At 50.2% G+C, this 114025-nt stretch overlaps 1 protein-coding gene and 1 long non-coding RNA gene across 10 annotated transcripts; one reads left to right on the plus strand and one right to left on the minus strand.

The window, feature by feature from the left end:
• Positions 1 to 2906: 2906 nt before the first annotated feature.
• On the minus strand, positions 2907 to 104073 carry ACACB (acetyl-CoA carboxylase beta). Of its 9 annotated transcripts, none has more exons than XM_070627026.1 (53): positions 103794 to 104073; positions 96174 to 96820; positions 75229 to 75361; positions 72231 to 72369; positions 69248 to 69357; positions 68954 to 69035; positions 67737 to 67835; positions 66625 to 66734; positions 66409 to 66519; positions 63020 to 63229; positions 62612 to 62782; positions 60479 to 60640; positions 58679 to 58842; positions 56703 to 56853; positions 56509 to 56612; positions 55366 to 55447; positions 52617 to 52762; positions 51289 to 51439; positions 49836 to 49970; positions 47971 to 48117; positions 46339 to 46527; positions 44470 to 44570; positions 43289 to 43377; positions 43073 to 43197; positions 42236 to 42349; positions 41969 to 42082; positions 41307 to 41396; positions 38058 to 38176; positions 33056 to 33193; positions 32139 to 32238; positions 31943 to 32050; positions 29621 to 29677; positions 29337 to 29378; positions 28090 to 28305; positions 26279 to 26434; positions 25273 to 25476; positions 24287 to 24442; positions 20064 to 20186; positions 19690 to 19959; positions 18744 to 18841; positions 17623 to 17743; positions 16253 to 16363; positions 15233 to 15376; positions 14476 to 14596; positions 12928 to 13024; positions 11205 to 11301; positions 10511 to 10646; positions 9309 to 9486; positions 7763 to 7875; positions 6414 to 6568; positions 5646 to 5816; positions 5397 to 5533; positions 2907 to 4739 (listed from the first exon to the last, which is right to left on the minus strand). In XM_070627026.1, the coding sequence occupies exons 2-53, from the start codon at positions 96809 to 96811 to the stop codon at positions 4613 to 4615; spliced, it is 7362 nt and encodes a 2453-aa protein (XP_070483127.1). In that variant the 5' UTR covers positions 96812 to 96820; positions 103794 to 104073; the 3' UTR covers positions 2907 to 4612. The 9 variants fall into 9 exon arrangements, with proteins under 9 accessions (XP_070483127.1, XP_070483126.1, XP_070483128.1 ...); XM_070627025.1 differs by having other exon boundaries at positions 103285 to 103884; XM_070627027.1 differs by lacking the exon at positions 103794 to 104073 and adding an exon at positions 103675 to 103741.
• Positions 94263 to 97908, plus strand: LOC139084442 (uncharacterized). Its single transcript, XR_011541809.1, has 4 exons — positions 94263 to 94363; positions 94467 to 94638; positions 95334 to 95452; positions 97628 to 97908. It is a non-coding gene; the product is annotated as an uncharacterized lncRNA (long non-coding RNA).
• Positions 104074 to 114025: the final 9952 nt, after the last annotated feature.

The raw sequence follows: 114025 nt of genomic DNA on the forward strand, positions 1-114025 counted from the left end.
CCATCCTTCTTGTGGGTGTGGATGCCGGACCTTCCGTCTCTGGCGTCACAGCCCCGAGTCCAGGGGTCGCAGGACAAAGACCAAACTGGCAGCTGAAACGTGGGCAACTTCAGGGGCAGGAGGGAGGGAGGTGTGGGAGCCAGGACAGCTGAGTGGGTGAGGGGAGCGGGAGGCGGACAGACGGAAAGGCTCGCCCATGGGGTCTGCATATCCCGCCCACGATGTTTGGGAGATGAAAGCAAAAAGGGTCAAAGACTTTTGAGTCAAAATTACTTCTAGGCTCCACTCATTCATTTGGCTATTATAAAAACAAACCAAGAAACAGTTAAGTGTTGGCGAGGATGTGAGCCGCACTGTTGCGGGAATGTAAAATGGGGTGGCCCCTACGCAAAACAGTACGGCGGGTCCTCAAAAAATTAGCCATAGAATTGCCATAGGATCCAGCAATTAAACGTGTGGGTATAGACCCAAAGGAAGTGAAAGCAAGGACTCGAAGAGATATTTGCACATCCGTGTTCGTAGCTGCATTATTCACAATAGCCAAAAGGTGGAAGCAACCTAAGAGTCCACCGATGGAAGAGCGGGTGAACAAAGGTGGGTGCTGTGGTCTGAATGTTTGCGTCCCTCCAAAATTCACGTGTTGAAATGCAGAGGTGACAGCATCTGGGAGCCTTTGAGAGGTGACTACCTGATGCGGGAGCCCTCATGATGGGATTAGAGCTGTTACAAAAGATGGTCCATTGACCTCCCTCACCCCGTCAGCCACGTGAGGACACAGCGAGAAGTCTGCGACCCGGCAGAGGGCCCTCACCCACGTCAGCAGCCCGCGCTCGGACTTCCGGCCTCCAGAACCGTGAGCAACGAATGTCTGCTGTTTACGAGCCACCCAGCCTGTGACATTTTGTTATAGCAGCCGGAACAGACTAAGACAGTAGACTAAGAACATTCAACAGAATGTCATTCAGCCTCAGAAAGGAAGGAAATTCTGACACCTGCTACAACACGGATGAACTTTGAGGACATTACGCTAAGTGCAACAAGCCAGTCACAAAAAGACAAATACTGCACGATTCCACCATTTCTATGAGGCCCCTGGAACAGTCAAATTCATAGAGACAGAAAGTAAATGGCCGCCAGGGGCTGGAGGCAAGGGGGAGTGGAGAGTTAGTGTTTAATGGGGACAGAGTTTCAGTTTGAGGTGACAGAACAGTTCGGGAGACGGATGGTGATGATGATGGCACAACAATGTGAATATACTTAATGCCACTGAATCATACACTTAAAAACGGTTAAAATGGTAGGTTTTATGTTACGCGTATTTTACAATAAAAAATTTAAAACTTACTTCTAGGCTCTTGGCCTGTGCTTCCTGCCCACGCCACCACCTGGAGATATGCTGCACGGCTCAGGGTATCACAAGATACAGACCATCACCAGACATGGCCTCTCATCTCACCTTCCAGAAGGGGTCCACCTCTCTGTCAGTAGATTGCTCTCCAAAATCCATCCTTAACTCAGCGGTCAGAAGGGTCTAGGGACCCCTAGTACACATTTCACTTAAAAATTCATGTTTCATATACATCACACAAAAGGGGGAGCACGGGGGCTGTGGGACCACAGAGGAGAGGCTCCCAACTCACTGGAGAGGTGGTCTGGGAAGCCTGCCCAGAGGAAGCACCGTTTGAGTTGGGTTTTGAGGGATGAGTAGGAGTCAGCCAGGCAAAGAACAAGGGGGAAGAGTGTTTTTGGCAGGAGAAACGGTCATGGCTCACCCGGACCAGATTGGTCTGGTTAACGAGTGATGACAGACTTGGTGGGAGGGACGTGGGATCCGGGAGTGGGTCACGCCAGGCCTTACGGGATCAAGTGAGAGTTTTGTCCTGGGGGCACTTGGAGCAGCAAAGGGGCACTTGGGAAGATCCTCTGGCTGCTGAGCAGAGGATGCGTCATGGAGGGCAGACAACTGGCAGAGCCTCGGTGTGGCTCAGGGATCAGCTGCCTGGGCAATGCCCAGAAGGTGGTGGGGGGGGCTCTGTCCACACTAGTTGGGTGCAGAGGAGCCTTTTCTGTGCACAGGGGTCATCTGGGGAGCCTTTCTGTGGTCTCTGTAGGTGATCCTAGTTCCCTCCTCTACCGAGTTCCTATCACAGGGACCCTGACCAGTAGACTTGTCTCTGAAAGACACAGGACGTTACAGTACAAGAGACCCTGTGCATCTGCGATTGAACAGGCAGTTTTGACTAGTCATGACCCCTGAGCTCCCGCTATGGTTAACCTTGCAGTTTCTACCTGTTGGGGACCCTGGATGTCCCCAGCACACTGTCCTCACACGGTGCTTGGCACATACTACCTGCTCAATAAGCAGTTGATCAAAGTACTTGGCTGGGGCCACGTGCACTGCAAGGCTGGAGCTTCTCTCACTGGCCACACGGCTGGCCACTTCACCTCAGCACAGCTCTGTTGTTCTGCATGCACGCTTGGCTGCAGAAAACTCAGGAAGTGACTCATGAGGGCTGCACTGGGGGGAGGCCAGTGGTCCAGCTTGGACCCCAGCTGCCCATCACGGCCTCTGATCCTTTCTCCCTTCCCTGCAGGCCACTGCACTAAGTCCCCCAGGGCAGGAAAGTGGGCCCGTCGGGGAAGGTACTTCCAGGGGGCCGCCACAGGCAGACCTCAGTGTCACCAGCCGGCAGACGGCAGCTCGTGTCCATGTTTGAAATCCAGCTGAAAGGACTAGGGAGCCCACCCGTGGCCGTGGGGATGCGAACTCCAACCAGAGCTGCGACCTCCTGGGATGGGGCTTGCTCAAGGCCTCAGCTGTTGCAGGAGGATGGCGAGCTCCAGGGTCTCCCCCAGAGAGGCGGCCTCCCTTTCCTGGTCCAGATAATAAGTCAAAGCCAATGTGCTTCCTTTAAAAAATAATTTATTCCACACATCTCCCAGCAGGTTCCTCCGCCCATCGTTCCCCGACAGTGGCTCCTCTTTGACTCGTCTTTCCCTCCAAACCCAAAAGGGCCTCCGACACACGGAAAACATTTGGTTCCCAGAGCAGCATGGATTCCCCCCGAGTGGCCCTGGGATGGGACAAGGGCTAATGTGTCTTTCTCCCATCCCTCACTGCCCCCACGCCACCTTCATTTGCCAGGGCTGTCATTGGCTGAGGGCCAGATTTTTTTTTTTTCCTTTTTCTCCCCAAAGACCCCCGGTACACAGTTGTATATTCTTCGTTGTGGGTCCTTCTAGTTGTGGCATGTGGGACGCTGCCTCAGCGTGGTTTGATGAGCAGTGCCATGTCCTTGCCCAGGATTCGAACCAACAAAACACTGGGCCGCCTGCAGCGGAGCGCGAGAACTTAACCACTCGGCCACGGGGCCAGCCCCCAGATTTTCTTTCTTTCTTTTTTTTTTTTTTTTAACTCAGACATCCTCAAGCATTCCGGCTTCTGGGGGCCTCCCTGGGTGACCTCGTTGGTCTCCAAGTTGGCCAGGTGTAACGTTTGGTGTCTCAGACAAACTGCCCATCACAGCACCAGGGGTGGCCAACCTGCCCGCCACCCTCCCCCCCGCCCCACCCCCCCCAGTGGCACCCAGGGACAGATGGATGGGGCCAGGAGAATCCCAGGCCCTGACTTGTGCCACCTTCAGAGCTGGGAGCTGGTGGGCCTCCCTGAGCAAATCGATGTGGTCCTCGGGGTCCAGTCCTTGGGAACCAACAGCTCAGCTCCTCTGGGTGGGATCCCGCCACAGTCATCAAGGCAAGAGGTGAGGTGACTCGAAGGAGCCCTCCAAGGAGGGTGGTGGCAATCACAGTGGTGACACTCGTGAGCGAGCTGGGCCGTGAGTTTGAACTCTGACTCCCAGCCCCAGCGGGAGAGTGACGCTGGGGGAGGGGGCTGGCCCTTGTTCTCAGAGGAAGAGACGGGCAGAGGGCTGTGAGCCACGCAGCAGTGTCCCAACGCCCCGGCACTTAGGGCTGGGCAACTCTGCTCCTTCTGCTTTCCCATTCCCAAAGAGAATCTCTGCCAACGGGACACTCCCAGTGATGCCCTAGGGATTCACTTGGGGAACAAAATGTCATTTTATTCCCTTAATAAAAAATCTATCATACCCTCTTCCCTGGGTGACGCGCAGCATCTGAGTAAGCATTATCAGAAGAATAGGGTTTTCTCCTCGTCTCATCCCTATATTTCTTTCCTTGGCCTGTTTCTTCTGCTGAAGTATATAAGATGCTTACATCAAGACCTGGCCTCAGAGTGAGAAAATAAAAGATTCTGTGACCTGATATAAAACGAGCCTAAGAGAACACCTGGATCCCACAGGCCGGGCCCAGGAAAGCAAGAGGAGACTGGGATGTTGGGGTTAAATGGATTCAGCGATGCAGCGCAGACGTTGTCCGAAGAGACAGAACACAACAAACTTCCCAGCGATGGAGAGAGGCGACTTCTGCTGGAGGGGCACTCCTAAGCCTTTTATTAAGACAGGAGTGAGCTGGCGGCCAACAGCCCTGCAGAAATGCCCAGGAATTTTTTTAAAAAGCAAACCCCTGAGGTCCTGGTGGGGGCCTGCAGTCAGCCTCTTGCCCGTGGTCCTGCGAGTGGCCAGGGGGGCCGGGGTCAGGTGGAGGCTGGGCTGTCCATGGTGGACAGGAGGTGAACGATCTGGGCCCGCTCAGCCGGGCTGATGTGCTGGCTCATGTACACCACGCAGTCCACAGCCACCTCGGGGTTTTCCTGAACGAGGCTGCAGGGGAGGGGAAAGGTGGGGTGGGGTCATCCCTCTGACCCCCAAAAATGCCTGTGCTGGGCCGCGTCACGTTCCTGGGCAGGCAACGACCCAGAGCTCCCAAATCCCTTCCTGCTGTGGTCACCACTCGGGTGATGGTGTGGGGAGCAGGAGGGAACAGAGCCTGGGGACCAGAACACCTCGAGGAACGACAGCGGACCCTACTGGTTACCAGCGGTGTGACCTGAGACACGGCACCTCCCCTGAACCTCAGCCCCATCCCCCAGGTGGGGTCCCACGTGCTCACTATCTCCCTCACAGGAGACCCCGTGGGAAGGCGGAGCAGACCGTCTGGAAAGGCTGATGCTGAAGGGGAGCCAGCAGCTGAGGCCGAGTAGTTTGGAATGTGGTTCTCTAGCCAAACATGCTCAGCTGTGACCTTGGACGAGTTGCCCAATACATTCCAAAGGATCATGAGTTGAAATGATCGCACACCCTCATAGCATCCCTGGGAGATCGGGGAGTCGTGGGCTTCTTGCTGGGGCAGGGCTGGGGACCTCAGCACAAGGGGCTGAGTCCAAGCCGGGGACCGGGCATCATGGCGGAATGGAGGGGCCACTCTGGGGTCAGGCGGCTGGAGGCCACTAAGTCCAGGTGGGCGGGGTGTCCACTCACCCTCGGATGGTCTTGAGGACAAAGTCTCGCTTCAGGTACTTGATGTTCTCGCGGATGGTGGAACGCAGGCCGTCGCCCACCTGCCAGTGCTGCTCCAGCCACTGTACCACCATCTGGTTGTTGTCCCACAGGTAGGCCTGGGGAGGGCGCGGGGCTGCCTCAGAGAGGGACCCCGCTGCTGGGTGTGCCAGCCCTTGGCCCCCCACAGCCCCCGCCCGCCCACCTGCCCCCTCTCGGCCCCAGGCCCACCTTGACTGCCCCCTCCGTCTCCACGAACCAGCGGCGCAACATGGACTGGATGTGCACGTGGCTCAGCTCACTGCTGGCCCGCAGGATCTCCTGCCTGACCTGGTCCTCCAGCAGGAGGCGGCGCAGACGCCAGTACAGGAAGGTGCGTGAGGTCTTCCACTCCAGGATGTCCTGCAGACAAGCCCCAGGCCTGAGTCCCCGGAAAGTGAGGGACGAGAGGGAATATGCTTCCTGGGGCGGGCCCTGCCCTGGGCACAGGCTCCGATCATTCCACAAGCGGAAGCTGAGGCTCAGGGCGGTGAAGGCACCTGCCAGGCTGTTGGCAGAGCCGGGACTTCACCAGGACTCCAGACTGGCTCACCAGAGGCATGCAGGGTTTAGGCCAACTGGCAAGGAGCACTGGACACAGGTGTGGCGGGGGCTTGGGGGATGTCCTCTTGGGGATGGGGTGATAGGGTGGGGTTGTGATGGTCAGTGGCAGGTGAATGCAGGGCAGGAACAATGGTTCTCAAATCTGGCCCAGCGGTTACAAACACACACAGAGGTTATAGAGTGGTTCCCAAACCTTGCTGCCTGTTGGAACCTCTCGGGGGTTTAAAAAAAAATACCAACGCCTGGCTCCCACCCCCAGATACTCTGAGTGAATTGCTCTGGAGACCGCCTGGGCCCTGGGATCTTCTAAAGCTGCCCAGGAGATTCAAACATGCAGCATTCGACCCCCGTGTTGGAAACCAGGTGACCTTAGGAGGGTCATGCACACTCTCTTACCGAGATGACGCCCTTCTCCAGCATCCTACCCGGCGTGTCGTGGAGGTCGGCAAACTGCACTGCCACCTGGTGGTAGATGGGCAGCAGCAGGTCCTCCCGGGCCTTCAGCTGCCCCTCCAGGTCTTTGCGGTCCTTGTCGGAGAGCTCGGACATTGCTGCGGGCAAGGGCACCAACCAGGGTCTGCAGGACGGGCCTGAGCGGCCCTCCAACAGCCCCTAAAGCACACTGCTCCTGTGGCCTCAGGCACGCACTCGCCAGCATTCAACATGCAACGTTCAACTTGCGCCACGTTATCAGACCCACTGCGCGTGTAGGATACCGCCGGTTACTGCTTTTCACAAATATTGTAACAAGCAATAAGGGAACATTATAAACAACTCTAAGCCAATTCTACAACTTAACGAAATACACAAATTCCTTGAAATATACAAACTACCAAAGCTGCGCGAGAGGAAACAGAACCTGAACAGTCCTATGTGCAATAAAGGAGTTGAATTTGTAGTTAGAAACCGCCTATCAAAGATTTAAAGAAATCACGCCAATACAGCAAAACAGAAAATAGAAAGAGGGAACACTTTCCAACCCATTCTGTGAAACCTGCATTACCCTGAGACCAAACCAAGGAAATCACACACACGTCATCATCTTCATCATCGTCACCTTAAATCTTGTGAGTAGCACAGTTGTAGAGACATTGCCACCTAGTGTGGACTTTTAAAGAGAATTCCATCTAAGGTTACAAGAAACAAAGCTCTCACGCCAACAAAACGAGTAAAAGACTTTTATGTCTAATTGGAAGTTTTAAAAGGACATTTTGTTATGAAAATTCTGATGTTCCCTGTTGGCCCCAAATGCTTCAATTGTATATTCTGTGTGTGCTGAGAAATAAATTCATTAAGGTATCGTATACATTTTTTAATGTTAAACAGGTTTATTTGCTGTATGTGAACATTTAAAATATCTCGCAATTTTTGTAGCTGTGTTTTGGTATGTCTTCACTTTATTTTTTTTTTTGGTGAGGAAGGTTGGCCCTGAGCTAACAGCTGTACCAATCTTCCTCTTTTTGCTTGAGGAAGATTGTCACTGAACTGACATCTGCGCCAATCTTCCTCTACTTTTGTATATGGGCCACTGCCACAGCACGGCTTGATGAGCAGTGCATAGGTCTGCATCTGGGATCTGAACCCTGCAGACCCCAGGGTACTGAAGTGGAGCGTGTGAACCTAACCACTACACCACGGGGCCAGCCCCGTCTTCATTTGACGTTGGACCTGCTAGAAACCTCCAACAATGGAGCGGGCTGGGCTCCTTTGACCTCTGGGAGGTGACGCACTGCAGACCCTCTCACCTAGCTGTTCCGTGAGCTTCTTGTAAGCTGGGTCGATCCTTCTCATGGCCTTTATCAGATCTTTCTTTCGGAACTTAATCTCCACTGTTCCCTCCGGCTCCAGAACACCCCCCCTGAAAATAGAAGTGGCAGGGGGTAGGTGTGTGGTGTCCTCTAGTGAGCAACAGCCAGGAGACACGGGGTGGGGGCAAGAGAGTCAGGAAATCTGGGGGTCCGTTCTCAGCTCTTTCGTTGACTCACTGTGTGACCTTGGGCAAGTCACACCCTCTCTCTGATCATCTGTTCCTACATCCAGAAAATGAGGGACTGAGCCAACTTTTTAAAGTACAGTGTTCTCAGCTCTGGAGAGCCCTTTCAGCCACAAGAGACTATGACTTTCTCTGGCGCAGCATAACCATCCTCTCTTCAGCCACAGTCCTTTCTGACTCCTAACTTCTGCTCTCCTAGAGCCAGGGTACTACTTCTGATTTCCTTAAAGCTCACAAAGGCTCAGTGAGGAGCCCAACATGGTCCCATGTGAGCTGCCCTCCCATTTCCAACCCTCTCTCTCACCCCTCAGTCTCTCCCTACTCCTTTTCTTTCCACAGCTTGGAAGCCCTGAGGAATACTATCTGTGGCTCTGAGCTTCCCGGTGGCCAGAGTGAAAAGTTAATGATGACCCCATTCGAGGTCCCATCCTGAGTCTTCCTGGACTGACCTCACAGCCTCCCATAAGGGTCTAGGTGCAAAAGAAGGCACTTAGACAGGTTTGGTTCATTTGCATAATATCACAATGCCTGGCATAATGCCTGGTACACGGAAGGTACTCAATAAATATTCATTGAATGAATGAATGAATAAGGGAGTGGACACAGAAAGGGTGCCTACATCTGGGGCAGAACTACTCTTGAAGGCTTTTCAGCCTGCACAGCCTGGAGCCTGGTCTTCACTTTGAAGGCATTCAAACACTGTGTTGCAAGTATTATTGTCATCATCCTTTCTGTAGGAGCTCCTGAGATAAATTCCTCCTAAAAAAATGTCAAGAAGGTTTCTCTCCCCTGAAGAACTGGTATCCTCTCATGCAAGTATTCATTCAGTCATCCGTCGGCCAGCGTTTCCCAACCACCCACTAGGAGTCAGGCCCTGGGTTATAAAAATGAACGAAACACAGCCCCTACGGGAACTCATAGCTTTGGGGTAGACTCAGAGTCTAGTGAGAACTAGCTGTCTGCTCATATTTCTGTTTTCATCCTTGCTGCCAGGAAGCTCAGGTGCTGTGGTCTTCCTTATTTTTTGATTGAAAACTTCCTTGGGAAACAGGTGAGTATAAATTATGAAAAAACAGACAACTCCTCCGCCACTTCTGGGCTCCAGCCAGGAACTCTACTGAGAAAATTCAATCACACACGGGATACTAGCTTCAGATCGGTAGAACTGGAGAGTCCCCATCTTTCAGAAACTCAGGACACCCCTATTCTCCCCGGCCAGTGGCTCAGAGGGAGAATGTGCTCAGGACTGGGAGTGAGAACAAGAAAAAGCTAAGCCAGGATGAGCCCGACATACCCACCTGCTCTCTTTGTCCGCGTACATCTCTATGCACAGGGGGTTGATGGTGGAGTCCAGGACCACCCAGGAGCCTCCCCGGAGCTCCGCGTAGGGCGGGATATAGATGAGGATGGGCTGTCTGTACTGCCTGAGGCCGTCCACGATGTAGGCGCCAAACTTCACCACCTGGTCGTACATGTCTGAAAAACCAAGCAGCCACCCAGCGAGGTGTCTTCAGGACCCAGGACGCGTCCACATGCAAAGCTACAGCCTTCGTCGTCCTGGGGGTCCTGGGAGAGTGTGTTCGGCTGGGAGGCCTCACAGAGCCATAGAAAGAGCACTGGGCCGGGAGGCAGGAGCCGGCCCATGCACAGATGGCGTGCTAAGTGTCCGTGCGACCTAGGACAAGTCACTCTCCCTGCCTGGGCCTCAGTGTCCCCATCAGGAAAAAGAGGCACAGAAAGAAATGATCTCTACGATTCCCTCGGCCCTGACTCTGGGACGCCCTGAGTGGCCCTGCCTGTCCCGCCATCTCTACACACGGAGCCCGCCCCAACAATAACCCAGGCCCTTCGCTCCTGCCAGCAGGCAGCACGGCCCTCACTCATCACCAAGATGCACCCCTCCAAGCACCAGGCACGCTCCGTGCTAACAATAATGCAGTAATAAAATCCCCATAACCACACTGAGAGGGAACGCCAGGGGCCAGCAATCAGCTCATCTAATCCTCACCTCAACCCTCTGAGGTTGGTCCTATTCTTACCCCCTTCACAGAAGGGGGAAACTGAGGCTCAGAGAGGTCACCCAGTTAGCCAGGATTCACCACAGGCCTGCCCGCCTTCCAGTCTGGCTCTTTGCTCAACATCCCACTGAGCGCCCCTGTATCCCGCAGTGTGCTCGGTGGCTTAAAAAGCACTCGCACCACTGTGGGGTCAGAAGCACCTTCTCCTCATCTTACCAAGCTGGGAGGTGACTGCCGGGCTGCCCCCGCTGTCCTGCCACTCACAGCGTGACCTCCGGCAGCCACACCGGGAACCCTCAGTTCCTCATCTGCAAAATGGGCCGACGTTACCTGAACTGCTCCCGTCCTCAGGGCTGTGGGGGAGCTTGGCTAAGAGGACGAGGAGACCATACATAGAAAAATGGCATCGCCACCCGAGGGGGCTGCCTGTCCTGGGCACTGACCCCACAGCTTCAGGGCACCCACGGGAAAGGTGGCTTTACCTTTCATGCCACCGGAGAAGCCCCTCCAGTTGGCAAAGATCATCAGGGGCAACTTCTCCTGGTTGAAATCCTTGATGGCCTGGGCGGTCTTGTAGGCCGAGTCTGGGAACCACACCTGGCCCGCCTGCTGGATTATCTGGAACACAGAGGAGCCTGGATCAGAACCATGTGTGCAAGAGCGGCCCCAGGACACGGCGACTGGTGGGCAATCTGACCCGTGTTGCCACCAACACCAGAGCCAGGGCTCAGGAGGGCCCAAAGCTGGGCTAAGGGCCCCGCTTGACCCTCACGCTGCAGCCCAGGGAGGTTCTTGTTGCCCTATTCACAGGCTCAGAGGTGCCCCAAGCTAGTGGAGGCCACACTGCGTCAGCGGCATAGCCAGTCCCAGGACCCACCCTCTGACTTCTGAGCTCCTCCCAGTGTGTGCTGTGGCCCACACTAGAAACAGCAACGGGGCAGGGGCGAAAGGCAGGAGGGGTTCCCAGACACCTGTCAGCCTCTGAGGAGGAAGGAAGACAGTGTGGAACATCACGTACCCCACGGAGAGAGCGCCACCAGAGAAATGGCTACAAGGCCCCCAGGGCCAAGGACTCCTCCAAGCCTCTGAGCTGGAAAGGCAGGCGTGCGACCACCCAGGACCCACTCTCGTCGGCCGAGCTGGTGGAACCACAGCCCCAGACCCCGGCCCCCTCACCTTGGCCTCGGAATCCAGGTTGGCAGGGTCTGCAGGCACCACCACCTCCACCATCCGCGTCTCCACAGCGATCACTCCGACGGGAATGCCCCCCAGCCTGCAAGGCGGAGTAGAGGTGAGCCAGGCGCTGAGTGGCACCCCTGCAGGGTCCAGGCACAGGGTCCACCGGCCCTGGCTGACATTCCACGGGCATTCTGGGAGTGGGCGCCATGGCCAGGATGAGGGTGTGCAGAGGAGAACGCTGGTTTTACTCTGACAGCTTATTTCACTGGGAGGCACGGAAGTAGCTCGAAAGCAGTACGAGCCTCTGGACAAGCCGGCAGCCGGAAAGGGCCCGTCAGACACCTTCTGGGGGCAACGGCTGTCGGGGCGGGGCAGGGTCAGGCCCCTGCAGAACAGAAGCAGTGCTGTCCACTAGAACTTTCTGGGATGCTGGCCATGTTCTCCGTCTGAGCAGCTGCGAATGGCATGTGGCTACTGAGCACTTGAAATGTGGTAAGGGCAACGGAGGAACTGAGCATGTCATCCTCTTTCCTTTGGACTCATTTCAGTTTGAATTGTCCTATGTGGCCAGCAGCTACCACACTGGACAGCGCAGGTCTAGGACCAAGTCGCATTTGCCAAGGATTAAAGGATGCCGAGCCTGAAGAGGCATCAGCTCAGGGGACGCCGTGACACCAGTAACCGCTGCGGCTTGCTCCCGGCCGCCCTGTGCTGGGTGCATTACTGGATCGCTCTCATTTGCTCTCCCAACAGCCCCACGAGGCAGGTGGGGGCACAGCGCTCTTCGAACAAGGGAAGGGCTTCCGAGCGGAAAGAGGAGTAGATTTCACCTCTGGTTTAAAAAGGAGTTTTTAAAATCAAACACTTACGGACAAGTGACTAAGTGCCAATACTAGGCTTAGCATTTAGTATTTTAATACTTAGTTACTGACCAGGAGGTAAATAATGACGACAGTAATAGCAGGCGCCACCACTTGCGCGGGATTTATGATATTTTAAGTGCTCAACATATGCAATCAGCACAACAATCCTCCGGGGGTGGACTCATCATCCCCGTTTTACAGGTGAGGATGTGAAGGCCCAGAGAGGGTGACAGCCTTGGTCTCAGGTCTGACTCCAGGGCCTGGACCGGGAGCAATGACATCAGGCCAGGAATCTGCATGGCGAATTACGAGGCCGCTGCTTTGGGTTCCACAGAGGGAGGAACTTTCGGGAAGCGGGGGCTGTCTAGAAAGATGAGGGCCACACAGCTGAGGAGTGAGCGGCTCGGCGGAAAGCACTCGGGCAGCTCGGCCTCCAGCAGCTGTGGGGTACACCAGGGCTCCCTGGGGCGGCCCTCCTGAAATGGGATTCACAGTTTGGAGCGTCCAGTTTTCTGGGGAGAGCACCCAGGGCCACCTTCTGCTTCCCAAAGGGGTCTGCGGTCCCCGTGGCTAGAGAGCCCTGACCTAGGGGCAGACACTAGGGGCAAGGGTCCTCGCCCCCAGCAAGAAGTTGACTGAGATGCCTTCTAAGGCCACAGACAAAGCTGGACTTTATAAAGAACTGTATCATATAGAAAACCATCCTCTAAATCGGTTTTTCTTTCATAAAATCCTGGGGCCAAGAAGAAAGTGTCCCTGGGGGCCACCTGGGAGGAAAGAACCACCTGGCCTGCACCTGGGAGTCCCAGTGCCTGGTGAGGCCAGGTGTGTGCAGACTGCCCCATCCTCAGGGTTACCTTGCTCGTCCCGTCACCACAGTCTGGGCCCAGGGCGCCATGATTTCCCTGAAACTGCCCTGGTCGAAGAATCCACTCTGCCAGGATCCCTTCAGAGCTGTGGGCAGAAGGACAGAAGCCCAGGCTGAGGGGCTGGGTTGATGAGGGTCCCCAGGGTCCACCTGGTGGGGCAGACTGCCCTGCATGCTCTCTAAGGACAGCCCGATCTTGACGGCCCAAACACCTTTTTCCCTGGAAAAACCACACAGATCCCAACCATCTCCCAAAAAAACAGAACGAGAAAGCGGGAGTGCAGAAAACACACCAACTCAGGACTTCAGTCCATACGGAACACCCAACTACATCCACTCCCGATGTCACGCAGAGATCCTAGTCACAGTCTCTGCCTTTTCTTCCCACCAGGCAAAGAGAGCGGATGGACAGCTTCGGAAGGTGGGATTTCAGGAAGGTACCACCTGCCCCGGAAAACACATCGCCAACCTGCTGGCTGCCGCTTAATCACCATTTAGCTGGAAGAAAGTCTTTAATTTCCCAGAGAGAGAGAGAATACGATGATGTCAGCTGCCCCTGTCCCTGGAGGGGTGATGGTACTTGAGTCACCCCGTGGGGTAAAGGACTAGCATGGACCAGAGGAGCCAGGCAGCACGAGGGTCTCAAGTTGCAGGTGGGGGAGGCTGGGCTCCTGGGAACACAGCCACCCAGCTTCCACGTCTGCCTGAGGGCCAGCCTGACTAGCTGAGCAAACCATCAGGAACCAGTTGGCCCTCTTTTAACCAGGATAAAGCCAGCCCCCTCAGCGCTCACGGGCGAGAAAGCCGAGAGAAATAGAAAAGGCAGAAGCAAGCAGGCGGGCCTCGTCTGCAGGCAGAGCCGGGCAGGCTCCTGATGGCCGCCTCTCCAGCACCACGCAGTGGCATGAGCAGGCCGATTTCTAAGGGCGGCGGCACGTGAAATCCTAGCCTCGGGATTACTGTGACAGGGAGCTCAGCTTTCCTGCTCTGTCCTGGTTGCTCGGAATGTAATCATACACCTCCAGGAGACAGCCTGCCCCTTTCAGAGGGAGAGAATGAATGTGTGCCAGCATGCGTGTGCATGTTTGCACACACACATGTGTGTGTGTAGAAGAGGCTATGTTGCCTGTCCTGGATAAACCCATGGAGAATCACTTTATTAAGGTCAAGCCAAATAGATAAAGAGACAGAGGGAGGGAGAGAGAGAGGCAGTGTTCTCTTTGAAACTCTCACATTTCAGCCTTGGATTTTCCACCTGTGTAAGCAGGGGGCAGTGTGGGGAGAGGGCCATGACCTCTGTTGCCCTTCACCTCCCTCTATCAGCTCCAGAAACCGGAGGCTGTTTCCACCCCTTCTTGGTCAAGAGCTCAGGAAATTCATAGAGTAGAATCAGTTCCTGCATCCCCTGCCTCTGATCTCGGGGGCAACCCTCGGGGATATCTGACCAAACATCACGCTTCTACCCACAGGCTCCTGGATCCCAGGCCCAGAAAGACACCCAGCACCCAGGTCTCTGGCAAAGCACCGTAGGACTTACTTGGGTGAGGCCTTCCCGCAAGCATCCACCGGGGGTTGTAGGGAGCTCTGGACGGGAGGAATTCGATCTCTCTGTCAATGGGGTCAGTGGGCAGAATGATAGGGACAGGGCTGCGGTTATCCTGGAAGAGAAAGCCAGGTCTGCGACTCCAGTTTCCCATGCTTGTCAGTATGCCTGTGGTCTTCTCTTCGCGCTTCCCTCATCTGACTACGATGATGCCTGGTTATGCAGCAGTGGCCCCTCCCAATCTAGCTCATCAGCACAATTATGGGTAGCAGGTGGTGAGGGCCTACTATGTGCTGGGCTCTCAACACTATTTCATGTAACCATCGTGATAACACCCTGGGGTAGGCGCTAATCTTACTCCCATTTCGCAGATGAAGACACTGAGGCTCAGGAAGATTCAGAGACTGTCCCAACATCTCATTGCTACCAGGGAGGAAGGAATTGAATGCAGCCTGACTGCAAAACTTGGGAATTCTCTACTGTCCAAAGTTACCTCTTTTGATGAGAGGCAATGCCACCGTTTCTAAAGGATCAACATCCTTACAATGGCATTAAAAAAAACACCTCGAAAATAGCTAGTAGAGGGCTGGGTGTCAGAGAGGGAAGGAGACAGGAGTAAGGAAAAACTACCCCAGCCACATGTGCAGTGCTGCCCGCCCGCCCCCCCCCATGCCCCTGTAGCACCCAGCAAATGAACCTGATACAGAGTCTTCCAGGCCCTAAGCCGTGGGGGGGGTGGGGGATACTGCACCTTTGGCATATAGGACAGCCACTCCAGGATCGTATAAATGCCCTCGAAGTCATCTGGCACGGTGCTGTGGGAGACGCCATTGTAATGCATGATCTGCACGCCACCCAGCTGGTTGTTGGACGTGTAAACCTCTCTGCCCAGGACCTGCTTTGACACGGCACGGTTAGCAAGGTCCTGCCCAGCCAGGGTCCCTTCCACTTGCTTGGAAATCATCTCCCTCGGTGGTCCTCAACTCCGACTGCACAGGAGAATCACCTGGGAGCTTTCAAAGATCCTGATGCCCAGGCTGCATCCAGACCAATCACATTAGAATCTTTGGGGCTGGGACTCAGGCATCAGTATTTTGTTTTTAAGCTTCCAGATAATTTCACTACGCAGCCCAATTTGAGAAGCCATGATCCAGCTGATTACCTGGTTATCTCAAAAGCAAAACCCTTCCTGGTGTCTCTGATTCAGCAGGTCTGTGGTGGGGCCTGAGAATTTGCATTTCTAACAAGTCCCCAGGAAATGCTGACGCCGCTGGTCCTCTGGCCCGACTCTGAGACCCTCAGTGGGGTTTTAGCAGACACTATTTTGTGGAGGCTTTATAGCAACGTGGAAAATGTTTCAATACAGTGGAAAAAGGAGAATGCCAAACTGCACACTCACTAGGAGTCTAACGATGTAAAGACATAAGATGAGAGTGAAACACACCAAAACTACAGTAAGAGCAAAATTAACTTTTTTGTCATTTTCCAATTTCCTGCAACGTGTAATGCCATTTTAATAATTTTTAAAAATTTAGTAATTTTTTTAAAACTTAATGTCGGTAATACAGCGAGTTAGTTCCACCAGAAGAGCCTAATACTTTTCTTCCCTTTTTTTTGGCTCATAAGAGGCCCAGATAACTGCAAACTGGAAAAAATAGCTCTTACATCAGTAGGAACAAAACTGGTTTCATGTTGAGAAAAATCCCCCATCTGGAGACAAGGGGAAGGTTAAAATGACGCCCTGTGCCCACACAGGCCCCTTTGCGGTCACCTTGTTGAGAGCGCTTGCTCCCGTCAGGATGATGTGGGAGTTCTCCACCTGGATCACTCGCTGGCCCAGCCTCACCAAGTAGGCCCCGATCCCAAGGGCTCGGCAGGTCACCTGCGGAGACAGGATCCCTGCTGGCTTCCCGAGGTGGCAGGCCCACCCCCTACGGGAGGGACAGCCCAGGCAGCCGCTGGGCACAAATGGAAGCTACAGCTTAGCCACTGGCAACCTGATTTGGGGCCAAACAGCAGAGGCAAAGACTGCTCTTCACGCTCGTGTGACCTTGGTTTCCTATCCAGAAAGAATGCAGTTAATGAAGAAGAGTGTTGTAAAGACAGAGAGCAGACACGGAATGTTCTGGTTCTTGCCTCAAGAGTAGCTCTTCTGAGCTTCGTCATTCACGAGCCATCGCAGCCTCTATACAACCAAGAGGATGTCTGGGAGTGCATGTGAAACTGGTGTACCAGGTTAAGGGTATTGTGCCAACGTCACTGTCCTGGTTTGGATAATGTATGGTGGTCACATAAGACAGTCACGGGGGAAGCTGGGTGAAGGGCATGTGGGACCTCTCTGTACCATCTTGTAACTTCTGGTGAGTCCTAAACTATTTCAAAATAAAAAGACAGATCTATATGAAAGACATACATTTATATTTTATATATTCCAAAATACATATATATCTTTTTATTTGGAAATATATATAAATGATATCTAGAAAATAAGTCTAAGGAAGACACTCATGGCCAGCATGTCCCACCTTGGAAACTAAAGATCCAACACTGACCGTAAAAATAAGGTCTTGACTGACAGTTTACATGAAAGAGGACTACGCTCCCCTCCTCCTCCTATTAGAAACGGAAACTGTTTTTGGAAAGGCCAAGTGGTAAGGGCGAGAGACTGATTCAATACCAGCTAAAATTAAACCAAAGTCCTTCTAAATAGCCAATACTTTTTAAATAAGAGGAGCCTGGACTGTGATTCAAATAAACCGACTACAGAAAGATTCTTTTTGAGATGACCATTAAAACTGAACCCGAACTGGGTTCTGACTCTATTATAAAGAACTGTCGTTGATATTCTAGTGGTAATAACAGCAATTGAGGTTACAACAGCAATTGAGGTTACGTAAAAAGTGCGGGGGAGTCTTTAGCTGTTAAAGATCCACACTGATATTTACAGATGAAAAGATACAACAGTGGGTTTGCTTTAAGATATTCCACAAGTGGGACAGACGGATTGAGAACGCAGGAACGGCCACATGCTGATAAACAGTCTGAACTGCGTGATGAGCAGTTTAAAGTTTGGTGATCACTTTAAAGTTTCTCTAATAAAAAGTTGAGACATAAGAGAAAATCAAACAGGAGGAGACTCACCAAGCTGATGGTGACGATCTCTTCGTAAGCCAGGGAGGACTCCCCGGCAATCATGCCCGAGCCCCTCAGGTTCTCCACGCCCAGGCCGTCGTCCTTCCCAATGATATCCGTGATGACGTACCTTCAAAGCCAAACACGCATTAAACACCGAGATCTAGTCCAGAAAAGTCCAAGGCTGATGCATCTAGCAAGGACCCGGGGCAGGAGGGACAAGCAAGGTGAGGAACTGGAAGGTGAAAACGCAGCCAGAGGTGAAACGAACCCTCAGCATTGGCCCTAAAGTTTCTAGAAGGGCTCGGTCAGCATCAATAATTACCACCCCTCCAATCAAAGACATCCGCCTGTTCGGAGGCTGTCTTAATGAGACGTCATCCCCACTGTGCATTTCTCCAAGAGCAATCTAGAATAGCATTTGGTCTGCAGAGAGACGGGGTATACACGGTAAGCCACTAGTTCTCAACCCATCAACCAAGACTCCAAGGCCACATAAGTGTGAGAGACTACAGCCTAACACCTGCTGGAGGTTCACCAGGCACTTCAGCATGTTAAATGTTCTGAGAAGGTCTGTAGGAAAGACGCTTGTTAGATCTCATGTAACCCGGGTTTCTCGAACTTACTTGGCGATGGGAACTTTCCTGCTTCCCAAATATTACCAACTAACAGTCCAGAAATCTCAATCTGGGAAATTCTAATTTAATCTACCTCACTAAAAAACCCACAACTTTTCCTGGAAAAGACAGCTGGTAGCCTTCGACATTCTCACTGAGCAGATGCCTGCCCAGTTCGCCAAATCACCACTGCATCAGGCCGGCCGATCTGGTCACAAATCGTGAGCCTGCAGCTCTGGGGACATCATGGGAGCCCAACCTAATTCTCCCTGCGCAATGTGCTGTTTTTGTGAAAGTCATGACTGGTTTTGGAATGACAAGGATGGATTCACCCTGGAAAAGGCCGCAGGTATTTAACTCATCAGTGCCCAGAAGCTCAGGGGTCCCACTATACAAACACCACCTCCCCACGGAAAATACCACCACGAGCCCAGAGGCAGAGAGATGATGGCCCCATTAGAAGCTGCAATTAACCACGGGCCAAACGAGGGAGCTGCCTGACAGGTTATTTACCTGGATTCTCCTTCTTCCTCGATGTGTTTACAATGGACGGAGTTCAGGGAGCTGATTCGGGTGTAGTCTTGGGGGGTCAGGTACAGGTATTTGAATCCCTTAAAAAAATATACTCCAGTGAGGTACGAACCCAGGTCCCTGCACCCGACACGTTAATAACAGGTATAAACGGAAGGCCTGCTCCGTGCTAAGGGCTTTCCACTCATCCTTACGACACAACCTCATGTTATTCCTGGTCTCCCTCATTCAGTGTTTCTCAATCATCTTTTCATTATGGATCCCTACGGAACTAAGGAGCCCTTCAAACGTTTTTTTTCTTTATTGCCAGCCTCCTCTCATAAAATTTTATTATAGGTATATTGTTTACATAATATGTATATATATGTGTGTGAGTGTATAGGTCTACATATGTGTGCATATGCTTTTTACATGAGAAAAATAATCTCTGCCCCCTTTCGGGGGAAATATCACCCCCTTGAGATTGCACGTTCTAGTTGCAAAGAATGATTCTGTCCCCTGCATTTTCACGTCACAAAATGTGCGCTGTTCTCTCACTCGTTTTGCCTTTCACTGTAGCTGGCATCTATATGTCTCTGGATGCCTTTTAAGAACTCTCTGAGGACAAGGCCCATGTATTACTCACCTTTGCATCCTCCGTCTACGCTGCATTCAGGAGATGCTCAGTACATATTCGCTCAGTGTTTATACACTTTTCTCATTACTGTCCCCCTAAGGAGACCTTTTTCCTAACTGCATCCCCTCCCATGAAATTTTAATGCCAACATACTGTTTGTATGCCTGTTTATATTCCGCATGGATATACTATGTTATATATAAAGAGCATGTAGTAAGATTATCTTTACCCTCTTGTGGGTGCTATGACCCCCACTGAAAATACAATGCCAGGTGAGTGGAATCACACCGTCACACCTGCTTCGTGACGTACTTTGTGGGGGTCTTCTGGGTCCACCCACGCCACCTGGAACATGTGTTTGATCTCCTCTGCAAGGCCGATCCGGGCCCCGCTGTTGGCTGCCAGGTAGATCTTGGGGATGCCCTCTGCCCGGGCCATCTCGGACGCCCGCAGGTACAGAAGGTCTTCTCCCAGCCCAAAGGAGCCGATGCGGAAGGTAATGTCGTTGCTGATGACAATCACGTCCCGCCCTTCTGGATACTCTCGCGTCTTAAACCTCATTTTGAAGGCCACCATGCCCACCTGGCGAGTGGATGAACGCACAAGGAAGACAGGTTTGCTTCGGCAGAAGGAAATTTTTTGAAAGGGTGATTCCAGACAGGGATTGGGCTCCGTGGAGTCCTTACCTCGTTTCCTCCAGGAAGTCGGTTCATCTCCACCAGCTGGCCCTGAGGGTCCAGCACTAGTTCGGTGTATGTCAGGATGTCTTTGGGATACTTGTCTGGGGAGCCCCACAGCTTAAAGAGAGCCTGGGGAGAGGGGAGGAAAGCAATGCCTGGAGTCATCAGTAGAGAGTGACATTTTCTAGCTCTTTTGAAATCATGAACCATTTAAAGCACGCAGAAAAACATGCAGAATAATAAATACCCAAGCACCCATCTTGTGGTTTTGTCAAATCATAATTTTTCCATAGTTGCTTAAGATTTTTTTTAAAGAAATAAGAAAAATGTGGTTGAAGCCGTGGTGTCTCCTCCCCCACTGTCCTCCTACCTGCAGGTAACCATTATCCTGAATTTGTGTCCCAGCCCGCCGTGTATTTGCCAATTTTTATTTCATCATGTATGCACACACTTAAAACATATAGTATTATTCTGCGTGACAAACTTTAAATAAATGGTATTGCACTGGACACATCCGTCTGCAACTTGCTTTTTCACCTCTCCTATTTGTCAGAGAGACTTATCCATATTGATAAATTTAGCTCTGGTTTATTCATTTTCTCTGCTATTCCGTTTCCACGGTGTGAATCTATCACAGTTTACGTGTTCACAACTCTTTTTAGGAACACTGGCTTGTTTCCAGTTCCACAGTATTACCAAAAGGCCGTAACAAACATCCTTATGGTTTCTTCTCATAAACATGGATGGGAAGTTCACCGGGCCTATACCCAGGAGCGGCACCCCCAGGACACAGAGCATGTGACACTTCAACTTTACTTGGTATTATCAAATCGCTCTCAAATTTTGTGAAGCCCTCTACGGTCCCAGGAAGAATGTGTAAGAACTCCTTTGCTCCATACACTTGCCAATACTTAGTTTGGTTCAAAGATGTGAACCCACCTTTCGGGTGTGACATTTCACTGTGGCCCTGCTCTGTACCCCCGATTACTAGTGAGGTGGACATCTCTGAAGATGCTCATTGACCAGGTGAGTTTCTTTTTGCCAATTTCCCGTTTATAACTCCTGCCTATATTTTTTATAGCTCTGCTTGTTTTTTCCTAATTGATTTATCTGTAGATAATCTAGTTCTGATCCCTTGCTGGTAATAGGCATTGAAACATATTCTTCCGATCTGGGACTTATCTTTTCTCTTTTGCATAAAGAACTTTTAAATTTTAATGTAATCAAATTTGTGGGTCTTTTCCTATGTAATTTATGCTTTTAACTGACTCGTAGTGGCTTTAATCCTCTTGAAATTCATTTTCGTATGCTGGATGAGGTAGAAATCGAAATTGATTTTTTTTAAATAGATAAGCAATTTCCATGTAGCTTTTAGTGAAGTCTGTTCCCTTCATTCACAATCTCACCTCTGCCCTTTGTCGGGGTTCTGTTTCTGAGTGGGTCTGACTCCTGGCTCTGTTCTATTCCATTGGTCTATTTATCTAGCTCCATTACAATACCACTTCTGAGTATTAAGTACTGCTGCTTTAAAATCAGTAACGGCATCTGCTAAGACAAGTCCTCCTGACTTTCTTCTTTTCCAAAATTGTTTTTGCTGTTAATGGGCTTTTGCTTTTCCATAGGAATTAAGTTTCACAAAAAAACCCTGGAATTATAAGGAACTTATTAATTTAGGCAGAACTAATATCTTTCCAACAATGAAATCTTCCCATCACTCGTGAGCATGATATCTCTCTCCATTTATCTAGGCTTAAAGTATTTTGATAAAGTTTTAAAATTTCCTCCATAAAGGTCTTGTATGGTTTTTTAATTAATTTATTCCTAGGTAACCTTCTAACTGATCTTAATATTGTAAATGGCATTTTTTTTTCAAATTCCATTTTACAATTACTGCTGGTCTATGAGAATGCAATTAATTTTTGCATACCGATCTTGCATCTGGCATTCTTGCTGTAGTACCTAATTAGTTCCACAGATTCTCTTGGATTTCTTATATAGGCATTTCCATCATCTGCAAAAAGCACCATTTTGCTTTTTTCTTTCCAGTCTTTACACTTTTTATTTCTTTTGCTCATCTTTTTGCATTGGCCAGGAACTCCAATAAAAAACATTGACTAGAAGTGCTGATAATGGGCACTTCTGTCTTGTCTGGGAAAAGAACACTTCCAACATTTCCCCGTCAGGTGCTATTCATTTCAGGTTGCGATTTTTTATCAAGATAAATAAATTCCTTTCTATTCCTAGCTTATTAAAAGATTTTATTATAAACAGATGCTGTCTTGTCAAATACTTTCTTTGCACCTATTGAGAAATTTAAGTTTCTTCTTAATCTATTAATATGGTAAATTATATGGATAGACTTCTTAATATCAAATCCTATAAGAAGTCACAAGATAAACCCTACTTGGTCTAAATTTTCCTTTAATTGTTACTGGACTTCACTTGCTAATGTTTTATTTATGATTTTTGTGTCCATGTTCGTAAATGAGATAATAAAGCCCTTCTCCTAATGTTCTTCCCTGAGATTAATATTAAGGCAATAACCCGATAAAATGAGTTAAGAAGCATTCCCTTTTTTTCCTACTCTCTAAACAACTCGCACACCATAACAGAATTATCTGTTCCTTGAAGGTTTGACAGAAATTGTTGTAAAATCATCTGGGCTCAATTTTAGTGAATAGACTTTTTAAACTATTAATTCAACTTCTTTAATGCTTATAATCTATTTAGATTTTCTATTTTTTGAGTCACTTTTGATAAGATACATTTTTCTCAGAAATTTTCCACTTCGTCTAAGTTTTCAAATTTAAGCATTGTCCTTAGTATTCTGTCTCTGTAGCTGAAAGAAAGGGAATGGATTTGCTCCTCATTTGTCTGTTTCTTACCCTACGGCCTTTGAGGTCAGAGGCAAAAGGATACAGACGATGACATTCTTAATCACAAAAGTTTCCATTTATTAAGCACCTACTGAATACTTTATATCTATTTCTCACAACAACCTTGTGACGTAGGTACTGCTATTCTCCTCGTTTTACAGAGGAGGAAAGTGGCCCAGAGAGGTGAAGGAACTTGCCCTCCTTCAGGACACACAGGAAACAAAGGACAGAGCCAGGATTCAGACCCGTGCCTGAGCGACCCTAGACAGCAGCTCCTCCTCCTATTCTGCATCTCCTACGCCTGAGTGCACTGATGCTTTCCTGCCTGCAGCCGACGGTCCACGAGCAGCATCCACAGTGCAGTGGAGGGGAGGGAAACGGACATCCAGGTCTCCAGTGCCAGTGTGCTCAGTGCCTCCAAAGGGCCTACTACATAGAAAAATGAAGGCATAGAAAACATACCAGAAGGAAATACACTAAAATGCGACTGCAGTCACCAACAGTGGACAGATCACATACGGGTAAAATTGAATTCGCTTATTCCTATTTTGCTATATTTTCCAATGTATGCTTTAATAATCAGAAGAACACAACAAACGTTATTTTTTAAAAGTAGACTAAAACTTCCTCAAAGGCCGTGACCCCACCCTCTTCCTCACGGTCTATCTGCCCTGAAAATGGTGCCTGGTAAGTGGCAAATACTTAATAAGTAAGTATTTAAAAGACCAGAAGGAAACACATCAAAACGTCAAGCAATTTGTTTTTAGGACATGGAACTATCAGTTACTCTTTTTTTCTTTCCACTGTCCTGTATTTTCTGAAGTTCTTATCTGATATTACTTTCATCGTTGGGATAAAATTAGGTTTACTTTATGGGGCCAGCCAGGTGGTGCAGCGGTTAAGTGTGCACGCTCCACTTTGGCAGCCCGGGGTCCGCCAGTCCGGATCCCAGGTGCAGACATGTCACCGCTTGGCAAGCCATGCTGTGGCAGGCCTCCCACATAGAAAGTAGAGGAAGATGGGCACGGATGTTAGCTCAGGGCCAGTCTTCCTCAGAGAAAAGAGGAGGATTGGCAGCAGATGTTAGCTCAGAGCCAATCTTCCTCAGCAAAAAGTGGAGGATTGGCAGTAGTTAGCTCAGGGCTAAGCTTCCTCAAAAAAAGAAAAAGAAATAAAAGGTTTATTTTAGAAAAAAATACTATGAAGTCATTCCCAATGTTAACTTCTTTTTCTTCATGAGGGCCTTGTTATCTAGGCTGGGGTCTTCAGAAGAGTAGCTGAGGACAGAGGAGTGTGGTGCTGGTGGAGTTCCTAAGGGAGCCCAGGGGTGCTGGGCCTGACCGCAGGACTTGCCTGCCTGAACATCTCCGGGAGGTCGTACACGTAGGTGGTCCCCAGGGACTGAGCCTGGAATCGCTTGGCCTGAAGCAGGTCCTTGGTGACGTATGGAGTGTTGATCAGCATCCCGTGCTGGGGCCCTTGTTTGTTGCCAAAGGAGTGAAACATGATCTGGACCAGAAAGAGGAAAACAGAGAGTGAGGCAGGCAAGTCTCAGGGAACCACGCTCCTGCCCACTTTATTTCTAACCGGTCCTCAGTGGAACCGCAACGGGGGGAAGGAAAGCGTGTCACGTCACAGAACAAAGTCAGGGCCTGGGAGAGCCAACGTTCCTCTCTGCCGCTGTGGGCAACCAGAACGAGGAGGACAGAGGGAGATGGGGAACAGAGCTCGAAAACTGCAAGTATCATACGACTGTACACTCACACACGAACAAGAGGACATACAAACTGGTGAAATCTGAACAAGGTCCGCATTCCAGCTAACCCTATGGTACCAGTGTCAATTTCCTGCTTTGACAACATCCTACAGTTATGTAAGATGTTATCATCGGGAAGTCGGGTGAAGGGCACATCAGAACTCTTTGTACTATTTTTGCAACCTCTTAAGAGTCTGTTTCAAAACAAAAATTATATATTTAAAAACGGCAGTCAATAGAATATTTGATTGACTTTATAAAAGTCTGTTCTGAAATATAATGGGGGAAAATGCCCACTGCCCCAAGTGAACCAGTCTGGAAGGTGCGTTATACTCAACCACAGTACTCCACATCTTAGCCAAATATGGTCCTACAACGGACTAAACTTTGGATTCATTCTCCTCCCTGGGGGAAGGAACGACTGCCATTCAGAAGCTAACACGTTTATCCTAAAGCTCCGAGGAGCGACCCCAATCCCACCTGGCAAGGCAAGACAGCCACCGAATGCCGTTTTTGTCTATGCCTTGCTCTCCCAAGCAGCCTCTGCTCTGACTTGGCCCGCCGGGGCCCCGCCCAGCCTTACGTTTCCAGATCTGGGGTCAGTGACTTCTCTGTAGAGGCTGATGTCCAGGTAGTAGCCTGACTCGTTGGTGATGAACAGGCGGATGGGAGTCGCACTGTCGGTGGTGGTCTGGCGGATGTTGATCTTGACCTCAGCCTGCAGCACGCGGAGCTTCCACAGCCGGCTGCCGTAGCGCATCACCATGGAGCGCACCGACTCCTCGATCTGCCCCAAACCATGGCAACACCAACTTCACAGCCCATTCTGCGTACACTTGTACTATCCCTAGCACTGATAATGGGATAGCGAGATAGAGCGAATGCAAAATGCCTGGGACATAGTACGCATCCAGCAACTATCAGCTAATAATAACCAAAAGCACCAGGCTAAGCCTTTAAAGCTCGCTCGATCATTCTGTCTTCGTAATCACTCAGAGAGGCTGGCATTTTTATGCCCCACTGACAGAGAAGGAAACCGAGGCTGGTGAGAGACAGAGCGAGTACTCCTACGTTACACTGTCTTTATCTCCATCATGCACCTCCAGCCTGTGCCTTTTTTCCTCCGGGAACTATGCGGACTAGTGGCGTTGGGGCCTCTGCATGGGCCCTCTGCACCCTACACATGCCAGGCTGTTGCCAGGACTCCTTCCATAAGACCACCATAAACTGCCTGCTCATGAACCAGCCAGTGGAGTACCCGACAGAGCCTGGAGCCAGGGAGAGGACAAAACTTTGCTTTGAAGCATTTGGGACATCTGTGTTGTCCTATGAGTAAAGCGTGCCCATGGAGGGTGAACACCAGAACAGGGACAGTCCTAAAGGCAGTGGCTCAAATAGGGATCTAGAATTAAATGACCGGAGGCTTGGTCTCCACCGGCAGCAACTGAGGTTCAAACACACACATACACATCCTGGAACTCGGGTCTCGAGTGCCAGGAGACAATACCCCAAAGCAGCATGCTGTGAAGAACCAGAGGTCCTGGAGAAGCTGAACCCAGAGCCCAGTGAGGGTCCCCCAGAGGCAAGACCTTGGAGGGGTCCATGATGACGGTGGGCACGAAGTTGAGGAAGATGTGGTTGCAGTCGGTGCGCACGCTGGTGTTGTTGAAGGCCACCTCCAGCTCGTCCATGGCCTCCAGGAGCAGCCGCTCACCCTCATTCTGCAGGTACTCGAAGGACGCTTCCTGCCAAAGGCGGGAGGGGCAGCGCTGCGGCAAGGGACACAGGGCCCGCTCCAGGTGGCCAGAAACACAGCCTCAGAGAGGAGGGGGACAGGAAAACATTCCCCTCCTCTGAAAGGATCCCCAGGCGAGAACAGCAGAGCCCTGTCTCCCCAGGCGCAGGATGTGAAAGGCTCTCGAGCGTGGGCACCAAGTCTTTCTCTCCTCACCCTGATGCTTGGACAACTGGGGCCCTGCTGACCCCAGCTGACTGAGGCAGGGTTAGCCAGGTCAGGAGATGACACACAGCTCACCCGGGAGCACACTTCTCAAACGTCCACACCCCAACCACCTCCTGTATTGCGTTCTCACACTCTGGGCCCCTATCGCCCTGCCCTAGTCACCCCAAGCCCAGGTACCAGATGACAAGGAACACGCCCTGTGCTCCAGAAGCTGCTGGAATTGTTCAGACTAGCCAATCACAAGCCTGCTTTCCCTGCCTCACCCTTTCCTTCCTGCAGAAACCACAATAAGGCCTCTCGCCTGGTGTCGCCCTCTCCCTCCGCCTCCTGGCCAACCCTGGGGCGTCCCCACGTGGCCCACATGGCACGACGTGTCCCCTCCCCTTGGGCATTGTGAGTAACAAGCTATCTTTTCAATGGCATGTGTCTCCTCATCTGTCAGCCTTACCACACCTGAATACTAATAAAACCTATTAACATATCTAGTTGACTGAAGCAGCAAAAAACTGAGATTAGCTGAACATCCATCAATGGAGGATTAGTAAAAAAACATTACATACATACGGTACTTCCGTGCAAGGAAATACCATGGAGTGGATCATCTCTATTAACATGGACAAGCAGCTGACCAGTAAAAAGACTAGCCTTCAAATGATTTGTCCGTGCTGAGCTCCCATCTGTAACATTACACCTATAACTCTATGTATGGAATTAGGCCTGGAAAAGGTCACCAACAGGGCTCACCCCTGGGTGGCAGGATTCTGGGTCCTTCCTGACTTTTAAAGGTGATTTTCAGTATTGTTTGAAATTTTCACACATAATCATGGGTTATTTTTCTTCTTTTGGTGAGGAAGATTGGCAACTGAAGTAACGTCAGTTGCCAATGTTCCTCTTTTTGCTTGAAGAAGATTATCCCTGAGCTATCAGCTGTGCCAATCTTCCTCTAGTTTATGTGGGATGCCACCACAGCATGGCTTGATGAGCGGTGTGTATGTCCGCTCCTGGGATCCGAACATGTGGACCCCAGGCTGCCGCGGTAGAGCGCAGGAACTTAACCACCATGCCACAGGGGCGGCCCATGGTTACTGTCCGAAGTGCAAGAACCAGTGAAAAATGATCATGCACCCCTCCAGCAAATACAAGAGAGTCTCTTAACAAACCAGCATCTTTCCATCCTATGGATTCTCTTCTCACGCAGAGAGCTCCATGTGACACAAGAAACAGAGCCACATGCCACCAGCCGGCATAGGAAAATAGGCTACTTTGCTGTCCACCTCCATGCTCCACACTGGAGCGTCACAAGGGCAGGGCTGGGTGTGCCCAGAGCACCTGGGACCCGCAGCATGCAGCCCAGGGCCCGGCACAGAGCAGGGAGTCCAAGAAGGGAAGGCACGAGCCAGAAGCTCAGAGGCAGAAAGAACCCCTGTGACATTTCACCTTCGTGATCAGGTCCGAGTGCCTGATGATGGCGCGGATGAAGAACCTGTGGTCCGTCACCTCCGCGCCCTCCTTCACCTTCGCAGCGCCCAGGTAGAGGTGCATCTTGTGGTTGGCACAGGGCACGGCGGTCAGATCGAAGTTGCGCATCCGGCTGAGCTCCAGCTGGAAGGCCAGGGCGGGCTCCAGGTGCCGGTAAATGCGATCTTCTGCGAACTGTGGGCCGACCAGAGAGAAGAAGAGACACGGACGTAGGCGGAGTTTGACGTGGGGGCCGCGTGCCTGCTTGAGCCCCGCCCCGCCCTGCAGACCCTGGGGTCTCTGAGTTCAGCACTCAGGAACGTAGTAGGCACTGCGTCTCCTAACTGTGAGCAAGCCCAGGGCTCAAGAGATTTGGGATCTTGCGAAGCGCCAGAGGAGAGCCATGGGCACTGCAAGTCTGATGAGGGGGCACAGGCCTCTGGACTCCTGGGTGAGCCTCGCTCGTCCCCAGCACCTGCCAGCACAGCCAGGCTGTTCTCCATCTCTCACAGCACAGAGCATTCCTCCAGAGGCCACTCGACCCTGGTTTCTTTGGGGAAGCTGGTCACTGACTGACAGTGCTGGAGACTAAACCAAAGAGAAACCGAAGGAGCTCAAGAAAGCACAGGTCTTAACGAGAAAAGGAAGGCTTTGGATAAATTAAAATACAAAGTACTGAATTTGCTGGAGCCTCGAAGCCGTGCTGGGAACAAGCCCAATGATCTACAACAGGGCTCTCAGCAAACTTTTTCCTAAAGGGCCAGAGGACTGAGGGAGCAGACCTCTGCCACAGCTACTCGATTCTCCCGCTGGGGCGAGAAAGCCACAGTGGACAACAGTCATGGACTTGGTCTGGCCTCATTCCCATCAAACTGTTTATTAAAACGCGAGGCTGACCTGCAAGCCACAGTTTGCCAACTGTTGTTCTAGAAGAAGATAAGAAGAGGTTGGGAGAACCATCTTCCCGAGCGCATCAGTAAGTACAAAAACCATCCAGGTGAGAGAGAAACCTGCAGCAAAGGCTGAAAAGGCAGGAAACTCGAGGCCTGAGCTCCGTATGGAAACAAGGGCTCTCACTGGAAATACAATCCCGGAGGAAGGCCGAGGTCGACATAAAGGTAGCATGTTCTAGAACATGGAGATACCTTAAGGACTGGGGACTTTAGTCTCCCCGAATATCATAGATGCCAGAGAAGAGAGAACAATACCGTCGCTTTTCGTCATACCTCATCTCTTGCTCTGAATGTGAAAAACTTGGGAAATTCTTTCTGCAAAAAGAAATCCATAAAAAGACAATTAAATCAACCAAGACTCATTTAAACATTTGTATACCTGCTTTGTGATTTTTAACCATAACCCAGTCTGCTTCTAGAATGAATAATCTGGAAGGCCGTCTCTTCTCTAGCAATTGATCTCTTCCAACCCCGGCTACAGAGTAATTGTCAGATCGAAGGCACTGAGCCCTGAAGGACGGAAAGACTCATGCATGCGCCCTGAGAATCGGACTGACCTGCTGGGCAATCAGGAATGTGATTCTTCGGAGTCCACAACCCGCGAGGATGTCTTTCTGCATTAAAAACCAAACACAATAGAAGAGCATTTGGCCACAAAAAGGAATGAAGTACTGATACACGTTGCCACATGGAAGAACCTTGAAAATGTTACACTAAATGAAAGACGCCTGTCACGAAATACCTGATATTGTATGATTCCACTTATATGAAATATCCAAAATATATGGGCAAATCCACAGAGACAGGAAATAGATTAGGGGTTGTCTAGGGCGGCAGGGAGGGTGTTGGGCTGGGGGAAAATGAAGAGTGATTGCTAATGGGGACAGGGTTTTTTTGGGGGGTGGGGGCTGGTGAAATTGTTCTAAAATATAATTTTGGTGATGGTTCCACAATTCTATGAATACACCAAAAAGCACTGAGTTGTACATTTTAAATGGGGGAATAGCATAGTATATGAATTAAATTCAATAAAGCTGATATATAAAAATACATATATACACGTATACATATTTTTTAACATTTCATGAAATCTTTAATGAAATTGCTGGGGAGGAGCACTGTTATATTTTTAAAAAGTTGAGTAAAAAAGCCTGATACAGAAAGTACAAACTGTATAATTTCATTTATAGACAGTTTTTTATTTTTGCAGGGGAAGATTTGCCCTAAGCTGACATCTGTTGCCAATCTTCCTTTTTTTTTTCTCTTCTCCCTCCCACCCCCAAAGCCCCAGTACATAGTTGCCTATAGTTGTAAGTTCTTTTGGTTCTTCTATGTGAGCGAATGAGTGGTGTGGGTCCGTGTCTGGGAACCAAACCCGGACTGCCAAAGCAGAGCGTGTCAAACTTTAACCACTAGGCGATCAGGGCTGGCTCTTTATATAGACAATTTTACGAGGAAAGAAAAACCCCAAAAGACAAGAAAATAAAGTTATTGTTTAATTTGTCCATAAGACAAGGAAAGTTGTTAGGAGAAATGAATAGTTTTGGCCCATTTCACAAAAAGGTAAGCAGACATACACAAAAGAATCCCTCACAGAATGTGGGTTGGAAAGAGAGCAGGATAAAGCGCAAAATGAAGCGGATTCCAATGTGAGAGGACCAGCCTGGTTACTGGGAGCCTGATTTTTGGTTCTCAACTCAAGGTGTGCGTGAATGTGTATGTGCGTGTGTGAACGTGTATGTATCCAAGTGTGCATGTGTACACATGTATCTGCGTAATGTAAAATTTTTAAATACTATAGAAAATATAAAAACTGTCTTTCCTTTCCCCAGTGGATGCAGGTTCCTTTAGCTCCCCTCTCTTCACTATGTTTTATATACATATATGCACACACACACATATATATGACACATGCACATGTAACACACTTATACGTACAGAAATACACACATTCAATCTTTTCTGGCTCATCGATATCCTCTGGGTATTTAGAGAACTGGTTCCTTGCTTTCATGGCCACGTGGTACCCACGGCACAGTCGGGCATACTGCAGGATTCCTCACTGCCCACACCTTCCACAGGTGATTCCGACATCCCTCCCACCGCCCTCTCCAAGTAAGAACCACCAAGCATCCTGAGCATCATCTGATTTGGTTAGAGGGGCAGGCGAGCTCCCAATCAGCTCAGATGTCACCTCGTCTATGCGTGGGCTGCCACACTGAAAATCCAGTAAGGACATCAGCTATGTCAGCAACAAACAGGCTGGAGGGAAATACGCCACAGGGGCAGCCTCTGGATGGCGGGGCTTCGTTTTAAAACCTGCTTTTCAGATTCGTCTGCACCTTAAACATTTTGTACAATGAACATCATCACGCTGTTGATTAATAAATTACAGGCTAAGTAAATCACTAATAACGCCCCTAAGTTTTTACGGAGTAGCCACAACCTGGCGTCATTCACCCAATGTCTCCTGTCCAGGAAGCACCAGGCCAGGTCCACTGAGGGACGCCAAGTCAGAAGACACAAGAGGTGTCCCTCCCACCAGGATAATACAGGGAATACAACACATATATAGATAAACAGACTAAAAAGAACAACTGAAAATTTCCAGGTGTTCTTGAAGTTGAGACCAAGTCAGGAGGGTAAAGAACTAACAGCCAGACAGCGTGCCTGGTAGATCTATGAGCCAAGAATCTCAGCATCCCATTTTTACAGATGGGAAAACTAAGAATCAGAGAGGTGAAGTAACCTACCTGAGGTTACACAGCACCTTCCCACTGTTTCTACTACCCACACGCACCAAGCTGCTCCACGTTTGCAGCTGAGGTCCTTGAGCATACATATAGCCATCCCCCAAACCAGAGGCACGCCCGACACACCTTGGACTGCACAAACGTCCGGAAAATCGGCACCAGCTCCTCATCCTCCGGATGGTCCGCCCACTGAAGGGCCACGTTCAGGATGTGGATTGGCTCTTCTCTGTGGCTCTGGGAGAGAAAACCAAGACGGGGCAGTAGAAGGGCCCAGGGCCCCAGCTCGTCCCCTCCTCAGCTAGCTCCTGGCTCAGACACTTACCTTGCTGTCGTCCTCGGAGTACAGGGAAGTGAGGGCCTTGCTGAAGAGGGGCGTGTCCTTGGGCACGTTGGCGAAGCAGGAGATGACTTCATCAAAGTTTCTGGGGGCGCAGGGCAGAGAGGGAGGGCTGAGGGGCTGCGCCCTATGCCATCCAGGTCAGACCCAGGCCCTCCCCCTTCCTGACCACCACTGCAAGCTCCTGCACCCCTGTGCAGAGCTCATTTGGCTCCTGACTAGGCCTAAGGCACCACTGATGGGGTCTTTCCCAAAAGGGAAGCACGAGCCTGTGTGATGGGAGATCATGAAAGAAAGAAAACACGTCCAACCCAATGCTCTGGGCACCAGCTGGGCCCCCCGTTTCATTGGCTGGGAGACCCTCCCAACCTCACCCCTCTGAGTCAACTGAGGATAATCAAGCAATCACTACCCTCCTAAGGCTGCTGTGAAGGTACAAGGTAACCCAAGCGGCCTGCATAACACACAGGACCAGGGTGGAAAAGGGGCGATAACAACAATGGTTCCCACAGCTGACATTTATAGAGCACCCTATTCACATACTAATTACACTTTAAATATTTAATAGGTACTATCTTGCTTCTTTTCCTGGTGACCCTATGAAGTAGGTCCTTCTGTTATACTCACTATACAGATGAGAAAACTAAGGCACAGAGAGGTTAAATACTTTGCTCCGAGTCTCACAGTTAGGGAGCACAGAATCAGAATTCAAAGGCAGGCAGGCTGACACAGAAGCCCACACTCTCGGCTGTGATGACATTCTCATTCTGTTATTATGAACTCTCTGTGCCATCTGTCTGGGCCGCCCCCACCCGGTGTGTCAAATGAATGGGTGGGGGTCAGGGGACGCTCGCCCAGCCCCTCTGCTGGGGGTATCTGGGAGGCGGGGCCACGCCGGGTACCTGGTGAAGTCCTCGAATCTCCTGAAGGCGACCATGGCCCCCATCCGCTGGCACAGAGGGGAGAAGCCACTGTCCATGAAAAGCTCGGTGCTGTGCCTCAGCAGGTCGGGGTTGGAGACACTGATGGGCATGGCCACCCTGCAGGGGTACAGGAAGCGGGCACTGAGGAAGCTGCTTGCGAGTCTGGCCCCAAGCTTCCTGCCCTGGAAGCTTCAGTGAGCTAGACCAGCCGTAGAGCCCTTCCAAAGGGGGCCTTAAATTGGGGGTGGAGGGGACTGAGGTCGGCCCGGTGGCTGAGGAGTCTCACCTGATTCCTCAGAACCCGGTGTAGACGAAGGGCTCAAGAAGTGAGTGAGCCAGTGAATGAATGAATGATGCAAACAAGCCCATTCAAACATGGTCCCCAAGGGGTGATATTGTGATTTATAATAAGAAATACATATTTGGTCTTTGTCCCTTTCTTGGCAGAGTTCCTAAAACCCTTGGAATTTCCTAAGAGATGAGAGAAATAAAGGTGTCTTCTGTTATGTTAATGAGCTGACTTTGGAAAGCACCTTGGGATGGGGGCTGGTTGCCAAGGGAACCAAGCTTGATTAGAGGGCTGGAATTTTCAGTCCCACCCCCCACCCCGCCCACCCCCGATTTAGGGAGGAGAGAGGGGCTGGAGGCAAAATCAACTACCAATGGCCAATGATTTAATCAATTGTGCCTATGTCATGCAGTCTCCATAAACACCCAGAAGAAGGGGTTCGGGGAGCTCCCGGGCTGGTGAACCAGAACACATCCATGTGCTGGGCCCTCAACTCCACAGGGACAGGAGCGCCTGCATTCAGGACCTCGCCCTATGCATCTCTGCCATCTGGCTGTTTCTCAGTTATATCCTTTTATGATAAACCGATAACCTAGTAAATAAAATCTTTCTCTGAGTTCTGTGAGTCACTCTAGCAAATTAAACCCAAGGACGGAGTTGTGGGGACCTCTGATTTAAGCCAATCAGTCAGAATGAGACAGGAACCAGCCTAATGAGACAGGGCCATCTGCAAGGCCCCTGGCATAACAAGATAGGGCCCCTAACCAACTGGCAAGCCAGGGGAATCAGAGAGAGCACACAAAGATCCACATTCCACAGCCTCTGGACGTTCCTGGGTTCACGCACGCGCCCTAGCACCCAGGAGTTGCCTGAGGGTGACCCTAGCCGCATTAGCACGGTAAACATCACACCCAGGGGTGGAGAGCTAGCATGCTAATGATACGTGCATCGCATGTGGTGGCATGCTGAACAACAGCACAGGTGCAAGCACAGCCCCGCCTCTCCACGCCATGACAAGGCCATCCTCCCAGGCTTGCCTAATAAAGCCCCACAGTCACGCTCCCTACCGACTGGGTCACCTGCCCCTTTTCTTTCTGCGCCAGCCCCCTTGTGCCTCTCCTGTGCCCAAGCTGATAAACTTTTGCTTTTCTACTCCCGTTTGTTGTCTCTCTTGATTTCTACCCTGGGGGACAATAAGAACCCAATGTGCCGGTAACAAGCACACGTGACAACCTGGACTTACAACGGGCATCTGAAGTGGGGTGGGTCGGGGGCAGTCTTGTGGGACTGAGCCCTTAACCTGTGGGATCTGACACTGTCTCCAGGTGGACAGCGTCAACACTGAGTTAAATTGTCAGATATCCAGCTGGTGTCAGAGAATGGCTGATGGTGTTGGAAAACCCACACATAGGAATTGGTGTCAGAATCCTACAAGGTAAACAAACCCCAAGTAGTGAGGTCAGCTGGAGAATGAACACTCTCAGAGCCAGCTTCTCCCAGAGGGCCCCGGGCCTGGGGGCAGGCTTGGTTCCGAGACACTCCAAGCCCTGCTCTCCGGACAGGGTCCGAAACCAAAACTCCGCCAGGCCAAGCAGCCCACTAGAGTTTAGCCGGCCACTGCCCCTGACACTGGCTGCTCACCAGGAGCAAATCCAAGTGGGTCCCCGGGGGCAGTGAGAGCCGGGGATGGAGGGGCTGTCCGTCAGATAGGGGGCAGGAGTCAAGAGAGGAGACTGCTTGCAAGGCCGGCCCCTGGCTGGCGTCCACGACATTGATCTGGGGAGGGTTCCCAGCCCTCCCTAAATGATGGGGGAGGCCCATTGTGGCAAACCATTTGTGCTGTGGAGTTTATGCCAAGCACCTGCTTTCCTTCGGGAGCCTGGACTATCGGGACGTGCTCGGCAGAGGGTGCCACGTGACCACCTCCCACTGAAAACCCCAGGCGCTGAGCCTCTAACCGGCCACCAGACAACACGGCACTCGGCCGTCACACCTCGTTGCTCGGGGAGCGCAGCGCATCCCAGGCACTTCCACCAGGAGAGGACCTCAGTTCTTGTGCTGGCTGGGCTTGTGTCCCACCACCGTAATAAGTCATAGCCGTGAGCACAACTACATACTGAGTCCTGGAAACCTTCCTAGCGAATCGTCGAACCTGAGGGTGCCCTTGGGGACCCCTGACCCGGGGGTTGGGGCCTGTGTGCACCTTCCTGTTAGGTACCCCTGAAATCATCATTCGGTCCTCCTGCTCCCCGACAGCTAGATGCAGAGGTAAGAGAGTGGCATGACAGTACGGGCTGAATTCAGCCAGACTGACTCGGGGCCGTGCAGCATTTTTAATATATTCCTATACAGTAATTACCTGGCCACACTGAAAAGTTAAGGGATTTGATTTTTATTTTTTAAGTCTAGATGGGGGCTGGCCCAGTGGTGCAGCCGTTAAGTTCACGTGCTCTGCTTCAGCAGCCCAGGGTTCACAGGTTGGGATCCCGGGCGAGGACCTAGCACCACTCATCAAGCCATGCTGTGGCGGCGTCCCACACAGAATAGATGAAGATGGGCACAGACGTTAGCTCAGCAACAGTCTTCCTCAAGCAAAAAGAGGAGGACTGGCAACAGATGTTACCTCAGGGCCGATCTTCCTCACACACACACACACAGTCTAGACGTCCTGCTTCTCTTGTAAGAAAGACACGGAAAGATCAGGCCTCGCTGGGCTGCTTTTCTGCAGGGCACCAGCAAGCCAGCAGGAACAGCAGCCCCCAGGCAGGGCCGTGCTCTCCAGCTCCCACCTCCTGGTTGTGCTCACAGGCCCCTTGGGCCTGGACCTAAGTCCAAGCCACAGCCTGCAGGAAGCCCTGCTGGCCTCTTCTCTGACTTCCCCTTGCTGCCCTGACCCAATTCCCTACGCGCCTGGCTCTGCAGACACAGGCGCGGAGGGCCCAGCCAGGCCCTGCTGGGAGGTGGGACCTCAATCCTCACGGCCCTTCTCGGAGGCCTTGAAGGGCGGGGTTGTGGGGGCAGCTGCAGGCGGGGTCTCCTCCTAGGCCACAGGCCCCAAGTAAGCTGCTGGCATCCCAGCCGACAGCAACAGTGAGGACCTGAGACAGTCAGGGACGCCTCCAGGGTGCTCAGTGTCTCCCTGGGTGAAAATAGCACCCTGCGCCCATATTGAGGGTCACAGCCAACAACCCGGATACACGGGTCGGTCCCTCCTAAGACACAAGGCACGACTGGCCCACAGGCTTCAGGAGCCCACCTTCCTTTCCTAACTGCGTTGAACTGCTGAGATGACGAAATTAAGAAAGGAAAAGAATTCCTCCTCAGGAGCAGACAATCCCCAAGTCCTTACACACACCTCCCACAGCCGCCAAATGGTGCCAGGCCACAAGCCATCAGTCCCCTTTTCTCTCAATCAAACCAAACATCACAATCCTATTTTTTGGGAATAAGAAGTGTAAAAATAAACAATAGATAAGAAAGGAGGTGCCTCGTGGGGAAGCCCTTTTCTTCTCCATCCATAACAGAACAGCACCTTTCCTCTTAAAACCAACAGAAAGAGAAACATATTTTTTAAAATCCCAAGAGACCAGAAAATCCCGTTTCAAGAAAGCATGAACCCTGTTGCCCGTATAGACATAAGAGCTGATCAACTCCGCGACCAAATCACGAGACCGTCCTAGCCACAAGCGAGGCGTCTGGGAACCCCCATGAGAAGCAGAAACAGAGGGGCAGGAAGAGCGAAGAGAACGCTCAGATCCCAGGGAGACGTCATCGCTTTAGAGGAAGGTGTCGCACTCTGTCTGACCAGGACGGTACTTTGGGTCCTGAAAGAAGCTGGATTAAAAAAGAGATGGTGAGGGAGCCACAAAGACACACCAGGATGTCCCCCACCGAGGACATCACGGGATCCAGATAGGCCAACACGCGGGCTGGCTCTGGGCGGCCCTCAAATGCTGAGGGAAGAACCCTGAGGTCAGAGTGTGAGCTGGGGCAAAATTCCTGTGCAAATGAGCAGCTCAGCCTATGTCAAGTGAAGGCCCCAGGGCTCCGGGTGTGTAAAACGGAGACAAGAACATATTTCTGGCCGACAGATAGCGAGGGCTGAATGAAACAGAGTGTGGAGGCACTTAGCATACTGCCGGACCAACAGCACGCCATCAGACAGAGTAATAGTATCAGCCACAATCATCACAATGACCCTAATATTCATCAACAACTTCCTGTGCGCCAGGCACTGTTCTAAATGCTGCAAGTGCCTCATCTCACTTACTCTTCACAATGGCTAGGACAGCATGGTCCAACAGAACTTTCTGCGGTGGCAGAATGTTCTAGAATGGCAATATCCCATATGGCAGCCAGGAGCCCCATGTGGCTACTGGGCACTTTAAATGCAGCTGGAATGACTGAGGAATGGAATTTTCAATTTAATCTTCATTCGTTTTCATTTAAATAGCCCACATGTGGGTAGTGGCTACAACACTGGATTGTGCAGGTGTATGAGGTAGGCAGTGAATTATCTCCAGTCCACAGAGGAGGGAACAGAGATGTGGGGAGATCCCATGGTGGGGCAGTGGCACCCCTGATGTCCCCCAGCAGTGTTCGCACACCCGCTTGCTGGCTCCCTCCAGAGACAGGAGACAGTGGTTAAAGAGAAAAGAAATACCACCCACCCCCAGGTGCCCCTCTCCATACCGGTTTGGGTGGGAGGAGGGCAGCATGAACTGGAATTCCACCACGCAGGTGCCGTCCGGGAGCTGCCGGTGCTGCAGGCTGTTTAACTCATAGGCAATGTAGGCCCTCCGCACGTAAACCTGACGAAGAAGCAGAGCAGACACTCGGAGAGCCGCACAGAGCGCCCTCAAACAGAACCGTCGAGCTGGGGAAACCATCTCTAAGTCACCTCAAGGCAGTAGTTGAGAGCAAATTCTGCTCCCATTTCAGGATGTTACCTTCTCTGCAAAGATATCATCTCTATCACAACTACTCACTTCTGCTGCTGTAGCATGGAAGCAGCCACAGACAACGTGTAAATGATTGGGCATGGCTGTCTTCCAATAAAACTTTATTGGCAAACACAGGCTGGGGGCCAGATGTGGCCCAGAGGCGGCTGTTGGCCGACTCCTGCTCTAGAGTAGCGCTGTCCAATAGAAATGAAACATGAGTCACGTAGATAATTTTAAATTAATTTTAAGTTCTCTAGTAGCCACTTAAAGGCAACAGGTAACAATAATTTTAACAATATATTTCATTTCATTCCCGATATTGAAAATATTATCATTTCAACGTGTAATCAATGTAAGAAATTATTGCGATATTTTAAATTCTTCCTCCAAACTTAGTCTTTGGAATTCGGTGTGTATTTTACATTGAGAGCACAGCTCAACTCAGACGAGCCACATGGCAAGTGCTCACTAGCCACACGTGGCCAGTGGCTGCCATCCTGGACAGCACGACTGTCAGGTTCGAGCACTGGAAGCTTTGTGACTGAAGAGGGCACATGAGGGCAGTGCAGCAGGGGTTAGCACAGCAGCCCTAACCGCCATCCTCTGAAAGGCCTGCTTACGAGGCTGGCCCTTGGCTGGCATCTGGGACTGGATTTGGGGAGGGTTCCCAACTCTTTTATCCCTGATAAGAATGGTTCACCATGCTAAGCTGTGCAAACGATAAGATTTAGGTGGAACATGTGCTTTCTTTCTGGGAGTTTAGAATCTGGGTACCTTCTAGGCAGAGGGGGCCCGTGTGACCAGCCCCCAATAAAAGCCTTGAATGCTCAGTCTCTAAGGAACTTTCCTGGTAGACAAATTTTTTTTTTTTTTGAGGAAGATTAGGCCTGCGCTAACTGCTGCCAATCCTCCTCTTTTTGCTGAGGAAGCCTGGCCCTGAGCTAACATCTGTGCCCATCTTCCTCTACTTTGTATGTGGGACGCCTACCACAGCATGGTGTGCCAAGTGGTGCCACGTCCGCACCCGGGATCCGAACGGGCGAACCCCGGGCTGCCAAGAAGCGGAACATGCAAACTTAACTGCTGCGCCACTGGGCCGGCCTCCTTGGTAGACAAAATTTTGTGCGTGTTGTCGCAACTCACTGCTCGAGGAATTACAAGTGCCTGGAAGACCCCGGGAAGCTGGCACCCGGTTCCTCTGGATGTCCCCCATGTGCCTTTTCCCTCTGCTGACTGGGCTCTAAGTGCTTTCACTGTAACAAATGGCAGCCATGAGCACAACTATATGCTGAGCCCTGGGAGTCTTCCTAGCGAATCATTGAACCTGGGGGCAGTCCTGGGGGCTGCAGACACATTTAGAGCAGGCACAAACTCTACCCGTCTCAAGAGGTCAAGGAAAGATGTTATGTTCACAAGGCTCATCTTGAGTCGTGAAGAAAAGGTTGGACTATGTTCAAAAGATCTGCCAAACAGAGTGAGGGAATGTGTAAAGCATCCGAGAAAAATCTCTCATAGAAATAAATGAGATTCAGCACTTCAAAAAGTGAGCAAGGTGAGATGCTGCTTTCCGGCTGCCGTAAGACCTCCCACCCCCAAATGGGACAGGTGTTTGGACGATGGGGAGCAACAGTGATCAATATTCACTTCAGGTGCTTACTCAATTATCTCCAAATCATCCTGTAAGGTAGGTTTTATTGCTCCTACTAAAGCAGGAGGATGTAAAAGTCCAGAGAAGGAAAGCAACTTGCCAGAGGTCACACAGCTTTGTGTATGTTGCTCCCACTGACTGGAAACTCTCTGCATCTCCCTCCCATCAATTCCTACTTGCTCTTCATATGCTTTCATATCACCTTCCCAGCACAGCCTGAGCTGAACCTCCCGGTAAGGTTAAATCCTGCTGTCCAATTCACACCATGGCCTGTATTTTCCCGCTGCAGCCCTATCGCGCATGTAATTAAAGAAATACTGAGTGTGTGTGTCTCCCGAGCCAGAGAGAAGCTCCACTAGGGCAGACACTACGGTTGCTCTCTGCTGCGTCCTAGAGCCTGGCACACAGAAGGTCTCAATAAATAGCGCTGAAAATTGGAGAGAGAGAAAAAGAAAGTAATTACTAAAGAGCTGTAGTGGGTCTTGCTGGAAACAAAGAGTGGAACCTAAGACGGATTCTGAGAGCTGAAACCAGAGAGGGGGTAAAAACTGTGGGCCCAGGAGACTGTTATACGCTCACAAGCCCAAAACGGTCTCCATGGAAACCCAGTCAACCTCCCAGCATCAGCATGGGTGACCTGGTCCAAGGTCAGAGGGAGAAGAAATGAGAAAAAACACACCAGGGGAAGAGAGCCACGTTGAAAACACAGGACGTCACCCCTATCTCCTCGAGAGGATTCTGAAAGAGCAGATGAAACACTGCGATGTCCTGAAACGCACAAAACCCCTCCCAACCCCTGAATTCAGGAAGACCGGAGCGGGAGGAAGAAGACCAGCTCTAAGCCAGGTTTCGCCGCTGGTCATGCCCTTCTCTGCCCTGTCGCACAGGGAGGTCACCTTGAATCACATGTAGGCTCCTTCCAGCTCTTCTAGTTCCAAGTTCAAAGGTATCTATCACAGGTGAGTTGGGAAGTTTGGACCAGGTGCCTCGGACACAGCTCTTGGGAGTTAGTATTCAACTGTGCCCTGCCTGGCTGAGGTTGGAACGGCACACGAGACAGCAAGAGTTACCAGCAGGAATTTGGACTATGGCAGATGTAGGGTGAATCCTGGTTCTGCCACCTCCTAGCTGTGTGACCTTGAGCAAATTGCTTCACCTCTCTGAGCCGTTCCCTTCTCTGTAAGATGGCTATAATAACGGTACCCACCTTGTGGAGAGAATAAGATTATGTTTGCAAGGCCCAAGATTATGTTGCAAGGTCCAGGATCAGGCACGTGGCGTTTGGGCAGTGGATGCTAGAACTGGCATGTGCGGGACTGGTGCTGTTATGGGGGCCTCTCCGCTACTTACCTCCAAGGACGCCATGCAAACGATTTTGTTAGCATGATAGAAGAAAGTGGGCAGGACGTCAAAAATGGTTGTTTCCGAAAGTATTAATTTCTACAGGAAATGGAAAGGGAAAAAAAGGAAAAGTAAAGGTCTACAAGTTTTAAATAAGTCAGATGAGCGTGGGGTGAGGGCTGGAGCAGGGAGAAGCCGGTGGTGGTGTTCTCGTGAAACCCTGCCAGTGCCCTGGGCCCCAAAGATCTGAGAGTGGCCGCAGCTCTGGGACGACTGCACCCAGGGCTCCCGGTTTCAGACGCAGACCAGATGGGGTACCTGGAAGCTTGTAAAGGAGCCAGAGTCGGGGGTGGGAGCCTGGGAAGATGAAGCCATGACTCAGCCATGCCAGTGGTCGCAGCTTCCAGAGAAGCCTTGCCATCACACCTGAATTGCTAAACTTGCACCTCCAGGGCGAGTCTCTCTGCCTGACGCTCTGTCCATCCTACAGGACTGGGCCTCCACCCAAGGCCCCGCTGGGCAGCCCCGGCCACACTGGACTAACTGACTGGTGTCTGCACCCGACCCTGTGGCCTGCACCCGAGTGCCAGCGTGGGAACCCACCCCCCCGCAGCCCCACTTGGGCCACTGTGTGTGCTCCGTGGAAGGTGGACGGAAGGTGACGGCCTCACCTTCAGGTTCTCCGGGCAGAACTGGTGGCCGTACATGTCAATGGCAGACAGGAAAATGGACTCCACCTGGTTGTGCCTCAGCTCGTAGGAGGGCAGGTGGGAGGCAATCAGGACCTTCAGGGGGAGGGGATGGGGGGCTGGGGTGAGCCGCCTCACAGGGGAGAAGCCAAGGGCCCGGCCTGCGGGTCGGACGTGGGGCGGAGCATGGCGGGGAGGACGGCACCCTGCAACCGCCGTGCCCTGGGGGGACTGCCCCCTCGAGCCTACCTGTCTGGCTCTGAGGGCCACTTTGCAGTGCTCGCTCTTGCTCAGCTGAGTGAGCTCATTGAGGATGGCGGTCAGCTCCTCGGACAGGGACGGGTCTGGGCCACAGAGCTCGTCCTTCGGGGGACAAAATCAGAATCCGGTGGCTTTTCTCCGGGAGAAGGAAACACGCCAGCGCTCACCCTCGACCGGGGGTGCAAACGCCCCAACAAACCTGACAGCAGCTCCACTTCTGACACAGCCCGATATACACACCCTTGACTATTTTCCACTGTGTGTCCCTACTCACTCACTCATTCATTCATTCACTCATTCATTCAATCACCCATCCGACTACCCCAAACAGGCTCATAATACCAGCTCAGAAAAGAAATACCTCTAGGTCCCTGCCTGCATCACTATTAATAGCCAGTGATTAACAGCAACTCACCACGCGCCAGGTCAGCAGCTAGACTATTTACATTCATTTCCCCAATTCCCCCAACCCTCTGAGGAGTTACTGTCATGATCCTCATCTTACAGATGAGGACACTGAGACTCAGGGAGGCAAGGTGCCTTGCCCAAAGCATGTCAAGAATGCCTGGCACACAGTAGGTGTTTTGTGAGTGTTGGTCATGATCTCCGCCAGGGGCTGACAAACCCCACCCACCGGCTGCCTGGTTTGGAAACAAAGTTTTATCGGGACACAGGCACGCCCACTCGCTTACACTGAACATGGCAGGGCAGTGTTGCGAGGTCAGGACAGAGACCATAGGACTGGCAAAACCTAAAATATTTACTCTCTGGCCCTTTCCAGAAAAAGTCTCCTGCTCTGGGTACAGGGCACGCTTTCCTGCTTACGATCAACATGATCACCAGCTGGTTCTTCTTGGCCACCTGCGCGTGGGAGAAGATGCAGTCCAGCACCTGCGACATGTCTGGCTTCAGCCGCTCCCTGAGGTTTATGACACACTTGTCGTAGTGGGCTGGAGGGAGACAAAAGGCCGCACGCAGGTAAGGCTTGGGGGCCCCTCCTGCCCTGTGGCCTTGTCATCAAGTGCCAGCGGCTACTCTTGCCTTGTTGGAAATGGTGCTCGACGTTTAAATATCTTCGCAGGAGATCCAACACCACGGTCTTCATATAGCCACGGGTCCCGCTGCGGTACCTGGAGAGGAAGGGAACGCCGCCTTAACGACCAACTCCACTCCCCGGTGCGCCTGAATAGCCACAGCCAGGGCTTCTGGGATTTCAAGACGGAAAACAGGAATAAAGTATCTGGAGGATGCACCCCCTAATCCTTAGACCTGGGGGGGACGTGTGAGTTGAGTCATTTGCACTAACTCTGTAGGCCAAACTGAGCAGTGACTTGCCCAAGGTCACGCATCGAAGGAGAGGTCAAGCCCTAGCCTTTGCATGGCAGCTGCCTGTCTCCAGAGAGAAGGAAAAGCACTTACAGAGTTGGGATGCGGAAAGGGGTCAGCCTCGCATGCATGCTTGAGAACAAAAATTTTCAATTAACCATCCAATACATAAAGACAGTTTGGGGAAAAAAACCCACAAAACTTTCTCTCCCTGAATTCTCCTTCCTCAGCTGCGGTCCTGGATTGTCAGCATGAGTCCTGTGAGCCGGGGAGCTCCCTGAAACAAAGGGCCGTCTCCCGCCACGGTACCTGCTCTGCACCTCTGATCATTTCTGGCATGTGGTAAACATGCGCTGAATTAATTTGTTTGAGTCTGAGACTTTATAAGCAAAGCTTTTTGGCTATGTAGTTTTCACAAAAAGTAGCAGTTCTTTTTATCATCAGAATAGCTCTCCTTGCTCAATAGCTATATAAAATAAAATATAAATGCTTCATCAACTCTCCTTTGCAATGGTCCCCAAAAACCACAATGAGCATTTATACAGTTTTTTATGACATATAAAGCTATTTCACCTCATTGCGTCATAATCAAAGCTACCACAAGTAATTGCTATGCATCAGTGCTTTACAAAAATTAATCCTCTCGTAACTCAGAATGACTTAGCATGCGGGAGGCGTTTGTATTTCCCTTTTGCAAACTGAGATTCACAGAATTGCCTTGCCGTGGGTTCTGCTATTAGGAGTGGCTGTGCCAGGACCGTAATCAGGGCCTTCAGACCCCATGCACTGGCCCCAGTTGGAGCCTGCCCTTAAGAAAGCCCCAGAGCACCAGCCTGGTGCAAGCCCTGGGACAACTCAGAGTGACAACCACACCCCACGGAAGGCCCCGGATTCACCTCTGGATCAGCTGCACGATGCTCTGGGTGTTCATGAAAAAGACCTCCCGGTCGGCCTTCCGCTGCAGGGTGGCCGCGTGGCAGTCCAGGATGGTGGCGATCTGGACAGGAACACAGGACAGGTCTGGCCACTCACAGCCACACAATCCGGTCGCCACACAGAAGTCACCGGAAGGACCCACCACGGGCTCCCGCAGACATCTCATCCAAGGCTCATTGGAAAACGGAAACTTCCAGCCCCAAAGCCCTCTGGCCACCCAGAAACAGCTCTGTCCCTCCCACTCAACGTGTCACTCGAGGAATTCAAGAGCTCAGAATGACAGCAATTCCACAAAGACGCACACACACTCGCATTGTTCCTCTCCACAGACATGACTGGTCTGGGGAAGGAGGAGAAGGGGATTTCCGAACGCAGGGACAACGAGGGTGCTGGGCGGGGAGGGGTCCTGTTTTTATAATTAGACGTAATGTTATCAGCATATTGTTCCTGGCAACAAAAACACTTCTAAAGAATAAACCTACATCAATGACAAATTCCTACAAGGTCCAAACGTACTTTTCTCAATATGGGGTCCTTTAGAGTTTTGTTTTTGCTATTTTTTTAGTTGAGCTATAATTCCCATACCATAATATTCCCCCCTTTTAAAGTATACAATTAATTTGGTGGCTTTTAGTATATTCACAGAGTTGTGCAGCCGTCACCACTATCTAATTTGAGAGCATTTTTATCTCCCCCAGAAAAACCCTGTAACTGTTAGCAGCCACTCCACATTCCCCCTTCCCTCAGTCCCCTGCAACCACTAATCCACTTCCTTTCTCCGTGGCTGGCCGATTCTGGACACTTCATAAAAATGGGATCCATCATCACGTGGTTCTTGTTGACTGATTTCTTCCACTTCGCAGAATGTTCTCAAGGTTCATGGTGGCATCGATCAGCATTTCACTACCTTTTTTTTTTTTTTTTGAGGAAGATTAGCCCTGAGCTAACTGCTGCCAATCCTCCTCTTTTTGCTGAGGAAGACTGGCCCTGAGCTAAGATCCATGCCCATCTTCCTTTACTTTCTATGTGGGACGCCTACCACAGCATGGCTTGACAAGCGGTGCCATGTCCGCACCCGGGATCCGAACCAGCAAACCCTGGGCCTCCAAGAAGCTTAACCGCTGGGCCACCGGGCGGGCACTTTTTATGGCAGAAGAATACTCTGGGAATGAGCTGACCTTCGCTGACCTCTAGCCCCCCCGAATCACGGGGGGAAGGACAATGGCAGGCAGCCCTTCTACTCAGACCGAGGCCAGGAAGATAAATGGGCAGATGGGGCTCTTCCAAATGTGAATTACCTTTAAAATGCTTGACAAAAGCAATCCCCTCCCCCCAAAAACTAAAATGAGGCCAACATAGAATTATTACGGATACTTCATACTACCATGGAATATTTCCATTCTTAAAAATATTCTATATACGTAAGGCGCCAAGATCATTTCTTTACAAAAACCACAGGGAGGGAATCAAAGCCACAAACTAAGAAAAACTCACCTTTTCCTCTAATTATTTCAGCCAGAGTATTTTCTGAAAACGCTCATTCTATACCCACTGCTTACTCCTATTCTGAACCCGAGTTTTATGGAGTGAGGCCTAATAACTGTCGATGTTCATCTCAACAGCTGTTCTTCTGGGGAAGACGCTGGGAGCCTGCAGAGAAGGCTTGAAAGAAAATTCTCTGCCCCGACATCTCAGCTGTAAGTGGGTGTCATGAAACCCATCTCCATCAGAGCCCAGAGGTGGAGACGGCCCAGGCGCTGAGTTCCCAAGGACGCACCTGGCCTGGCAAGAGCAGCGGGGGGCGGGGCAGCGGGGGGTGCGGCACATACCTGCTGGCTGGGGAACTGGCACAGCACCGAGGTGATGTTGCTGGCATACTGGGCCATCACCCTGCGGACCAACTTCTCCACGGGGACAGGGATGCGGCCCGACACGCTGGTCATGATGTCCTGCAGCTCCAGCAGCGGCAGCGTTGGGTGCCGGAGGGTCATCATGAGCTTCTGCACCCACTCCTTCAGCTGTGGTGGAGACCACAGCATCGGCCAGAGGCCCTGCAGGGGTGTGGGCGCCGCCCCCCACCACGCGGTGCCCAATGCGCTCAACCCACCCAGGCCCCGTGCACTCAAGTTGCCAAAGATCTAGACCCAGCAGCCTCTGGAACTGTCCAGAGTGACATGGCCCCGTGACCACAAGTGGAATACCCACCTGCACCCCCCCAGGAGGGCCCCCACTCCCCTCTCCATGCACGCAGAGAGCTGCGTGGTGCGGGAATATAACCTAGACCATGTGAAGAGCTGACGTTGGTGGGATCCTGCTTCATGCCACATGCTGTTCTAAGACCTTTATCTGCACATTCTCATTTGATCCCCCAAAACACCCTTAGAAAGTAGGTATAATCATTATTCTCGTTTTACAGCTGAGGAAACGGAAACACAGAGAGGTTAATTAAGTTACCCAAGATCACCCAGCAAGTACGAAGCAAAGCCAGGAGGCAAACTCAGGCCATCTCCCTCCAGAGACTCTTAACAGCTGCACCACACCGCTCTGGCAGCTGAAATGTTGATGGTCTTTGAATGAGGAGGGTAATGGTGCCAAGCCCATAGGGTGGTCGTGAGATTTAAAATGAAATGATGCATGCACTGGCAGGTACAAAGACTAACGTTGCAAAGAGAGCAATCACAATTAGGCAGTGGCATGGGGGGAAGAGCACGGACTCTGAAGACACAGGCCCAGGGATCAAATCCCATCTTTGCCTCTTCATGGGTGAAACAGGGTACATTTCTTAGCTTCTCTGTGCCTCAGTTTCCTCACCTATAAAATGGAAATAATAACAGTTCCTACCTCAGAGGTTATTGGGAGGATTAAACGACTTAATAAATTGTAAGTGCTTAGAGAAGTAGCTGGCACACCGTATGTATCAGACAAGGGCCAGCCATCATTATTACCACCATCACCACCACCATTGCCCAGATCGGCCATTCTGAGATGGAAGGTGGTACAGCACAATTTTATCGCTACTGATGTTGGCTTTAGCATCATGGGCCTTTCACGGAGGTCTGCAAATTTGCGGACTTACTTCTCTACCTGGGATGGTGAATGAGGAACTGAGTTGTGTGTCTGAACCACGCCTTCCTCGCTGTCTCTTTAAGAGGGCAGACCCACAGGGACTCCACCCTTAACCTGATACTCGAATATTCTCAGGTTGAGCTGAGCCGAATCACCAAAAACCAACGTAACTTCTACAACAGTTTATAATCAGAGAGAAATGATACGCCGACGTCTACAACCAAATGGAGGAGTTCCCTGAGAATAGGTCCTTTCTACAAGCCACACAGGACTAACCATTTTCTCATCCCTTACTTCAGAAAGACCTCTGCTCTCACGGAGTAAAGCCTTCTGGCTCTTCACACCGACTTACACACGTGTGTAGAAGACAGTTACCCTTCGCGCAGACGATGTACCTTTATGCTAAAAATAGGCTCAGGCAGACAGTAGCCGCTCATGACGTTGGTCAGGTTTTCTAGGACGTTGTGGAAAACCTGGTGCAGTTTCTCTCCGAGGATGGGCAGAGTTTGCTGGGAGGGGAGCTCCCCTGTGAACGGCTCGGCCTGAGGAGACACGACAGGAACTGGAGGTCAAGGACACTGTGACCTCCCGGAGGAGACAAGACGAGCCAAGGGCCAAGGCAGATCCCCCAATTCACAACACTCACAACACAGTCAGCACGAAGCCCGAGAACAACCAGAAGAAAACATCACCCTGGAAAGTCAAAATCGCTAAATTCACACCTCGATGCAGATTTTCCAAATCATGCCCTTTGCAAACGTCATAGTGAATTGTTAGGTTCTCCAAGAATTTTGGAGAAGGGTAGGTTGGTTTATTTTGCTTTCTAATCAAAATGATCTCCCTATTTTCAGTCTCTATTGAATCCCAAAGATAAACACCTAGCAGGATGAAAATTTATGACATCCTTATACAAATGCTCTTGATTTTTATGTTTTTTATTTTTATTTATTTATTTATTTTTAGGAAGATCAGCCCTGAGCTAACTGCTGCTGCCAATCCTCCTCTTTAAAAGCTGAGGAAGATCGAGGCCCTGAGCTGACATCCATGCCCATCTTCCTCTACTTTATATGTGGGACGCCTACCACAGCATGGCTTGCCACGTGGTGCCATGTCCGCACCCGGGATCTGAACCGGCGAACCCTGGGCCGCTGAGAAGTGGAACATGCGCACTTAACCGCTGAGCCACCAGGCCGGCCCCTCAATGCTCTTGGTTTTTAGAAATCATATACATTTAGTCTTAGAGGACCGAAAAATAAAAAGCTCCCCAAAGGGGCAACACTGACTTAATGTGCCCGTTCATCTATTAACACATTCCACAAATTTCCACTGCATGCCTGCCACATGTGAGGCGCTGGGACCCAGGACGTTTGCGAAGAGCTGTCCGGCTGGCCTGGACCCCTCAGCTTTCCGCCCCCTCCACCCGCCCACCCTGCAGGCTGCCCTCGCCCCTCAAGATTAACTGCAGGCCTTCCTTCTCCACAATCTGATGCCAGCTTCCCATCTGGGCCCCTAGAGCCAGGGGCCAAGGGCAGTCCTCCTTACTACACTTATCGAGCTGAATCACAGCGCTCATCTGCATGTCTTTCTCACGGGCATATATGAACCCGCGGGGCCTGGGGGCCGGGCCCTGTCTCACGAATCCAGCCAAGAAAATGTCTACTGAATGAAGTCACAGTGCAGGCACAGAGACCTTCCCAGTGATCTAAAAAGACCCAGTTCCTAGCTTTGGGAACCCGCTAAAGAGAATAAGGAAAAGAATGAGAAGAAAACAAACAGAATGAACAGTCTAGAGGAAGACACAGTTTGATCTTTTAAGAAAAATGCTTCTCTAGCATTTTTCTGAGCATATGTACTAATCATTGTAGAGAAAACAATAGAAGCTTGGATGGCTGGCTACCTCTCCGTATGCATGGCTGACTTAGGAGGGTGTAAACATTCATTCATCCATCTCTAAGACCTGTTTTCCTCTGAGCATCCTCTGTGCCCTGAGCACTGTGCTAGACACCAAGGACACAACGATGAACAGAAGAAGGCAGTCATCGACCTCAGTACTCGCAGTCTAATGGAAAGCTCAACCAACGCTGAACAACTCATTAACGAGAACCGAAATTGCTGATCCCCCTGGACCCTGAGTTCAGGGCCACAAGACAGACACTCTGGCACAGCCTCCGCTGGTCCCAAGGACAGGCTGCTGCCCCGGGACGTGCCAGGAGCACATGTGAGCCAGCCGGGGTAGCTGTGCCAGGTGCTGGCTACATACCGGGTGCACTTTAGAAGGGTCGTCGAGCTCCAGCCTGGCCACCACACAGCCCGCTTCCAGCACGGCCCCTGGGCGCTTGACGTACTTCACCCGGCCACTTTCCTGCACGTTCAAGGTCATGATCATCTTCATCACCTGTTTTGCAGAAATAAGAAATAAGACAGAGCCCACCAAGACTGGCCTGTGTGCGTGACACTCAGAGTCGCCCAGAGCTATAGTAACTCTGGAGAGGGGACTGGGTCATTTGAATAAGATGACTCCCTGGGCAGAGCTCAAGTGGAAAGGGTAGAGGGAACCAGCATTTACTGAAAGCCTACTGTGTGCCAGGCACAGGGCTGTTCACGAATCCTCTCCATCTGCAAAGCCAGCCGGGAAGGTGGATGTTTATTGTGTCCATTTTACAGACAGGGAAACTGATCTTTATTTCCAAAGTAACGCCACTCTCCTAGAAATACAGTTAAATCATCATGTAGGGTGATTAAGACACATGTTCCTAAAACGTGGTGCATCCTGTGACCAGCTCCTTTACAAGGGCAGTGAGAAAACCCTCTGGGAAACACTTTGTGAAATGAAGAACGTGCTCACAGAACAGCCACCAGCCCCTTTAACTGGCCTCTCTGAGCATGTGGATATGGGGACGTGACGAGTCCTGTTACTGTGGTGTGGGCCGCAGATGGTCAGCTCTGTGCTGCCGCTTCTCAGCAGTTCAGGCTTGGGACCCAAGTCAGCCAGGCCTAGGCTGCAACCCCAGCACCCCACCCATCACTCTGTGATCTCCAGCAAGTGCCTTCCCTTCTCCGAGCCTCAGTTTCCTCAGGTGTAAAATGGGGAATAACGACGCTCTCCTTTCATGGGGATCTTATAAGGATTAAGCAAGATGAAGGCTCCAGCACACAGCAGGAGGCCAACAAGCGTAAGCTTCTACTGTTGCTGTATTTTCACTGCCATTAGCATTATTATTTTCCTTGGCGGCATGGAAAGGGGGCTGGGTTTGAATCCTGGCTTTGTGTGACCTCCAGTGAGTTCCTCAGCCTGCTGGGCCCGGTTTCTGCATGTACAAAATGGGGACCATATTCGTGTCCGTCTCCTCTGACTGCTGGGAAGATTAAAGAAGGTACTAAAGATGGGTGAAATGCTTAGAATAGCGCCTGTCGTGTGGTAAGTGTTTTACAAGTGTTGGCTTACCACTTCATCGTCATCATCACCATTATTCACCAGTTCTTACTCATCCCTGGGCAGCCATACATTTTTGAGGTTTTTCTCTCTGAACACTGCTGGCAATCTGGGCTGAGCCCCACACACTGGCTTTCTTAGGAATCTGCACACAATGGCCCAGGTGAGCGGGGAGGCCTGCGCTCATGTGCAGAAGCAAGGTGAGACCGCCCTCCCTTGGGGACCAGGTGTAGGGAGGCCCGGCTGCAGCCACATCCCCCAGGCTCATGTCTTTGCGCACCTCCATCTCAGCGTAGCTGCTTCCAGCCTCGACGTGGGCCCCATCCTCCACGGTGTACTGCATCAGCTTCCCAGCCGAGGGGGATCTCAGGACCGTGGGGTCATTCTCCTTCTCAAACACACACGTCTTGTTGCCGATGGTGACTCGGTAACTGGGAGAGAGGAGCGGGGAGGTGATGGGGAGACGGGGTGGACCATGGACCCAGGGTGCCCGAGTCAGGTTTTTGACAGGATTTTCTCCCTCCTCAAAGCAGCCATGAGCGTCGCCCTGTATGCAGTCGGAGGGACTGCACTTTCCCTAATGGTGGCGATTGACAGATGCCACAGAGATACTGGGAGTGAGCTGGGTGAGCAAAGGGGGCGTCCTTTTTCTGGCTGAAAATGAGTTCCTTTTACTGAAGTATGTTGGGTACAGAGATGGCAACCAAAAACATTATTCAATAAATATTTACTGACTGAATGTCTTCACCTTGTAAGTGAACTGGGGAGAGGCCGCCCCATGGGTGGAGCCTATAAAAACCTTGACTATTCTTGGCAGACAAAACATGGGTTAAAAAGAGGCAAGAACACACTGCTCGGGGATTGGGGAGGGAATCTCCACTCTCTGACTGGGGCTTTTTCTGGCCTGGGGCCTCTGGCACCCCCTCACGGGTGCCTTGCTCTCCTTGGCTGGGGGTCTTCCCTGCCCGCTCAGGAGGGGTGGTCTCCATTTCACTGTGTGAGCTCAGTGAGGTCAGATACACCGGAGCAGGAGGCGCTTTGGGTCCAGCTCACGATGCCCTGTGCTCCATGCCTTCAGGCCGTCCCCTATCTCATCCATCCAGGCGACCTGTCCTGCCACTGTCTGCTTGTTTAACGTGCCATGTCCCCAACGGACTCCAAGAGTCATGACCACACTTCTCCCGCAACACCCGGCCCAGGGCCTGGCACGAGCAGAGGATCAATAAACAGCTGCTGCCCAACTGGACGGCCACATCTCCTCTAAGCCCGGGCTCAGACGGGCGCGGACACTGCCGTTCAGACACAGAGCACGTGTCCCCTCACCACACACCTTGCAGGCCGTGGAGCTGGGAGTGCCGTCCCATTCAGCTCTGAATCCTCCCACGTTACTAGAAATGGGCCCCCTGGGAGCATTCCATAAATGTCTGCCACGGCGTGGCATTCCAGCCAAGAGATGGACCTCTCCACGGGCCCCAGGATTGAGCAGAGAAAAGAGAAAGTACTTTACAGAAGACCTCTGACTGCCCACAGGCCGGCTTTGTATTTTCGGCCCCGTGGGAGAGGCGGCCCGCGTGCCGGGCCCGCGGCAGGCCTGAGCGCCCCACGCACCTGTCCACCTCTTCTTTCATGTAGGTCGTGTAGCTGTTACCGTTGTAGGACAGCAGCAGCCCACCATCGTTCAGCCGGTGGGCGTCAATCTCGATGTGACAGCCGTTCATGATGAGGACGAACATGGTCAGAGACTGCCGGGCCACCTGTGGGGACAGGCTCATGTCCCCACCTAAATTCAGGATGCCTGCTTGTCCCTGTGCCCCAGAGCACCATGTGGCCCCCGACCATGAGCAAGGGCCAGTGTCCAGGAGACCCAGGGTGGACACCCCACCTTTCTAGTTCCTGCTCCCACTCACCCCAAGGGAGCAGCTGGCAGGGCTGGAGAAAGCCTGGAGTCAGGGCCCCGCACCTGTGCTGTGGGTAGGCTAATGGCCACGGGCCACAGGTGTAGGCCACAGGGAATCCGGCCATCTCCCACCCACTGAGTGCCCTCACAGGCTGGGAGCTTCCTTCTGATTCCTGTTTCCAGGCATCAGCCCCAAGCAGGGAGCACTGGGCAACAGGGAGACGGGGGTCTCGCTCTGGGTAAGCGGCTCTGGGGCTCCACCAGCAGTGTGGACACGGACTTGGGCTCTGCCCCCTAGACCTGGCTCTGCACAGGGGCACACAGGAGATCGGGGCACACGAGAGGCACAGGCGGCCAGGCCCTGGCCTTGGCTCTGCACTTCAGTCTGAAGTACTGGTCCCATCTGGCCCTCAGTTCAATGTGTGTCTTCTCTCCCAGAAAGAGCCCTCAATCTATAAAATACAGGGGCCGGCCCGGTGACACAGTGGTTAAGTGTGCACATTCCACTTCTGTGGCCCAGGGTTCAGATCCCGGGTGCGGACATGGCACCGCTTGCCAAGCCATGCTGTGGTAGGTGTCCCACATATAAAGCAGAGGAAGACAGGCATGGGTGTTAGCTCAGGTCCAGTCTTCCTCAGCAAAAAGAGGAGGATTGGAAGCAGATGTTATCTCAGAGCTGATCTTCCTCAAAAAAAAAAAAGAAAACTATAAAATACATATTTTGAGATGAAAGACAGCAAGAAAGATAGGAATATTTATGGCAACATTATTTACAGTAACAGACAACTTAGAACCAAACTAGCTATCCAACAACCTTGCAATGAAATAGTCTAGACCTGCGCTGTCAAATGTGGCAGGTCCTAGCCCCACTTGGCTATTTAAACGTAAATTAAGATTCAATTATATGTAAAACTCAGTTCCTCAGTGACACTTGCCCCATATCAAGGGCTCAGTGGCCATAGGTGGCCCATGCTGGGCAGCGGAGATACAGACCATTTCCATCCTTATGGAAAGTTCTACTGGACAGCGCTGCAGACACTAAACCGATACTACAGAAAACTTGCTAGTAACACAGGGAAACTTTATGACGTGATAATATCAAAGCAGGAAAACCACATTTGCACCATGATCTCAATTTTGTCAAATTAATGCATGAGGAGAAAAGATAAAAAGTTAACAGGATTTCCTCCAGGGGTCAATGCATAGTGGCTTTGTTTGTTGACACTTCGTGTTCATTCAAAATTTTGAAATTTTCTACAAGGAGCATGTGCCATATTTAAAATCAAGTTGGGGCGACTAGGCCCCCAAAGGTAGCCAAGAAACACCGGGAGCAAAAGTGAAGTGGTTTTACAGCACATCCCCATGGATAACACGCTCGTTTGGCTGAACCAAGCCTGGAATTCTCCAAAGTGGAAAGTTTGACATGTGCTCAGCAATATTACAACTAAAGGAAAAGAAGATAAAAATTCTGCCTCAGAAGCAGACTTGAGCTCTATCTACTTTTCCCTCCCCAGAAAGTGACACTAAGAAGTACACAGGGGCCTTGGCTTCCTGGGGACACTTTGCCCCCACAGGTTACCATGACCGGGACCCGGGGCCTCACCCTGTGCCTGCACAGCTCAGACACTCTCTGACACTCTCTGCTGAACTGACCTCGGGTAGCCGTGGAGGGGTAACTGGATACTTCCAACAGAGGACAGCAACCCTGAGTAAGCTCCAGGGACACCAGAGGGGGACCAGGAAGAGGCTAGAAACCCACACGTTGATTCTTGGTGCAGAGACACAGGACAAAGCCAGCCTCACAGCCCTGGGGAATGGACCCAACACTCCGCCAGCTCAGCAATGGTCCTGCTCAAGCTCTGTCCTGGGTTGGATAGCGTCCCCCCAAATTCACGTCCTTCCTGGAACCTCAGAATGTGACCTTATTTGGAAATAGGGTCTTTGCAGATGTAGTTAGTTAAGAGGAGGTCATCCTGGATTAGGGTGGGTCCTAGATGCAGTCTGACTGGTGTTCTTGTTAGAGAAGAGATGCAGAGACACAGAAGGAAGACAATGTGAAGACAGACAGACAGACACACGTACACAGAGAAGGTGGTCACACAAAGTTGGAGGCAGAGACTGGAGTGACGACCTACAAGCCAGGGAACACCCAGGACTTCGCACAACCACCAGAAGCGAGGAGAGCACGGGACAGAGTCTTCCCTGGAGGTTTCAAAGAGACCACGGCCCAGCCAACACCTTGATTTTGGACTTCTGGCCTCCAGAATTGTGGGAGAAAAATTTCTGTGGTTTGAAGCCACCAGTGTGTGGTACTTTGTTACGGCAGCGACTGGAAACGAAAGACTGCATGGGCCATCCTGGGACCCCAGCATGAGAAAATCCACTCCGGGGATGGCTCACAGCAGAAATCAAAACCTCAAGCCCCCGAGTGTCGGAGACATCGAGAGCACGGGCCTTTACCTTGAGCACGTACTTGACGCCTCCGTAAATTAATTCCACGTCCACGGTGTTCAGCAGAGAAGCTGCGGGGAGGACCTGGCCCCTGAGAGAGAAGACAGCCCTGCGGTCAGCCTTGGGAGTGACTGAGAACTCCGCAGCTACCCCCTGGGTTTAAAATACCACCCAGCTCTTTGCCTCACCTAAGCACCCAGACACCCGGCTACAGTGAAAAAGCCGTCTGATTAAAAGGCAAGGAATGTGGATCACCCCAAGGAACCCGAGATTCCTCAGAACTCAAAGGAAGTGCACTTGCTGAAGGATGTGAAATTTCCAAAGGGCTTTCCAGGAAGCAAAATCCCTAACGGCTCCATCTGGGAAACATTCCCTGTGTGGGAATCCTGCCGCCTGCTTATGAAGGAAACCAGCGCACACACATTAGTCTATTACCATTCCAAAGCACGATCACCAAATGCTAAAAACTTTTCTCCTTTTATTTTCTTTTTGGTAGCTTCATCTGCTTATCACAGTGGTTCTCAACGAGGGGTGATTGTGCCCCTGCTCCTGGGACATTTGGCAATGTCTGCAGACATATCTGATTGTCACGACAATGACATCCTGGGATTGGGGTAAGAGGAAGCTACGGATGCAGCCAGGGATGCTGTCAATTTCCCACAATGCACAGGACAGCACCCCCAGTAATAAATGGACCAGCCCAGAATGTCAATGGTGCTGAGGTTGAGAAAGCCCGGCCCATCCTAACAGTGAGCACCTGGCCACTTCCATGCTGGGCCATTTCACTCGTCATCTTCTGACTCAGGTGAGGGTCTGGGAGAGAACATTTGCAGAAGTGACCCACACCACGCTTTGCATCTCAAATCCACCTCCTCCGCTCTGAATGCCTGAGCATTATGACGTCCCTTACAGGAGTGAGTACAAATATGCACATGACTGTGCACTGACTGCTGCCTTGGCTTTGACAATCTCATCCCCACCGGCCTCTTCCGGGGCAGCCCAGGTTTACCCAAGACCGCACATGGCGGCGAACAGGCACGCAGAATTGACTAATTGCCTGGTCACCGATCTGCACCCACACGAAGCATGTTCTGCCTTACTTGCTACCAACACATACCCTAAGAGGGGGAAAGAATTACCCATGCTGCCCACCTTTCCAGCGAGTGTAAGAAATCCGTCATGCACGTTCTGAACAGCGCGTCGGCCACATTCAAGGCTCCGCACACCACCCCAAGCATGATATCTGGCTTCTCAGCCTAGGAAAGACTCCGTGCCTCAGTATCCATGGTGAGCAAGCCCACAGGGAGCTGGGGGTGGTCTCTGAGAGCCAGAGGGGAACTCCCTACCTGTACTTTCTCAGCGATGAGGTGATCCAACCACCCAGTGTCAATGTCATTGTTCTGAAAGCTCTCGGTCTCCAGGAGGTTAATGAGATATTCCACGGTGGTTCTGAAGTCACCCCGGATGGACAGTTCCTTCAAAGCCACCACCATGTTCCTGGAGGGGAAAGGCACACGGATTGTTTCCCAAATTAATATACGTGTCAACAGAGTTCCTGAGTGGTTCTCTGAGAGCCAAGACGGCACAGAAATGAAGAGAGGGCCCTGAGTCAGATGGCCCTGGGGTCGTCTCAGCTCCCGCATTTACTAGTCGAGCAATCTTGGGCAGGTGACTTAACCACCCTGGGTCTTGGTTTCCTCATCCAGAAAACGGGAGACTAGCCTGCCTTCACACAGGTGCTTGAAGATTAAAGTGAGACAACCCACATAAGGCACACAGGTACTGACCAAAAGACGGCAGCTGCTGTGAACGTGATTAATTACTGAGGTTATAATTATTATTAGCCACTGCCAGTCACTCTGCCTCTCTCTCCACTGGACCTATTCAGATCTCCGTGTCCTGGAGCTGGCACTGCCTGCTGGCCGTCCACACAGCTGCTCTGTCCAGTGTGCATGGGGCGACCTGTGGGTGGCTAACAGCGTTACCCGGCACGTGCATGGCCAATAACCACCTCCGTTTTCACAACAAACAGGCCTCCAGCCAAAAGAGGTGAAACCTCCACTCCTATGAAATCAGGATGTTTTGGGGGAAAAGCACCAGAGAGAGGGAAGGCTGAGAAATCCTGCATCCTCGGAAACCCTCAGCCCCAGGAAAACCGGACAGCTGATCCCCCTATTGGGACACTGGACTCTGACTAACAGCAGGAAGAAAATCGGGAATTTTTTCCTCTGAATTCTGTTGAAGTTGCTACTGGTGATTCACAGCATGGGACGAGCCACAGGCCACTTCACGCAGAGTGGGCTGCGCCGCCTGACCTCCCTCTCACCCCCTATTAATCTTTATTTGCTGCAATCCTCCATAAGCTTCGAGCGTCTCAGTTTTTCACTGACGAAAACTAATTATTCGAAGCTGGCGAAGAAAGCCTGATCATCAAAAACACCGAATGTAATTTAGTTCATGGCTAAGCGCCCCAGGTCAGAGAGATCTTAATGCTTTCTAAATGAAATGGCCATACTGTCTTTGGGCTTCTCCCCTCTAAAGGGCACTTATCCACCCACACAGGAATGTTTAATTACAAAGTGAACTGGATTTTACCTTTTTGTGCCCACGTCAGGGCAGGAGAAATGTAAGATGTGGGTGTTGTGGAATTTGGGGGCCCCTTTGTCAATGTGGGTTTCTCTGAGGCCACCCTTTTTATCAAAGCTATAGTTCTGGGGCCAGCCCAGTGGCATAGTGGTTGGGTTTGTGCACTCTGCTTTGGCAGCCTGGGGTTTGCACGTTTGGATTCCGGGCGTGGACCTAAACATCGCTTATCAGGCCATGCTGTGGCAGCGTCCCACATAAAAAATAGAAGAAGATGGGCATGGATGTCAGCTCAGGGCCAGTCTTCCTCAGCAAAAAGCGGAGGACTGGGGGTGGATGTTAGCTCAGGGCTAATCTTCCTCACACACACAAAAATAAAGCTACAGTCCTCAGCACCTTTTAAACTTTTGGAATCATCTTGAACATTCTTTTGATCCCCTTCCACTTTGACCTAAGAAGCTCAAGACCAAAAGGCCTTGGCGGGCTCATTTTACTTCATGGATCTCAAAGCCAGGAAGAGGGCAGGCTTTGTGCTTGGACTACAGCACAGGGTGGTGACAAGTGTCTGCTCTGTGATTCACCTCCCTCGATCTCCTCCAGAACTACTGCATCTGAAGCCACAGGCTAACTCAGTCTCCTGAAGGAAGGGAGGGAAGGAGAGAAGGAGGGAGAGGGGGCCGGGGGAAAGGCAGGAAGGAAGGAGGCAGGGAGGAAAGGGGCAGAGGAGGGAGATACTGACGAAATGGCCTCTTCCCGGTTCTCTCCCCAGGAGAAGCAGTGCCCAAACTGGGAATCAGCAAACTCGTGTAGGCCACCAGTAGCAGCCACGCTGAAATAACCCCACACATTCTTGCTGCTGCGGAAATTCAGCTCCTGGACCGTTCCGGAGCTCGGCTTAAACCCCTGGAGCCCAGACAGGAAAAGCAAAATCAGAAGAAGAAATCATTACTTCAGATATATTTTCATCAGAACTGAATCCTAGGAAAACCCAAAAACCCCCATCCGAACCAAAAACTTAAACTGATCAATCAAACGTTGATCCCTCTCATTGGCGGAGGGGGTGCACGTGTCTGTGGGTGTATCCACGTGAGCACTTTAACGCATGGAATTTTTACTTAACAAAACCTATTTAAAGGGGCTGGCCCCATGGCCGAGTGGTTAAGTTTGCACGCTCCGCTGCAGGCGGCCCAGTGTTTCGTTGGTTTGGATCCCGGGCGCGGATATGGCACTGCTCATCAAACCATGCTGAGGCAGCATCCCACATGGCACAACTAGAAGGACCCACAACGAAGAATATACAACTGTGTACCGGGGGGCTTTGGGGAGAAAAAGGAAAAAATAAAATCTTAAAAAAAAAAAACCTATTAAAAAAAAACTAAGTTGGGATTGGGAGAAGAGGGACAGAGCTAATATGGGTGAACACTGATCATTTTTGGAGCTGAGTGAAGGTACCTTCTGATTTTAAATGCTCAACATTGTCGATAATAAAAAGCTTCAATAAAAGAAGAGAGCAGTTGGATTTCCAATTCTGAATTATGAAAATTCCAGCAGATAAAGAAATCCAGTGTTAGCCCTTGCTGATAATCACAGACACCTAGTTCCCTTTGTGGGGATGGCCCGTCCCTGAGTATAATTTTGGCAGGGGGCATGGATGTGGACCCCCTCACTGGGATTAGGGCTCTTGAAGCGGCTGATGAAGGCACTCATTTTGACAGAGGTGCCTGGAGGTGAGAGATGGAGAGTTCCCGGTGCCTGGGCTGTTTCCACACCTGGTCCTCCATCCTCCCAGGCATCTGTGAATAAGCCACGATCCCTCTGAAAAGTTCTCATTTTGCCTGTCGCCCCCAGCATCAATTGCTTGCTTGCAACCAAAGATCCCAAACTAATACAGTGGCCATAGTTTAAAATTCATTAATCAAAAGGGGGAGGGTAAAAAACAAACCTCCCTCACCCCAAGGTTCTTGAATATAATCACTATATAATTAAGTTGCGGTAGATGATGGAGATTATGTAACAATCAACCGTTAGTAAGCATGTAAACTGCGACAGACGCCAGCTGGTTGGTTTTTTAAGGCACAATTAAGAACAAGTCACCAAGGGACTCCTTACAATGGGCCAGACTGCATTATGTTGTAGTAAAAAGTTCATGGGGCCAGAAATCCAAGGACCCGGGCTCTAAGCCTGGCTGCGCAACCCAAAGATGGACATGTGCTTTAGAGCCCACCGAGGAGGATCGGCCACGGCCTCAGCAGGTCCCAGGCTGGGTGGTAGACAGGTCACCCCAACCCCCTGAGCTGAAATGCAGGGTAATGATGCCCAGCAGCGGCGGTGCTGTGTGAGCAAGCAGTGGGATGCATGAAGGGCCCTGTCCTTTGCCTGGCACACACTACATGCCAATAAACCCTGTCCCTGCCCGCACCTCAGTTTGTTCGCCTGTAAACCAACAACCCTGGGCGTCTTGTCCAAGGCAAACATTGGGGGTCTGCCCCACACTGGGAGACTGAAGATGGCAGAAGCACAGGGGGCCCCCACAACTTGCCTCATCTGGGTTTTCACTGGTGATTCTGGCCGCAATGACGTGGCCTCGGGCAAGGGGAGGGTTGGAAGGGGTTTCAAAAGAAATGGGTGTCACCCCCCATGGTGACTCTCCATACAGAAGCCGGATGTCCTTCAGCCGGTGCAGTGGCACGCCCATGGCAATCTGAAATCAAGAAGTCCGTCCCACAGACTGTCAGTCCCACCAAAACCCCGGCCCCTAACATGGAGCACAGTGCTAGATGCGACAGAGGGAGGGGGCAGCGAATGATTCCAGACCCACCGAGCGCCCACTGTGTAGGCAACACTGCTACATGGTGGCAGGTGGGGCAAAGAAAGGAAAAGGCAAAAGGCTTTGCTCTGCCCCAACGGAGCAAAGAGGGTTGTTGGGAAAAGCAGCAGTATTCATAAAACACCACAAAACAGGAAAATAAGTGCATCAGATAAAAGTTACTGATGCTTAGTGCTATGGAAAATGAGAAGCTAAGGGTCCAGCTGCAGAGTTCAAGGAATGGCGAAGGACGCAGGGAAAGCTGGACTAGAACAATGAGTGAAAAGCAGACAACAATGAACAGCAGCTTAACCAGTTTAACAGGCTGTCTCTTCCGATGGGGCACACGGAAAAGGACCCAACATGACGGGTGTAACGGTCTGCCACAACACTTAAGTGACTCTCATCGGGAAGAAACAATCAGACAGCTCCAAACCGAGGGACATTCTGCCTGAACTCTTCACAAAGGCCAATGTCAAGACCGGAAGGAAAAGACTGAGGAACGGTTCCCGATTAGAGACTAAGGAGACACGACAAGGAAAGGGAATGCATGGTCCTCGACTGGATCCTGGATTTAAAAAACAAACCAACAGGGGCCGGCCCATGGCCAAGTGAGTTTGTGCGCTCCGCTGCAGTGGCCCAGGGTTTCACCGGTTCGGATTCTGGGCGTGGACATGGTGCCACCCATCAGGCCACGCTGAGGCAGCATCCCATATGCCACAACTAGAAGGACCCACAACTAAAATATACAACTATGTACTGGGGGGATTTGGGGAGAAAAAGCAGAAAAAGAAAAAAAGAAGATTGGCAATAGTTGTTAGCTTGGGTGCCAATCTTTAAAAAAAAAAAACCCAACAAAAATAGCTAGAAATTAGGGACAACTGGGACGATTTTACTGTGGACAGCAACAGCACATAGATAAGAGGTGGCGTTGATGCTGTGTTTCCTGTGTCGTAATTTCATTGTGTTGTTGTACTGGAATGATCTTGTTCTCAGCAGGTCCTTATACTCGAGTATTTAGAGGCAAAGTGGGATGAAGGCTCAAATCAAAACATCTCTCAAAAGGTTGAGCCCCCCAAAAAAATTATACAAATACACAACTAGAGAGAGAGAAAGCTGCGATGTTGGCTGGGACACCAACAACTGGGGCTCAAGGTGGAGGGTACGGGTGTTAGTTGTGTTATTCTTGCAGCTTTTCTGAAAATTTTCAAGCTAAAAGAAATAAACAGATAAAATAAAAATTCTGGTGATGGAAGGAAGAAAGAAAGAGAAGAAGGAAGGAAACACTAATAAAAAAAATTGAAGCATTCCCATTAACGCAAGAGTTTCTGACTCTGGGTCATGAATCTCAAGGCGGGGGATACTGCCCCCAAGGGGGCAAAGAGGTCCTCTTGGAGGTGAAAAAAGTCTTACTCTCTGTATGTATAAAGCACAGATATATCTACAGTATCCAAATAGGTACAGTATATCTGTGATATTCAAATTGCTTGTGGGAGAAATTAGAGGAAAGAAATGTCTAAAAGGGCTCCTTAAGGGGGCAATAATGAACAAAAGGTTGAGAAATACTTCTCTAGGTCTATGAAATCAGGGGGTCCACAAATGCATTGAAATTATACAAAATACATTTTTCCAGTGAGAAGGTCCAAGGCTTTCGCCAGTTTCTCAAAGGACTACATGCCAGACCAAGATGACAAACCCGTCATGGAAGGTTCTCAGCCTGCATGGCTCTCAGCGCTACTCACACCTCAGAACAGTCACTTGCAGGGCCAGGCGGCCAAGAGATGGGCAGGAAGGCCTAACGTGAGCAGGACGGGGAGCCCCACCCTGGGCGGACAAAGCCCCAGGACTTGGAGCTCGTTTGCTTGCCTGTAGCTGGGCGGCCGGCAGGTTGACATCAGCGATCATTTCTGTGCAGGGGTGTTCCACCTGCAGGCGGGGATTCAGCTCCAAGAAGTGGAAGCTGCCGTCCTGGCTGTAGAGGTACTCAACCGTCCCTGCGCTCACGTAGCCCACGGTCTTGGCCAGGCGGACGGCACACTGCAAGGAAAGACACCGAGGGGATTCCAGCGGTTTCTCAAGTCGTTTTAATGGCAGCTCATTCATTCTCCCACCAAATGCAGACTGAGGACCTGCCATGTGCAAATTACTTTGGGACCTCATGGATACTACTCCAATAAACCCACGAGAGGCTGAACGCCACCCCACTCTGGCAATCCAGACTGTAGGGAGCTCTTGCCGGCTCTGAGCTGAAACAGCCCCCCCGCGGCTGCCCACCTGCTCCATGAACTCGAACACGGCCGGCGTGGCGATGGTGGCTGGCGCCTCCTCGATGATCTTCTGATGTCTCCGCTGGATGGAGCAGTCTCGCCCAAACAGAGACACGGCGTTCCCGTACTGGTCGGCGAGGATCTGGACCTCCAGGTGGCGGGCGTGCTTGGCAAGCTTCATGAGAAAGACCGGGGAGCCCGGGATCTCGCTCTGCACCTGGGGAAGGCACAGAGGCTGGCTCTTTCTTGGGGACCAGAACCCGAGCAGAAAGTTCTCCAAAGAGAACGAAACGATAGCAGTGCCATCCACGATTTTGCTGATCTTTTAGCTTTTTTTTTTTTTTAAAGATTGGCACCTGAGCTAACATCTGTTGCTAATGTTCTTTTTTTTTCTTTCTTCTTCTTCTCTCCAAAGTCCCCCAGTACATAGTTGTGTATTTTTAGTTGTGGGTCCTTCTAGTTGTGGCACGTGGGACACCACCTCAGCATGGCTTGACCAGCGCTGCCATGTCCGTGCACAGGATCCGAACCGGCGAAACCCCAGGCCGTCAAAGCGGAACACACAAACTTAACCACTCGGCCAAGGGGCTGGCCTCCTGATCTTTTAGTTTTGTTTTACCTTTCTCACAGACATTACATTCCCATTGTTGTTTTAAGTCAAACATTGTCAAAATACATAACATAGCAAGTGAAGTTTCCCCACGATCCCCTCTCCTGAAGATAATGTACTGTTCAGAGTTGGGTACAAACTGGTTAAGAGTTTACGTACTGTTAAGAGTTAATGTGGTTAAGAGTTAATGTGCTGTTAAGAGGTGGGTGTACAAACTGGTTTTCTGCTACACGATCAGTAATACACACACAGAGAATGTTTCCTTAAACGAAAATAGGACCAAAACACACAACTCTGTAGCTTTCTTTTCCTCCTACTTAGTGCACTCGCTCAGCCAGCTCTCCACGGTGGATCCTAAGGACAGACCTGCTCCACCCTTTGAATGGCTCAGAGGCATTGTCTTACAGGCATGTCATCTAGAGATTCTTAAAGAAAGATGATGGAAAAATAAGTTTTCACATGGAATGATTTCTAAGACAAACCAAGAAAAAAAAAACAAGCTGCGATAATACCCATGTATATTGCATGGTCATTCCATACATGGGAGCATGCACCCATGCTCATTCCATATGAGCCCACTTAGGTGAAAAATAATCGAACAGAATTATATGAACGTGCATGTAGAAGTACACACCATAAAAGTACTGGGAAGAAACCCCACTGCTAACAGGGGTTACATCTGAGAAGCAGGGAGGGGTTGGGAGGTGATGGGGGAAAGGGAATCGTCCTTTTTTCTTCTTAACGTACCACTGAAGTGCTGGAATTTTTACGTTAAGAACATTTCCAGGCGCCAGCCCCGTGGCTGAGCGGTTAAGTTCCCGCATTCCACTTCAGCGGCTCAGGGTTTTGCTGGTTCGGATCCTGGGCGCAGACATGGCACTGCTCATCAAGCCATGCTGAGGTGGCGTCCCACATGCCACAACTAGTAGGACCCACAACTAAAATATACAACCATGTACTGGAGGGCTTTGGAGAGAAAAAGCAGAAAAAAAAAAAAGAAGATTGGCAACAGTTGTTAGCTCAGGTGCCAGTCTTTAAAAAAAAAAAGGACATTTCCGTATTGCTCTTATTCATTAATTAATTAATGAGGAATTAAAAGAATTAAAAGCAGTTTTAAAAAGTAATTAAAAGAAGGCGGCCTCGGAGAGGTCGAGCGTGTGCGGGCGCCCGGGGGTCTATGGGAACTCTGTGTGTCCCACTCAATTTTGCTGTAAGTTGAAACCGCTCTAAAAAGTAAAGTCTATTTTAAGAAGAGAAAGAAAAAGATTTAAAATTTATACAACCCCTAAATGTAACGTGGGATCCAGGACTGGATCCTGGAACAGAAGGAAGACATCAGTGGGGAAAACTGGTGGGAGCCGACCAAATCTGGGGCTTACTTGCCAGAAATGTCCCACTACTCATCTCTTAGTTGAGACAAACGTGGCGTAGTTATGGATGATGTTAACAGCGGGGGAGACCGGGTGAGGGGTAGATGGGGACTCTTAACCAGTGTTGCAACTTTCCTGAAAATATAAATTCTTCCCCCAAAATACCCCCAAACAAGTACCCCCCAATGGAGACACAAGGTAGTGAAAATACTACTTTATATAACACTCTCATTGCCCACAGCTGTATAATCAATAAACCTCTTCAGAAAGCAAATTACTGATATATAGTCATCAGTACACGGAAAGCGCATACATTTCACTAAGTCTATCTCCTCCCATGGTCTTTCCCAAAGAAAATAATGCAGAAGAAGGAAAAAAGCTAAGCATTACTTATAGTACTAAATACCATAGTATACTACAGTAGCATTATTCATAATAATAATGAAAGTGGAAACAAGCTTAACATTTAACAAAAAAGGAAAAGTTTGATAAATAAGACTACGGTCATATAGGTATATTGTACAATCATCAAAATAATTGTAAAGACTGGAACGACATGGTAAAAACGTTCATGACCTACAATTTAGAACGTTTTAAATGTAGAACAAAATATTGTGTACACTGAACGCAGCTCTTTAAAACATACACGGAAACAAGGGCTAGAAGAAAACCGAGACGTTTTAAAACAGTTGGGTTAAGAATGAGACGATTGTGGGGCCGGCCCCGTGGCCGAGTGGTGAAGTTTGCGCACTCTGCTTTGGTGGCCCAGGGTTTCACTGGTTCAGATCCTGGGCGTGGACATGCCACCACTCATCAGGCCACGCTGAGGCAGCGTCCCACATGCCACAACTAGAAGGATCCATGACTAAAATATACAACTATATACTGGGGGGATTTGGGGAGAAGAAGGGAAAATAAAATCTTTAAAAAAAAAAAGAATGGGAAGATTGTCAGCATAAATTTTTTAAAACATTGCCAATAATAGGCATAATGTTTTAAAAGTGGAAAACCAGCTACAAATAAGAAATGTACCTTTAGTTCCTACAATAAAAATCAGTCATCTAGAAATGTTAAAAACATCAAGACTACTAAGATTTATAAAATATCCCATCTCTCAATGGACAATTAGAGTCACAGACAGATTTTCTGACCCTCTATCTCTGAAATCACCGACAGACACACTGATTCACGGAATCAAACATCTAAGGACGTGGCGTCGAGATCAACACAAACGGTAGACTTCTGGGAGTGAAAATGTACGCATTTGCTTCAGAACCCAACACAGTGACATTCCAGCTCCCACAGATGTCCTCTTGACTGTGACACAGTAACGCTAATGGAAACAGTCTGGTGGCCAACAACTGAATAAACACAACTCCCAAAGACACAGAAAAATACGCAGCAAGACCAGCTCACTTGTCTGAAAAGGATAGGGAAGTCCTCGGCGCTCTCCGCCTTCCGGATTCCTTTCCCTCCGCCACCTTCAGAAGCTTTGATCATCAATGGAAAACCGATTTTCTCTGCCGCCTGGGGGTGAAGGACAAACAGGCCTCTTTAGAGGTCAGACAGTTTCCACCACCACCAGGGCAATGAGGAGGTTCTGGCGCCCGGGCCCCCCGGCTCTGCATGTACCTCCAAGCCCTCATCTACGTCCTTCACACAACCCTGGTCATAAACGTCTTCCGGGACGCTGATTCTTTTCCCCTGCTGCAGATTGTCTTCTGCCCACTGCACCGTCAGACCTGGAGAGTCACAAGAAAGCTGAATCCTCCTAAGGATGGCAGAGACACACACAACACAGAAACCACGGGCCGCTCCTCAGCCCCTCTAAACCTGGCCTCGGGACCAAAAGCATACAGACACGTTCCTCAGCTTCTCACAGTGCCTTTTAAGTTTCTTAAGGACTGACTCCACCTTGAATGGGAAACCAGGCTTAAGAAAGTCAGACTGAGTCTACCAAGAACAATCATATTAACCCAAATCCAAAAAAATCCCAATTCTACCCCACAGAGTCATATGTGTGTGAATCATTACTTTCCAAAACCCTGTGAAGGTTAAAAAAAAAAAAAAAAAACAGCAAAAACAAACATTCCACTCCAAATTTAAAATTCAATCTTTAGAGAAAAATCAAATTGTATAGGAAACTCCTGAGACATTTTCCTGTTTATTTTTTCATTTATCCTAGAAATTCCACTTTTAGGAATTTATCCTAAAGAAATGATTAAAATGTACATAGAGATTTAGCTACAAGATTATCAAGCCTCCATTACTTTTAATATTTTCAAAATTAGAAAACAATAACTGGAAACAACCTAAATGTATATCTACAGAGACTGTTAAGTAAATTACGGTCTATCTGTATGATATAGTCCTACGCAGTCATTTTATAGTTGTAAGGTGTATTTATTGACACAGAAAGATTAGTGAGAAAAAACAAGCCACAAACTAGTAAATAAGAACTCCGGCGTTTCAGAGGATGTGCCTAGAAAAGGAGGGACAGCTACAACGCAACAAACGTTCAACACTAGGTCATAGGATTACAGATGATTTCTATTTCTTTTTTGTACTTCTCATATTTTCTAAGCTGTCTACAATGAAACTGTACCACTTTAATAATTTTAAAAATTTAGATGAAAGAATTAAAAAAGCATACTCCTGTCACCCCCTCTGCTCACATTACAAGACTGGGCTGAGGAGACACCGCCCCCCCCCCCCCCCCCAAAGTGAAGGTCAGGTCATCTTACCGCTTCCACTCCAGGGCAGCGTGGGAATCTGCAGCGTCTGGGCCACGATGGTGGAGGCGATCTTATCTCCCAGGGCCCACATGGCTTCACTGGGAGGGCCTGAGTGAGGCGGGACAAAGGGGAAGGCAGACTCGAGTCAGCCACAAGACCCTCACAGCCAAGTACTGACCAAGTGCACAAAGTCCCAGCTTTCAAGGAGTTTAATATCGAGTCGAGGAAGAAAAAAATCTATTAGTTGGCTACTTCATCAGTCAACTTTCAACACATCTGGTCTGAGTTACCAGCTAACCTATGGGGGGCGGGGCGGCGCGGCAAAAAGGTAGATCAAGGGGCAAGCTAGCACCTCAAAAAAATCAGACCATGTGTTAGCAAACTTTTTCTATAACAAGCCATAGGCAACACATAAATGAATGAGCAGGGCCATGTTTCAATGAAACTTTATTTATAAAAGCAGACAGTGGGCTGCATTTGGCCTGTGGGCTATAGTTTGCCAGCTCCTTAGCTGGACCATCAACCTCCAGACGAGTTAAAAATGAGAGTCTCGTGTGACAGCCAATCAGAGACCACGGACAAAGAAAACATCAGTGGCACAGGTCACCAGGCAGACCCTCAGGGAAGTAGAAGGTGCTGATTTGCACCGAGCTGCTTCATATACACAAGTCAGTGTTGCGGGCCCAGAGGGAAGGAGAGGCAACAGGGATTTATTGTGGATTTATTGTGGTAAATGGTTCCCCTAAACCACACAAGGATGTCAGACAGCATATTTGCACAAAGTTTACAAATACAAATACAAATCCTGAAATAAAGACATGTCACAGACAATAAGTCTCATTTTACCTAAACTGTAGTAGAGAGGAGGGGCTCTGGTCCCAAGGCCCGAGCAAAGGTGTGGCCTTATCAGAACTGTGACCTCCAAATCTAGTTAGAAATCTGAACGTGGCTGGGATCTCAGGACCAACAAGAACCTAGCAGAGGGTTCTGCTTGCCCCACATCCTCCCACCATGGTAAACACAGTAATGGCTCCTGCGTCGCTGGGCTAGCTAACCTACGGTGTGCTTTCCCACCCTTGGACTCGCTTGCTCCTGACAATGAAAGCGTGAGGTGGGAATATCCAACTGACCCCCGCTTACAGGGCTGCTCTAGAAAGAGGATCTGACCCCGCCGAGTGTCCCATCCACACCCCTGTCCCCACGTATCTGCTGGAGACACACTCTACCTAAGAAAGCAATCTCGTGCTTGCGCAGGAGCTCTGGAAGTTTGGGGTTTTCAGAAGCATGGCCCCAGCCAGCCCACACCGCCTGCAAACACAGAGAGGAATGAACAAAGATCTCCCTTCCAGGACCCACTTCCCGTCACACACCCAAAGTTCTTCGCTCGGTCCTACCGGCCCTGGATTTCAGAGTCTTGGAGGACCTGGCTCCTCTGCCCCTTCCAAACAGTGGACGCGAGTTGTTCCAGAGCTCAGCGCATCAACCCCTGTGGGCAGACTGGGGCGTCCCAGCCCACTTACCTGCACGGGGATTCTCTTGGCGATGTCCACGATCAGCTCCACGTTGGCATAATTGTTGTTGTTGGGCCCTCCCGGGACGGGGACATACTGATCTGCCATCTTGATATACTCTGGAATTAAACAGAAGATAAAAGAGAGTGTGAACACGACTGCAGGACTGCGTACGGCCAGTGAAAGGACAACCGTGAAGACTCTAGGGCGACAATGGACAAACGCGTAAAATGATTTGAAAGAAACTGAAGATGATTCTAATTACGTGAAAATACACGTGCATGCGGACAAGGCTTGGAGGGGAGCAAAAAAGAAGGAAGGAATAGTGAGATTAGAGACGGGTTTTTAAAAAATTCCCTATTTAAAGTTTACCTTAATATTGTTTTGACATTAAATAATGCAACGTTTTTTTGTTTTGTTTTGCATTTTTGAGGAAGATTAGCCCTGAGCTCTGCTGCCAATCCTCCTCTTTTTGCTGAGGAACCCTGGCCTTGAGCTAACATCCGTGCCCATCTCCCTCTACTTTATATGTGGGACGCCTACCACAGCGTGGCGTGCAAAGCGGTGCCATGTCCACACCCGGGATCCAAATCAGCGAACCCTGGGCCGCCGAGAAGCGGAACGTGCGCACTTAACTGCTGTGCCACCTGCCAGCCCCCCAAGGTTTGTTTTTAATTGTAGAAAAAACACATATAAAATTTAACATTTTATTCATTTTTTGAGTGTACAATTCAGTAGTGTTCAGTATATTAAAATTGTTGTGGGACCGGCCCGGTGGTGCAGCAGTTAAGTGAGCACGTTCCACTTTGGTGGCCCGGGGTTCGCCGGTTTGGATCCCGGGTGCGGGCATGGCACCGCTTGGCAGGCCATACTGTGGCAGGCGTCCCACATATAAAGTAGAGAAAGATGGGCATGATGTTAGCTCAGGGCCAGTCTTCCTCAGCAAAAAGAGGAGGATTGGCAGCAGTTAGCTCAGGGCTAATCTTCCTCAAAAAAAGAATTGATGTGCAACAGATCTCCAGAACTTTTTCATCTTTTAAAACAGAAACTCTGTCCCCATTAAACAGTCATTGTCCATTCCCCTCTCCCAAGCATCTGGCAGCCCCCCATTCTACTTTCTGTCTCTATGAATTTGACTACTCCGGGACCTCACATAAGCAGAATCATACAGTATTTGTCTTTTTGTGACTGGTTTATTACACTTAGCATAATGTCCTCAAGTTGAAGCTTGTGACAGCAATTCCTTCCTTTTTAAGGCTGAATACAATACAATGTTTTGATTTTAAAAGATTCATGCTCTCTAAGCCATAAATTCCACTTCTAGGAATATGTCCTAAAAAAATACTTATCAACGAAGCCTAAGCATGATGTCAGAGAATGTGCACTGGGCAGTGTTCTGAACTGTGAGAAGTTAGACTCAACATGAAGCTAAGAGTTAGTACATCGGTCCTACGGAATTCTCTAAGATCCGAGAAGGAAAGACGTGGAACTTTAAGTGCAGATTCGGAAAGAAACGTGACAGTAATGGTTCCTTCCAGCCGGCCTGCCTCCAATGTTTATCAACGCAAGTGATGGTGACTGGGGAGTCCCAGAGATTATAAACTGAGAAGTCAGACAAGCTCCTTCTCCTCATCAAGTTTGACTCTAATGTCGGAGAAAATAAACAAGAAAAGAAACCTAATAACTACAGACCGTGGTCAGCGCCAGGGCTCCCTGAGGGAGCCAGAGGGAGGGGTGGAGGCCTGCTCTGCAAAGAGCTTCGGGGAAAAGCCCTCTCGGCAGAAGGCCCAGCACCTCCAAGGCTCTGTGACAGGAAAGAGCACGGTCTGCCCCGGAGCCGACGAGGCCAGTGTGACTGGGACCTGGGGATGGAGGATGAGAGGCAGGAGCTGAGGCCAGGAGGCGGGCAGGGGCTGAGTCATGTGGGGCCTCAACTGGCCCGAGCAAGGATCTGGAGTTTCAGTCTGAGCAGGATGGAAGACCCCACAGGATGAGGCTCAGGCCTCAGACCAGGCTCCCATCCCGCCTGGATCGCATGCTGGTTTGTGTGACCCTGGGCAAGTGATTTATGTCCCTGAGGCTCGACTGTCTCATCTGTAAAATGGACCTACCAATCAAACCTCTCTTCACTGTTGGGAGTAAGAAGGAGGCTGTGTCTGTGCAGAGCAGAGCCCAGGGCCTGCACTCAGGGAGGGCCCAGGGGGCTATGGAAGCTGCTGCGAGAGACAGCACGGCAGCCTCTGAAGCATTTAAGGAGGGGGCTGACGGGGCCTGTTTTTATTTATTTATTTATTTATTTTGAGGAAGATTAGCCCTGAGCTAACTACTGCCAGTCCTCCTCCTTTTTTTGCTGAGGAAGCCTGGCCCTGAGCTAACATCATGCCCATCTTTCTCTACTTTATATGTGGGACGCCTACCACAGCATGGCATGCCAAGCGGTGCCACGTCTGCAGCTGGGATCTGAACTGGCAAACCCCAGGCCGCCGAGAAGTGGAATGTGTGCACTTAACCGCTGCGCCACCGGGCCGGCCCCAGGGCCTGTTTTTAAAAGATCAGTTTGGCTGCTGTGTGGAGAAAGATCTGATAAGAACACTCAGGGAAGAAAGCAGGGAGAAACTATTGCCCAGTAGTTATTTACAGACTCATCTATGCTGAGACATAGGCAATGAAGAGAAAAATGAGCCAATGATTGAAATACAGTACATACACCTGCAACAAACAAAAATCTGGAAGAAGACACACCAAATTTCTCAAAGATCAGATTTCCACTTTGCATGTTAATCATTTGCATTTTTATAAGGCACATGGGTAGCTCTTGTTATCAGCAGACATTTTAATTAAATAGAGAAAAAAGGGCAAATAAATACGGGCTCATGAGAGGTACCCTGGGACTCCATCTGAGGTCCAGGATGGACTTGCCCAGGTGGAGTGGAGGAGGTGAGGGGAGGTGAGGACCAGGTGTGGCAGAGGGAGGAAGTCAAGACCCAGGTACCTGCGTTGGCCTTCAGGTCCTCTGGGGTCACCATGACTACAAACCGGATGGCTCTCTCATTTCGGAACATCTCGTAGGCCCACCTGCGGATGGAACGCATGCACTTCACGGCGGCGATGCCATTGTTGGCAATGAGCACCTGCACAGGGAAAACGAGGAAGGGTGGGAGCTGCACATGGACCTGCACTGGAGGCTGCGCGCTAAGCCAGGGTCCATCTCACCACGGCAGAGCCCCCCGCTGTACCTGGAGCACGTCACTTTGTATTTCTACAGCACAGAGCAGGTGCTCAAAGACCGCAGGCTGCATGAATGAATGATTGGATGGATGGTCAAATGGAATGACGCATGGATGGATGGACGGATGAATAAGTAGATGGACAGAAGGATGGTTAAGATGGATGGATGCATGACTGGATGGATGGACGGATGAATAAGTGGATGGATGGATGGATGAATGACTTTTGATTCCTTCCTTTTATACCATTATGATTGCCTTTAACATTTTTTGAGTGTTTAGGATGTACTGACCTTAGCACGATGTATTTTATATGCATTATTTCATTTCATCCTCACAACAGCACTTTGAAAGAGATTGTATTATTAACCCTATTTGGGATTAAAGACATTAAAACTCAGGAGTTAGGGCACTTGCCCAAGGTTGCACAGCTAGTAAGTGGCAGACCTGTGCTGTGAACTGTGGCTCCCTCTGCATCCTCAAGGTTAAAAGTCCCAGATTTGATAATGAGGAAAGGCAGTGATACTGGCTATCCTCAACAACAGAGAGCAACAACAGGGGTCCTGTTTTCAGTTCTCATTGGTGTCATGAACTTGCTGTGTGGCAACAGATGGATCCCTTCCCTCTCTGAGCTTCATGCCACGTGAGGAGCTCAGACTGGCCAACTCCCAGCTTAGTCTCTAAGAGCTAAAACCAAGCTCTAGTTTTCTAGTTAAAAAAAACCAAGGTATATGGCTTCAAAGTTTCAACTTACATAGCAAGTCCATAATTTTAAGGCCCTTCCATCGCTGACTAATCTTTATGACAGCCCTGGAGGACAAGTCTCATTAGAGATTTGGGATGTGATCGCCTCTATTTTACAGGAGGGGAAACTGAGCCCAGATGTCACGTCCTGTGAGCGGCCACAACAGATGGACCCTAGACTTCTTACTCAGGTTCAGCATCCTCTCCCCTTTCAACAATGCCCCCCGAGGAGTGATGACGAAATGGCTGGGCTTTGGCTTTCTCAGTCTGATTCCCAAAGCAAGGGCTGGTCATGAGGGAAGGACTACGAATGGCCCCATTGGTTCTAGCACACTCTGGGAGTGCCCGGGGAGAAGGCAGCTGCAGCAGGCTGGCTGTTCCAGCCTCCACAGCTGTGGCTTTCCCACGAGAAGTCCAGGAGAGGGCAAGCTACCGTCGGCTCTAAAGTCAGAGGGTGGCTCCGGGCTGAGGCCTTGGGCAGCCACCCCAGCCTGTCGGCTCCCGAGGGCCGAACCCCGGCCACTGCTTGGGCTGGCTGCAACACAGTCCCTAGATGAGTGCGGCAAAAATGCAGCTTCTGGATCCCCACCCAGGAGATTCTAACTCCCAGGGTCTGAAATAAGGTGGAGGAATCATATTTTCAGGCAGCAAGTCTGGCGGCAGTCAGGTGTGGGAGCCCGTATGACTCCAGCGCTCAATACTGCACTTACGACGCTGGGGCAAGGGCCTGGGCTCCGGAGTCCCACGGCCGGGGAGCACATCCCAGCTCCGCCGCTGACCAGCTCTAAGACCTGGACAAGCCACCTCGCCTCTCTGAACCTCAGTTTCCTCTGTAAAATAATACCCACTGACAGGGCTGGAGGGAGGATTAAATGAGATATGATGATGTAAACACAGTTACCTGGATGCCTGGCCCAGAGCAGGCCCTCGATAAATGGCAGCTGCCACTGCTGTTACTGTTATTATCATTATCATTATTATTATTACCATTACCACCACCACCTTGGAGTAAAATGAAAAAGAACAAGGCCTTCCAGTCAAACTGACCTGGGTTCAAATCCTGGCTCCAGCACTCACTAGCTACTGGCTTTGGATAACCAAGGCCAAATCTCTGAATCCTAGCTTCTCCGTGAATACGATGGCAATAACCAGTCTGTGGCCAGGGACTTGGCCAGATAGAATGGGAAATGATGTGAAAAGCCTGCATAAATGGCAAATTTTAGCTGTTTCCTTTCTTTCCTGCCATTCTAGTACACGGGTCTCCTCTGCTCTTTGTTGTTACCGGGTCAAGTGGATTCTGACTCCCAGGGCCCCTGTAGACAGCAGAGTGGAACCCTACCCGGTCTTTCTGTGCTATCTCCTCACCTTCTGGTGCTCTATCAGACAATGCTCTGCTCTATTCAGAGGGTTTCCATGGCCTATTTTTTCAGAAGTGGGTGGGCAGGTCCTTCTTCCTAATCTGTCTCGTCTGGAAGCCCCACTGAAACCTGTCCACCATGGGTGACCTGCTGGTAGCTGAAATATCAGTGGCACAGCTTTCAGCATCGCAGCAACACGCAGCCGCCGCAGTATGACAGCCGACATACGAGTGGTGTGGTTCCCTGACTGGGAAACAAACCTGGGTCTTGGTGGTGAGAGCGCCGAATCTTAATCACTAGACCACCAGGACCCTTCTCTCCTCTAAGGAGCTGTAAACCTCAGGAGCGCAGGGCTGTGTCTTATGCTTCCCTCCCAATAACCTAGGAAGAGCCCCTTGCACCAAGGCACCTCAGGGTCCTTTGCGGGAGCCTCTCGACCCTGCGCAGAGCCCTCAGTCTCGTCCTCTGTGAAATGGGGGTCGCGGCCGTGCTGCTTCAGGCCATTGTGGGGGTGAAAAGCTCACCAAGTCCAGCACCCAGCACTTAGCAGGTGCTCATGGAAGGGTGGGCCTGAAGCTGGTTCTCCCACCCCCAGCTGGGAGGAGCAGTTCCACCTTGTCTCCACCCAGCCCCACCCAGAATGCAAGGACCCCATCCGTACCTTCTCAATGACCCGATCCCCCCCAAAGCGTGTGACAAACTCAGCCGGGGAAGCCACAGTAAAGTCTCTGTGCAGGTCCAGCTTCCGGTGTTCTCGGCCCCTCTTCACCAGGTAGAGTCCAGACATGCTGGTCCTGCAGAGGGCACAGGACAGACCCAAATGAGCGAGGAAGCCGGGGATGCCCAGGGACGAAATCAACATTAACAGAGAAGCCAAAGCCCATCAAGACCCCTTCTGCTCTGCAGTCCCTCTCCAGGGCCCCTAAGCATTTCACGAGGACACTCAAGAAGCTGGAGCAAGAATGATGCAGGAGTGATCCTCTGACCTGCCCCAAGTTGCACGTTTAGATTTTTTTTTTTTCCCAGGGGGAGGAAGATTGGCCCTGAGCTAACATCTGTTGCCAACCTTCGTCTTTTTGCTTGAGGAAGATTGTCACTGAGCTAACATCTGTGACAATCTTCCTCTACTTTATGTTGGATGCCACCACAGCAAGACTTCATGAGTAGTCTGCACCTGGGATCTGAACCCACAGACCCCGGGCCGCAGAAGCGGTGCACGCGAACTTAACCACTATGCCACCGGGCCAGCCCCTGCACGTTTAGATTTTTCACCTTAAATTAATTTTTACTTTATATGCCCCTGATTTAGGAACTGAAATAATACTAAAAAGCTTCTAACAGGGGGAGAAGTTTATCATCAAGGAGAAAGCCCACACACTCTAATACCTTAGACTTGTTGAACAGTATTGATATCTTTCATGCACTTTTCTGTATATATATCAAAATTTTTTTTAAAACTGCAAACAAACCAAAAGAATGTATAACAACAAAACAGAGGTTCCTTGCTCCACCCCTCTTCCAGAACCCCACACCAGAGGACAGATCTTGTGAGCCATCCATCTGAGACACCATCAATGACCTCATCTTGAGAGACGAGGAATTAGCGCCCTTTCTCCGCCAGCCCATCGGCCGGCTTCCCCCAGCCTCTCAACAGAGGCACACGGTAATCTGGTAGATTCAGTATTCGGTGTTTTATGAGTCTGGGATCGTTATTCACAGACGAGCACTGTGGTATACCAGATTTTCCTTCCTTTCTTTTTATTTTTCCCCCTGGAGTTAGTGACTTTTTCATTTACTTGGTTTTCCTTGAAACTGTTGTTAATTTAACCCACTCCTAAGACCATCCCAAGCCATGTAAGATAACGGATCACTTCCCTTATGTTCCACAGCGACTGCCTCCTAGAGGTCTCTACTCTCCTTTCACCTGGGCTGGCTGTTCTCTAGACCCCCATACCACCATTATTCTGGGCCTTCCCTTTGCTGCCATCCTTACGATTCCCTGTGCCCTTCCTTGGGGTTTGATCCCTAATTTGGGGGATCACATGGCTCCCTCTTTCTCGGCAGACTCCCTTGTTTGGCTGGGGCATCTCTTCCAGTAGTTTCATCCCAGCGAAAAGACGGTACAATGGCAGGGCCCATGATGATGATGCCCTCAACATGCCTGTACTGTTCCTTGCTGCACGGGGCTCCCATATCACTGTCACCTTGGAGATTCCCTTTGATTCTAGGCTGGATCTCTATTTCTCATCTCCTATGTGTTGCTCTTCTTTGGTTTACTATCTTGTTTCAGTGGAAGACATCCTTCGGCAGCTTTCTAAGAAAAGGTGTTCAGGGGAGTAAACGTTTTGCAGCCTTGCATGTTCTAAAACTGTCTTTCTTCTGCCCTCACATTTGACCCTATTGTTTGGCCGTGGATGGAATTCTAGAAGGGAAAACCTTCTCCTTCAGAATTTTGGAAGCCTCATTGCATTGTTTTGTGGCTTCCACAGATGCTAGAACCAGAGCTGTTCTGATCCTTGACCTTTCGTGGGTGACCTGTTTTTTTCACATCAAATGCTTACAGGACCCTCTCTTTGTCCTCCGTATTCTACAGTTTCATAGGGATGTGCTCAGGCAGGCGTCTGCTTCCATCAGTGAGGCTGGGAATCCATCAGCCTCCTTCAATCTGGAAAATTATGTCCAAGACTCTGTCTTCAAATGTTTCCTTGATGACGTCCCTGTCTCCTTTTCCTCTATTCTTATCGGAAGTCCTATTATCTGGATGTTGAAATTCTGGGACGGGCCCACTAGTTCATGGACATTTCCCTCTCCTATTTTCTCTCTCTTTTCTTCTGCTTTCTGGGGGTTTCCCACGGCCTTCTCTTCTAACTGTTTAGTGGAGTTTTTCACTTCTGCTATCGTGTTTTTAATGTCCAAAAGCTTGCTTCTGCTCTGCAGATGTTCCTTTTTTTTTTTTTTTTAAAGATTTTTTTATTTTTTCCTTTTTTCTCCCCAAAGCCCCCCGGTACATATCTGTGTATTCTTCGTTGTGGGTTCTTCTAGTTGTGGCATGTGGGACGCTGCCTCAGCGTGGTCTGATGAGCAGTGCCATGTCCGCGCCCAGGATTCGAACCAACGAAACACTGGGCCGCCTGCAGCGGAGCGCGCGAACTTAACCACTCGGCCACGGGGCCAGCCCCTACAGATGTTCCTTTTTATGCATCCCATTCCTCTCCACCATCCTCCCTGAGCCAGATGAGGGTATTCAGGAGAGCTTTTCCAAGTTCTCTGCTCCTGGCAGGGCTTCTGTTTCTTCCAAGTTTCCTGTATCCCTTTGTTTGGGGCCTGCTTTCCATATCATAAACTGTACCTAAATGTTTGGTAAGCCTCGGTCACTCCCTCGTGCCCAAGAGCGTGAACTAAAGGCCTGATGAGAAGTACCGGGCATGTCGTAAGGCCAGTGAGCCCCGAGCTCAATGCAAGGTGATCTGGCAGGGTTGTGTGTTGGGGAATCCCAAGTATCTTCAGAGTCTTCCTCCCTCGCTGGTCCAATTCCCCTGGGAGAAGTCTCCAGGTCTTCTGCCTGGAGGATAAAGGTTGGCCGGGCACCTGGGGGGAGAGACATGGAGGAGTAACAACTGGGACTGCTCTGGGGGGCAGGTTCCAGGATTCAGCATCCACACAGCTGAACCACCTGTTAGGGATATAGGTCCCACACCTACACTGTGCCTGTTGGTCCCCAGTACCCAGACTCTCTGCTTTTCCCTCCAGAGGGCAAACGGACAAACGCCTGCCTTCTGCTGGATGGCGGTTCATATCCAGAACCACGCTGAGCGGAAGTGGGCAGCTGCCAGCCACACAGAGCAGGGGAGGGGATCCGGGCATCTTTACCCAATCCTCTTATTTTGGTACTCCTGTTCACTGCCCCTTCACCCGCCAGTTGCAGAGGCACCTGATGCTGCCGGTCCCTGCACCTTCTGGGCTGCACATCTGGTAGGTTCTCAGCTTGCCTCCCTGCTGCTCTACGACTCAGCCCTCTTGGTTCTGCTAAGCCAGTCACCACTTGTCCGACAGCTTCCCAGCTTCCAGAACGTTGCTGCCAATCTACCCTCCTGTGCTCCCAGAGCTGACGGGCTTCTATCGCTTTAAAAAAAAATGTGTTTGGTGGGATTTAGACAGGAGTCAAATCAGGCACGCACATCCAGTCCACGCTCTTAACCCGGCAATGGGGAATTCAGGTGGAGAGCCGCCTGCAGGGAACCAGGTTAGAAGTTAATGCCCCAGAGGTGTGTCCAGCAACTGCGTCATCAGGCATCTCGGGAGGCGGGGGGCCAAGTGGGTTCAGCGGACCAAAAGTTTGCTGAAGAACTGATGGATCATGAGGAACACCACCAACATGCCATCATCTATTGTCTGAGCAGGAAATAGCAAAGCTGGAAGCAAATGGGCAGTCGGGGAAGAGAAATTCCATTTTACAGATGGGCAACCCAAGGCCCAGGCAGGCAAGGGGGTCAGCCAGCAGGTCAGCAGGCATGGGGCTCTTTCAGGTCTGGGAGTTTTCTGCTGTAGAAAGTCTGTGTGTCCACTACAGCTTCCCGTGGGAAAAGCCTGCGGACCTCCAGTCTGCCCCCGCTTCACGGTGTGGGTCCCCAAAGGCTCTGCTTATCAGAAATGAAGACACGGGCTTCCAGGCCAGGGGAAGACAGAGAGGGACGAGTGACAGGCGCCCATCATGTGCATAGGCCACCATAGGATACGTATTTTCAGCTGAGACTTTCTCTGTTCAACTGGCCTCACGCACGGTGCCCAAATGAACAGACAAGTAAACAAACTATTTCTGGCCCTTGACATGGCCTCGCTGCCTCCCAGGAGTTGCAAACAGCTTTTCTTCTAAAACCTCCTAGGATGGAACTGCTGAAACAAAACAGGCCTTAGAAGGGGACTCGGGAAGGTGGAAACCATCTTGCAAATGTGAACAGGGCTTTTACCATAATTACATTCTATTAACCAGCAAGTCGTTCTGGGTTTTGTTTGTTTGTTTGTTTTCTGAGGAAGATTAGTCCTGAGCTAACATCTGTCACCAATCCTCCTCCTCTTTTTTTTTTTTTAAGATTGGCACCTGAGCTAACAACTGTTGCCAATCTTCTTTTTTTTTTCTGCTTTTTCTCCCCAAAGCCCCCCAGTACATAGTTGCATATTTTAGTTGTGGGTCCTTCTAGTTGTGGCATGTGGGACACTGCCTCAGCGTGGCTTGATGAGCAGTGCCATGTCTGCGCCCAGGATCTGAACCGGTGAAACCCTGGGCCACTGAAGCAAAGTGCACAAACTTAACCATTCAGCCACAGGGCCAGCCCCAATCCTCCCCTTTTTGCTGAGGAAGACTGGCCCTGAGCTAACATCTGTGCCTATATTCCTCTTCTTTCTATGTGGGATGTCTGCCACACCATGGCTCGATATGCGGTGCGTAGGTCCACACCCAGGATCCGAACTGGCGAACCCCAGGCCGCTGAAGCCAAACATGTGAACTTAACTCAAGCCAACCGCTTCTGTTTGTTTTTAAGAATTTTATTTCTTTACAAAAACAGGCCGATTCGGCCTAAGGGCCCTAATTTGCAGGCCCCTCACCTAGGGAAACAGACCTCAAAATGTTAACAGCAGTTATCTCAGAGGAGTTGAATTATGGCTGGTTTCTGTTTTCTCCTCTTTGCCTATATTTGGTAAATTTTCTGCAATGACATATTATTTTCAATAAGAAAAAGGGCTGTTAATTCTGTAACAGAGATGCTGCAAGCCGTGGCCATTCCGGTACCCCCTGAGTAAGGCACTCAGTTTCCTCACCTATAAAATGACGAGAAGAACACGGACCTCCTCGGGTTGTGAGGATTAAATTAGTTAACACATTCAAAGTAAAAGATGGCGCCCGGCACACAGGAAATTCTCTATTATTATTTCAGTGCCACTATGCCAAGAGAATGAGGGGCTGCTGATCTGCCAACCTCACCAGGAAAGGCATCAGCCAGGGCCCTCTGCGCAGGGCCTGCTCCCATCCGTCCACCCTCCCTTTCTGTCCACAGCCTTCCCTGACTGGTGGCTTGATCCGTTGGCCTCAGGAAGTCTGAGACATCCCATTTCCATGCACACAAACATTAAGACTCTAGCAGTTTGACCTAAGGTGCAATGCGAAAAATGCAACCACTAGAAAAACACCATGTTATGGGCTGGGAGAAACCATTCACGGTCACCATTTTTATTTCAAAACTGTTGACAGAACCCTCCATCAGGCAGGTCATAAACCCATCACAACAAATTGGTGGGTGAACACAGAATGCTGCCGGAGTGGCCTTGTTTCAGGCCCAGTCTCCAGACTGGTGGCTATTTTTATTTGCTTTTGACAAATTGGAGGCCAACCAAAAATCGCTCTGCAGGGCTGACCTTCAGCCTGCATTTGCTCCAAGGCAAGTGCGGAGGCTGAACTATTCCATGGTGGCTTTCGAGATGGCTTCAGGTGCAACCTACTTACTCGACAGAGCTGGCAGCGAAACGCCAAACACCTCAGTTCGTCAGGCACAAGCCCAGGCAGAAGCGCACTGGGAGGGAGGGAATAAACATTCTCAAGTGTCACTGCGGACGGGGCACAGGGGGCTTCCCACTGAATCCCACAGCCCTGTGCAGGCGAGCCCATCATCTCCTGCTCACGATGAGGAAACTGAGGCTCAGAGAGGCCCACTGACCTCAAGTCACGCAGTTGGCAAGTGGCAGAGCTGGGTTTCCAATCTGACTCTATCTGACCCCTAGAATTTAATTTTGAGGCAGACAGACACCCGCCATAAATGGAAGTACCTCTATTGTCTGCACTTTAAAAAACAGGCACTTAGGGGCTAGGCCAGTGGCATAGTGGTTAAGTCCACATGTTCTGCTTCAGTGGCCCAGGGTTCACAGGTTCGGATCCTGGGCACAGACCTACACACTGCTCAACAAGCCATGCTGTGGTGGTGTCCCACATACAAAATAGAGGCAGACTGGCACAGATGTTAGCTCAGGGCCAATCTTCCTCACCAAAAAAACCCCAAAAACCCAAAAACCAAGCATTTCCATTTGAGAGGCAATATGTGTAAGGCAGGGTTCTCAACTGGGGGCAGTCTGGCTCCCCTGGGGACAGATGGCCATGTCTGCAGGCATCTTGGTTGTCACAACTTGTGGTGTCCTGCTGGCATCTCATGGGTACAGGCCAGGGATGCCACGTTGCATCCTGCAATGCACAGGACAGCCCCTACCACAAAGAATGACACAGCCCCAACGTGAGCTGTGCCACAGCTGGGAAACCCTGCTAGACTAGAGCCATCCTCCCAGGCTTGGAATCTATAATCCACGACTTATGACCTGTGCAATCTTGGGAAAGTTGCTTGAGTACTCTGTGTCTCGGTTCCCTCATAGGATGAAAATATTAATAATATTAACAGTATCTGCCTCGCGGACCATGAGCCCAGGGTTCAGCTCTGGGCCTGGCCTGCAGGAAGAGCTATAGCTCAGGTGCCTCTCAGCAGGGCAGCCGCTAAAAGAGCCCCAGTGTGAGACCACGGGCCTAGGACCCTGGCTTTAACCACCCTTAAGTCCCTTAGCCTTTCTTTTCTTTTGTAAAATGGGGATGGTAATCGCTGAGAGCTGCTAACCTGATGGAAGTGAGGCCTTAATATTATCACCAAGCAAGAAACAACATTGTACAGCCCAGTAAAGGCTGCTCCCTCTGAACTCATCTGTAGGCTCCCAGCTAAATGGACCCTTGGGAACCTCTCAGGCCACTCACTCCGTCAGTGCCTCCTAGGATGGCCACTTAGGCTACGCCAGGGGTCAGCAAACTAGGGCCTAAGAGCCAAATCCAGTCTACCACCTGTTTTCCTACCTCCCACAAACTAATTATGGTTTTCACGTTTTTAAATGGTTGAAAAAATTCAAAAGACTCATATTTTGTGACACGTGAAAATTATATGACATTCAAATTTCAGTGTCTGCGAATAAAGCGTGACTGGAATACAGTCAGGTCCATTCGATTACGCATCATCTCTAGCTGCTGGTGCAGTAAACAGCAGTTCTGAGTAGCTGTGGCAGACACCATATGGCCACAAAGCCAAAAACATTTACTATCTGGCCCTTTACAAAAACAGTTTGGAACTCTGAGTGAGGCAGCAGTCTTCAGCCCCAACTGTACACTCCATCTCATGAGGAGCTTTACAAAATATTGATGCCCGGGCCCCACCCAGAGAAATTAATCAGCATCCCCAGGGCGTGCGGGATTGGACGGGGTGTGCCCCGGCATCTACATTTTCCAAAAGCGCCCCCCGGAAATTCTAATGCGCAGGCAGGGGTGGGAAATTGAACAGATCAACTACCAACATTGTGACAAGGCAACATTTGACATAGGCCTCTGTTCTGAGTAGATGTCCCATGGCAGTGACGTCACTCATAATGGGGATTGTGGGGCTCCCTGAGGACCAGATTCTTCTGCCTCCCTCTCCCCAACTTTTCTTCATTCCATTCAACTCAAGTCTCCAAGAAGCCCTTCTCCAACCACTCCGACCCACATTCATTTCTCTGTTCCCTGCACTCTGGCCCAGTTCCCACTCGGAAGGACTCTAGTCAGCATGTGGCACCTTGCCTTCCTATTCATTCTGGCTCCTTAGGACATGCTGCAGGTGTCAGGACAGGATCCCAAATGCCTCTCACCTCGGAGGTCCTCTTTCATAAGAGAGCTCTGTCGTCACTATTACCAATTGTGCAAACGTTTGTGCTGACCTGGGATGGCACTCGAGGCCAGCACCTCCCCAGTGCTGGGGTCTAGCAGTGAACAGTCTCAAGAACCCTGGCAAGGCCTATTAGGATCAGCCCCATTGACAGAGGAGTAAACTGAGGTTCAAAGGGATGATGCCATGTGCTCCAGGTCACAGAGCTCAGTGGCAGAGTTGTGCTAACTCCATCTTTTTAGCAACTCTAAGCTAAGAGAGGCACCATCAATGACCCAAGAAAGCATCTTCATCTTATTATAAAAATGGTGACCACACGGCCTGCACTTGCTGGGACAATTCCAATTTCTTGCAAGTTTATTCTTTTGGAATAAAATGGTTTGTGAAAGGTATTATTTGGGATTAAAATGTACAATTAAATGTGATTCAAGAGTTATATGTTAAACTTTCCGGGTAAATAGCTTTATAGATCAGAACAAAACGTGCCCTTTGTCAACCACGTGGCCTGCTTTGGGCACTCCAGAACTTGAGTGCTTCTGCCAGAGGAGTTAGATTAGGGCTGGAAATGTGGAAGAAACTTGAGCTCTGTGCTCCGGGAAAGACAGTACCTGAGAAAGACCCGGATCCAAACCCAGGACCCCGCCCCTCAGCAAGCCCTTAACTCAGACACGCCCTGAGCGCCCCAAGAAGGGCCCCTTGAAGACTCTGCTGGTCTCCTCTGTGGAAGGACCCGAGAACTGGAAGGCAAGCCCCCATCCTGGAGGGCTGGCCGCACGTGTGGGACATCTGTCTTGCCCTCTCTGAACCACCAACCAGAGAAACTAAACCACAGCTGAGGCCATCTGGCTCCATGAGTCCTCACTCCCTGGCATGCTCACAAGCCACAGTAACTAGTTACCAGCCAAGTCCTTTAGTCTCCTACTAGTCCAGCGTTAGGAAAGGCCTCTCCTTTCTGAAGGAGTCTATTTGAGCAGGTTGTGAACCTGCGGCCTAGGGAGCCGTTTCGGCAACAGCCCGAGGGTGAACCTGGTGATGCTGGCACCAGCAACAAGAGCCTCAGTTCTTACAATGGGGATGACGACACCCACTTAGTGCCGCAAGGAGGTGTTGCAAACACAGCCGGGCACACAAAGCCGCCAGGAACGGGAGCGGGTACCAGTACTGCACTCGGGAGCCTTGAATTTGAATTACCGAGAAAACATCTGGCTCCCCAACTGGGTCAGGCTCCTAGAGACCAAGGTCACGATTCCCAAACATCTTTGTGTCCTTTCCGCCTCCCAGACACAGGCCTTACACATAGGAAATGCACAGGGAATGTTTATGGACCGGGTAAATATACCCTGAGAAAGGAGCAAAGGATGGAGGCAGAGACTGCTACAACACCTCACCGTGCTGGTTATAATAGCAAAAAAGGAAAAATAGCCCCAAATACCCACTATTTATAGGGGATTGCTCATACATTTTAAGGTGCATCTGTTTAAAGGAACACTACGGACCCAGTAAAAAGGATGCTGTAGATCAAAGGTTGGCAATGTTTTCTATAAAGGACCAGATAGTCGATACTTTAGGTTTTATGGCCCAGACAGTCTCTGTCCCACTACTTCACTGTGCCCTTGAAGCAAGAAAGCAGCCATAGGCAACTCGTAAACAACGAGCGAGACCGTTCCAATAAAGCTTTATTTGTGGGCACTGAAATGCGAACTACATGTAATTTTCACATGCCACCAAACAAGATTCTTCTGTAATTTTTTTTCAACCATTTAAAAGTTCAAAACCATTTTTTGTTTACAGGCCATACAAAAACAGGCCGCGGGCCACAGTCTGCTGAGTCCAGTGGTAGAAAACGTCACGTCCACTGAAAAAGCAAGTTATAACACAATACGCTGTGTATGACTCAAGTTTATAAGTTAAGACATATCTGCACCAAAAAAAAAAGGCTGCAAGGATATACAGCAAGCGTTAATAAAGATCACATTGTGTGTGGGGGGGGCGGTTAAGGCTGATTTTTGTTCCTTCTTTTTGTTTATCTATAATTTTCTGAATTTTCAACAACAAACATAGCATCATTTTGGTAATTGTTTAAAATGCAATCAATCAAATGACAAGAAAAGAAATGAAATCAAGCAGGTTGGGCTAAGAAGCGCTCGGCACAGAAATGCCTACACGAACCTGTTCAGAAGATAACCCTAAAGGTGATGGCTGCTCAGGTGCACGTAGAGTCGCCCCGGCTTCCCAACCACTAGGCTTCAAAAACACCTGCCGTGTCATCACCTTTATCAAGGCCAAGAGGACGAAGAGGGGGAAAGCCGAGCCCCCGCCAACCGGTCCACCTTGAGGCACCTGTGCTCCTGAGCGCCCTCCTCCAGTCAGCATCACTGCCCAATCCAGCCGCCGCTTCAACCACCGAGGCAGCTAGAGTTCGCCAGGCGGGCTCCACCTCCCCAGCCGCCAACCTGAAGCCTGCATTTCTTTGGGTGGGGGCGGGGAAGAGGGGGCGGTGCTAAGAGGACACACAGCTTGTCTTCACCGAAGGCGGAGGGGGCGTCGTGCTGCAGAAGTTTGTTAAAGAGAACTCAACGGTCATTAAAATTGCAGGCTTACTTACCTGACTTTGCGATCAGGGAAACAGACCTTGCACTCGGCAGGGCTCATGTTGACCACCCCACAGGCCCATCCCACCGGGGTCCTGCTGGGATGCCGAGCATGCACCACCTAACCCCTGAAGCGGACCCTGGTCCCGGGGCCCAGCAGGACAGCCGGATCGTGACCGGGGAGAGGAGGCACCGTCCTAGAGCGCCCCGGGCTGGGCTGTGCAGCAGCCTGCAGGCCCCAACTTGGCGCTGCGCTTCCTCCATCCCGAAACGCACCCATCGCGCAAGTGCCCAGGATGGACACGCCCGCCCAGGCCCCGCCCCCAACCCAAAAGGACCCCGCCTCCCACAAGGGTCCCGCCCCCTGACGTGGCCCCGCCTCCAGTCCCTAGTCAGGGATCAGGACCCCGCCGTCCCCCAGACCGGGTCCCGCCTCCCGGACCCGCCAATCCCAGAGGCGCCGCTGACCTTGGGCGCCGGGCTTGGGCGCTGGGCGAGAGCCGCCCGAGTCTTAAACCCTGGGCTACTTCCTCCCCAGCTCCCTGCCCGGAGTGGAAGAGTTCTAGGACAGGCTCCCCTACACGCTGACAGCTGCAGAAAACCCCCAGTTACCTAAGTGCTTCCATACATACCCAATAGGGAGATGGTGGAAAATACGGGTTATTTAAAATGTGACTCAGATGTCACCACGGTCGGTGCCTGGTAAAAACCCCCGCAGTCAACCTCTGGCTTCCAGGTTCCTGTTTTTGCTTCTTTCACCCCTCCTCCCGGGGCCATGTCTGCGCCATGCCCCCGCCTCCCCGCAGTGAGCTTGTAGCCCGTGCTTTGAACGACCTGAGTCCCCTAGGAGGCGAGCGCCTTCAAGACAGGGAAGACCCCAGCTGCCCTGTGACCCTAAATAAGCTGCTTTCTAGTGAAACTACCATTTGCTGAGTGCTCTTTTGTGCCTTTGACTTATTTAATCCTCGGAGCAATCCTATTGTCTTTATTCCGGTGATACAGATTTTAAAAACGTGACCCAGAGATGCTATGTTCCCCAAGGTGACAGAGCCGGTGACTTGAACCCGGGTAAACGGGTTCCGGTTAGAATGAATAGAATGAATGCTTCTCCAAGTAGTTATAATAGGTAAAAAGGACCCCAAACACTGCCTAGAAAGCATTGCAATGATAAGAAATATAACCCATGTTCGTAGCAAACAAAAAGTAATATAAATGTTTGCAGATGAACGCTCTTCAAAAGACACAGCCAGGGCCACACCTCCAGAGGGCGCCACCGACGCGGCCACAGTGGGAGCAGGGACCTGGCCCTGGAGTCCTCAGAGCAGCCCTGCCCGAGGGTGCTGGCTAGCTGTGCTCTAACCACATATTAAATAATGATTCAACAAGCAACGGGTGAACAAAGTTCTCAGTTCTTCAGAGTTTCTAGAAGGTTCTTCATCACCTTGTCTACACTCTTTCTGAAAAAGAAGCCACCTCAGGCCAATTTTTTTCTTCTAAGTTTCAAATCAAAACCAAAAAGTATTCATCGCCCACATTTAAATGTAACCACCTCAACATAGAAGAAACAATTAAAATCAGGAAATGAAGGTGTTTCGACCCACTCCTGCCCTACCCAAAGTCAGTTAGGATGATGAGTGGGAGAAGGCTCGCCAGTTTACTTGCGTTGCTCTAGGGTTTTATTCTCTTTTGACAAAACCCCAGCACTCACTGGACACTGAGTGGACAGTGTCACTTCTCTGCTAACACAGCCGTGGGGACATCCTGACACACCTGCGTTCACCCAGGGCTCCCAAGGAAGGGATTTTGCTGAGACGTTTGGGCTTGGCATGTCACCAGAGTGATGATGACTTGGGTTTTTCTCTGCCTCCTTTATTAGGGAATAGAAGATGAGAAGAAAAGAATAAGATACACTCGTATGCATAACATCACCGGCATACAAACATCCATAGTTGGGATTTTCAATAAAACGGTTCAGACTTGGCTATAGCTGCAGTTTCGTGCTATGAGCCCTTCTGCTTAGACTTATCAGGGGCTAAATTTAACTTGTTGGTATTGCCAAGGGAAAACCCAGGTCACTGACAGCACAGCACACAAAATCAGCAAGGAAACGCACATACGGTGACCAGCCGCATGGTGGAAAGGCCTGAGCAGAGGGTGGCCTCCGGCCTGTCCCTACCTGCCGTGTGACCTGGAACAAACCCCTTCTCTCTCTCTTTCCACGTCCTCATCTGTAAAATCATCCACATATAATGTGCTTTCAATAAAAGAAAAATAACCCCTTTCCACCTATGATGGGGGAAATGTTACATTAAGTAGAGGGCAGAAGTGAACGATTTTTCTAAAATGGGATACTGACGCTTAAGGCAGAGGGGAAAGTAAAAATATTTAGTCCCTCTGTACCATATTAATATAACAGCCAGCATTCCCCAAACCTCAATATCCATCCGCAAATGGAACAACGCTCGGACAGGGACCCCTTTATCTCAAGCTCCCAGAAAACATCTCAGGAGCTAAAGAGATTTGAAAATGGGGTTTTTGCTGGTCCCTTCCTAAATCAATAACTGAATAAATAAATTAAAACATTATAGAAAGATCCATGACATTCCATTTAGGGACAAATGAAAATATGTGTAGACAATTTAAAGTTTCATGAGCTGCTCCCTACTGAGAGCTGACGAAAACAGGTGCAGGTGCAGACAATGAACAGGAAGGAGCTGGGGAGGCGCCCACCGCAAGCCCACCCAGGACTCTATTTGGGACAAGGAGAAGGAGGTAAGGTCCCAGATGTCACTGTGCTTTTCTGATGTGTCTTCACTCTGACAGGCCCCCTCCTTCATGTCCAGACCCCACAGACCTTCACCTGCCTTCCTGGAATCTGAGGTCTGTGTTGCTAAGCAGTTCTTAAATGCAACGCTCCCAGCATGGAAGCGAGCAGACCCGGACGTGGCAGGGGAAATACCCAGCACTTGTGTGCTGGTTTGTAGTTTATCCTTAATCAGGGCCACTTCTCCTGCCTCTTAAATTTCTCTTCCTCCTCTGTGGACACAAGTTGCTTTCCTTTAAAGGTGTATGCCAGGCAGGGCTCGGGAACAGCTGTGGCCACAGGCAAGACCTTTGAGAGAGGCCCAGTCAATGGATGGCAACCGAGGCCGCCTCGGGGCCACCCACTCTGGGCCTTCCTCCCGAGTGGTCTCAACATGCTTCCAAGGTAGACACTGGCGTTATCTGGCTTCAACAGAGAGAGAAATTGCAGCTCAAAGAGGTCATGGGACTGGTCTGAGATTTGAACCCAGACCTGTCTGACTGCGGGTCCTGGGCCCTTACTGTGACGCTGTGCTTTGTATTTAATGACAGTGACTGCACCGTGGGCACTGCTGTAAGTGCTGTGCTCACAGTAACTCCACTAAGCCTGACCCCAGCCCTGTGAGGTAGGTACCACTGTGACCTCATTTTAGAGGATGCTAAGGCACGGAAGGTAACAGCTCGGCCCCAGGTCACACGATAGCTAAGTGGAGGAGTCAGCATGCCAGCCCTCAGTTGGCCTCCAATGAGAATGCTCCTGACCACCCCACTACTCTCTCCACCCATGACGGAGCCGGGTGTCTATGCGGCCACAGTGCCAACTGCAAGGCCTGGCACCCAGCAGGGCTGCAATAAATGCTCCCCAGCCAATGGATGGGCGGGACAGACCTTAGCTTCTCCGCTTGACCATTTCATCTCTTAGATTGCTCTTACACTTGCCTAGAACCCAGACTTTCTGTGGTAATTTGCCAAGGGGAAAATGGTTATAAATTAACAAACTTTTCCCAATTTTCCCACTGCTCTCTTCCCCATCATCCAGCTGCCCACCCACCCTTCCACATACAAAGAAACAAAAGCAAAGACTGTTAGAGCCACAAAGGACGTCCGAGCATCCAGTCCAACCCTCGAGAGGGTAGGTGATGTCCCCAAGGTCACACAGCTGAATGGTCGCCCCAATAAACTGCTCATCTCCTAACACTTCCCACTAACGGAAAGAACAAGTTAGGAGGAAGGCGGAGGTGCCTTGGCTGGAGCCCAGGTGAGGCGGCAGCATGAACCCTGGGAGTGTGCAGAACACTTTCTGATCTGCGTCTGCTGAGGGTCTGGGTTCAGATCGAGTCCAGGCCCGGGCCCATGATTATCCTGCTGGGAGACCTCGGGCAGACTCCTGAACTTCTCTGGGCCTCAGCTTCTTATCTAGGCAGCGACAGGACTGGTTCACTTTTCCCCTCAATACTTTATAAGGTTTTATTATTAAACATTGTTGAAACTTATATTATAACAAGGATATTTACAGCAGAAAGTTAGGAAACACAGAAGAAAATTTAAATTACTCAGAAACGTACCACGTAAAGACAAAGACTGTTAACTGTCTGGGGGCACCCTCACTGTCTCTCCAGTGACACACACACGTTTATTCGGCACAAGCCTTTTTCGTGCTTACTGTGTGCCTGGGCATGTTCTAAGCATGTTGCATGCACCTGTCCACAATCCCTTATCCGAAACTCCCAGGGCCCAATGTGCTCTGGAATTGGGGAATTTTTTTTTTCAGGAAGGTAAATCTTCCTATAATTCCTTCCTACACATTACCACGTTAATATTCCAGCAGCAGACGGCATGAATAGTCACACAAAATGGGATGAATCAAGACTATGAATAAATTCACCTCTATCCAAGGCGGGTTCGCTGCTGAATGAGCTCGCCGCCAGCTTAGGAATGTCAGTTTCATGACTTTAAATTTCAGGGCGGTGGGTGGGCGATCCTGAACCTGGGCCATCCATTCAATCCACACACGCACCCCAGCGGGTACAGCTGTTGGGGTGACAAGCTAGTCAGGGGCTGCTTTGAACGGGGTATCTCAGCCCGGGCCCACCGCGTAGGAACCTCACGATGCTTCTTAAACAAAACGGGCTTACCCTGTCACCTTCATGTCATCATGGGTGAGCAACTGTTTGCCCCATCACATAACGTCCTCAGCAGCTCTGTTTCCAAGGGTCGCATGGAATTCCAACCCTCGGGGACTGCTTCTAAGTCCAAGGAAAGGCCGAGCCCCAACCCCTGGCCTGAGACGAACCCAAAAGGGAAGAGACGGCAGTGGAGGAGGGGGGAGACCTGAACAGACAGCACAAATCATTGGATCTAAAATCTTAGCCCTCGTCAGGTGGGGAAATGGAAGGGCCGGTGAGACTGCCTATTAAAGGCAGAAGAAAAAGTCAGAATTACAGTTTAACCTCAGAACTAGCCTATGAAGTCACAAGATTTATGCAAAAAAGAACTTGATGAAAACAAAAATGCAATTTCCGCTGAAGAGCAACAACAAAATGCCTGTTCCTCCATCCATTCACTCCTCCATTCCCAGACTCATGATCAAGTGCTCTCCGTGCCCCGGGAAGGCAGAATTCTGTCTTCAGCAAGTTTGGGTTGCTCGTCTCATTCAGGCGTTCAAATTCAAAGTCTACCGTGAACCCACACTAGGCGAGGCAGTGGGGAAAAGCAGAGACCCCATAAATACGGCCCCGTTTTCATGGAGTCTGCAGTCCAGTGCGGGAGACGGGTAATGACTAGGTAAAGAAAGAAGGAGATCCAAGACAACCTCAAGGAGTGATTAAAGGTTGTGAAAACAACACGTCAGAGTGATGGATCAAGAAACTGGGGGCACGCGGGGAATACTCCGTAGGTGGGGAGGGGACAGGGAAGGCCCTCAGAGAGGGTGACTTGGATGGGCAAAGAGCCAGAGGTGGAGGCAGGACTGGCTACAGACTTTACGGGGCCCTGTGCAAATGGAGAATGTGGAGCCCCTTGTCCAAAAGCCATGAAGAATCTCAAGAGGGCGACAGCAAAGCACTAAACCAAGCGCCACAGGCCCTGTGTGACCCTGGAGGGAAGTCTGGGGAAGGATGGGAAAGGGAGCGCTCAGGTCAGATGGGACAGTTATTGCAAATGCCCAGAGTCGGGATGCAAGTCTGAGTATTCTGGGATGGGGAGGGCACAACAAGAAGAAAACGACCCCTTTGAAGACTGTGTCAAAAATAGCTCCCTCCCAAAGCACAAAATTAAACACGTGCATTTTCTTTTTCTTTTTTTTTTTTTTTTTAAAGATCGGGCACCTGAGCTAACATCTGTTGCCCATCTTCTTTTTTTCCCTTCTTCTTCTTCTCCCCAAAGCCCCCCAGTACATAGTTGTATATTTTAGTTGTGACTGCCTCTGGTTGTGCTATGTGGGACGCCACCTGAGCATGGCTTGATGAGCGGTGGCACGTCCGTGCCCAAGATTCGAACCGGTGAAACCCTGGGCCGCCGAAGCGGAGTGCACAAACTTAACCATTCAGTCATGGGGCCGGCCCCAACATATGCATTTTCCATCCGTGCCTAGTCAGTCTCCCACTTGGTGGCCTGGCAGGAAGAGGCCCGTGTGGGCCACAAGGTGACCTTCGGGGCACCACAGAGGCCAAATGTCTCCAGGAGGACAATGCCAGGGGCAGGGAAGATCCACAGACATGGCTCACTTCTTTGCTCTGGTTTCCACGTGAGCCCAGAGCCCTGGAATACACACCCCAGGTGTGAGTTTCCCATCTTTGAAATGGGGAAGGTATTAGATCAGGGCCGGAAGGACTAGCCCAAACGCCGACTCCCTGCTCCCATTTTGCAGAAACCGGGCCTCCAAAGGTTAGGAGATTTGCCAGAGGGTGCAGATGATTAAACAACTTATGAGGAATAAACTAATAATAAAAGGACCTTCTTGGATTCTAACAAGGACTCCGTGACCACCTCTGCCTTCTAGGAGGTCAGGCTCCATTTCCTGATGCTCTGGCTGGTTGCCGGCAGCACACCAGCCTGCCCACCCGCTCTTAGGAGCCACATCCCAAAGGAGCTTTTGACCTGTGGGTCCCCAGGAAAAGGCATTACCGCCTGTAGAGGAGAAGCAGCCCAGGAGCGGCCCTCCACAAAGCAACACTCTGCAGGCGTTTTTTTTGGAGGGGAAGGGGGGGTCCCCCTGAACATCCCTTCAGAGACTTGGCCCAAGCCCCTGCCAGTAGGTGTGAGCAAAAGGGTCAACAGAGGACCACCAAACGCCAGGCTACTGAGATTCCCAAAGATGCCAAGATACCAAACTACAACAGGACAACAGAACGCTCGGCTTCGTTCGGATATGGCATGGCTGTTCCCAACAGGCTGGAATGCACAGGTTTGACATAATTCTTCATCCAGCCAACCACCAGAGGCCATGGCACTAGGACGAGTGTCTGAGCCATCACGCCCTGAAGACGCTTCCAAGTAGGTCTCTCATTCCAGTTCACTGGAAACAACGAACACCAGAGGGTCTCCTCCATTGGAGGCCTCTGATTCGGGGACTTGGTTGAGGCTGGAAATGTTCCTCATGGAAACGCCAGCATCTTGGGAGGTGTCAGGAGAAGTGCCCCAGCTGACCCTAGGTGCTAAAATTGTAGATTCCCAACTCTGAAAAGCACATCCATTGGGGACAAAAGGAACTGTGTGCCTAGGGAGCTTTGTGACCGGGGGTCACACCTCAGGGGCTGATCCAGTGCCCATATGCTACAGATGAGGAACTAGAGGCTCGGAGAGGGTAAGGGACCTACCCAAGGTCACACAGCACATCAGTCCTCCCTGCGCCCCCATCGTGGCCCTTTGCATCTCCCACCACTCTGCAATGTGCCTTCATCTCAACATTTGGTGCCTCCGGTTTATAAAAACCAAGATCCCCCGACCCTCCTCCCAGTCCTTCGCTGGGACAAAGCAAGAATAAATGATTTACTTACAATGCTAGTTTCTAGGCACTGAAGAGACAAGAGCAAAAAATTCACTTAATATTTTGGCTCATGGCCATGCAAAGATAGGGCCTTAGTTAAGTATCTTTTGCCTTTACAAATTCACCAGCTCAGAAAAGCTGTGGTTTAAGCACAAACCAGCAAATACCCCTCCAAGTAGCGGTGGAAGACAGAGTGGAAAGCTGGAGACTTGCCCCCACTCCATATTCTAACCTAGCATTTACTGAGTGCTTTATTCTCCTGCTAAGTACTTTAGAAATGTTAGTTCATTTAATCCTCACAACTTTCTGGGAATGGAAGACTCAGGAGAGAATAGCAATAGTAACAATGTTACTATTTGATAAATTCTTAATCAGCACCAGCAGAAATTCACACAGCTGCTTCTTTCTCTTTCAGGGCTGGACCCCCACTGTCCAATACAACAGCCACCAGCCACACGAGGCTTTTTAAATTTAAATTAAAAATTCAGTTCTTCAGTCACACTAGCCACATTTCAATTTCAATGGTTACAGGTGACTAGTGGTTACTGTATTGGACTGCACAGTTCTAGAACATTCTTTTCCATAATATTCCATTATGGCAGAAGGTTCTGCTGGCCTCTTCTGGTCTAGCCTGAAAGTTGCCTCTTCCAAGGGCTCTTTACTGCCCTGACCACGTCTTTCTAAAATAGATCCCCTCAGGTATTCCGTCTCCTGTACCCTGTTTCCTTCCTGGCACTGGACGCTCTTGAACACCATCCTCTCGGTTTACCTGTTTATTTGCACACTTCCATCTCCCTGGTAGGACCATCTGTCTTGTTTCCTGCTGGAGCTATTGTGATACACGCATCTCACCCTCCCTCCTACTTTGATACCACTTAGCGACCTCCCATTGGGCAACCACTTCTAACATCATCTCTGATGTCCACCAATTTGGGTGAATTGGTTCAACGGACTGCTTTTCCCTAACCCCTGCTGTAAGTGCCACATCGAGGGAAAGAAAGGGGTTTGCAGGGGAGAGAATATAGGAGATCATGGGAGAGCGCCCACCGTGGCACAGCGGAACCTGGGTTCTGCAGTCCGACAGACCTGACCTTGAAACTTGGTGCTGCCACTTCCTAGCTGTGTGATCTTGGGAAAGGTACTTCACCTCTCTGAGCCTCAGTTTTTCTCATTTGTAAAATGGGGATCCACCAGTGGCCCTGTACCGTTGTTAGACGGAATAAATGGGTAATTTACATAAACTGCAGGCAGAAGGCGGGTGGGATGGCTCTGGGTAAATTCAAGTGCTGGGTGAAGTGGGTGCCGGTGGGCCAAGGACAGGCCCAGGAAAAGAGCTGGGGAGGAATCTAGTGTTTATTAAGCACCTGCTGTGCACCAAACTCTGTGCATACTTTACAAATGTTATCACATTTAATCCCTTCAACGTTTTGCAGATGAGGGACTGAAGCCGGGAGAGGGGGAGTGCCACGCCCGAGGTCACAGGGTGTGGGTGACAGAGCCAGCGCTGAACCCAACTCTGGGTTCTGACTCCAAAGACTGCGCTCTTTGTACTAGACCCCGAAGCCTTCTCTTCCTTTAGTCCTTCCAGAAACTCAAAACATTCTCCCCTGGAAGACCGTCAGTAGAGGGAACGCTTGCATCTTCCTGTGTCTCTATTTCCTCCTTCCAGTAACCAGGGTTAAAATCAAGCTCACCGGGAACACCGTGCCTATGAAAGAACCCATTTCCTCGGACAAGTTTTTCCCATTTTGGTAAAGTGAGTACAAGAGGTGCTTCAAAGAACAGCCGGTAAGCCTGCACCCCTGGGAAGAAAAACAGACGAAAGGAAGGAAGGAAGGAGCTCCCGAACAGAGCAAGGGTTCTCTCCAGCTGGCCAAGCTGTGGCTGGTGGCTCTTTTCTACTCTCCGCCCTCCTATTTTTTCCCAGGTTTTCTACCTGGAACTACTGTATTCAGTTTGTAATTTGGGAGCAGAAGTGGCAAAGCTTGATAACAAAGAAACAAAGCCACCAACTGCACCCCTGGGATGGTCCCACGTGTAAAGGACCTTCAGGCATTTGTTTCCAGCCATCAAATTGATGGCTGTGGTTATAGTGTCTGAGTTCCTGCTTTTAAGGCACCACTGGGAGAAGATGTGTTTTTGAGTTGTTAGCTACCTGTTGAATGAATGAATGAATGAATGTCTCTTCAGGAAGCAGGGAAACTGTCCCTCCCTCCAGGCTCCCATCAACCCTTGTGGTTCTTGCCAGCCTTGAATTATAACTAGTTACACACAAGGTCATCTTCCCTAACTAGGCTGAGATCTTCTGGAAAGCCAGTTTCCTGGCATGAGGCCCTGTACGCGCAACAGATGCTCAGTAAATGATTCTGAAAGGATGGAAAGCTTCTATCTTCTTTTCACATAGCTACCCTCGAAGTGTTGGCATCCACAAATGGCTTGACAGAGTGGGAAGGATGCAGAGCCCACCCGAACTCTGCACCTCCCAGGATGAGGACCGAGGACACATTACCTTATAATAGGGAGGAGGGTGTCAGACTCGCCCGCAGTCAGAGCAGCCTCCAGGGACAGGGCCCCCAGGCTGGCCCGGCTGCCCTTCCGGGAAGACTCTCGGAACAAGCCAGCACCAGGGTCCTCATCAGAGGAGTTGTCATCAAAGGAGCCCAGGATGAAGTTGGTCATTAGCTGCCTCTTGATGTGTGCCTGCTTCTCGTCTTCTTTGGAGGGGCTTGTGGCTTGCTGGCCCTGGGGCCTGGCTGGTGAGGACAGGTCATTGGTATCTGGGACCTCCAGTCCTTCTGTCCCTGTCGCATTGGCTGGGGAGGTGTCATTAGAGGAAAGGGGGTTTCTTGGGGGATTCTGGTCTGAGGGTAGCTGGGATATTCTTTGCTGACAGGCGTCTTCTGGACCTTTGTGGGAGGCTGGCTCAGCCTGCTTAGAAGTCCTTGGCAGAGAGCTGCTGTCGCCGTTTTCCCGGGGTGGCTCCCCTGAGCCATCTGAGGTGGGAAAGGGCTCCTGGCTTGGGCTGAAGCTTACTTCCGATTTACTCTTGGTGACCGGCTTGGAGTCCATAATTTTCCCCCAGATTTTCAACCAGGAAAAGGTCAGGCAGGATAAAATCAGACAAGATAGAAAAAGAAGCAGGGTCATTCAGAAAATCTGTAAGGAGAAAAGGAGAGACATTTTAGGGTCTACATAATTGAGTTATGTCTCTCTCAAAGGACGAGAGGCATTTGGGTTTCCATGAATTCAGCTGAGAAAGCTGGAGGGGAGGAGCACAGGACAGAGTGTGGAGAAAGGGTTCTCTTCCTGGCTCTGCCCATAACATGCTCTGTGGTCTGGGGCACGTTCCTTAACCCCTCTCGATCTCAGTTTCTTATCTCTAATTTAGGTATACTAACACACGCTCCCCGTAAATCATAAACATGCATGTGAGAGAGAACTGAAAGAGATCACGTATGTTAAAGGACTCTGTTACAGATCATAATATCCCAAAAATAGGAACCCAAACAAATGTCCATCAACAAATGAATGGATAAACAAAATATGGTCTATCCATAGAATGGAATATTATTCAGCCATAAAAGGAATGAAACACTGACATATACTACAACATAGATGGATATTGAAAACATTATGCTAAGTGAAACAAGCCAGTCACAAAAGACCACATACTGTATGCTTCCATATATATGATATACTCAGAAGAGGCAAATTCACAGAGCTAGAAAGATTGGTTGCCTAGGGTAAGTGGGATGGGGGTGAGGGCTAAAGGGTACAAGGTTTCTGTTTAGAATGACGAAAATGTCCTAAAATTGATGGTGGTGATGGTTGCAAAACTCTGTGAATATACTAAAAAATACTGAATTATATACTTTACATGAGTGAACTGTAAGGTATATGAACTATATCTCAATGAAGCTGATATCTTAAAAAAGAGACTCTTCACTATGTTCCAATTTGTAGATATAATGGGATTGTTGCTTCTGTCAACATCATCTTCATCACTATCATCATCATCATCATTGTATTCTTAGCATAATCATCATCATGGTCCTGGAAGGAGGAAGGGCACCTTGGCTTCTTTTCTCCACGGCGCTAACACACGTGACGTGGGGTATGCTCACAACTAGAACAAAGGCTCAACAAGACCAAGGGTCTAGAACAGTGCCTGGTATAGAGAGAGCTTCATGATGGACAAAAATTCAGCCTGTCAAATAAAGGAATTCAGATATTCTGATTTCGAACCCATGTCTCACCACGCTAACTCTGTCCTTTTAATGAGTACATCATTCTTATTTGAAGGAAATGTTGTTAAAAAGCAAACAAACAAAAATGCGACTTGAACGCACTGAAATTTTGGAACCAATTTTGCCACAGTTATATGCTGGAAGCATTAAAAAAGCAGAATCATAAAGCTCAAGCATGTCAATTTAGTATCTAAAAGGCTTTTTCTTTTTTGATTGCAACACAATGTTCTTAAAAGAAATGGAAAGGTTCTCAAGATTTCCCAGAATTACATGACCCAAGTACTTCTTTGCACATTTTGAGCAACAGAATTTGCTGAAATGTGGTCAAGGGTATTTTCTAAGTAATACACAGGGTCAGAAGGTTTTTCTTTTAAGGTCATCAAGTCTCTTTTGAAAGAAAAGTCAGTCAAAGGTGGTTCAACATCAATCAAGGTAACAAACCACACCAACAGAACAAAGTAAGAAACCATACAGTCACCTCAATTGACACAGAAAAAGCACCTGACAAAACTCAACAGCCTTTCGTGATAAAAAGTCCAGAAAACCAGGAATAGGTAGAAACTTCTACATAATAATGCACATTTATGAAAAACCCACAGCTAATCTATACTCAGTAGTGAAAGGCTGAATGCTTTCCCCCTAAGATCAGAGTAAGACAAGGGTGCCCACTTTCACCACTGCTATTCAACATTGTCCTGAACGTCCTAGACAGAGCAATTAGACAAGAAAAAGAAATAAACGGCATCCAAATTGGAAAGGAAGACATAAAATCATCTCTCTTCTCGGATGACATGATCCTATATAGAGAAAATCCCAAAGAATCAATACACACAAAAAAACTACTAGAGATAATAAACCAATTAAGCAAATTTTAAGATACAAGATCAACATGCAAAAAGCAATTGGGTTTCTATACATCAGCCATAAACAATCTGAAAAGGAAATTAAGAAAGTAATTCCATTTACAATAGCATCCCTAAGAATAAAATACCCAGGAATAAATTTAACCAAGGAGGTGAAAGACCTATACACTGAAAACTACAAAACATTGCCGAAAGAAATTAAAGATGACCTGAATAAATGGAAGGACATGCCATGCTCATGGACTAGAAGACTTATTACAGTCGCCCACCACTTGACGTTTCAGTCAACAACAGACAGCATGCACGACAGTGGTCCCGTAAGATTAGTATTATATGGCCTAGTTGTGTAGTGGGCTGTATCATCCAGGTTTGTGTGAGTGCCTCTAGGATGTTTGCACAATGACAAAATCGCCTAATGACGCATTTCTCAGAACGTCTCCCCATTGTTAAGTGACACATGACTCTATTGTTCAAATGGCCATACTACCCAAAGTGATGTATCAATTCATATCGAACTGCAAGGGGTCCCAAATAGCCAGAACGGTATTTAAAAAGAACAAACTTGGAGGACTCATACTTCCCAATTTCAAAACTTACCACAAAACTATAGTCAAAACAGAGTGGTAGTGGCATAAAGATAGACATACAGACCAATGGGATAGAATTGAGAGTCCAAAAATAACCCCATACATCTATGGCCTTTTGATTTTTGTCAAAGGTATCAAGACCGTTCAGTGGGGGAAAGAGCAGTCTCTTTAACGTATGTTCTGGGACAACCGATTTCCACGTGCCAAAGAATGAAGGTGGACCCCCAACTCATACCATATACAAAAATTAACTCAAAATGGATCAATGACCTAAAGAGAAGAGCTAAAACCATAAAACTCTTAGAAGAAAACACGGGGGTAAATCTTCACGACCTGGATGTTGGCAAGATTCTTAGATATGATACCAAAAGCGCAAGCAACAAAAGAAAAAACAGATTGGACTTTACCAAAATTAAAAGTTCTTTGTGCACCAAGGGGCATTATCAAGAAAGTGAAAAGATAGCCTACAGAATGGGAGAAAATATCTGCAAATCATATATCTGACATGGGTTTAGTATCCAGAATATATACAGAACTCTTACAACTCAACAACTCATTTAAAAATGAGCAAAGTGCTTGAACAGACATTTCTCCAAAGACGACAAATAGCCAACAGCTCGTGAAAAGATGCTTCCTTAGTCATCATGGAAATGAAATCAAAATTCCAAAGTACCACTTCACACCCACTAGGATGACTATAATCAAAAAGAGAGAGAAGGAAAGACATAGGAAGGGAGAGAGGGAGAGAGAAAGGAGGGAGGAAAGGAAGGGAAGGAAGGAAGGAAGGAGGGAAGGAAGGAAGGAAGGAGGGAAGGAAGGAAGGAAGGAGGGAGGGAAGGAGGGAAGGAAGGAAGGAAGGAGGGAGGTAAGGAAGGAAGGAGGGAAGGAAGGAAGGAAGGAGGGAAGGAAGGAAGGAAGGAGGGAGGGAAGGAGGGAAGGAAGGAAGGAAGGAGGGAGGTAAGGAAGGAAGGAGGGAGGGAAGGAGGGAAGGAAGGAAGGAGGGAGGGAGGGAAGGAGGGAAGGAAGGAAGGAGGGAGGGAGGGAAGGAGGGAAGGAAGGAGGGAGGGAAGGAGGGAGGGAAGGAGGGAGGGAGGGAAGGAGGGAGGGAAGGAAGGAAGGAGGGAGGGAGGGAAGGAGGGAGGGAAGGAGGGAGGGAGGGAAGGAGGGAGGGAAGGAAGGAGGGAAGGAAGGAAGGAGGGAAGGAAGGAGGGAGGGAAGGAGGGAGGGAAGGAGGGAGGGAGGGAGGGAGGGAGGGAAGGAGGGAGGGAAGGAAGGAGGGAAGGAAGGAAGGAGGGAAGGAAGGAAGGAGGGAAGGAAGGAGGGAGGGAAGGAGGGAAGGAAGGAAGCAGGGAAGGAAGGAAGGAGGGAAGGAAGGAAGGAGGGAAGGAAGGAAGGAGGGAAGGAAGGAAGGAGGGAAGGAGGGAAGGAGGGAAGGAAGGAAGGAGGGAAGGAGGGAAGGAGGGAAGGAGGGAAGGAGGGAAGGAGGGAAGGAGGGAAGGAAGGAAGGAGGGAAGGAGGGAAGGAAGAAAACAGGAAGTGTTGGTGAGGATGTGGAGAAACTGGAACCCTTGTCTGTCACTGGTGGGAAAGTAAAATGATCTAGCTGCTGTGGAAAACGGTTTGGTAGTCCCTCAAAAAGTTGATCATAGAATTACTATATGACCCAGTATTTTCACTCCTCAGTGTATCTCCAAAGAATTGAAAACAGGGACAAGCACATACATGGACACACATGTTCATGGCAGGACCCCAACTTTCTGAAGCCCGAGCCTTGCTCTTACCCCAAGGTTTCTCAGTCGTAGCACTATTGACACTTGGGGCTGGAGAAGTCTTTGTAGGGGTCTGTCCTGTGCATTGTAGGACATTGAGAAGCATCCCTAGCCACTACCCGCTAGATCCCAGTAGCACACTCCCCTCGGTTGTGACAACCAAAAGTATCTGCAGACAATGAGAAAGGCCCCTGGGGGACAAGCCCACCCTCCCGTGAGAACCACTCGCTTTAACTCCTGCTCCTACTCCGCCTCTCCCTCCTGCTTCTAGATGGTGAGGCAGGGACTTCTGGAGACAGGGCCTGTTTCTTATTCACCTCTTGCACACAGTAAGTCCTCTAGAGCAGGCTTAAAAAGCAGCAGCGAGAAGGGTCAGAGTGCTGAAACTGCTGGCTCACGTGTGCCCTCAGGACAAATTTTGAAATCAGGAATTGGCAGACGGCATTGCCAAAAATGTTGCAAAAGCTATGCTGGCTTCCTCAGAGGCTCGAGCAGGTTACAGTTCTACCTCCTCAGGCAGGAAGGCACGGAAGGACTTAAGGGTCCTTCCAGACCCCTGCCAAGTGGCTACTCCCCCTTCTCAGGCCCTCTGCTGGCCACATGGGCCAAGGGCTTTCACTACTCTGCAGCAGCTCCCTCCATGCTCTCTGCTGAGCCCCTCCCACCAAGTTAGCCAGTGAAGACAGACCTCTCCTGTGGTAACATATAGCGGGGGAATGGCCAGTTCACTGGTACGGCACCCCCCGCCCCCCACCCCCCCGTCCCCCCTCCGCCCTCCCACCCCCCACCCCCCTGACTCAGAGCCCCTAGGGCACATGGACCAACTGTCATTCATTTCTGGATCCTTCTTGCCCAGCTTGCTGCTTGGTACACAGTAGGTGCTCAAAAAGGATGTCCCGAAAGAATGATAAATCCAGGCACACACACTGAGCACCTCCTATGGTTTGAGTCCAGTTAGAATTTTGATTTTAGGCTGTCATTTCTGAAACTGTATTCAGGAGTTCTGGAGGAATAAGCTGGGTGTCTCCATGGCAGTTCTGAAGTATAGTGCCGAGCAGGACACCTTATACAAATGTGGCCAATTGAAGGCACATTTTAAATGTGCACATTTGAAATTGCGAGATATAAGAAATAGTAAGTGCATAACATTGAAATGCCCCCCGTTCCCCAAACAGAAAAACACGTGAGTTATTGACGAGAAGACAAAAGAGTAGCATCAAGGCAAAAGTATGCATGCGATAATGGTCTGGGATTCTGGAACCCTGAGAATGAGCCTTTACATTGATTCCCATGGGGAAACCAATCTGATCAGGCAAATTTGACATTATACAAGCTCTTTGGGAACTTGCTCAGGAAACCCCAGCTGGCCGGACGAATGGATGGCTGATCGGGATGGAAGAATGGAAAGGCAGTGCGTGGAGAGGGACTGAGAGGACGGGCAGATGGACAGACCCACGCATGGCAGGCAGTTGAGCTCGGTGGGTGAAATTGCCAAACTCTAATGAATGGAGTGGCCAGGAGGTCTCCCCAGTTTGGCCCCCTCTCTCACTCTGCCTTTAAGATCTGCGGTTACTCTGAGAGGAGCCAGAGGATCTCATATCCCAAAGCTACCCTTCAAGAGTTCCCTGCACCAAAAAACCTCAGGGTCTTTCCCTTTTCTCAGCAGAGTAATGACGTGGGACCCAAAGGCCACAACACGAGAACTTTTCCCAAGTACTTAGACACAAATGGGGGAACTATTTGAGAAACTCCCAAAGAACCTCTCTGAGCCTCAGTTTCCTCATCTATAAAATGAGGATACTAATTCTTGCTCCATTTATACCGCCTCACAAGTTGCTGTTTGAGTAGCACATATACGTATACAGTATTTACACACACAGAAAGCATCAAGAGTGCAGGGCCTTCAAGCTTCCGGTCCTCAGAACTTGATGGATAGTATTATCGCTATTGTCTTTATTTTGGTGGCATTTTACGGTTTGGTAAACTGTGGCTCAGAGAAGCTCAGTACCTTGACTTTGTTCAAACCCAGGCCCAACGCCCACACCTTTCCTGCCGCCCCACTACCCAAACTGGATAGAAAGAAATTCCACACGGCAGAGGGTGTTACAACGTGCACGTAAACACAATTCTAAAACCAGACCCCTCGCTGTGTACCTGGAAGGTGGAGCAGCAGAGCGATGTGTAAACTACAGCGCCAGACAGGCACAGTAGTCTAGAAGGAGCACTGTGCATGTGGTTCGATTCCATGGGCAGGAAAGGCAGAGTCCTCCTTCCAACGAAACTTTGTGGACCATGTCACGCCACGCCGCTGCTCTTCGCTGAAACAACCCAGCTGACCCAAAAACCGAGCACCAGCCAAGCTATTTTTATTTCTTGCAAACCAAACCCAACCAACAGCTGTCTGGTGCCAGAGCCATCACGGCTCTGGCCATAATGAAGGCAGGAAACTGCTCGGTTCCAACAGGTGCTAGCCAGTGGCCAGACACGGGCTGGGGACGGAGGGGGTCATGAGTATGTCTTCCAGCTCCCCCCACACACCCATACCTGGCAAGGTCTCTGAGGGACAAAGGGGGCAGAACGTCAGCGTTAAACCAGCAATCCTGTTCCACCCTCGGAGTTGTCCTCCCGCCAAGATAAACCCCTGGGTGCTTGCTGCCACTTACCCCCACTGTGGACACAGCCATCGGCTCCATTCTAATGTGCCTCTGCCAGGCGCCCACAGGGTGACTAAGGGAGCCCAGCCCTCAGAGTGTCACCTTTCAGCAGGAGGCTGGCGTTGTGTATCAGGCCATGGGGGAGGAGTCTGGCCAGGCCAGTGCACCATCTCGGGTGAGCGTTGACATTGGCAGTGCAGCATGCTCTTATCTGGCACGGCAAACATAGGCCATTCGCAAACGTTCTCACTTGGCCCCCACCTGCGCTCAAGCTCAGTTACTTAAGAAGCTGTCTATGCTCTCAGGAGCTTGCTGGCCCACAGGTTTGTCACATTCCTGCACTTAGGCCCACTTCTCGGTTCATGCAATCGCCCCTTGCCCAACAATGCATCTCTAGGCTACATTTACACAAGCCCAGAATCACGACAGCCTCTTGCTCCTGAGTGTTCATCTGTCAGACACCTGCTTAGAGGGAGGGCGAGTCTCAGCAGAGGCTGGCTTTGGCCATGTTGGGCATGATGGCAAGAGAAGCAGAAGTGTCAGGGCGAAGAGTGGGTGGTTAAGGACCCTCGGCTGGCAGGCAGATGGTGCGATGTCCTTTGCAAATTCAGAGAAAATTTAAGTTGTAGAGCCAGCCATGTGTGGCTGCCAGGGCGTTCAAAGCTGACTGGTGGATACCATAACCTGCACTCCAGCCTGCAGGGCTAGGGGTGTCACGGGTCACAGCGTTTCCCAAAAAGCCGCCTGCTCTAAGCTGCAGCCCAAGGGAGGGGCACTTGGGGACAATGTCCTTGTTTTATAGATGAGCAGAGGCCAGAGATCACATGTGAAATGAGCGACACAGCCACGACTAGCACAAAGGTCCCCAGCTCCAGGCCAGTGCTCCTTCTATACCGAGGCATCATTCACAGCAAAAATCCACTGTCCTTGGGCACCTCGTTTGGTGCCTTGCAAACTGACCTGCGTTCACATCTTAGCTCTGCCACCTACAAGCAGGATGAGTCTTGGGCAAGTTCATACCCTCTCTGAGCCTCAGCTTGCTCATCTGCAAAGATAAGGATGTGCCCACAAGATAGAGTTGTTGAGTGTCCAATGCGATCACTCACCGGGGACCCTGAGCACAGTGCCAGGCACACTTCACACTCTATGTGTCTTAGCAATTGTCACTAGTGATGTGCGCTGAGAGAATCATGCAGGATGAGTCACCACTCTGTGATGCTCTGCCACCCACAGAGCGTTATCTCTGAACCTCAGTTTCCCCATCTAGAAAAGGAGGGAAAACAGCCAGCCTCACCCACCTCAGAGGAGTCTGGGAGGATCAACCAAGATCTGTCTAGTCACTAACCCCAACCTTCCTCTTCTCGGTGCGCCAAAACAAAAGAACAAGGCAGGCAGCCGAGAGTCTGGTTTCCACTGGGAGGGTCCTCCTCCACAAACGGACAGGAATGAACTCACATTTGGTTAGTGGGCACCAACCAGTCTGCCACTGATCAGGCGTCAGAGCCACTCCCTAAGGATCAAGCAGCCCTGATGGGACAGGCAGATCCCCCCATCAGGGACAACTCCAGGATTCGCTTCAGCTTCTCAGGCCTCCAGCTGAGAGAGGGGACCAAAGGGCAGGCACTCTCCCAAAGGGGAGAAGTCTCTGGGCCTCAGCAACCCGGGCCAGGCTGAATCAACTTCCCATCTGTTCCCTGATCCAGTGGGGCTGTTCCCAAGGACTGTGCGTGTTTGGGGCAAGGGATGGGGTGGGGGTAGGAGGGTGTCACTTTTGATATTATTCACAGAGAGGATCTTTTAAAATGCCAACACAGCGGTTTCAAAAGGGAAGAAAGGAAACGTGAGGGGGCATTGCAGGGAGTAGGAAGTGAATCCCACCAAATCATAGGGAGTGTTTTCTGTCAGGAGCACTCACTGCGCGCGCAGTCCATCACCCCACTGTGCTAAGAGCCTCACGTGCGTGAGGCGTCAACACCTGCCTGCAATGCTCCGCAACAGGTACCCCCTCACCCCCCTTTCACAGGAGCTGAGACAGGCTCAGTCACTCCCCACACGCACTTTTAGGACCCAGGTGGCCTCACTTGGAAGCCCATGCTCCTAATCCTCAGGGTCTCTTGCTCTATGTGCGGAAGTCCTGTCCCTAAGCCGGGAAGAGGTCTTAAGGCAGTGGACCTGAGAAGAGACTGTCAGGGTGCACTGCCTGGTTTCTTAGGGCTGTGAGCTTGTTTTTTAAGTCTCTGTGGCCACTGCTAAGAAACTAAGATGCAACCAAGAAATAAACAAAACGACTTCTCTAGACTTGACGTTCTTCTCCTGGGAAAGGCTTTTGGGGAGATGGAAGAGTTCTGCCAAAATAAAGAAAAAGCCTTTCAAATCAAGGTCTAGTTGCTAGAGTCGCAGAATCAGGAAAAGCCACATCTGGAAGGCAGTTCAGTGCGAATGCATCCAGGGTAGAGATGGGCAGGAGGGAGAGCTAAGAGAAGGAGACATCTGCTCCAGGCCTTTGAAGGCTGAATAGGAGTTCACCAGGTAGCTAAGGGGGCAGGGCATCTCAAGCAGAATTTGCTCTTGTGACTATGCCAGATGGTGATTTAATAACTCTACAGGCTAAAGATGGGGACTCTGCCAAAGCTACTAAACCAAGAGCAGTGACTAGCCAATTGGCTCTATGGTAAATAATCACTTGTTTTCTTTAATATTTTTGTGTTGAAGAAGATGTGACAATCATCAGGTGACAGTGGTGGGACCCTCCCTACAATTGTGGGGTTTTGAGAAGGAATGCACCCTTGTGAAGGCACCCAAGAACCTCGCCTTCCCCTGCGATTGTGACCGAGGGTGCTGGTACGATGTCACGCTTCCCTACTCCAGAGGAACAAATGCTCAGGCAGAGCAAAGGAACTGCCATCCTCCCCTCTAAGAGACTCACTAAAAGCAGGATAACCCGACATTATGTTGCTCTTGACGTGATGCAGCAGAAAGCACACAGCAACACCTTTAAGGTATTCTTGCCAAGGATTTGGACCTGAGCTGATTCAAACCTTTAGGCCTAAGCACTTATCCATAGGGACAGAGGAACAGGTTAAAAGACACATGAAAGATGCTTAATAAGCCAAATCCAGAATGTGGAAAATTCTACAGGACAAACGACTTAGGTTTCTTCAAGAAGTAACTGGCATTTAATAAAGGACGGTGGCGATTATTATAGATGAGAAAAGACTTAATAGGACTTTTTGTGGGTCCTGATTGGAACCAAAAAAACCGTTCAAAGACATTGGTCAGACCACTGGAGGACACTGAGCACGACCTGGGTACCATAGAAGGAAACATCGTTAACTGTGCTGGAAACAACCATGAGATGGTTTCATAAAAAAGTCCTCATCTCTCTTAGAGAAATGTTCTAAAATATTTACCTGGCTCTGAGATTTGCTTGAAAATACTCCAAAAACCCCAGAACTCTAGATAGTGATATGTATGCTGAAGCATTTGTGGGAAAGGTACCAACACCTGCAATTTATGCAAAATGCGTACAAAATTTAGATAGAGGGACAGACATGTGATAGAGCAAACACAGTAAAATGTTCACGGCAGAATGAAAGTGGTGGGTGTACGGATGCTCGCCGTAAAATTCTTTCACCTTCGTTGAACTTCGGAAATTTTCATAATAAAATGTTGGGGGAAAATACATGGAAAAGAGGTGGACGTGAGAGCAGACGAAGCTAGAAGAGCAGAAAGCGGATACTGAAGGTGGGTGGGGATGTGTAGGGGCTCGTGTGCCATTGACTCCACCTCCAAATGTGTTGAGGAAAAAAAGGTAACTTTTTTCTATACTAAAAGGTTTAAAAATATGTGGAACAAAATGTGAGGCAAACTGCCTGCTGATTAAAAGCTGAATACTAACTGTTAATACTGCTTAGTACTTATGGTGTGCCAGGCTTTGTACAAAGCCTTTTATAATCACGGCCTCACGCCGCCCCGGGGTGGGGGGGCGGGGGGCAGATCAGAAGCTTCCTTTGCTGAAGAGGAAACTTGGGGAGTGAGAAGCGCAAGCTGCCCCAAGTCACCCTGGCAGTGAGCAGTGAACTGCAACTTCCCAGTGGCTTCTCCTTCCTGTGGGCCACAGGGCCCCGGCGGTGTGGCCCCTGCCCACTCTCTGGCCACACTGTCCTCTTCAGTTCCTCTGCACTTGTTGGCCCATGTTCCGGAATGTTCTTCCCCTCCCTGCCCCTTTCCCGCACCCTAGTATGGTTATCCCTTGCTCCTTTTTTTGTCTTTGGCTTCACTGTTCCCATCTCAGACCCGCCCTGACACCCGATGGGTCTGTCTTGTTCTCTACGACACGTCCTTTTCCTTCACGTCACTGATCACATGCTGACCCAACACTGTGTTTTCACCGACGGGCTCGCTCATCTCCCTCAGTGGAACGTGAGCTTCTAGAGAGCAAGGACTGGCTATTTTGCTCTCGGCCCCGCAGGGCAGTGCCCAGCACACAGCAGGGTCAGTAAACACCTGACCCCGGATGCATCAAAGCCTGCACCTCGCTCAGGTGTACCTGCAGGCCAGCCCGTCCTTCGTGCCTCACTGAGTCCCAACAGGGTGAGTGTCAAGGGGAGGCACTGGGCAACCACCTGAACCCCACCATCACCCTGCGCTCCCTTCCTGTGACGTACGGGCCACTGGAGATGCTGCCCAGAACGCCCAGGCTCCTGTTCTCCGCCCTCATGGCCCCTGTCCTCTCCCTCCCGGTGCTCGTCGCAGGGTGCAGTCACATGCGAGGTCACCACTACAAGCACACCCATCTCCCCCATGGGGTGGTAAACGCCATGAGGGCAGACAGGGCCTGAAACCCAGGTCTGCCCAGATCCAGTCTCCCTGACCCACTTCCCAGCAAGCAGGCATTTGAAAAAATGACTCTGGGGACAGGGCTCCTGGGTAAATCCAGTACAGACACGGTGGGAGGCATGGAGTAGTCCTTCCACAAACCCACGAAATTGCTGAGTGATCATCAAGGCTAATACATGTTAAGCACTTACTACCCGCCAGGCTCTACGCTGGGTACGGCGAGTTCATTATCCCTTTGAATGTCCACAAAAACTCGATGAAGTATGTGCTCCTGTTTGGCAAGTGAAGAGCTGAGGCACAGAGGCGAGTCTGTCGTCCGAGGTCACGTGATCATTAAGAGGCAGGGCTGGGCAGTCCAGCTGCGCTGCATGTGTGGGGCGTATGTGTACATGTGTGTTTTCTTCATCCCTTGCCTCACACCCACTCGCCCCAAGGCTGAGTCAGGGCAATGACCTCTTAGCAGATCCCCCTGCCTCCACTCCAGCCTCTCTCCGTTCCAATCCATCCAGAACCCCGGGAGCCTGCACTCCGTTTACACACACGCGCGCACACAGCCTCTGAAGCCTACTCAAGAGCTCAAGCCTGTGAACTTTATCCATTTCACAATCCTGCCTCCCAGGATTCTGATGGGAAATGAAGAGGCAGGAAATGGAAGCGTTCAATGTTTCTCAAGAGGTGGCTGTGGGATCCCAGCCCTGAGAGATGGCCGCCTTCCCTGCCAAATCCCAGTGACAGCTTGCAGAGGCCCACTCTCCACACAAGCAAAGCACGGCAGCACAGGAAAGGCTCTGAGAAGTTCTGCTGGAAAGTGTCGGGACTGCCCACAGGCAGCCCCGTGTTTCCCAAAGGGACAGCAACCAGTGCTCCTGTTCCACCTGTCACGGGTTATCACTGCAGACAGGAGGGCTCCGAAAGGCCCACTCTGCTGGGAGTGTGGAACTAAGAGCCTTCCTTAGAACCGACTAGGGAAGTTCTGCTAGGAGGGGCATTTCCAACAGCTGCTTATTCCAGTCACTGCTGGAGCCCGTGACCAATTGACTTCCGAATAGAAGGGAGAGTGTGTTCAGGGCTGTCCTGTAATACCACTCCTACGCATGATTTAATTTGATTTCAAAAAGCGGAGCTTTAGTGAGCCCAACAGGAGTGGCACAGGACCCCAGGCTAACTGAAGAGGGTGGTGGTTTTCTGGGGCCCCACCACAGGCAAGGATGCGGAGGTGTGCTGGGTGGCCCAGAAAGGTCCAGAGAGCAGCACTTCGGGCATGGGGTGACCCTAGTGGACACTGTACCATTTGTCACCTGACTGACCTGAGCCAGTCATGGAAATTCTCCGAACCTTGGTTTCCTGGTCTGTGAAATGGAGTAAATGACACCTCCCTCCTGGGACTGTGCCACTGCATGACTGAAAGCCTGGCGCATGCCAACCACGCAGTAATCGATACCTCAGGTTCCCCACTGTGCCCGGCCTGTCCAGTACCGGGAGGCCCGGATCCCCAGAATACACGCCCACAGCCTGTTCCTGGAGAACCGTCTCACTCTGTGGCAGGAAGTTTACTATCATTATCACAAACAGAGAGGTCTGCTAGACTCGAATGTGAAACGTGCATGAAATCTTCAGATAAAATGCAAGATTTCTGACCATGCTTCCAGGCCTCCCCGGGTACAGACGCGCCCTCCTCTGAAGTAAGGACCCCCGGAGTCAAACGTCGGAGGAAGCTTTAGGAGAAGGTATCTAAAGTTTCTACAGGGGTAAGACTTCGAGGAAACCTGCATTTGAAAAGTCTGAAATGTTTATTTCCCCAGAAAGATTGACTATCTCCTGAAACGTTTTATACCAATTTCTGTCTCGGAAGCACAGGTGATAAAAGTACCGGAAAGTTTACACAACACCTGAGCAGGGGTATAGAAAACCCCTTTCATAAACATAAAACGCCTTCCCAGGGCTCCTCAAGTAACGTCACAAATTGGGGGTGTTTGCCCCTCCAGGTCACAGGACTTGGGACGGGCTGGGTCTTTCCATTTAAAACTCGTAGAGGGCAGTCAACAAACCACGTTTCGTAACGATATCCCAAGACACTGTGAGAAGGAAAAAACGACTGATCAAACCACGTCTATACCTGTTTTTAAATGGAAAGACCCCACTTCCTGGGAACTCCCCTCACTCTTGGGCAAACTTGGATGTTTGGTCACCCCACCTATGTGGAAGCCCGTTTACATTAAAATAATAATGACGACGATAGGTTGAGAGATACGGCTGTGCACTCGGTGAACGCACAGAATAAAAGGTCTGCCAAGTTTTACACTAAACCGTGCACAGCAGGACGGACAGACGGACGGATGGTGGCAGGAGACGCCCCGTTTTACTCTGTGCGCTTCAGTCTTTTACTTTGGAAGACGCTTTTTAAAAATTAAGGCAAATTGTGTCTTTCTAGCCACACAGGACCACTGTAAATGCTTTACTCTTAGAATCTGCTTTTGAAAAAAATGAGCAACAGGTTGAGAGATTGGACATCTCTAAGAAACAGAATTCTTTTCCTGAAGACAGAAGCTTTGGGGGCAAAAAAACCCAAAAGTAAAAATAACAGAACTTTTAGCTAAACTGAAACCTAAAGCTACCACTTTGGTGTGAACTGATGAAAGAGTTTGCGCAAGGATTCCCAGTAACATAACCATTTATAGAAGCAAAGACAGGCCCTTCTTTATCCACATTACCTTTCCGGCCCTTCAGATCAGCTCCTGCAAACACAACAGGAATTGTCCCCTGGAAACCCCACATGCATGCTTCTGCACAGGGGCTGCCCTCACGTATTAAATTCTCCCTCACTTGCACGTTGGTTTCAGGGTCAGTGACCGCAGGGAGGGGCGAGCTCACTTACCACCTTCTCTCTCCACCTTTTCTTTTCCCGTTTCCGCTCACCTGTGTACTCAGGGTTACATTTTCTAGGTTCCTTGTTTGCTGAGGGCCTGATTGAAGCCGGCTAACTGTCCACTGCCATTACTGTAAATGTCACTTTTAGATCAACTGGCCCCTGCCCCTTAGATATCTAAGCCACGAGGAATCTAAAGTCCAAGCTGTCATAGGCAATATGAACACAGTCATTTTGGCCCTCCTATAACATGCTGAAAGTTAACTGCAGACGGGTTGTTGCTTGTTTAAGAAACGGCTTCTGGAATGAGCCCACAGTGAAAACTTGAACAGGCTCAGGTGCTCACTATCAGAAAGATCACCTGGTTTCTCTCCCCAGGAATGGTTTGGTAAAACTCTCTCAAGGAAAACGCCACTCGATGAAATGTTTCCTATTTCTTGTGACTTGGGAAAAAACCCCAAAACAGCCCCGTTCCCATTCAGAGTCAGCCTGCTCTTGCTAGGGCTGGGCAAAGAAGACGGAAACCCAGCAGAAGCTGCAGTTATAGAATGTTCTTTAACGTGGGGAGAGCTGGAGGCCTGTGGGACAAAGGTCGCCTCCAGGTCCAAACCAGTGCAGGTGGCAGGAAAGCAGAGGCCACACAAAAGGGCATTGTGCTCCGATAAAGGGAGGGGGAGCAGCAGTTTAGTGGCCGGATTTCAGTAAAGCAGGATGCGCCTCACTAAACAGCAAGTGGAAAAACCCTCAAGACCACCGACCTGATGTGGAACAGTTTAAACAGCGGTGGTGACGCGTGCAGCCTTCTCCCTGCCAGAGCGACTTCACCTGTGGGCTTCTTGTCCGAGGAGGAAAAGTGATCAAATACTGGACTTCGTAGAATTTCCTCCAGTGGACTCGTAAGCAGGAAGCACACTCCCTGCCTGCTATTCGAGTGCCCGTGAAGCCCCGGCATCATCAGCTGGAACCTGGGACCGCACCACGTCCGTTTCACGGGAGTCGGGGATGAAAGCATGCAGCTCAAGCGCTCAGCGGGACATGTGCACACCTTAGGCTCTCCAAACCTGCCGCCCGGGACGGTGCTTAGATCATTTATCGAGACTACCTCATTCTAGAGCGGCGTGCACAAGCCTTGGAAAGAGGCGCCTCTCCAGCCATAGACAACATCCTTCCGACTTTCCTGGCACGGCCATCTGTGACTCAAGAAAATTTTTTTAAACTCCATTTAAAACTCCTCCCCAAATAATTATGATCCAAATAATTATGACTCCAAATAATTATGATCTGGGCAGCGTGTCAACAGTGGGCTTTAAAATCAGGTTGACGTGGGTTCAGACCTAGCGCTGAGCTGTGGCTTTGGGCAAATGGCTGAGGCTGTTCCCTCACCCAACCACGTCACCATATGGTTGAGAAAATTCAATGAAATGACATACACTGAGCTTCCAGCACAGTGGCTGGCTCATAAGAGGCACTTAAGATCTTTCTAATGAAACTCCTTACTTTCAAAAAGACTAGAAACACCCACCCTCCCCCTACACACACGCATACACACACACACACACAGATGAAGAACACTTCTGGGGGCTCAGCTCTCCGTTGACACTCTCTCTTTAAGGCATAGCTATTTTCTAGAAGTCAAATGGAAGGCTTGAAACCAAAGTTATTCATAAATTTTTCTCGCCAAACACAAAAACATTAATAGAAAAATACATTTCTTCAAATACATCTTAGATTCAGATAGTCATACATTCTGTTATTTGCCAAAAAGAAAAAAAAAACAGTTGAAGTAACTGCATGGCCTGAGGGAACAGGGCCTCTGGAAAGCTGCCAGTCCTGCTGCAGACTGGACACTGAATAAAAATGCCCATTGTCCTCCTCCCCCGAGGACCGGTAAATCAGAGTCTCTGGGAGTGAGCTTGGCATTCGGATCTCTGAAGTCTCCCCACGTGACCCTGTGCTGAGCCTTGAGGAGTACCCATGGCTTGTTTGAAGCCTGTGGACTCTGCTCTCTGTCACTCCAAATGCCGCTGAGAGGGACACAAGGACACAGGAAATACACAGCTGAGTAGCAACGAGCGCAAAGTATTGATCTCCTGGTTGGCCCCACTTCACAATATCTGCATTTCCAATATTGCAAAAAGGTAAAAACCGAGACAATCAACAAAGTAAATTTAGGTGGTGAGAACCGGATTAAAAGTGTCAGAAGGACTCTGCATAGCCAAAGAGGCCGCGTCCAGCAGGTGTACGCTCCACTCTTTCCACAGATGGAGTCACCACCAGTCACCACGCCAGGACCCTCCAAAGCAACCCAGAGCCCACTGCCTGTTTCTCCTGGCACATTTCTAGGGTCTGACAAGAATGAAAGGCCACTGCCACACATACACACCAAAAAGTTACTTTCTCCAATCCAAAACTCTTTCTAAGACTTTTTATACCGGGACCACACTGAAGCAGAAAGGGAATGTAAGAGGGAGAGACTGTACTATCTAATACTGGAAGCATGCTAACAACAGGCTAAAGTCTAATATTTAAATTGTGT

Source organism: Equus przewalskii, chromosome 7 (assembly GCF_037783145.1).
Source record: "Equus przewalskii isolate Varuska chromosome 7, EquPr2, whole genome shotgun sequence".
Lineage (NCBI taxonomy): Eukaryota > Metazoa > Chordata > Mammalia > Perissodactyla > Equidae > Equus > Equus przewalskii.

Coding starts and splice junctions, on each gene's coding strand:
- ACACB (XM_070627026.1), bottom strand. CDS start 96,811: ATGACCCTGCTTCTTTTTCTATCTTGTCTGATTTTATCCTGCCTGACC. Junction 60,641..62,611: donor TGCCGGCCGCCCAGCTACAG/GCAAGCAAACGA, acceptor TCTTGATTTCAG/ATTGCCATGGGCGTGCCACT. Junction 33,194..38,057: donor CCCTCCTCCCACCCAAACCG/GTATGGAGAGGG, acceptor GTACCCCTGCAG/GGTGGCCATGCCCATCAGTG.